At 40.7% G+C, this 143,813-nt stretch overlaps 5 protein-coding genes across 34 annotated transcripts; 3 read left to right on the top strand and 2 right to left on the bottom strand.

Moving 5' to 3' along the window:
• The first annotated feature begins 7,144 nt into the window (after window positions 1–7,144).
• PARD6B (par-6 family cell polarity regulator beta) lies at window positions 7,145–22,655 on the top strand. Its single transcript, XM_082325654.1, has 3 exons — window positions 7,145–7,340; window positions 12,302–12,524; window positions 21,623–22,655. The coding sequence occupies exons 1-3, from the start codon at window positions 7,275–7,277 to the stop codon at window positions 22,450–22,452; spliced, it is 1,119 nt and encodes a 372-aa protein (XP_082181780.1). The 5' UTR covers window positions 7,145–7,274; the 3' UTR covers window positions 22,453–22,655.
• Window positions 22,656–32,920: 10,265 nt separating this feature from the next.
• On the top strand, window positions 32,921–76,370 carry BCAS4 (breast carcinoma amplified sequence 4; the record flags this gene model as incomplete). The annotated part of the gene is made up of 5 exons (XM_082325690.1): window positions 32,921–33,064; window positions 40,739–40,810; window positions 47,543–47,644; window positions 50,032–50,166; window positions 76,016–76,370. The coding sequence occupies 5 exons, from the start codon at window positions 32,921–32,923 to the stop codon at window positions 76,118–76,120; spliced, it is 558 nt and encodes a 185-aa protein (XP_082181816.1). The 3' UTR covers window positions 76,121–76,370.
• Window positions 76,371–77,302: 932 nt separating this feature from the next.
• Window positions 77,303–113,722, bottom strand: ADNP (activity dependent neuroprotector homeobox). Of its 29 annotated transcripts, none has more exons than XM_082325969.1 (12): window positions 113,591–113,655; window positions 110,620–110,669; window positions 108,198–108,931; window positions 104,325–106,595; window positions 103,494–103,892; window positions 103,285–103,393; window positions 103,005–103,163; window positions 101,597–101,642; window positions 100,121–100,427; window positions 88,310–88,422; window positions 86,767–86,859; window positions 77,303–84,787 (listed from the first exon to the last, which is right to left on the bottom strand). In XM_082325969.1, the coding sequence occupies exons 8-12, from the start codon at window positions 101,633–101,635 to the stop codon at window positions 81,647–81,649; spliced, it is 3,693 nt and encodes a 1,230-aa protein (XP_082182095.1). In that variant the 5' UTR covers window positions 101,636–101,642; window positions 103,005–103,163; window positions 103,285–103,393; window positions 103,494–103,892; window positions 104,325–106,595; window positions 108,198–108,931; window positions 110,620–110,669; window positions 113,591–113,655; the 3' UTR covers window positions 77,303–81,646. The 29 variants fall into 29 exon arrangements, with proteins under 29 accessions (XP_082182095.1, XP_082182117.1, XP_082182111.1 ...); XM_082325991.1 differs by having other exon boundaries at window positions 103,285–103,892; window positions 104,325–104,671; window positions 105,291–106,595; XM_082325985.1 differs by lacking the exon at window positions 101,597–101,642 and adding an exon at window positions 100,524–101,509 and having other exon boundaries at window positions 103,285–103,892.
• An 11,580-nt stretch (window positions 113,723–125,302) lies between these two features.
• Window positions 125,303–137,512, bottom strand: DPM1 (dolichyl-phosphate mannosyltransferase subunit 1, catalytic). 2 transcript variants are annotated; one of them, XM_082326042.1, is made up of 9 exons: window positions 137,376–137,512; window positions 136,386–136,485; window positions 134,195–134,228; window positions 131,859–131,935; window positions 131,710–131,735; window positions 130,783–130,878; window positions 129,234–129,302; window positions 128,832–128,946; window positions 125,303–125,696 (listed from the first exon to the last, which is right to left on the bottom strand). In XM_082326042.1, the coding sequence occupies exons 1-9, from the start codon at window positions 137,480–137,482 to the stop codon at window positions 125,592–125,594; spliced, it is 729 nt and encodes a 242-aa protein (XP_082182168.1). In that variant the 5' UTR covers window positions 137,483–137,512; the 3' UTR covers window positions 125,303–125,591. The 2 variants fall into 2 exon arrangements, with proteins under 2 accessions (XP_082182168.1, XP_082182169.1); XM_082326043.1 differs by lacking the exon at window positions 125,303–125,696 and adding an exon at window positions 125,711–128,673.
• Window positions 137,513–137,607: 95 nt separating this feature from the next.
• On the top strand, window positions 137,608–140,096 carry MOCS3 (molybdenum cofactor synthesis 3). The gene has a single exon (XM_082325535.1). The coding sequence runs from the start codon at window positions 137,624–137,626 to the stop codon at window positions 139,025–139,027; it is 1,404 nt and encodes a 467-aa protein (XP_082181661.1). The 5' UTR covers window positions 137,608–137,623; the 3' UTR covers window positions 139,028–140,096.
• The last annotated feature ends 3,717 nt before the right edge of the window (window positions 140,097–143,813 follow it).

Genomic DNA, 143,813 nt, shown 5'->3' with positions numbered 1-143,813 from the left:
CTCTCAATCCATTCTCCATCCAGCCTGTATTTGTGTTTGGGATTGCCCTGACACAGGTGCAGGACCTTGCACTTGGCCTTGTTGAACTTCATGAGGTTCGCATGGGCCCACCTCTCCAGCCTGTCAAGGTCCCTCTGGATGGCATCCCTTCCCTCCAGCATGTTGACTGCACCACACAGCTTGAGGGTGCACTCAATCCCACTGTCCATGTTGTCAACAAAGATGTTGAACAGCACTGGTCCCCATACCGACCCCTGAGGAATGCCACTCGTCACCGGTCTCCACTTGGACATCGAGCCATTGACCACAACTCTTTGGGCGTGACCATCCAGCCAATTCCTTATCCACGGAGCAGTCCATTCATCAAATCCATGTCTCTCCAAATTAGAGACAAGGATGTTGTGCAGGACAGTGTCAAATGCTTTGCACAAGTCCAGGTAGATGATGTCAGTTGCTCTTCCCTTATCCACCAACGCTGTAACTCCATCATAGAAGGCCACCAAATTTGTCAGGCACGATTTGCCCTTAGTGAAGCCATGTCGGCTGTCACCAATCACCTTCTTGTTTTCCGTGTGCCTTAGCATAGTTTCCGGAAGGATCTGCTCCATGATCTTGCTGGGCACACAGGTGACACTGACTGGCCTGTACTTCCCCGGATCTTCCTTTTTCCCCTTTTTAAAAATGAGGGTTATGTTTCCCCTTTTCCAGTCAGTGGGAACGTCACTGGACTGCCAAAACTTCTCAAATATGATGGACAGTGGCTTAGAAACTTCATTTGCCAGTTCCCGCTGGACCTGAGGATGCATCTCATCAGGTCCCATGGACTTGTGCACCTGCAGATTCCTTAGACGGTCTCGAACCTGATTTTCTCCTACAGTGGGCAGGTCTTCATTCTCCCGGTCACTGCCTTTGCATTCTGCGACTTGGGCAGCGTGGCTTGAGCACTTGCTGGTGAAGACTGAGGCAAAAAAGTCGCTGAGTACCTCAGCCTTCTCCAAATCCATAGTAGCTTGTTCCCTTTAAAGCTCCAATGTTATCCTTGTTTGGCAGGAAATTACCTTTAACTGACAAAGCCTAATAATTTGCTTCATAAGCATACTGTGTGTAGTCACAAATTTTCAGATCTACCAACCACCATTCTGTTAAAAATGCTCCTTTGTAGTAAAACGTGCAAGTACTCATTATTCAGCAGATCGTACTTAAAGTATTACTTATTCTAGGTTACAGCCGAAGGCAGAGGGCACTGTTTTACTCACAAATAGCGATAACATGCTTTCCAGACAAGCTTAAAAGCAAAGTCTTTATTCCAAAAGGTTTATTAGGCGGAGCTTTTTATCTAATTCTCTAAGAAGAAGACAAAATTAAAATTCTAATCTGTATCAAGTGAAGTTTAAAAGAAATTTTGGAGCAATTATTCCTTTGATCTGTCATAATTTTTCCAAATTCTAGATCAGGAATACTCAGTGAGTACTGGAAAGACAAATAAGTAATGTTCACAAATTACTTTGAGGAAAGAAACACTGAAGTGTTATCTATTGACCTACGGAGCTCAAGCACCAGACTGGTTTCTTTTGAACACTTTAGCCAGAAGAGTTAAATCATTAAACTATACACACATGTGGAAGCGTGACATGTCAGCTATGATTATCGTGTTTAAATAAGCAAGAATTTCAAAGTAATCCGGAGTCATTAAACAGAAATGGATTACTAGATGAATGGGAAGAAAAAGCTTTAAAAGTTTTTAATTATTTTACTTAGAAACCTCAGAGAGTACAAATTAATATACGAGTATTAGCTTTTGACTTGCTAGGAAAGTATTTTCAAAAAACTTCAGCAGTTTATCACAACTAAAGCCCCTAACCAAGAACAATCACAGAAGTATGCTGCAGACCATCCACTGCGGGGACAAACGGCATACTTTCTGAAGTACTTGTAACACATCCTCCATTAAAATCTGATGTTAGAGCTAGCTGACACAATTCCCATTCAGAATGAAAAGCAAAAATTTCTGCAGAGGTAAGAAAATCTGAAATAAATCACCGGTTTGTCTCACCTAAGAAAGAAATAATTCCGCAACAGTACACTGAGAATTTTCTCAGCCTACCAAGCACACCTGTCTCGGCAGTCCTAACTAGAGCTGGCTTTCACAGTTCTCCCGTGTTTGTCACAGCCCCAGTTCTGTGGCAGGAAGCGTGACAGCTTTGGGGTCCCGGATTACTGGGGTATATTGCTGCGAGTCACTCCTCTCCACACAACTCTTCCTAGATTTGGACAGATTCCTAGGTATGGTACATATGTTTACCCTTAATTTATGGGAGTATTTTGTGTGAATAAGTTTAAATGTGTTTCCAAAACCGGATCTAGATTTATAGAAACCAGAAATAAATGTTTCTTTGACAGGCAGCACGATATAAAGACAACTTTTCCCATAAAGCTGGACAAAATAAAACAAAAGTACAAACTGAAAGAAAACCCCGCAACCCTAGGAACCTGGAAATATTTTATTGGAAAAAAATAAATTAAAAAAAAAAAAAGGTTTTTTTACATCTTTTAATAAAATAAATAAGAATAATAAATAATAAATAATAAATAACATTTAATTAGATATAATAATAAATATAAAATTATATAAATTATATAAATTTTATATATTTATATATAAAATAATAAAATAATTAATAATATATAAATAGATATTAATTAATTATTAATAATTAAATAATAATTTATAAATATATATAATATGAAGTAAAATATAAAATAAAATATAAAATAAATAATAAATAATAAATAAATAACATTAATTATAATTAATAATAAATATAAATATAAAATATTATATTTTATATAATTATATAAAATTATAAATAAAATTTTATATAAAATTACATGAATTTTATATATTTATATATCTAATAATAAATAATATATAAATATATAATAATTAATAATAATAAATTGATAAAAACAATAAAAATTTTATATAGATATAGAAAATTATATATAAAGGTATATATAAAATAAATATATAATAAATAATAAATATAATAAATAATAAATATAATAAATAATAAATAATAAATAAATAATAAATAAAGAACTTTAAAAATAATCAATTCATATTGTCACCAACAGGTAAGCAAATATTGCATCAAAGTGACAACTAAAAGTGCCTGAAGGAGGAGTGGGGGGAAAAAAAAGGCTAATTGTTTTGCTGACAGCCAAAGGAGAAAGCAGAGGCAGCATCAGAACACAGAAATTCTTCCATCTTAACTCTCTGGTTGCTCCTCTGGTCCATCCTATCTTTAACAGGTGAAGTAGCATTAGTTCTTCAGTTAACAATGGAAGTATTTTGTAATATCTATTTACTGAGCAAAACTGTGATTTGAAGTGTACGTCGCTTTGGACTTACATGCCCCTATCTTCTTTGCAGTAGATATTTAAAACCAAGCGTTGTAGTTCTTTAGTATTTTTTTTTAAATGCAGAAATATTTCTCAAGCCTTCCTAGGTACCTGTACAAAAAAATGCACTGATAAAATCTAGCCAGAAAAGAAGAAGCTGTCCCTAGCTGGAGAGCACTTTTGAACTACACCCATATATTTGTACCTACACAGCCACTATGCTATTGGTAGGATCGTATTGTACTGCTGATTTTTGCCCAAGAAAAGCAACAAACTTTTATATCACTGCTTCAACGGTAAAAGTAGTTTTATAGCTGTACAGTTAAAAAACAAATACACTCGTTACTAAACCAACTATTGGTCGCCCCCCCAGGAAAACAAAAAAAAGGAAAACAAAAACCCCAAAACCAAAATTAAAATCCACAAAATCCTACAACTGTCACAATTTCAGCATAAGAAATTCAGTTTTTATTATACAAGTGTTATTTAAATGTTACTATTATTAATAAATTAGCTAAACTGCTGTGCAATGGGGTTTACTTGATGAGCTTTGCTCTTGCGTTTGTATAGTGCCATTGGTACGGATTGTATTTCATGGAGATAAAATATAACAAGCTACCCTTCTCAAATTCTTTCTCTCTAATGCAACATTTGTAAATTCACACATCCTGCTCCAGGATCAGGAATATTAACAGAATGTTATGAAATGTATTTCCATGGCTTCATGGGCACCTATAAATAGTGCTCTACAATATTATTTGCATTTGTGAACATCAGATGTCTTTACGACAAAAATGGTTTGTCTGTCCCACTCACTTATTTAGAGGAAGGTAAAAGCAATTTGAGGTCACGTGTCCCTAATATTCTGAAAATGCAGTTATCCAAGCATATACGCTGTTCTTGAAAACTCCCCTCTTTGTAGGGAAATATAACTGGCATGCAAGGTTAATGCAGCAAAATTACAGAAGGTATCAAAACGAAAGCCTGTAAGTGGAGATATTTTTTTTTTTAAAGAAAGCAGGACAATCTGTGGTATGACCTTATTATTACCATTCTTTTAAATAAAGGTTCTCTTTTCCCCTTTTATTTTTCTCTTCCCATCAAAAAAAAAGCAACCTCTCATCAACTCCAATACAAGATCAGATTACAATCTACTGAATCTAAGGATCACTCTTCTGAGCTAGCGCTGACAGTGTAAATAAAGAATAGCTTATGTTAAATATAAAAACAGCATAAGCCCTGAATTACACAACAAAAGTTTAGGTGGCTCATCAATAACAGTCAACATACACTGGCAGACATTTTCTATGCTTTATTCTTGGAAGTATTCTTTCAGCTCCTAGGAGGGCTGTATGGAATACGATTCCACTTAAAAAGTGGGAAGTCTCAACATGGGAAAGAAGTATTACGGTAGAATCTCACTATTCTCCATGGTGGACTTAGTGATCGAATTTCTACACCAAAACAAACAAAGAAGAAAAAGACCTCCCAAAAAACTTCCCCAACTGTCCAGAGATTAGGAAAGCCAACCTGTCTTTCAACTTCACAGAAGCTGAAACTGAACGTGCCATGAATAGCTTGATCAAGTCTGAATCAGGTTTTACAGAATTTGCGACTAAAATAGCTCTATAAACTTGTGTTACAACTGGCACAAAAAGCCTGCCTTGCTCTCTACCTTTATCTGAAATCAAATTGTTTACCACATTCCTTCCTCATACATCAGCTCCTTGTGATGAAAGCAAGCCAGTGATTAATACTTTTTATTACGTTGGTTCCAGTGACTTGAAATGAATTTGCCCTGACTCCTTAAGCATGCTACCACACCCACCGCCTGGCACTCCAACCATGCTAGGAATGCACAACAGAAAAAACTTATCTTAGACGATACTTCATAAATCTATAGCAATAAAATTAGCTGCACAATGGCTTCAAGCACAGATCACCTTCAGGATGATTCTCCAAAAGGAGAGAGGCAAACCAATAGCTTTAAAAACCTGGAGAAGGCACTGTTCTCTTCTGTCACTCGCACTCCTCTCTGTGCTTTCCTATAGCTCATTAAGCAAAGCATGCTGTAGAAGACAGAAATGGAAAGCAGTCCAAACTCTTTTCAATTTTGTAATTACAAAGTGACAAAATAAGAGGTTTTATCCAAGTCTTGCTCACATAGCTGTAATCTATCACAGATCACAGATTTTATCTAAATTTACAGACTGAATTCTCTATGTATCCTTTTGCAGTGTAAAACCAAAACATACTAAACAAAGGATGGGAAGACTTGAATTAGACTAGACACTGTCTGACAGCAAACTATACTTAACAATTAACTATATCCTCTGCACTAATTACAACTTGTCTTGGCTCGAGTGATAGCTGCAATTTCTTTGCCTTTGGCATGGTGGGAGTAAGATCAACTGTACAAAAAACGGCACCGACTTAAAAGTGATTCAGCACTGGATGGGTTTTTTTTAATTACTGATTACCAACTGAGACTTGAGAACTGACTAGACACTCATACCTTGCCTCAACTCCAAGGAGCTGTCTGAACTCCCTTCACAGCCATCTACATAACGTCTACACAGGGATACCTCACACGGAGTTCTCTTCTCTCAGGTTTACAGATTAAGGAAAGACCTATATTTCAAAGATTTGTTGACATAACTAGATTAATTCTTCTTGCCAATACATGTAAAATTATATAAGTGAAAAGTCATTTTTCTTCAGATTGTAAGGTGTTTATGGTCTCTCCTCTAAGGAGTTTTGTCAGTACCTCTCTCAGGGTAGCTAAGCAGACCTTTATATGAAAAGAATTGATTTATCTCAGAATTAAACCAATAAACAAGGTTACCTAAGACAACCACTCTGACGTGTTACCAGATCCTGCAATATTTTTCGTGGTTAAAATGAAAACAAACTCCACGAACATCTTTACACCCAGGATGAGCGTACAGATGCATCCTGAGAGTAAGAGAGCTCAAACTTTGAGCCCGATCTGGACTTTTGTGTATCTCTGTCGATACACATACTAACACCGGTGCACTTTCTGTGTTGAACTCGCAGGATCCCACGATGCCTGAGGTGTCCTGATGCCACCCGCCCTCAGGGCAGCCTGGCCCTGGGGGCTCCTCTCAGGGAGGCTGCGAGGCGCCGAGCCCCGGCGGGCCGCCGGACCCGCCTCCCCAGCGCTGTGGGAGGGCGCGCAGCCGCGGGCTAGCGGCTCCCCGCGGCGAGGGGCGCAGCCGGAGCCCGGGCCGGCCCCAGCGCAGGGGGGCGACGCGCTGAGGCGCCTGAGGAGAAGGCGGGGAACCGCGCTTCAGCCACCGCAGCCCTGTGTGCACACACCAGACCCGGCCACTCCGGGGCAAAGGTTGCCGAGGCACATCCCACACCTGCTCCCTAGGAGAAAGGAAAAAAAAAAAAAAAAGACTTCCTTATCACACAACGGCTCCTCCTCCTCCTCCTCACCCGCGCCTCCATCTTGGAGCCCCGCCGAGCCCGGCGCAGGTGCGCGCCCCCGTCGCCAACCGCCGACTGCGCATGCTCGCCGGCGGCAGGTGCGCGGCCCCGCCCTCCCGGCGGCGCAGGCGCTGTGGCGGCGGTGGCGCGCGCTGGCCCCGCCCCGCCCGCGCGGCTGGCCGCTGGCTCGGCAGGTGCCAGGAGCCGCCGCGGCCCCGCCCCCCCCGCTCTGAGGGCGGAGGCGTCGCGGCGGCAGCAGGCGGCGGAGCGGCCGCGGTTGCCGGGGGCAGTTGGATTGGCGCCGCGCCGCTCGCCTTCCCCCGCTGCCTCTCTCCCCTTCCCGCAGCGCGCCCGGCGGCCCCCGGGGGAGAGAGAGGAGAGAAGAGGTGACACCGACGAGATACCGACCCTCCGGCGGCATGAACCGGCCTCACCGCGGGGCTGCGGGCAGCCGGGGCCTGGGCACCATGGAGGTGAAGAGTAAGGTGGGTGCTGGCCACCGCGCCTGCGGGCCGCGGGCGGCGGCGGCGGGGCGGGAAGGAGCCGGCCCGGCCCGGCCTGGCCCTGCCCTGCGGGGGCGTCCGGTCCTAGGGTCGCTGTGGGGCAGTGAGCGAAGGGCGGTGAGCGGCGGCGGGCAGGGAGAGCTGCTGACTCACCTGCTGGAGGTGGCACCGGGGGCGAGGGGCCGCCGTCCGCCGGTGCACGGCCCCGCTGTCGCTGTCGCGCCCCTCGGGTCGCCGGGCTCGGGCAGGCGGCGGTGCCCGGGCTGCGGCCGGGGGCGGGCCCCCTTCCCCACCTGCCCGTCCCTGCCCCAGCCAGCTCCCCCCGGCCTCCTCAGGCTGCTCGGAGGCTGAGGTGGTGGGAGTTAGGTGGTGGTGTGGCTTAGGGGGTGCGCTGGCTGCAAGGGGAAAGAATAAGTATTTCCGAAGTGTTTTAAAAAAAAACAACCAACCAACCAACCAAAAAACCCCAAAAAACCAAAACAGATTAGTGGAGATGGCCCCTTAGTTTCAGCATAGACTAAAAAACATACAGAGAAGTAGATGTTTGGGGAAAGTTTGGGATAACCGGGCCAAAAGAGGTGTTTAGACACATAATTCACAAACTCCAAAACCTGCTCTTCGTCTGAACTAGAAAAAGAGTACATTTGTTTAACTTAGTGTTTCTGTACTTCTTTTTTTTTTATTTAACTTAGTGACTATGTGCTTCTGTACTTTTTTGGTGGGCTAGAGCATATTCTTATAGCTTGCATTACTTGATGGAGGTAAGCCCTGACTAACTAACTTTAAAGTAGAGCTTGCCTTCTTTTAGAGGCTGTCTGAGGATTTTACTGGCAATTGTTTTATAGGTGTGTATCTGTGTGTTACAGCTTATACCAATAGTTTCTCCTTGTCAAAGCTTTGCCCGGTTCTCCAGATTCTCTCATGGGTGTATCTGCATCCGTTCTTCCTATTGTTAATTTTTCACGTGCTGGTTAGGCAAAGACTTGCTGACAAAACTTTCATGTTCTGAAAGAAATTAGATTTTCTGTTCTGGTTTATATTTGTAATATTTTGTTGACATGTCATTCTGCAGCTAACAATTGTAAAAGTGTTGGATGTGCAGTAGGAGGTGGAGTGTCAAGCTATTAGTTAAATGTGTGTAACTTGAGTTAAAACCCCTTTTTCATTGTCTAGGCAATTGCACCTACATGGGAATGTATTTTTTTCCATTGGTAGAAAAATCTCTCTCCTGTGGGCTTTTTTTAAACTGGTCTACAGTCTGTCATCTGTATTCTCTACCTTCCTTTCCTACGAATCAAGTGCTACAACAGCAGTATAGGTGAAGCAGTCAGGACTTGTGTTGTGTGGCTTTTTTAAGGATAAATATCATAGTGCTAAAACTTCTAGAGAAAGTATGGTTGGTCTCTATAGCTTGAATGATGATGATTTCTTTAAAGTGTTAACTTTTTATGTGGACAAAACTAGAAAGCACAGGAATACCTGCTAGCCATGATTTCAACTACTAGTTAAGCATAGTTGTAATCGTGGTTGGTGAAGTCTTTTTTTCATCTGTGCTCTTATAAGGTGAAAACAGTTGGTACAATGTGTTTATAAACAAAAGACTTGTTTTGTCAGCCCAAAACTCTAGGCTTACTGTTCCCCCATTGTGTGTTTTCCTTGATTTAAAATATATCTAGGGATCACCTGTGTGATGTGTCCTTTGGTGTTTGTACAGAGAAGTGTAGAAGTTATAATGAACCGGGACTGTCTCTTAACTGCATATTATGAAGCAGGTTTCAAGGCATTCCTAGAACTACTTGTCGCTAATGCATTATTTAACAGCACCTTGATTTAATATAGCATAGGAGTCATCTTCCTTTTATGAAAATAAGCAATTCTAAAGAGAAAGAAGAAAGGCTTGTGTGGGAGGTGGAGGGAGCCATTACTGTGGAGAGGTCTAGGCTTTGAAGGCTTATCAGCGATATAAAACTCTTTATTTAGATATTCCAAATCAATAATCGTGCCCCAACTGACAAAGCTGTGCCAGCACAGCCCAACTGTAGTTGCAGTTATATGAGCAAAATCCTTTTGTTAGTCTAGTTTATTAAATTTGGGTAACTGCTCTGAACTTGCCCTGGGGAATCCTCATAGTATATTAATTCCAGTTAGCCCTTTTTCTTGTCATAGAAAATAAAATTTTATACCCCAAACTAGAGTTCCTGGTGATGGTATGAAAGCCCCCAAATAAACTTATTGTTCTCTAGATATAAAATTCAGGTTTTTTCCCCCCCTCTCCCATATGACTTGGAATAATATTTTTTGAGAATGAAATCTAATATACTGATAAGACAGATATGGTTACTGTAGTTCATGTTCTATCGTTGCTGGAGACTGACAGTATAGCAGCAGTATGCAGTGTTACAGAGGACTTAAAGATGTCTCTCATAAGTAAGTCTTACTTAAGTCAGTATCTACAGTAACTTCCTAGTATGCTGGCATAGCTTGTACTGGGTTGTCCCAGATGTTAGCAGTGTAACAGCATGCATTTGTAAAGAGCTCAGGTGGCAAGAAGCCTTCTCTTCTTAAGTTAGTCTTTTCCAATCTTTTATCTCCTCTAAACTTATAAGTTGTAAGGGCAGCCTATTTAATAGAATAGAGTGCAACATTTGACATAAAATGAAAATGTTTTAGGGGTTAAAATAAACTATGAAATTGCATAGTTTTACTTTTGTCTTTTATCTGCTTTATAATAATATTGAGCATATGGCAAACTGTTAGGAAATAATAGCCAGAGTATTAGTCTCTTGGTGTTTGCACCAACTATGTATAAACCAACCTGGAAAAAATAAAACCACACATTTGAAAATCTGGCCCTGTGTATGCTTGCTGCAATAGGATTTAACACTTACTCCAAACTGAGAGTGAGGTTGTTGGCTTTTTAAACTTTTATTACTGAATTATGTTTAAACTACGTAGTCTTTCGAAACCAAACAATTGAAATTGATGCAATGCATGGACAATTCCTGTGGCATTCATACTTTACATAGCTGAAGAAAGGTTTGAGAGGCACAGGATAAAGTCTTTAACTGACGTCAGGATTAAGTGTGCTGCTTCTGATGTGATGGGAGTTCCTCCTCCAGCCTTTTCTTTGCTTTTCTTGTAAGCACGTATGAATCATTCCTTCTGCCTTATTGTTAGTTAATGTTACTGTAACTGGGGTATTTCTAGAAGAGGAATGTTCCCAGATAATTCCTTTATTTGAAACTTTTGGAGGAAGGTGGGGTGTTGGAAGGTGTAGCTTGTTTTGCTGTGCTGTGTTTGAGTTAGCGTGGTGCTAATGTGCTAACAATGGGGTCCTTGTCTCCTTATTTTCATTCCTTTGTTTGTATGTGAGAACTCTAAAGCTTTTATTCTCCAAAAGGTTGTAATCAAATGTGAGGTAAAGGTTGGTGTAGAGGCCTGGTAATGTGCACCTTCACATCTACTGTGTGTAACATATACTCAAGTATGTGACACTGTAAGGCTCAAACTTTCAGGGAATATTTTGTTCCATGTGCACTTCTGTTCTGCTAAAAACTAAACTTGCTGAAGAAATTATTTAAAGTCTTTATGTTCACTGTAGGTCAGCAATAGAATTCACAAAAAAAAAAAAAAATGCCACCAGTTGACTTTTTGTTTGTTTTCTATTTTTTAGTGAATAGTTTATTACCCTTTTAAGTCTTATACAGGCTGGTCTGCTTTTAGTAAACTGGCTGCTGCTCTCTCTTAATTCCTTTTAGCATCTTTCTTATGTTGTGTGTGCCTGATATGGAGGCTTTGGAGTAATCTTTATCCAGTATTCTGCTTGCTTTGGGTCCTGCCTGGGTTGGGCAGAACACTATCATTTTACCAGTTATGCCTGATAAAATTAAAATTTGTCTAGTCGGCATCAAATGCTTATGCTTTTATTTGCACCCAGTTTAGTCTTATGTCTACCACCACTGAATCATTGCTAGTGTTGTTTTTTAATAAGTGTTTGTAATATAGGTGATATAGGAGACTGAAGCACAAGTGGACTAGGGAGCTGGATTTTATTTGTTGAATGATCATACTGACTAAATGCAAATGCTACACCTGAAAGTACAGTGCCAGTGATTAAATGATTTTTTTGCATATCTTCTGACTCTTGTCTGTTTTATACCCTGGATACAACCACATTTTAAAAGACTGTGCAGTCAAGATTTTGAGTCTTGATTGTGCAGGCAGATGTTCTGAATGCTCTTAAGGAGTAGTGGCTGGTTGCTTCCTTTATATCTCCCTTTAGGTAAGGGCAGAATTGACTTGAGATCAGCTCACTAAAGCTTCACTGCACATAGTTTGTACTGAAAAGCAGCAGCCGTTCTTTGTAGTCTTCAGGTCAAAGTGGCTTTTTCATTTCTTGTCCAAGCAACTGGGAATCTGAAAACTACTCAGTCTTGCGTAGGTTAACCATAGCTGTATAACAATCTATACATACCGTTCTAAAGTGCACTGAAATTTCTTTGAAAAAGTTCCAGGTAGTCACATACCACAGAAGGTTAATCATAATCTTGTTTTTGAGCTACCAACATCAGTGCTGGGTATGAATTCTGTCCCTTACCCAGAGCATGGCCATTTCATAAGCATGTAAGAATCTGCAATTATTCTTGCACTAGTTTGTCACCCTAACGCTAAGCTACCATATCAGTGAATGCTCGACCTAAATGGAACAATGAAAACAACTTTTGCATATTCAAATGTACATGTTTTATCAAGACCAAAAATACAACTTTTGGAAAAAAACCCTCACAGTTTAAAATGACCTTTTCATGCCACTTCAAAATTATCAGTTGTAGTTTTTAGTGCGCTTTTAATTCCGTAACATTTCTGGCTTAACATCCAAATCATTCTATTGCTTGAGGATGTTAGATTTCCATATTAATGATGTAAGATATATTTTGTTGTAGTTTGGAGCAGAATTTCGACGATTTTCTCTGGAGAGATCCAAACCTGGAAAGTTTGAGGAGTTCTATGGATTATTGCAGCATGTGCACAAGATACCAAATGTTGACGTTCTAGTGGGATATACGGACATTCATGGAGACCTGCTGCCTATCAATAATGATGACAATTATCATAAAGCAGTTTCCACAGCCAATCCTCTGCTCAGGATTTTCATTCAGAGAAAAGGTAAGTGCGCTTGAAGTCTGTGAATCATCTGTTTATCCAGTTATACCATGTTGCAGTAAAGTGTGACGTATGGAGGAAAAAACCCTTCAGTCCTATTTCATCATGTTGAATTCCGTAATAATTATGGATCATGAAAGGTATTCCCAACTCATCTCTCTTGCAAGAGCTTCCTCGGGCAACCTATTTATGCTTTGTGCTTTTTTGCTTGTATTTAGTTCGGTTAAAGTCAAGTTAAATCTCTAGCAAATGCTTCTTTCTGGTTTTATGTAAGTGAATTAAAATAAACTTCAAACCTCTAGGGTTTTCTGCTCTGTATGTTGGATGCCTTTCACTTAAAATTCCGATCTTGATCAGACAAGAAGAGAGGCTGTTACAGGATGGAAAGGAATCTTGAAAGTCTTATTACATGAAGTATTAAATGTCAGTATAAATTAAAGACTAACTTTGTAATATGCTACTCCTATCACACTTTCCTGATAAAACATTCTGAAGCTTTCAAAATGACAAGCTTATTTCAGTTAGCAGACCTCAAATGTGAGTCCTGCCTAGTTTGTTTGCCTTTAAAAATAGCATGTCTTCTAGGCACAAAGTTCTGGTTGTCTCTTTCTAGTGTCTGCTTTTGTTTATTAGGAAAAAAAAATCAAATCTGAAGTTGTAATTTGTTCTTGTCCAGGAGAACATATTCAGTATATGGAACTGAAGGGGAGGGGAGAAATCTAGTGATGTGGTTTGAAATTGTTTTAATCCAAAGAAGCCAAGAAAACCTGATTTCTGCACTTGTTGGTTTTCTGCTTACTTGCCTACAGGTGTGAGTGTGCATGCATTGTGTGTGTGTATATACATGAACACATGCATGTGCAATTCCTGTCCTAATAAGGCAGTCAGCTGATCTTTGAATAGCAGACTGCTTCTTGCATAGCTATTTTATAAATATGTGCACTGGCTGTTCTGGCTCTTGCTAAGACAGGCTTATTTTTCTTAGAAAATACTTGGGCATCGGAAGCTTTTATCAGCTTTCCCACTTCAAAAAATGAACAAGCTCTACAACAGCCTGACACACAAACAATATTCAAAACCAGTGTGGCTGCTTGCCAGAATGTTTGCTTTGTTTGTATTAAGGAACGTGTAGTCTAGTGAGGCCTATGTTTTCAGTCCTGAATTGCCAAAGGAACGAACTATTTGCTTTAATAGAACCTAGAGGTAGAAAAGGTCTAGGATTCCTTTTAATCTCCTACAGTAGCCATATGACGAGGACAGGTAAGCCACTTTGTCAGCCTGGGATTATTGAGGTTGTATTTTAACACCATATGTTTTTAGATTGTTACTAGTGTTGCATGTTTGATGCTGACTGTTACTAGCATTATATTTATAACACCTTATACCTTTATTCATTGTACCTTTATTTAAAGTCTTGTGGATTATTTCTTACTACTCTGGTGCGAGGAATTGATAATAGAATTGATATAATGCGCAGAACTAGAAATAAGATTAACCCACTTGAGTTTATCATGCCAAGAATCGATTAGCAGGAAAAGCTATGTAGAAAGTATCAGTTGTCATCACCTTCCCTCTGACACCAGAGTCTTCTAGCTATAGAGTTCAGGGAATAAAGAACCCAGGCTGGCATCCAAGTCCAGCACTGTACTTTGTTCTGAATTAGTTGTGACCACTTTGATCACTTCTGTTGATTAAATTGAGGCTTTGATTCCATTAGCATCTTTGCCATATAGAACAGAGGTTTGTTTGATGGAAAACAAGGAGGAAATAACTTGATTCTGTATTTTATTTGTGATAATTTGCCTGTAACTAAAGCTGAATCGCAGGAGTTGGAGGTATGTCATAGTTTGTGCAGCATAGTTTGTGCAGCATAGTTTGTTTAGATGTGATTAATTCATCCAGTTGCACAGATCTTTATTGGCTGTACCTCTGAAATTGAAAATCAAATGTCTGAACAAATACCTGCTATTGATGGGGCAGCTTTGATCTGTGCTGCTTTGGAACTATAACTAGGAAGTGACACAAGTTACTCTTCCGCCTGCAGGGCTTCTTGTGGCTTTCTTACATTCTCTTAAACTGGAAAATTTCTGTGGGTTTTATAATGGAACTTTGCCTATATTTCCAGCAATATTAGTTGGGAATTTAAGATCTTTGGCAAAAAGCCACTGTGGGGAAGAGAGAAAGTTTTTGCTATCTTAAAAGATACGAAATTTTATTATACTGTCTTACCTATTTAGAAGCTGTATGCAATTTGTGGAAAGCTAACATAAGGTATGAGCAGACTACAGTAAAATCTAGGGTAAATAGTATTAACTTTTTAGTATATTGCATCCAAGGAGCACCTTAAGGGATTGAAATGGAAGCAACGGGATGCTTTTGCAATGTTATTAATAAGTGGCAATTGTGATAATGTGACTCCGAAATTTCAGAAATGTTGTTATGCCGGAGTAAACACTCCTTTCTCTCCTGTTTGATTTCTGACTCCTAATTTATGAAAGCTAGAAGGTTGTCTGTCCTAAGCATTTATCTGTATTGGTTAATGTGGTAAGAAACCTAGAAATCCTGCAAGGAAATGAAATCGCATTATTCCCCTTAGACTCTTCTAATTTAACTAAATTCCTTTAAAATATTTTTAAACTGCTCTCCAGTGTTAAATCTAAACTGGAACGTGATGCTGCACAAGTCAAGAATGGCTATCAGTTTGCAGAAAACAGTTGCTTATTGGAATTTCATTCTGCAGTCTAACAGATTAACAGGTACTGTTGACATCTGGAATTTAAAGGTTAAACTGATGTATCGTGATTAAATCCAGATGTATGGGAGTCACTCTGTCTGTGAGAAAAATCTTGCTGAAGATAAAATAGGGGGGATGACACGTAGTCCATGCAGACCCTGAAGGGCAGTTTGATGTGGGGGACTTTGCCCTGTAAATACAAGAATAATAGAGATGATAACTTAACAGAAGGTGTATTTCATTATAATGCCCTTAAAATGCACTTGCAGGATATTAAATTACAATATACAACTCCTGCATGTACATGGTAAAAAGTGGGTTCTTTGAAGGGTTGATTCATTTGTGCCTCTTGGGGTAGACTTTTTCACTGAGAAGCTTTATTTTGGTGAAAAGTAAGAGGAGCTGGCTTTTTAAACAACTCTGTAGGAAATATCCTAGCTCTTGTGAGTCCTCTTTCTAACAACATAAGTTAGTTTCCTAAAACCATGTTTTATTATAACTTGTGACTAAATAAGAGGTAAGATTTGTTGGGGCTTATTTAAAAAATGCTAGATTGCATCTGTGTTCAAATGTACTAATGATTTGGGGATTTTGAAAATTTAATTCTTGAGGGTAATACTACATTGCTTTGCAAGTAAATCAGAAAAACATTTTACATATGTCTTGAACCATGTTAAATTGAAACCAGATTTGGCATTTGTGGGCTTTTGTGTTAAATTTCATGTAATAAGTACATAGAGATCGGTGCCACCTTGAGCTTGAAACTGCTAGGGGAAAAATCATTCTTGCACTATGTGGACGGTCTCCTTAACACTATCTGTAGTTAACACCTTGTCCTTTGGTTTTATGCCAAAATATTTGTTGCTGCAGCTTTAATCTGATTAGCTAGGTGCCAGAACAAAGATGTCTTTGTACTTGAGAATATTGCTTTAGAAAATTTGTTTAGCAGTGGAAGAGAGGTTAAACAGAGTCATGCTGCTTGGCTGAGATTTGGAGATGAGTTTTCATCAACATTTCACTATTTCTTTTTCTTGCAAATTATGTAACTTTATATCTTAAGGTTTGTGCTAGATTTGAATTATTAGACTACTAAGACTAGTTACAATGCAAAACAACTACCCTCCAATGCTGTATCGTTTCTTAAATGTTTTGACGTATGGCTTGCAATTTTGGGATGCTTTTACTTCAACAATGTGTCATGTAACTTAAGGAAGTTTCTAAAAGCACCAACTTGATGTTAAGGTTTCTGATTGTATATTTGTTTTCTGAAAGACACTTTTAAAGTTCATATCTCTTCTAATAAATGTTTTTCTAATCTTAGTTTTTGTTTAAAAAGCACTTTTGAATCTGTTATTTGACACACATATATTTACATAATATTTCTTTCAAAGCCAGTCTTTTTGTAACTGATCTTCATGATTCTCTACTAACTGTGGAAAAGCTTGATTTGGACAAAAGCTTTAAGCCTCATCAGCTGATGGTTGTGGGAGGCAAGCTGGGTGATGGGTTTTGTGACCTCTCATTTCTTGTTGGGGAAGGAAGTTGCGAATAGTTCTAGATCTAACTGTTGGGTAAAAAGCACAAACTTACTGTGATCATTTGCAGGACATAACAAATCTACTTCTTGGATGTAATAAATGTGTGTATGTTTGTATATCTAGTACATGCCAAACTTGCCATGTAGCCTCAGAAGGCCTGAGTGGCAGGAGAGGGATCCTGGTATGTGGCCTGCTATGAAGGTGAAGAAGCCTTACGGCCCACTGTGGCAAGCTGGGAATGTCAAATATCATATACATTTGATATGACAGGGTGTGTAAAATACCAGATACGCTGTCTGATTCTTTGATAAGAATCTGAATTTGTGCACTTTGAATTTAAGGAGGAAGAACTCAAAAACTGAATATCTTTTAGTGCTGCAATGCATGTGGAAGAGCATTTGTAAGAAAATCAATACTGACAATGCTTTGATCCGCTGTTTTCCTGTATACTGTTTCTAAACCAACTCTTATACTAAAAGCAATAGAAACCCAGTGCTTCACTGGTACCAATGTGTTAGTCCCTATATCCTACAGTTTTCATCAGCAGCTTGCACTCTAGCACAAATAAATTGTGCATGTACAATTTTCCTATTTTCTTTAGATGAGCTTACTCTAAAAAAAAAAAAAAAGCATAATATGGCTTAAGGTATGAACAATATGGAACTAACCAGTTGAAATGCTTCCAACTTACTCATTGGCTCTTTGGAGAACTTCCCAAAGAACAGAGCTCTTCTGGAGCAATGTGGTGTTAAATGCCTAGAAATATGTGTCACCAAACCAAAAAGAAGCGAAGCTTTTGAAATGAGGCAAAATGACATATCTTGTCCATGCAATGTCTCTCTGGTCCTTGGAATATTTTTCTTTAGTCTTGAGAATTTTCTGTTGATTGTGCAGCCTTAAAACCAGAGTTGTAAGGTGTCAGAGATCCATGCTACTTAGACATGCACTGCACAAAAAAGTTTTCACATAGTTTTTGAGATCAGTAAGATGCATACCAGCTGCTGCTGGGGGAGGGGGAAATCCATGACCTAAAAAAATAACCTTGGCACTCATTAACATTCTTAATTCTAATATTCAAGTCACCATTGTCTTTTGTTTATCTAAAATCTTCACCTATATTATCACTTTCTTGCTGTCATTGTGTTACTTTGTATTTAGCAGTAAAAGATACTGCAAACAAGACCCTTCTGTCTAATATCTTATTTCACAATTGCCCTTTCCAAGTTGTTTTGTAAGCAATTGTAGTTCCAAAGAAAAAAGAAAAGCTATTGCAACTCATTGAATTGCAAAAATCCTCCCAATGTAACAACCAGATGTCTAATGTGAAACTGGTTGGATGGGTTGTCAGAGATAAGGGCAAAAACTTCTCACACTTTTTTCTTTGATCATAAATTTTAAGCAAACATTAAAAGAACTGCTCCATGTTGTCTGAAAAATCAGTATGTTAGTTTTCAGCAATGGAGTACAGGATTTTTAATGGCTGATCTTCAGTCGGTTAGATATCCCAAAATGCGTTTTACAGAGAAAATGGTAAGTTTGCATTTTTGGAGGTGTTTTACATTTCAGACATAGTCCACCTATTATATGCTTTTGTTTGAGAGGCTGGATTGTTTTTTAATCAACCCACTCTTCAACACAACTGCCTTAACACTCTTAGGCATCTGAAGAACAGATTTTACGCTATTTCTAAAGCCTTCTTGCTTGATGTTGAGATCTAATGTTATTTTAATTTAGCCTTAAATTACAATTTTTTTTTCTCCTTAACCTCTTTTGCGGAAGAACAATAGTAATTCCATGCTTTTCTGAGAGAACCTTTCAGACTCCCAAAGAAACTAAAAATTATTTCCTGTGTTCACAATCATCTAATGTTCTCAAGCATAGCTTGTGTAGGTTCGTCTCTTTGCTTCTACTTTCCTACTCTTCCTGTACAATTTATAGAATCATAGAACAGCCCAAGTTAGAAGTCCTCGAAAGATCATCTGGGCCAGCCTTTTATGGGAAAGGGAGCCTATGATGATATTATCTAGCACCCTGTCCCACTGCATCTTGAAAACCTCTAGTGATGGGGACTCCACTGTGTCCCTGTGGAGGTTGTTCTAGTGATTGTTCTCACTGAAGAAAAAAAACAAAACAAACGCAAAAAAAAACCCCACACCACAAAACAACCAAAACCCCCACAAAACCACAAAAAAACCCCACCCAAAACCAACCAAAAACCCCCAAACTTTATATTGAGATGAAACCTTTCCCAGTGCCACTGGGGAAAAAAGTGCCACCCCATCTTCTCCATGTCTCTTTGTCCTCTTGGCAGCCACCCTTTAAGTACTGAAATACTGTAGTGAGGTTCGCCCTGAGCCTTTTCTTCTCCAGAGAGAGAAGACTTAACTCCTTCAGCCTTTCCTCATAGGGCAGGTTCTCCAGCCCTTTGATTATCTTCATGGCCTTCCTTTGGACCCTCTCCAGCCTGTCTACACCTTTCTTGAATTGTGGGGACCAGAACTGGACACAGTACTCCAAGTGCAGCCTGACAAGTGCGGGGTAGTGGGTCGATCACATCTGTCTGTGCGAGTAATGCTCCTGCGGGTGCAGCCCAAGGGTCCTGTCTGCCTTTGCTGCAGCAGCGCGCTGCTGAGTCGCGCTCAGCTTGTCCCCCAGGTCCCTTTCAGCAGGCTGCTCCCCAGCCACGCTGATCACAGCCTGTGCTGGGCTCTTTGCTTATCTCATCCCAGGTGCAGGACTTTGTCATTGTCTTTGTTAAATTTTGTACTGTTCTTGCTAGCCCACTCCTTGATTTAGCTTCATTTTTACCTGCTGATCCTAAGGAGAGAGGGAAGCAGATTTTTCTCAGTGGGTGAAGTGGGAGAGCAAAGTCCCCAGGGTGCTCTCAGTATGCACTTTCTCACCTGAAGTGTCTGTGCTAAAGTAACATGTGTGGAACAATTTGCGTTAGTGCTGCCTTTGTTCATTCAGTAACTCTTGCAGAAACACCAGTCTGGGTGAAAAGATGGCCAAATCTGAGAAACAGTAGAAGTAAAAAATTAACTATGCAAGGTGGATATAATATTCTAGAGAGGCATCCATGGTTTCCCAAAGTAAGTGAGTTTGTCACAAAAGCAAGTCCAGAGTATAGTATGGCTGTGTAGACTTAGCTGTCTTCAGAAACAATTCCTGTTTATGTCAAATTGTTGAACAACTTTATCTGTAAATTTTACTTTAATACAAAAGATGTTCTGTCTTTAGCAAAGACCTTTGCCTTCCTTAAGATGTGATTATTTTTTTAAACAAAAAAAAAAATAAGAAATGTAAATGAAGGCCATCATCAGGACATATTTTTTTAAACCATGTTGATGAACTATTTTATTACTATTGTGTGCGAGCAAGATATGAGTTCATAATAAGCATCCTTTTTTTTTTTGGTGGGCTAACTTAAATTTGTTTCTTTTCCTGTTGTCCTTTATCTTTCAGAATACTAAATCCAAGGCTGCCTTAGTAGACCAATCATTTTATTCTTAAAAAACTCTTGTTTTCAGCAGCCCTAATGTCTGGGGAAGGGAGGGGTCAGTATTACCTGTTGGAATAGTGTTAGACAATTGCTTCGGAATTAATTTCTCTGTTCTGTTTTGCTTAAAGCATCTGAAGAGTCCAAATATAACTGGTACATGTCTGTGTATCTTCATCTCAGCTTAGAAAAAAAAAAAAGTTTTCTTACTTACCAACTCTCACTGTACTTTTTTTCATCAGCAATTGACAGATCTCCTGAAATTTCACACTAGGATCGCATTTCCATAGTTATTTCAGTTCACAGATTAAAATGTATAGCAATTCTTGTACTTTCTTGGCTGTACCAATGGCATCTTAATGTGATAATACAAAGAAATCCCAACTTCTCTGAGTCCCAGGGTTAGTGCAAACCAATTCTCCTTGATTATTTTTTTATCCACTGCAGAAAAAAAAATAATCTATGCAACATTGCAAAAATACAAGTGTTGATCCAAGGAAACTCAGATCTGAATGTGTTTTGGTTCATTGTTTTTGGGGAGTTATAGCATACTAAAAAGAAAAATGGAAGCTTCCTTTGGTAAATAGGCATTTCAGACATCAGAATTGCTTCTGCAGAACATACTTTCTTTTCCATTAAAAGTGTTTGTATGACTTGCATATGTTTTCTTTTTTAAATTCTAAGCCATTTGCATGCTTCTGTATCAAATTGTGGCAGTTACAGCATTGCTTGTATGAACAGCTTTGCTTGAAGTATTTGTGTGCAAGATCTCTTTGTTTCTGCTCCACAGCCATTTTACCTACAGTGCATGGGGGCAGGGAAGAGAGTGCAGAATGGAATAAGCTTTCTGGAGTTTGAATCCAGGTCACTTGGCTAGCTTCCAGGGACTAGGCAATAATAGGCACACTGGCTGCTTTCCCTTTTTCATTCTTTCTTTTCCAATGATCTGAAACCTGAGGAGAGAAAACTAACAAGTGGAATTACTCTGAATAAAATTAAAATGTTTCTAGGAACATACTCTTTCCATTCTAACCTTTTTCTCAAGCAGCTAGAATATAGTTCTTTGTGTCTCTACTGCTGCTAACTTCAATTTTTTTGTGTGCTGTCTTTGCTTTGGTAGTAGTACACCAAAAGTATTATGAATCAAAAGTATTTGATGAATCTCATAACATTAAAGCTCTTGTTTCATGTGTAGAGAGAAATGTTTCTACTCCAGCAAGCCAGAAACCTTCTAGATTAGCTATTTCATTCTGCTAACCTAAAACATGATAGCAATGTGATATGGACCACATATAAAGTGATCTAATTATCAATGTGCTATGTCTTACAGAAGATGCAGACTACAGTGCCTTTGGTACGGATACTATGACAAGGAAGAAAAATGTCTTATCAAATGTGTTACGTCCGGATAATCACAAGAAGAAGCCACACATTGTCATTAGCATGCCACAAGACTTCAGACCAGTGTCTTCTATTATAGATGTAGATATTCTTCCAGAAACCCATCGCAGGGTACGACTTTACAAATATGGAACTGACAAACCCCTTGGATTCTATATACGAGATGGCTCTAGCGTCAGAGTAACGCCACATGGATTAGAGAAAGTTCCAGGGATTTTCATATCTAGGCTTGTCCCTGGAGGTCTGGCTCAAAGCACAGGCTTACTGGCTGTCAATGATGAAGTACTAGAGGTGAATGGAATAGAGGTTTCAGGAAAAAGCCTTGATCAGGTTACAGACATGATGATTGCAAACAGCCGTAACCTGATCATTACAGTAAGACCAGCAAACCAGAGAAATAATGTTGTGAGGAACAGTCGGACTTCTGGCAGCTCCGGTCAGTCTACTGAATCTAGCCTTCCAAGTAGCACACCAAATATTTTAGCAAATTTCTTGCAAGGAGAAGAGGAAAGCGATGAAGAGGACATTATTATTGAAGATAGTGGCGAGCCACAGCAGATTCCAAAAGCTGAACCTACCAGTGAAAGCCTAGAATCATTGACACAAATTGAACTCCTTCATGACTCAACGCAAAATGGATTCCTTCCTTCCAGTGAGATGAACTTGAATCATTCAGCGGGCAGCATTAGCATGGAATATGAAGTACAAGATCCAAATCATAAGTCACTAGAAGAAGATGGAACTATAATAACACTATGAAACTACATTGGTGTACTTTGTATTGAGTAAGGATGCCATGCGTGTTTTGATTTGGCTTAATACGTAATACATTTTATACCTCTCCATCTACCAAGCACTGCAGTTAGATTAAACGGAGGGAAAAAAGTAAATATAAGAAGCTCAAAATTATGTGAGTTGACTAACTTCAGTTAATTCTGCACTTCAATGTAAATACTTCACAAAGACGGAAGATAATTGATAAATGACTGAAATCGGATGAGGAAAATTTAAATTGAAAATGAAGGATAGCTAAGAGATGGCTGTGAGCTTTCTTTTAAAAGTACTTGATTTTTTTTTTTTTTTTAGTACCGAATACTACTGGTTCTATAGAAGTAAACTTCCATTATTGTGTGAGGTTGACTAATGTACTGTGGTTTCATGTTCATCTGAAGTGCTGCTTACGTATGATGGAGCTGCTTTAGCCACTTCATTCCTGTTCTGGATTGCTGTTCAGCTGGTAGAGCTGTTTGTGTGCCGCTGTGTATGAGGAAACTGAAAAATAAGCAGGAGGTGGGGTGGGAAGAGTTGTTCTTGGTTGGTCTAGTTCCCCGACTGACACATTGAGCAACGGGGGTATTGATAGTGGTCAGCAACTTGATAACAGTCAGGATTTGAAGGCGGGAGCTTCTGAAGTTGACTGTTCCCTTGTAAGTGAATGTGCAACCACAGGCTCGTTAGTCGTGCACCTTTACTGTTTTGAATGGCCAGGAAAGCTTACTTTTAATGACTATGGTTTCGAAATTCAAATGTGAAAGTCTTAACACTTATGTATCAAAGACCTGTTGTCATTTTAGTTTGCAATATTTAAGGATGACATTGGATTTAGTTGCTAATCCCAGTAAATTTCAAAGAAATCAAATGTAAACTTAATGCTATGGAAATAACATAACGAAATCTATGTTAAAATCGCAGTCCTAGTAGAAGCTGTAAAGATTTCTACTAGGAAAGGTTTGCTGTAGTGAGTCTGAATTATGTAAAAAGTGACTTTCTTCAAACCTAAACAAGTTAGAACATCTTAAATTAAATCCCTGGATTAAAAAGACGTTTTAAATCAGAATGAGGCTTTAATAGAACTTGCTTGAGCCATGTGATATTAAATTATTCATTATAATGAACTAAACTGTAAATGCTGATCTTTCTGTGTACCACTGGCTGGATGTTTTGAATATTACAAAGTTGCTATATGTAAAACAAAATACCGATGACGAATCCTGATACTGCAAGTGCGTAAGTATGTGTGTAGTCAGCTGCAAACTTACTAGGAGAGTTGCAGGGAGAGGCTGCTAGCGTTCTTTTTGCCCTTTCCCCTTTTAGTATCTCCTGCTTTACCACTTTGGCACTCAGTTCCCAACCTGACCCTTCTCTGGGAACACAAGTTGTGGCAGGAAAATGAGACAGGTACTAACAGGGTTGGGGAGAAGGATGGATGGAGCTTCTCGCCAAGGATCCAGCAGTCTATGTCAACCTCTGAGAAAGAAGTGGGATGCTACCAGTTCTGTACTGTGGTACCGTGCTTACCAGAGCCAGTAGCCTAGGTTCTTGGAAGCACGTTCTACCCTGTGGGGAGATATGATGAGCGGGAAAGGAGACTAACCCCTTCCTTTTTTCCCCTCAGTCTATCTTGGGGAAACATCTACCTCTGGTAACTTTACTAACAAGAGACTAACTGTAAGTTTAATGGTAAGGCATCTGTAAAAGTCTTTGTACGACATCAGAGGCTAAAACTGTATTTGTAATGATGTAACCAAAATTGCTTCTGTTACTACTGCTGTTTAATTTTACTAAATGCGAATTTTAAATTCATATCCCATGAGCAGTAGTATATTTGAGCCTTCAATACCATTGGAGTTCAAGTCTCAGATGTCAAGAAAGGTTGTATTCATGCCCTTTTTGATTTATGGAGAGTTGGCATAACAGACAATGGCACTCTGCAAATACAGGTTAGAGCTCTGCTTTGTTGGATTTATTTATGGTTTCTTCACTGTGCATATGGGGAGGCCCTGGAATCTTTTCCAACATGAACAAGAATTTTGAAGTGTTTTACTTACTTTGCTAATAATTATTAAAAATGAAGTAACTACATCCACTTAGTGTGAAATGAGGAAAAGACATATTCATTCTGCAACATGTAGATTTTAAATAGACATGTTTTCTGTCAGTGCTGCTCTACACTTCCTTTATTTAAGGAAGATTGTTTACTTTAAAATGTCTTTTTTTTCCTTTATCAAAAGACTTTCCTTCCTGTATGAAATCATCAGTGGAGGGTGACTTTCATTTATTATGCTAGTTTGCACTTCCGTGCCTTTTGTTTACTTGAATGTATTGTGAATAATCAAAGGAATAAAGGCACTTGGATGAGAAATGAGGTCCACAGATACAGAAAATGAACTGGTAGTGCACTTAAAGCAGGTGTAATGTTTTCATTCAGTGGAAATACATTATGGGTCTAATGTGGTCCATTAGTATTTTGCAGCTTGGATAATGGCTTTGAGCTGTTAACTTACACAGGAGGGTTGAGTGCGAGAATGCCAGTGTTGCAAGGTAACTTACTGCTTAGGTACAAACACCCAAGGTTAGTGTGCTGCCAAACTCTGTGTTACCTAACCTGTACTTATAACAGATGCATGGATATTTTGAATATATATGCCAGTATTAAGGACTTGTAGAAATTTAACTAGGGTCCTTCTCTAAATTGCATGAGAAGTCATCTCTTAGGACCTTTCCTGCAAACTGATTAATCTGAATGTGAGATAATATTCTTCTTGACGCACATCACGTTCTGTTTTACAGAAATTTGGTAACATGTCGTAAAACTAAGCATTTGGGACTTGATTAGAAATTAAAGAATAAAGCTAAAAATGGCTTTTTAAAAGTGTGTATTTACAGTTATAATGACAGACTGCACAGCATGTAATTGCTTAATGCTGCAGTTACCATGAAGTTTCTAAAGTTCTTCCATATCTTACTAATGCATACACTGTTAATTACAAAATATTTTTAAATTGTTACTTCAGGATGATCAACGGTTGATTATGAGTGGCTAAACTTATATATAAATGGTACTGGGGTTCAGTATAAGGTTTTTTAAAATATGCTGATATTGTTAGCCTTTCATTCACTACCTCCTAAATTTTTAACATCTTTACAGTTTTCTCCTTGGAAGAAAATACTTAAAGGCTTGACTGTTTTATATAGATTTTATCTTTAGCTAAAAAAAAAAGAAAAAATCCAGAAGTGATAGTGAGGATGCTATGCATGATTGACAATATTACGCTGCTATTAATGTAATCTTTGTGTATTAAGTGTCCTGTATATGTAAATTGTATTTTCAATCCAGATTTTATAAATTAATTTATAAATACCCAAATTATTTCAAAATGGAATGGAAAACTAAAATTCCTTTGACTAGTGTTATATGTTGTGTACATGCACAGTGGGGGGACAAGTCATTCCTTACTTGCAACTGGGAGATTTAAGTGCACCTTAATAGGAAAAAGAACAAATTCTTAATAGAATTAAGATGCATTTACTTTGAAGTTCTGCTATGGTACTGGATAAGTCAAGCCTAACTGTGAATCATTTTTTTTTTTTTCCACATCTGAATTAAATTTAGGACAATGTTCTCACAAGCTGTCTTTAACGTGTATTTTTGTGAATATTATGTATTTTCTAATTAAATTTTACTTGCAATGTGATTTTTACATGAATGAACTTGTTTAAAATGTCAAATATCAGTATTTTTCTTACAACTTTAATGTATAATGTACATTGGTATCTCACTGAATGAAGATTGATTTTACAAAATCAAGCTAGATGTAGTTGTATATTAGTCTTATATTTTTACAGACTGGAATAATAAATGGATATAGAAATAAAATGTTTTTTTCTCAGTTACTTTGTCAGATAAGTAAAAATGAGGAAGAATGTATCCTTATTCTCAAGTGTGAAAGTAGATGGGCTTCCTTTTTTTTTCTTTTCCTCCTTCTTCTGGGGCAGCTAAGTGGGCTCTGTTTTCATAGCAGTCTTAAACATTTGCTTGCTCTGCTCCCTTCTCTGGAGCAAATCTCTGCACATGGAAAGTATGCAAGGGTTCAAAACATTTGTCCTTCAGTCCTGTTGACTAACCTGTGATGTGCTTGTTCCTACAGTAGCTGCAAGTAATGAATCTGAACGTTGTATCGCTTGCCTGAGCACTCCTCATAATGAAGTGTAGGTTATGAGGCCTGGGAGATGGTTCCTCATCCTCCGTCACCTTTGGCAAGTGCTCCTGGTGATGTGGAGGTTTTCACTGTTACTGTAAGTAACTGGTATAACTCTCTGTATTAAAGTTTTAACTTGAACCCATTCCACTTGCAAATGTTTTCTCCCATATCTAATGCCTTGGCAGCCCTTGTAAACATTTACCTAGCGACAAAAGACTTGAGTTTTGTTTAGCCCTTTTGTGCAGGGCTTTGGTGCCTGCTGGTCTCGGGGCCGATCATATGACTTCTGTTCTGTACCTTCCTTCATATATGCGTGACTAGTTTCCTTTGTATGGTTCAATACTTTTCATACTTGGCTATGTAGCTATGGGAAGGTGAAAAAAAGACTGCGAACAGCAACACCGTATCTTAATATCCTTCCGTCCCAAAGCATTCTGTGATTCTATGAATATTGGTATGCAGCTGAAAGAACCCTCTCTGCTTCATCTGTGCACTTGAGTCTGAATGTCTTGTAGCTGGAAGAAATTGCTTTGCTTTGCACAGAAACTGGCGGCTCACCTCACCCCTTTCCTAAAGGAATGCTGAAATTGGTGTGGTATTCTTGAAATGGTGTGAGCTTTAAAAATTCATGCTGCCTGTATTAAAATTCAAGTGTAGTATTTTTCTAACTTCAGAATTTCTATCCAAATGCATAAAGCTCTGAAACTGGGAGAGATTTCCCAGTTAACTGACTCTTCTTTAACATGTGAATTGTTGTGGGAGCAAGTAACTTTCTAGTGTTGCTGCTGAAATTTCAAGTACTGGATATTTTGAATAAATTAGATAATGAAAAAATGAGAGGAGCAAAATCTGAAGGATTGCAGGCAGACTGCAAGATTAGACAATAAAATGGCAAACCACTCAGTGTAGTTTAAGTGTGCATGTGTGGGGAAAAATCTGTCTTAATTTTGCATACGTAGTGATGAATGCCAAGCAGACTTGCCTCTGGGGAGGCCATCCTGGGCTATCATAGTTTAGTGAAAACATCAGTCCCATACTTGCTAGCATTAAAAAAAAACTGTGTTAGGAAAGGAATAAAGGACAAAACTGGTAACATAATGTTACTGTGTAAAACCACGGTTCAGCAACGCTTTTAATATAGCGTGCAGTCCTAATTGCTTATTTTCAAAAAGGATACCAGACTGAAAAAAAAGTAATGTCATCTGCATTATGGGATGTTTTTAGTATAACAAAACTGAGTAGTAGAGGACTGATCAGCCTGAAAAAGATTGTAAAAAGCAATAAAGCTGTGTGTAAACAGTTTTGTATGAGGAAATTAAATATCAACAGATGGATTGAAAAAGTGCAATTGAATATAATTTTCACTTAGCAGCTTGGAGTTATAGCGAATTTTATCTCCCTAAGAAGTCATTTTTAATATCTTGAATCTAGAGGACGCTATTTCATGTAAGGTATACTTCCACAGAATTGGTCTGGTGTTGACCCGCACTCTGCAAATGCTTCTCCTCCAGTGTTCCTTGGCTTGGGGCGGACAGCGGGCGTGGGGGGCACTGTCACTGAGGCTGGAAGCGCACTTCGCAGCAAGGGCACAGGCTGTTCAACTGGACCATTAGCGTCCATTAACGTTTCTGTGCCTTCCAGCAAGCTTCCATGCATGAGAGAATTTGTCCTAAGTAAAATCCACTAAGAATCAAGGGAGTGGGGCTATTGCAGGAGCAAAGACTAAGGAACGTGTCCTCAGGAATGCATATATCTATCAGGATAAAGTAAACCTGATAGGGCGCTTTGGGTTGGATAAGAACTGAAAGAGCAGCCTAATGCTAATATTGGCCTGGACTGAATCTGCAGGGGAGGCACCGGATGAAGCTAACCTGGGACACTTCAGGGGAATGAGACTAAAATGCACGTTCATGCAGGTCAGCAATGCTACTTCTACAAATCACTGTAATCCCTGCCGGTAGTTTTCCTAAACTAAGAAACTAACTGTAAAGGAAGGCTGTAACTTGCCCTACTGCTGCCTCCTTGAGGAAGGAATGCAACTGTTAAATACCATGCAATAACACCTCTGTCCTTTAAATGCCAACAGTACTTAACTTTTCTCAAGGTGATGAGCTCTTAACAAGGTGTTAGGACTTCAGTTATGTTACGAAATTGAAAACTCACATATGGTTGCAGATACAAAGGTTTTCTGGGATTTTCATAAGTAATCAGTTGAAAATCCTCCTCTCCTTGGTATAACAACAGGAGAGAGACTCAGAGTAGTGCTGAATACCCCTTTGAAGTTTTCTTGTTATCTTAAAACTAGCTGTGGCATTCTAGTTTCAGACTTGTGTGAATTACTTCTGATGAACGTGTGTTCCTTGCAATGCAATTATCAATATTCAGATACTATTATGTAGTAGTGGCATGTGGTAACACTAGAGAGGAACAGTCAGCTTCAAGGTAGCTTCATAAATGGCTTCCAATACTAGTGTGAGGAAAAATGCATTGGACGGTAACACTATTGTTCTTGGATGCTGTAGAAGTATGCAAGAAATGGTACAGCTGGTTCTTGGAGAGGCGAGATTGTAGCCAAGATTTAAGAATTCAGACTCCTTGTGCAGCTGTGATAGATCACTTGTGTATTTGCCCTCTCAAACTGGAGATAAATTTGTCTCTGAGGACTTAATGTAGTATGCTTGATTTTTAAAAGTGCTTTAGAAATATGAAGCACAAAGCGATTTGAAGAAGTGCTGTGCTATTTAACCAGCATTTCTTATTACATCAATTCGGAAGTGTTGCTAATAAGATATCATTCCCTGTCCTTCCAATTAACATTCCTTTCTACTTGAACTACCACTTTATTAACTGATAGTATAAGGAAATACCTTGCATTTCATCAGTGTGAAAGACTTGTATCAGGCTCTGTGATGTTACATTTAAGAACGTATATAAGAGCATGCTTATTGCCCCCACATTTGCTTTCCACAGGAGAACATGGTTCTTTTTCTCTGTGGTGCAATGACTTCTTCAAAATGCTTTCTTTTGAGCACCTGGTAATAGTGAGTTACTGATATGGTTTTTTTTTTTTTTCAGTCACAGATGCGTTGGCAATGCTCAGAAACAAGGAACAGAGTTTGAGGGACAGATGAGAATAGCAGATGATGTGAAAGGAGCTAGAGAAGGTAGGGACATCATCCAGTTCAGGGGTCATGCTTGTATAAAAAGCATTTCATTGGGGTGGTTACAACAGACAAAGCTGATGTGTATCATAATCTGGCGTGTCTGAAAGCGGCCCAGTTATTTTACAGCTGCAAGACAAAATGGAGATAAAAGGTAGGAAGCAAACAGGAGATATGCTAACAAAGGAGGAAAGAGTCCCAACATATTGCAGGGTATTCCTGTTATGAGACACTGGAATTCCTACATGGCCTTTGCTTTTTTTTTTTTTTCTTTTGCTGCTTTGCCATTGTTCTGGATATTGTGGACCCAGTAAAAAAAGTTAAAAAAAAAAAAATAATAAAAAAAAGTGGGGTTTTCATCTTTCTGTTGGGGGATGCAAAGGATTTGAAATTCTTAGAACACTGACAAGAAAGCATTGAATATATATAAACATAGATTTCTCTGACTTTCTGAATGTTACATAAGGTTACATAAAACACTTGGCCTTGTAATTCAGAAATTTTAAATCCTAGTAGCTTAAATCCCCTAATAATGTTGTTGTTAAGTCTGCCCTTTATACTCTTTCTATCCTGTGCTGTAAAATGAGAAAAGTAGATACAGTTTGCAAACTTAAGAATAAATGAGCTAAAACTTAATGCAAAAAACTACTTGCAAAAGACAATTTGGGTGTATTATTCAACATTAAAATGCTATTAACTGTCTTCCAAAAATACTTCAGGTGGTTAGTAACTGGATCTGTACAATGTAGAAAAATTGTTTGATTTTTTTTTTTTTGAGCCACCCTGCAAAGTTAGTATGGTGAAAAAATGAAGCAATTTAAGTTGTGGCTTTCCTTGTATTTTGACTGTGCTTTATACTGATAAATTGTTAGGATAGTGAAGATAGAAGGGTTATCCTAACTTTACAGCTGAGGCGCAGAGGTCACAAAGCCATTTAGTCATAGTAACAGAAATACAATGCATGATCTGTTCTTTTTAGCAATGTTTTATCTTGAGAGTTTTCTTCTACAGTAAATAATTAATGCCAATGCTAAAGCTCACATGGATGGCATAGTCTACATGAAATAATCAGGAGGAATCTAAGTTAGTGTTATACTTTTAAAAGCACCTAAAGTACTCCCCTTGGCTCCTTGTGTTTCTTCTAAACATACATCTTCACTCTCTTCCTCCTATGATAGAGAACGTAGTTTTGTAACCTTTAATCTGTGATATACAAGAAGTTAGGAATATTTCATTCTGATCTGTTAAAGCTTCCCGAATACACTTTCCAAATCTCTCCCCGATAGAAACACTTCTTGCAAAGATACAGAATACAAACCCTCGGGGTCTACAGCATGAACGGTACCCGAGTGGCTGAGCAGAGAACAGGTCTGTGGTGGTAACTCTGCAAATACCTAGCAAGGTGGCTGCCCAGACCTGGAGAGCTTCAACTGAAATGAGAAATGAAGTGCTCAGAGATGCAATGTGTTTCTCCTCTATGCAGTGCTGGTCAGTGGAAGATCAAGTTTTGCAAACACCGTACAATTTTTCCAATGTGTTTTTAGTCACCGCAAGGGTAGCATGGGTCTGTCTGGTGCTGTTGTCAGGATGGCATAGACCAGATTGAGCTCGCTGTCTGTCCCTACTCTTGAGAAAAGATTTGGGGAAACCCTGCAACCTATTAGCTCTTTCTTCTGTTGCTTCAAGTACCTCTTCAAGCCTGGCTGCTTTCATCTTCTCAGCAAGCTACAGATTATAAATTTGGCATTTTCTTAAGAATGCTAAACTGAATTTAAATTTCTCCCATTATTCAGTAATAATTTGGTCTTATGCAAAGCCAAAAACAGCTTTGGATGACAATGCAGGCCTGTTGTGCCCTTCTGCTCTGCAAGCACTCAAAAGTAGTTTTATATAGTATGAAATTCTAAAATGAGATAATGACTCAAACTGATTAGTGGGAAATGCGGCATATTGCTTTATGTCCCTGCTGCTATGGAGTCCACTTGACCCTGTACAAGATGCACGGGCCAAGCTTCTTTTGAGGGCAGGCCGCTTCTGCCCTCATCCAACTGAGAATAACAGTGTTATTGAGAAGAAACACACTGCTACTGAGAAATCCTCCCCTGTTCCATCTTGTCGCGAGTCCTTGACTGATCATTAGTTACCGAGTAGGTCCTGTTTCCTGCTTAAAGGAGGAAGAACAACGAACAAACCGAGAACAGGTGGCTATTTTTGTCTCAACTCTAACTGCTGTCTTGATCATCTGTCCTCTGAAAGGTTGCTTTGGTGTAAGAGTGTGCTTTAAAGGAGCCTAACGCGAGGAAGAGCATCTTCTGTGGCGAAGAAGCATCCGGAAGGCGAGGAAGAGCCTTTAGCGGCAGGCTTCCCCAGGGAGTCTCCCACAGCTCCATCCTCGGGGAGGAGGACGGGAGGCTTTTGTGCCTTGGGCACTGTGTCAGAGGTTCTGCTCTGCCTGATTTAAAACTGAATGTCTCTAGGCTCAGGTCATTTAAATGCTCGCTTTTCAAACAGGGCACAGAGAAATTCTGAGCACCTTAAAGCTGCATTTTCAGCTGCAGCCTTTAATTTCCCAGTGGTTAAAAAATAGACGTTGAGTCTGGTGCATCTGATCACTGAATGTCTTTGTCCTCTAGGCTGCAGTGCAGGCTTGTTAAGGCACAGTGCTACTGGAGAAACTCGGTTTTTAAGTGGCGAACGGAGCGGGCGGGGGGAGCTCCGTGCCGGTGCCGTGGCGTTACTTGGTGCGGGTTTTGTCGAATCGCCTTCCCGTGGGTGAGGGGCCGTGGCGGGAGCCCCCCCGTCGGCCCCGCTCTCCTCAGGGCCCCGCTCTCCTCAGGGCCCCTCCCGCCTCGCTGCAGCGGGAGCGGCTGACGGCGGCCGCCGGCCCCCCCCCGCCGCCTCGCGCGCAGCCGTTGCCGCTCCCGCCCCGCGTCGCTGGGTGGCGCGCGCGGCCCGCGGCGGGCGGGGAGCGCTGAGGCGGCGGGCAGGCGTTGCCGAGGCGGCGCGGCCCCGGGAAGCCCCCGCCGGCGCCGGGCCTGGGCGAGGGGAGGAGCGGCGGCCGGGGGCGGAGCGGCGGCGGCTGCCATGAGCTCAGCCGGGGACCGGCGGCGAGCTGCCGCGGAGGTGATGCTGCGGCCGGAGGAGCCGCCGGAGCCTCGGGCGGCGGCGGCTGAGGAGAGCGGAGCTCGGCGGCTCGCCCGCTGCCTGACCCCGCCGCCCGGGGACGAGGTAGGCGCGGAGGAGGAGGGCGCCGCGCAGGGGCTGCCCCGGCCCGGGGGCGGTCCGTCAGCCGGGGAGCGAGGGGCGGGCTCGGCGGCGCCTCCGGAGGGCCGCGGGCTGTGCCGGCCCGAGGGGACGGTTGCGGGGCAGGCTGCAGGTGCGGCCGGCGGGCTCCGCTCGGCCCCGCGCCGGGCAGCGGCCCTGGGGCCGGGGCTCCCTGAGGCAAGGGGCGGCGGGGGAGGGAGGGAAGGGGGCGGCTCAGCCCCCGGGCTCCCAGCGGGCAGGGCACGGCCGCCCCGGGGGCGGTAACCGCCGCTCGCGTGTCCCCGCCGCCCGGAGAGGGGCTGCCGGGGCCCGCTTCCCCCCGCCGTGCATCAGCAGCCCTCGGGCTCTCCCTGCTCCCGAGCTGCAGAGGCTCCTGCCCCTCTTCCCTGAGCCCTGCTCGGCGGGGGTGTGCCCCGAGCTCCCCTCCTGCCCGGCTCCGGACTAGCCCGCTGCTCCTGGTGCTTCTCTGATTTTTGGAGACAGCGGGGTGTTTGCGTGCCCTCTGGCTCAGCAGGGCCTGGTCTTCGGGTACCCCGTGTCTGGGATGCAGCGTCGGGTAAAGTTGAGCTACTGCTGAGCTCCTGAATAGCTGAATAAGGGTTTCCATGCTTCTTTTTTTTAAAATGACTATGGCTGCGGCTGCTACTCTGTTATTTGTTTTTGTGGAAACCAAGTCTGCTGGTGACGGTAAGGTCAGGCTCAGAGCGCTGATGCGATTAAGTGGAATGATGCTTAGTTTTGAGGATCTTAGGTGCGGTTAGTTACCCCAGTCTAGCCGTCTGGCTCAATCAGGATGGTGACAGTGGCGATCTTGTATAGCACTGTCACCATCCTGGTGACAGACAGGGGACTCTTCAGATTCCTGGAGGCAGAGAGGGAGGTTTTGAAGTTGCACTCTGTAGGCTAAGACACTCCCCCACCCACCCCCAAAAAAGAGGCTACAAAAACAGAAGTAGGGAGCACTTGGGAGTATCCCCCTTTCTGACCTGTAGGTAGCTCCTATCCCGCTTGAGCGTGACGGTGACATAAAGTGAATAACATTTTCTTTGGGAAGATTATATAAAATTTTCTCAAGATAAAAGATACTCCTAAATCAATCTTCAAAACAGCTTCCCCTCACCCCTTTCCTTCATTTTTGGCAGTAAAATGTTGATGTGATTTATTTTTGTCTCCAAGAAGAAAGAAGAATGGGAAACTTGTTCAGTTTCACTAGTCAGATTATTTTTTCCCTATGCCTCTCCCTTGACATCATCACTCCATCAATTTCATCTCTCCATATGTGGTTATCTATGATTTGCAATAAGTCAGACCACTTATACACAACCAAATCTTGGGATCTTTGTTTTGTTTTTCTGTTCAGTATTTTCAAGGAGATAATATAATGCTTAGTCCATGATACCCACATAATCTTCATGTGGTTAAACCACTGACAGCTTTTGTCTTACTTCTGGATTAAGATCTGCTTTATTAGTCATCTACACATCTATAGAGGGCCAAAACCAAGTGTTGTTAATGCTATTAACAATTACAAAAATGAATTTTCAAGCTTCATTAAGATGACATTGCAAAGGGAACTGCTTAGTGGGGAATAAGCTTCATTAAAGTATTAGTTCATGTCAGCTGAATTCTATTGGTTTTATCAAGTGCCATTCATACTGGTGTTAAATAAGAAATAAAGAAGACCTACCAATTAATAAAACAAGTTTCCTGCATAGTGTTGTATGGCAGACTATGTATTTTTGTAACTGAGTGCCAAGCCTCTTAGTTCTTAAAAGGAATACAGAAACAACTTGTGTTCTTTGCTACTTGCAAGTCATTCTGTTTCCTTCAGGCATCTTCAGCTGAAATTAAACACTTGTTTTAATACTGATCTCTCTTGATTCTTGCTCATATTGGTAGCTTGCTCAAAGCAGCGATATAATTTAGGTATCTTCCTACTTGGGAATTAATCACAGCTTTTGTGGAATGTTCTTAAGTGTCTCTTCCTGTGGGCCTTGCCTTGCTAGCTCAGCTCTGTCACATATCAGTGTTGTGGGAATCAGAATGAGGGCTTTCAGTTCCTTTTCAAAAAGAGTTGCCTTAGTTTTGCATTTTTAAAATTTTGTAATTAGCAATAACAATTTCCTCTGGCATATAACTCCTAATTTTCATTATGATTTTTGATTTTGTGTAGCAGTTGTAGCAAATGAGACTATGACAATGATGAATGCAAAATAAGATATTTGTATAGTCCAGTAGAAGATTTTGCTAAGTGAAAGCTTTCAAGCTTATGCTGCATGACATAGTATTATTCTGCCTGATTTGAATGTATCATGTGAATAGCTATGAAAGACTTCAGTTTTACTGTTGAAATACACTTGCCATTCTGCTCTTTTTGTTTCCCCTTATACACTGATTGTTTTCCCTTTGTAGGGTTGGTTTTTTTTCAGTATTCTGAAGCTGGCATAGGAGGACATCGTACTGAAGAACCTGTTAATTTTCAGCAATATTGAAATGTTCCTGCTGGAGGCTGTAATGTTATAAAGAGCTGTGTGGTTTTCTGGTTTGGCTATTTTTAAAGTTTTCTATGCCTACCTTTTCATCTTAATGACATGCTAGGAGAGCACCAAATTCCAACAAAGGGAGCTTAACTTCTTGAGTGAAAGCGGAAGGCTTTTTGGAAAACTTTGTAGAAGAGATTTAGTGCTGAATTTTCTTTTTTTTCCATGTTCCTTAATGACGTGTGATAAGTTAGAACACTATATTCATATCTCGTGGGCCTGAGTAGTTGACGATATAAAATACCTGACCCAAATCTTTTTATCAAGGAGCGAGCTTGGTATCAAAAAAAAAATCCTTGGGAAAAGCAGGTAAATTGTTATAAGGTTGAATGGGAGCATAATGCTGAGGCAGAATGAAAGGAGGAGTGATGGGGGGAGTTACAAAAGCTTATCTTATCTCGGGCTTGGAGTAAAGAGGGAAGAGATTGCTTTCGAGGAACAAAGACATTTAAAGGGAAGTGGTGACAAAGGGCTATCGCTATGGGTACAGTATATACAACATAAGAGAAAGTCTGAAAGGAAAGCTAACCTCAAAGCTAGACTGCGTATTTTTTCCCTCTAAGCTACAAAATGAAGTCATGGTTTTAATTTTGTTTTGTTTTGTTTTCTTTCCATAAATAAACAGGAGAATCAACAGTGGATATATGGGAGCATTAAAATGCCATCTGGAAGTGGTGCTGTTGTGCCTTTGGCTAAGGTTTCATGATAAGTTAACACTGCTATTGAAAGATCCAACGTGTCTCTTCCCCTCGCTACCTGTTTTCTTTGTCAGTGCTAGCCTTAACATGGCTGTGTAATGAATTGAGTTGAAGAACTGATTTGAGATAAAATGATATGGCGAAGAAATTAACTGTTAGTTTTCAACGCAGAACAATTTCCTGATTCATTCCACTGTGAATGTCTGTCCTCTCACGTGCAAAGGGTTGGCTTTAGGGGCATAAGTGAGTGACGGAAAAGGGTAGACTCCTTTTATTGCCCATGCCAGCTTATATAATTTTAAAGTGATTGTGAAATTACAGTCTTAACTAGGAAACACTTGTCACCCCATATTTTCATCATAACTCTGAAATGTGTTCAGTGGGTTTTATTTCAGATCTTAATGATAAATATACAGCGAGTTCTGTAATCACCTGGAAGGAGTTTGTATGGTCTGTTTAGTAAGTACCTAATTACAGATAATGGTAAATATGTTGTTGATATTGCAATTTGCAACAGGCCCCTCTTAAGCATTTCTGAAGGTGTCTTAAATACATTGAGCCCTTAGAATGTTGTTTTTCTCTTTTGCAATTCATATGGAACTGCTAAGTATTTGCGGTTGAGTCCTTTTTAAATGTAGTATTTTGGCTTTTTTATGCCTAGTGTGCTTTTATAGTAGCATGCCTTGAAGAAATAGTGTTAAGTGGTTTGTCTGCATCTATTTTCTATTGTTTCTTACTATTGTTGTCTTCTGTTACATTTCAGGCTATGTAACACTCTTTGGAGTAAAGATTAACTGTGAATCTGTTTTGAATTAACTTATTCTCAGTGGTGTCAATAAACTTTGCTTCTGTCCTCCAACACATGCTACTCCGATGTTTGAATCCTTATGAACGCAAGATGCTCGTGGTACATATTAGAAGGGCCAGTAATGTCAGCAAGCTGCCTGCCTGAAGCACGTCTGCAGGTTTAGTCAGAGCAGGACAGCAACCTGCACAGCTAAGGCAGCTTCTTTAAATGGATGTTGCTTTAATGCATCATCCCTTCCATCCCAAAGCATTCTACGATCTGTCAAATTAGTGGAATTCACACCTCCTTGACAGCCATGCATTTAATGATTGCTCCCATCAAACAGCCTTTTCAAAGCTGTAAGCTTGATAGCCGTTTTGGACTATCTCTTTAAGCCAACTGTGCTAGTCCTGAACATGTGGCTACGTTAGTGGCTTCAGGCCTGTGAAGCTGACTGCACAGCCTTGCCAAGAAATGGCAGGAGTTTGATAGAATTGTTCTGTAGGCCATCTGATGCTTGCACCACCCACTGAGATTGCTCTGCTGTAAAATACACTTAACAAAAAAGCTAGCAATTATGTTTCTCTGTCTTATGAAGACTTCAAGAAATCAGACTCTCAGACTCAATACTTAACAAGTTTTTCACAAATTAAATGTATTATAGTAACATGAAATTGCTGGGAACTCTTTCTTATTTGACAAGAATGCATTTTTCTGTTGTTTAGCAGTGATCTTTCCAGAGTTGGCCTATGTGCAGTGCGGAGGATGAGCGCTCTTTCTTTCTGAGGAGAAGTTAGATGTGGAAATTCTGTTCCTTTATTTAAGCATGCAAAGGAGCAGCAGAAGGAAAACAGCTTTTCCACACAGAAATCTTTACCTCAGATAGACATGGAACAGATTGTTAGGGGATGTAAACTTGTGTTAGCACCACTGAAATCCATGCATTGATTTACAGCATCTATGGATCCTTCCTGATAAACCTGTGGAGTATAATGTGTCTTGAGGTTTCTTCTGTCCAGATATGTACACAAAAAAGAGGCGGTGAAATTTTGTGGGTAGGTTTTGAATCTTGTATAAGTGAAATTACGATGTGAATATAATGTGATAGTCTATGCCACCATGAAGACTTCACACAGAATTTGAGAGACACAAGTGTCTGAGGAAATGACCTTAATAGGCTGACAGGTGTGGTCACTGAGCTGATGAAGATGCCAGCTGCTAACAGTTTCTCTGAGACAACACATACCAGTCTTAGCTCAGTGCTGCTCCAACACAGTTGCAGAGCTTTTGGGCCAAGTTGGGTTGCATTCCTCCTACTCAGAACACGGCCTGAGCTCATATCTGCGTTCTCCTGAATAGGTATTTATCCTCAGCCCGCATTATGTCCTACATATGCACATCCATGTTGGCCCTTGTGAAAACAGCCACTATTTCTTCCATGTGCTTAGGACTGTTTTGCTGTTCTTCCTTTCCTCTTTGTGATAGCATTATTTGTCCTTTCTAGTTTTTGAATCACTGTCCTGGAAGTAACTAGGAGTTGAGTCCTTCCGCAGCTTGCATGATTGCAGACCTAGAATAGCGCGCTCACTTGACATGGTGGATTTGGTCTCCTGGGTTCATGTGATTGCTCCCTGGGTGACTTCTAGCAGCCTTTTCAGAATACCCTTTCTAGAGCGATGTGTGTACTTTGTTACCCCACTGGTAACTTGTGTTTCTCTGTTGCTCCTCCTTTCTGGTTCTCTGGCAAAAGGCTTTTGCCTTCTTTATTGCCATCTTCTTAGTGTTGGTGCAGAAGCTACCTCCAGGAACGCCTCCATACCTGAAATTGTTCCCTCAGATCTGTTCAGTTGCGGCAGTTGGCTGCAAATAGGCTTCCAGAGGCATAACACCACCTCCCTGGAGCTGGAAAGTTGACTCGGGCTCTGCAGAGAATGACGTTTGCTCCATTTACGTGGAATAGGTTTTATAAAGTAAAAGAGGAGTTGCGTGCCAGTGACCATCTTCAGTCCACACAAAGCCCAACCTTCGGGGTGAACTTTGGTGTATGCTGCTCTTAACATTTGCTTAAGGCTAAATCAAGAGTTGAGCATTTTCCATTCTACCCCTTGCTGACAAAGTGCCTTTGCCTCCTTACCTGTTCTTCCTCTCCCAGCACCCTTTCTTCTGTCTAATGCCTTTACATGAGAGCAACTCCCTTTGCCACGTTGTTCCGGACAAGAGTGAGCGTACCTGTCTTGGGAGGTCCTGGGGCACTTTTAAGAATGGCAAAAAAAATCCTGGAGTTAGCCCAACTGTTGGATTGATAACTACAATTTGAATTTCAGAGGCGACTCAGGTTTCCTTAATTTTATTACCAGGTGAAAGGATAATAAACTTTATTTAGGAAGAAGATCACTCCTTACAGGCCGGATGACAAATGATAAAGAGGGCTGCTAAGGCAACCCTTGCTCTTGTTCTGCTCTTACGATGACCATTTAAGCAAAGTAGCCCCAACAAATGGGACAGCTTCCCTTTGTTTGGCTTTATTTAAAAGAAAAAAAGTTTTCATCAGGTTCATTATTTTAATTTTGGAGAACGTGAGATGTGATTAGGATAGGAGAATAGATTTGGGATTTTAAACATTATTTAAATTACAGTGCAAATACAGGATTTGGGGTGGCCTTTTAATTTTACTGATTTCCATTTCCTCTATTTGAACTCTGATTACTCCATTTGTTTTTAAAAACATGCTGAGAACAGAAGGTTTGTTCTCCTTGTAGTTGCAATTCTTCACTGGGCTTTTGTGAAGAACGGTCTTTAATCCTGAACTTCAGTTAAGCGGGAGAGTCTTCCAGCTTTTGTCCTCTGCAGAGGTGGGCATGCCCCGGCGCTTGGCTGTAGCTGTTGACTTTTTCTGGAGTTCTGAATATGGGCTCCTTTCCCATACGGAAAAACATTTTGGTAGCTGTGCACAGCTGCCCTTCTGAGCAGCTCTTGGTTTGCTTTCATAGTGTTTTCTGCTTCAGAAGTCAAAAGTCGTTTGTTGTTTTTTTTCTTTTAGGCATTTGCTAATGGTTTGGGGTTTTGGGGTGTTTAACCATTTTCCTGTCGGTGAATAACGTGGGCTGTAACTTCAAATTTACTTTTATATAAATCACGCTTTGTTGTTACATCCACGTGCAAGTGTTAGAGTAAACTTTTCCTGCTTCAAAACTCGAGCGAGATGCTTGGCGAGGAACTTCTGCCCAAGTGCACGTTGGCTTGGTGGGTTTAGCAGCCCCTGGCAGACGACTCGGTGCGAGATCTGAAGTGGCGGTGTGCGCGGAGGTGGCTGCTGGGGACGCCGTCCCCGGCCCTGCGGGGGTGAGAGGAGCCTCCCAGCGCCTCCACGTTTTACGTTTCTCAAGACAGTGAATTCCGTGCGTCTGGTTTTTGAACTTTTGGAGTTGGTGATGCGGAGGTTGCCTAAAAGTTCCCCAGCTCGGCTTGGGTTCCCCGGGGGGGGGGGGTGGCAGAGGCGGCAAGGCGGGGGCGGCCCCGGCCGCTGGCGGGGCCGGCCGGCGGGCACCCCTCCGACCCGCCTGGGCCCGCCGGGGCCCCAGCCTGGCCCCCGTGACCGCTTTTCTCCCCCCAGGTGAAGGAACTGGAGGAGACGGTGGAGGAGCTGCTGAGGCGGCTGGACGAGTTCCGCGGGATAACGGACGCGGTAGGTGCCGCCATCTTGGCAGCGCGGCCGCCGCGGGCAGGGCTGCGGCACCGCGCGCGCAGCGGGGCGCCGCGCCCGCCAGGTGGCGCTAGGGCGCGCGCAGCCGGGCCGCCCCCGCGGGCGCCGCCCCGCCGCGGGCGGGTGCAGGTGGGAGAGCGGGGGCGGCGCCGCTCCCGCGGGGCGGGCGGGCTGCAGTGGCGACGTCTGGAATAACGCGCTCATCTGCCTTTTCCCTGGTCCGCTCCCTCACCGCAGTTGTGTTATGAAACCTCCCCAGGAGACTGCTCCAGGGCTGCAACCGCTGGGTCGTTTTGGGGCAGTGGCACTAGGCTGGCTGATGCAGACGGAGGTGATGTGCGGTGCAGTAACGTTCACGGGCACCAGCTACGAATTAAGGCCACCTGTGCTAGATGCTGTACAAATGCAACAAGCTAGTTGTGTCTACTGAGAGCCTGCAATCAGAATATAAGAGAGAAGTTGATACGGGTGGAAAAAACGAGTGGGGAGTACTAATTAATGATGGGGTTATGACTGATACGCTATGCAACACGTGTAACACACCAATGGTCTTTGCCATTGTCAGTGCCTAACTGTTTGGGATAAACCATTTAGAGCAAGAGGTATGTGTTACTATTCAGCTTACCCCAGGCTTTCTGCATAAAGTGGTGCTGTCTGAAGGCTATGTGGGTTATGGTGTTCCTGTAAAAATAATGAACGTGATTTTTGCAGCCAACTTTTCTTTCCTTCCTTAGGCTAAAAAATGTAAAATTAGGTAGAGGAACTGGTACTGCTTTTTAACCCTTCCTGAGTGTTTCATAGAGCGCTAATTCAGATAGCATGGACCAAGTTTACCTAGAGGGACTTCCTCTTATAATTGCTGATGCACAGACCACCCCGTCTTCTGTTAGCACTTCCCACAACATTTTTCTTTTGTCTTCAAGCATCTTGTATAATGCCTGTGTCACTGGCAAATACAATGGTTGCTAATTGTATTGAATGCACTTCTAATGGCAAGGAGTGACCAGCCAACATCTCCTCGGGGACTTGTTGCTTATGAGGTATTTTGTTGGGTAATTCTTAGGAACTGCATAGATAAATGGAGAGGGACAGGATGAAGTGAAGCAGATAAGAAAATTATGTGGCCAATGTTTCTTAGGCAGTTGAAAAGCAGTTTCCTGGCTTTATTCTTACCAGCTTTAGTGCAAATGAAAGATACTGGTGTGCTGGCCTTTCTGCATGTTGTTTTCTATTTACAGAACAAATGCCAATATTGCCTTCTAAGCATCTTTCTACTTCTCTGTTCATGTATCACAGTGTTGTTGGGAGAAATGTTGTGCTTACTCTCAAGGACAGAACTCGTGAGTCATAGGTGGTCCCAAAGCAGTCTGGCGTGGTCTGCAAGAACCCACTGAAAACTCAAATTAACACGTTTGACGCAGTTTATGCAAAATATCATCAGCTAACTAATTATTATTTGTTTTTTTTCTTTCTTGCACCTTGGATGTGAATTCTGCCCAAGAGAAGTGAGGCCATCATCCTTGTTCTAGGCAAATCAGTCAGCATTATAGCCAGTTATTAATTCCTTTTCAACTTCCATCAGAGGTTTCTGGCTTTGTTGTTGGCATGCCTTGCTTATGGAAAGGAGGCATCGTTGCTTCCAGAAGGAAATGACATCGAGTGGAAAGAAACAAAAGCTTGGCTCATTGAAGTCTCACATGGTTAGCAGGGGACTTAAAAGGAGAAATAGCTGCCTTGTAAGAATGGTTCAGTATTAGTGGCTGTTTAAGCAGTTCTTTTTCCATTCAGCTTTTGACAAAAATAGCTGTAAAGGAGCATGTGAACCTCAGAGCATGCAGTCTATTTTTTGATACATCTTGGCTTACATTTGTCAGCTGTAGATTCTCTAGTAAGGCACGTTTAGTCTGTGCAAAATGTAGAATATGAGAGATTGGTTTCTTGGACCGAAAATCCTTTGAGTTCATTCCTGAAAGGTGATGATTGCTTCAGTGATACGACATCACCTGCTCAAAGCAAGTGCTTTGAATCAGTAGTTCTTCACTGCTGATTGTATTCTGTCTGATTTACTATTAAGTTCATTCACTCAATTCTTCTGTTTGGGAGCTTACACTAAGATTTTGTATGTCCCTTATGCTTTTTCCCATCAATCAAGCATGCACCTTACGTTTTTGACTCTAATATAGGGAAGATGGTTAGCTTGTTCAGATGGATCCAGTGAGCTTTTAAACCTCCTGTGAGATTTCTTCCCTTGCCAACCTTTTCTACAAAAAACACTAACCTAGTTTCAATACGCTATCTTTGCATTGCCCCTGAAAACGTTTTTCCACAACCTGCAGGCTGTGAAGAATTCCCTACTATGCAGATTATTGACCTTATCTGGGAACATCAAAGCACTGCAGTCAGCGTGCTGATTCTGTGCCTTTCTATCCAGTACCTACAATGTAAGGTTTCTTTCAGCAGCAAATCAAGTGGTATCTGGGAATCTGATAAATATAATGAACTGATTCCAGCTTCTGTGCCTAGCAATAATTTTGTCTTTTGTCTATGCCAACGAAAGGCAAGGGGAATCATGCTTTTTTCAATTGGGCATTCAGTAAAGTATTCACATAGAGGGATTTGGCTTTTCTCCTTTGAGTGTGCTGCTGCTTTTCATTTACAAGTACTCTTGATGCATACATTTGAATATTGAAATGAGGAAGAACCTGGATCCTCAGTGCTAGGAAGACAAAATGCTATTTCCAGTGTCATACTGTTGTACCTGGCTAGGCACAGCATGGCACAGCTCTTACAATGGACACCTGTACAAGAGGTAAGTTACAGTGACAATGTAAATACAGTTCAGCGTGCCTCACGCTTGCTGTGGAAGGAGCATCTTGCAATGAAAAGATTGCACTAGGAGAATTTTAGTGCCCGTTATTTAACTTTTTGTGATGTCTTTCTTAGGGCGCTGACTTCAACAAAGTAAATTACTGTCTTTTAAGTGGCTTCAGAGCCTCTCAAGTATAATTATCAAATTGTGATTTTTAACTGAGCTATGATTTGAACCAGTGACACAAAAGCAAAAAAAAATCGTTGTAATAACCAGACTCTTGTATATGCTGTTCTTATTTTTTTTTTTTCCCCATGGGCCATTGTTGGTTACCTTTTTAGATACGATTCTTTGTGCTTCTTGTATATCTTAAAGCCTGATTGAAAATGATACCTATTCAGAGATGCACAGCTGGTTTAGTTACATGTGGGAATTCGCTACTTCCATTTCTTTGGCTTCTGATCCTTGAAGAGGATGTATGGATAGATACAAAATCTCTGCTTATGTTTGAGACTCCTCTTTTTTTTTTTTTTTTTTAAATATGTATGTTGATCCTCCAGCATACTCACCAGTTTATAAAACCACAGGTTAGTGGTTGTCAAGCCATTGAACCTTCTTGCAGAACTTGCCCCAGGGAAATGATGCGTTTGTAAATTTTGATTTATTATGGTTCCACAGACCAGCTGCTAACTGCTTGTCTTTGTCTCATGGACTTACAGTTTGGGAACCTCCACCCTGAGGCCCTAGGTGTGGAACCTGGTTTCATCACTGGGGAAAAGAGAGGAAGAGGTTGTTTTGTTTGGTTCGCTGTGGCTAGGGTTTGTTAACTTCTCAGGAGCACACCAACCTCAGTTTTCTCTTTTCTCACCACCAAGCTGTTCAGTTTTCAGTGGTTACTTTTACTCACGATCCTTTTATGTTTCTCTGTGTTAACATATGGGATCAAAGACCAAAAAAGAATACATAGACATCCTTTCAAAAAAGTCCCTGTGACAACTAGAATTTGCACAGTATCTTTGACTTGTGGCTCCAGCTACTTTTTTTTTTTCTTTTCCTGAAAAAAAAAAAATAGTTTTTATAAAATACAAAATAACAAGAATCTGTGCTTGTTTAACTGTTACAGCTTGAACTGCAGTGTATGCAAGGATCAGGTCTCACTGCCCTACATGCAATGTGCCATTCCTGGTTTGTGTTCTAATTCATCATTCATACTCCGGTTGTGCTGTCTCCTGAGTGACTTTGGTGCTGTTGGTTTGCTACCTCCTTGGGCTTAGCCTTACTGACTTGAATTAGAAGACAAAGCTGAATCAAACCTTCCCTCCTCGCCCCCTCCTCCAATTAGCATAGTAAAACCTAGCTGGAGGAATACAGGGGGGTTTCCCCATCAACTGCTGTGCTCTGGTGCTTGTGCTGAGCACTTGGCTAAATCTTCAGTAAGATACAGTAAAATACATTGCACGAGGAGAAATGAATCTTATTTTATAACGTGGGGTTTCAGTCCAGTCCTGCTTTCTCTGGCTCATGAGAGGTTGCTGTACCAAGAGAATCATTTCCCTTTGTCATGTGCTGACTTCTCTTGAACTCCTCGTCGCTGTGGTTCTGCAGACTGCTGCAGAGTGACTCTTCTTGAATCATATTTGCATATCATTTCCTTTCATCACAGGCTGCTTGCTGGAAAATCAGCTCTCCCGTGTCTTGTACTGGTTGTTTGCTTTTACCCTCAAAGAAAGATGGTTTAGATTTGTTCCATGTCTGCTCTGACCTTGTGTTGATTGTTTTTGTACTGGGTCTGTACAACATCTCCCTCTTTCTGGCTATGTCCCAAACTGTGTTTATATTTACAGTAGTTATCTAGCATTTAGCTGTAAGAGTGGCTTTTCCCTAGTCCTTTCCGAGACCGACATTAGCAAACAAGTTTGTTACCTTATCTTTTGAAAGTCCAGGCTCAAATTTTAATCTGATGTAGTTTACCTGAGTATAAATCTCACCTCAGACAGATCACCAATCTATTTTTCACATGTGCTTTATGGTAGAGGAGGGGTTTTTTGCCTACCATTGACCCAAAAGAATTCAACAGAACAAACCTGGAATTCTTCTGCTTCAGCTCCTTCATTATGCATTCATTCTGTATTTTTATTTAACATTAGAAAATATGTCTGATTCCATTCACAGGGATCCTACCAGAGTGTCTGTGCTCACCTTCTGTTGGATATAAAGTACATACTGTAAAGATAACAGAGTGTGTCTGCGTATACAGTTATGTCACTGCTGGGGGAGGTCTCAGTATATATATTTGGTGGATGTAGTGCTGAGAGCAGTAATACAGGAGATACTGTTGGTTTGTTTACAATAGAAAGCTACTACTGTTTCGATATGTCTGTTTGATCTCCTCTTACAGCACACTTACAGCACTATAAAAGCACTTGATCTGCATGTACTCATTCTGGTAATAAAAATACCATAAAATCTTACTATGAGTCATTTTATATGTACATAGCTTTGTCTATACTCTGCTTTTAAAAACACAACTTCTGAAAAAAAAAAAAAACCACAAACACAGAAATGAGTCATATGATCATCAGTAAAGTGTCTAAGTACCTATTAGAGTTTATAATCCATGGTCCATGGATTAAATTACTTACAGCAGGCATTTATGCTTTATTTGAGATTCTGGATTAAATCTCAAAATGCCTAGAAAATTCCCTGCCGTATTAGCCCAACTCCAGATTTTCACCATTCTAGCTGAAAGATACTTACTCTTTCCTATGAAGTTGAAGGAAGAATATCTTTTAGCTCAGTCTTTGGGACAAAAATCTCTTTTGAAGGGATCCTCGTTCCTCTGTATTCTTTAAGTCTATTAAAATTGTAGACAGGACAGCTTTAATCCAGCAGTGAACCAAGACCTCCTACACTCCATTGTAGCTGAGAAAGAAAACTTGTATAAAAGTGGGCTCAACTGCCTCTCTTATTTCTCTTGTCAATGTGTTGCTGCTCTGTTTTACAAATTAGAATGCCTATTTGGGGGTTTTAGTGGAGGTTTTCTTGGTTTTTCTTTTATCTTTCCTTTTAGAGAGCTCTTCCCAGTTCTTGTCTTATCTATAATTTTTGGCTTGTACGTTCCATGAGCTATAGTGCTCTGCTTGGAGGTGTGTCTTACTGCCACCTAACAAAGCACTGGCAGTTGTTTATATAGCAAATTGGGTAATTCTTGCTAACACAACGCTCGGCAGGATTTCAGATAAGGTTCAGGCTCTCATACGGATATCAGAAACAAGCTTGGTTGAAGTAGGTTACAGAAACAAACCTTCCCTCATTTAGGGCACTTAACTATTGTGGAAACTGACAGGGCCTAGGGAGCAGAAACTTCCTCTGAGGTGCCTATGCTGTAATGTTGTGTGAGCATTCTTGCTTTCCTGAGTACTCTAGTCCTGAGCTCCTGTTGAAGGCAAGATACTAGAAGTGGTGTACTCAAAGATGTGACTCTTTCCAAAAACGGATTGATAAGTAGTATGAGTTAGCTCTCCCCCAATAAAATCAAATCAGGAAGGATGGTATAGAGGCCGTTTTAATTTTAAATCCATTATTACCCCTCATGTCTACAGTATTTCATAATAGAAAGTAGATGGTCTTTTGGGAGGAGTAGTGTGGAAATTTGGGGAGAAGAGGGAAGGTTTGGTTACAGTTCTGATGTGGGAGTCCTGTCAGCTACTATTGTTTTTTTGATTGTCTCAGGGATTACTTGAGAAAGTAACTTATTTTCCCAATCTCTACGTCATAACATACTGCAAAAAGGCCCTTGTGATATCTTTTCTGAATAGATGTTTTCTGAAATATTTATGTGAAAAAAATAGCGTAGTGTTTATCTTCAAGATTCATCCTCATGTGAGATACTTTTTTTCATGCAGATTAGAAGTGATACATCACAGATCCTGGACGAGACCATTCCGCTCATTAAAGACAAGGTGATGGAAATGAACCACATCTATGCCAAAGTTGATAAATTGGAGGTTTGTTCATTGCATTAGAAAATTTACATCCTTCTTTTTATATGTTTTATAGGTTAACTGTCCAGGTATTTAAATGGAGCACTCAGATGTTTATGGCTCTCTATTGTCTTATGTTTGTTTTTAAATCAATATGTTTACCCATGGTTCAGCACATATAAGTGTTTATGGGTTTGGAACATCACTGAGTAATTTATTGCTGTGGATTCTACAATTCCTAATGGTAGACTAAAAGCATTAGTTGTGGTTTTGATGTTAATAATAATGCTAATAATGTTAATTTGGTTTGTGACTTGAAGGAGTATCTGTGAAACCATTTATAACTTTAAAAATTCAAGTCTCGCATCCAGTGCTGGACAGACCCATTTTAAGTTGTTGATGATCGTCTTGTGTAGCAGTGGAGAGATTTCGGAGCTCCCATCTCTTGTGTCTCTTTTGGTGTTTATTGTATCCTGGCTGAGGGAGGCCAGTATGACTCACTAAGATGATGCCCTCACAATATTTAGTAAGCAATATGTTAAAATTTGTGTCAACTGAGGGCAAGTTTGCCTCTGGGAGAAATATAATGAAAACATGATGAGACAAATTGTGTAATGTTTAAAATCAGTTTTAACTGACTCAAAGTGAAAGAAACTGAGTGTTTGTGGCATTAAATCCAGATAGGCAGTGCTTAAGCTTCAGGCTCTACCCCTGTACAAAGTGACATCCTCTGGTAAGGTTTATTACTGTGGGAGGGACAGGACAATTGACTTAGCTTTCAGCAAGTTTTCTTTAAGTACAATTCATTTTTTGTAGTTTGCATTTTTACACCTGCATTTGATAAAAGACTTATCAAACCACTTCGTATTTTATGGACTTATGCAGCACCAGGAGAAAGCTTCAGACAGGAAACTGAGGCAAGGCATTTTAGAACAAAAGTGGGAGTCAGCTGTTAACTTATTTAGAACCTGTCCGATTTTCAGAACTGAGTACTGCAGTCCAAGAAATAGCTAGGCGGGTTCTCAGCATACTTGACAATTTGGCCCTACTTGAACGTATACTTAAGCTAGGACTGTGAAAAATGGCTAACTGAATCAGGTTCCAAACCAACTATTTCTGGAAACGTCTCACCCATTTAGGTCTTTTTGCAAATACCATGCTTAACAGGTGGTTGGGATTTGGGGGAGGGGGAAGGGGGTGGTTTTGTCTTTGAACAGGAAAATAAAATTAAAACTCTAAGCAATTAGTTGTGCCAAAAGTATAACAAGCAACAGGGCTCCGTATTACTTTTTTCCCCTCTTATACAGGGAGGGGAGAAAAAAACCTGACCCCATTCCCTTATTACAACTGAAGGGACATAGTAATTTGGAATATGAAGAAAACACCAGTCTTTGCTAGGCTACGGGTTGCCCTTGAATAATGCAGCAGAATTTTGTTGAGAGGCTTTTTTTGGTTATCAAGGGAGGATAATACCTTGATTGACTAGGAATCAGTTATTCTCCCTAACATTACCAGCTATAACGGCAGTAATCTGAGAGCATAAGATTAAATGGGCAGTTTGAGCAGTAGTTAATGTTCTAATTTGAACTTTTAAATTTAAAGCTTAGCATCCATGGGGGTTTTCAAGGGAGAAATTCTCTTGTACTCCCAAGAGCAGAAAAGGAAAGGACTGTTGTGTAATGGTTCTATTGGATGAGAATCTGTTGGGGTTTAATTTTGATGTTGCCACCAGTACATTTTGGGCAATTAATTTACCTGTTCAGCCTCACTTTCCCCATCCCTAAAATGGGCAGTGCTCAACTTCTCAAAAAAAAAATGTGAGGCTTAATCATTAATAGAGAGTATCAAAACTCTTTACAAACTGTTCTGCATTTTAACAAATAAATACTGTGTTCTTTCTAAGTTGGCTTTCCCTTACAGCTCAAATTGCAACTGAAACTGAACACATGTAGGTCTTAGGTCAATAATTCCTGACCTTTTTTAGCTAAAATCACCTGTCGTTATCTTTTCCTCTGCTGTCTCCTTCCTCCTACCACTTTGGCCACTTTCTCACTCCCACCAGTAGCAGCAGTGTCTTTGTGGGTTCTGAAGAGCGTTTCACCTCACTGCTGCAATGTTGCCAGACCTTTAGGCACTATGCAAGTGCTTACCTATGCTGAAAAGGGAGCAAAACTCTGCCCTTAGGTAAGGAGTAAAATTAGCCTTAGGTCATGACCAGTGGTTCTTCTTACGGCTGTAAACATCTGTAGTCTATTTATGAGTATGTGCCCCTTGGATATTTATATTAGCAATAGTGCACTCTGAATTCTTGTTAAAGCTTTTTCTTTGACTTCTGATCTCTAGCTAGGATAATGTTGAAACCCAGCACAGGTGCTTTTAATTTACATTAGGTGTTTTTGCTCTCTCCATAGGCATTTGTTAAAATGGTTGCACACCATGTTTCCTTCCTAGAAGAGCAAGTGCTTGAAGCAGAGAAGAGCCATGGCACCTTTCTTAATACTGTTTGCAAATTATTTCAGTGTGCAACTATTTCGTCATTTAAAAACGTGAGTATTTTTAAAGTTGCTTCCAGCAGATAGGAAAGTGATGTTAAATACCCTTTCTGTATCAAATGTGGCCTTACAGCATATTTAATACTTAAGTGGCGTAAAAGAGCTAGCTACAATCTGCTTCTGTAAAGGGAATTTTTAAATGTTTTTTTTAAATTTTCAATAATTTTTTTTTTAGAGTTGCTGCTTAGGCATTGAATAGTTCCAGTAGTAGTTTTTGAAGATCTCTACATTTTGCTCCTGAATGAAAGGATTTTCTCTGTATATGTATATGCAAATAGGAAGCTTGTTATACATCATCTTGCAGCGGAACATAAGCATAGATTGTTCTTTCTATTTAGTCTTTGGTTTTATGTCAATTATGTCAAAATTACCTTATAGGGTCACCCATGGATGAGCACTAGAGGGGGATGAGAACTGTTTCAGTGAGTTTTAGTGATATTTGCTGATAGAAGAATGTTTAGAGTCAGGGATAATGAGATCTGATGTGAACTTGAGGAAACTTTATGTACTCTTCATCCTTGCTGGCCCTGTTCTTTTCCAATAATGTCTTCATACCACTTACTTACCTTTACACTCCGTTTTGCTTCTCTGAGCTCCCAGGTCATTCTCTAAATCTGTCGTTTCCCCAGCAATTCATCACAGGCTCCAGTTAGCCTTTTCTGAACTCATCCCTTCCATTCCTCCCTCTCCATCTCAATGTGAATCTACCATGGTTTCAGTCTTAGCATATCTCTGTCAGGATCCTTGTTCTAGTCTCAACTATCTCCCTGCTTTCTTTTGTCCCTTCTGTGTTTCTGCCATTATGTTTCCCTTCTCATTTTCTTCCAAGGGGCTTCTGTGCCGGTATGCATAATGGCAATATGGGTAGGCAATAATACGTAGGTATCGGTGATCATGTGTGTACAGCTGAACCACTTCAAATTTTTGTCTGGTGTCATAGCAACCTCTGGAAGCTTCAGTTGCAGGAAAAGTCCAGTTCAGTTTCTGCAGATCCAGGACAAATCTTAACTGCTTACAGAGAATAATGAATATTCAGTCTGGTTGACAGAGGCGTGGACAGGAGATGGTGCATACTGATTTCATCTTCAGCTGTCAAACTCTAATGAATCTTTAGAAAACCACAGTTTATGTAGACTCAGTAAAGAGTTGTAACTTGGCCAGGTTTGGTAATATTTTCACAGGAATGGGAAAATATGTCCCTGATACGAGGGCAGTTTACTGCCAATTTAAAATCTCTGCTGTAGCTTATGAAGGCATTGGAGCTTTTCAAAAGAGCTAAACAACACATACTTTTCCTTAATTTCATTATCTGAATTGGCTTGATTTTGTTCCCTAAAACTTTCCAAGCATGTTAAACCTGCAGCAGATACCCAGTCTGGAAAATATATTAAAGCTGGAAGTTTTGCAAGGTTGGTCTGCCTATACAAATAATGTATAACTGGTATGGCAATAAGAATGTGGAAAAGGCCTGACTGTTTACTCAGAATCTGGCTTGAATTGGGCTTGAAGACAGTATAGTGTTTTCATTTTTTTTCTTTATAATTACAATGAAAAATTTTGAAGTATTACATAATTGTGTGTTCATGCTTGCAGGCATCTTGGAATGATAATATTAGTGAACAAAAGAGAAAAATAAATAGGGAATGGTGTAGCTTCCTACTGTAGTGATCTTACCCTTCCCTCCCATCTGTGCCCCCCAAAACAGTACATCTAGAAAGCATGGTGAGAGAGGTTACAAGGATGAGTACAGATAAGGAAAAGTTCTCTCACGGGAATTTCTACACAGACGACGACTCAGCCTGAGGGAGGACAGGACAGGATAGAGATTCATGAAGTCATTCTCTATGTGGAGCAGGTGAATAGAGAATGATTATTCACTCCCTCCCATAACTCAAGAACTAGGGTCATCCAATGACATTATCAGCAGGCAGGTTCACAGTACAAAAAGGGAGGTACTTACTTTACACGATGTACTAATACGCCATAGAACTTATGTCCACAGAATGTTGTATATCCCCAAAGCAATTAGACACATTCATGGGGAAAAAAAATCCAGCAATGGATATTAAACAAAATATCTGTCCTTCAGCCACAAATTCTTGAAGACTGGGAAGTAAGCTTGTATATTTACCCTTTAAATGTTTTCCTAGGCAATCCCTTCAACTCGTTACCACTTAAGAGGGATTATTTGGCTGCACGGACCTTTGAATGATGTAGTACAGCTGCTTGTTAATAACTTTTACACTGTGGTTCTCACTGTAAATTCTGGCTCTGAATGACAATGCTTTGTGCTGGTAAGGGATTATTGACTTCTAGTAGAAGTGTGCAGGGAAGGATTGAATTGTTTAAGGACATAAATGGAGTTTGAATTTCTACAGCAACTTCCCTTTTGGTTTGACTGTTGCCTGAAACCTAGTAAGATCCCTGTCAACTATCCAAGTTGCTGTACTCTCTCCAAATCTGTTTCTTTCTAGTTGACCATCCTTTTTCCCCTGTTATGTAGGATATCATTGCAGAAATGCCCTTTTGGCATCTTTTGCCACTTGAAAATTAGGACTGTACTGACCATTTTTGTAGGTGAGTTTAAGTTGTTCTGAAATGACAGTATCCAACTCGTCTGTCTTCTCTCCATAGCCTTGATCAGGCTGGGTAAAAAACTTTGAGAGTTCCCCTCTCTCTGAGTAGAGTGTGTCCATGTATATGTATTTCAGCTAAGTTTTTTCCTCTTCTAGTTAAGCATGCATGCTATTTTAAATGTAAGGGAAACCTCATTCTCATTGTTTTGCAATTATATTTCAGCAAGTACAGCAAAATCCTGTAATGTTTGTCTTTTTTATTTTTAGCTGTGTTTTTTGGGGTATTCAGAGTTGTTTCACATAGACTTCCAGTGCACAGTAACACTGCGAAAGGTGTCTAATCTGTGGGAGAAAAGTGAGTAATCAGAATTCAGTTTTTGTGTTAGGAATATCCAGAGGTGGTCTGAAAAGAAACTACCTTATACTAAATATAAATTACAAATATGACAGGGTAAATCTGACAGGTTATAAGAATATAACACCTCCTGAGGGAACAGAACAGAGGAAATAAATAACTTTCTTTTGTGAAGTTTGCGGCTCTGTGGAAGAAAAGCTTTTCTTCTGTAAAGCTTGAACTTCATATGGGAGAAACTGTGATTTCAAATCTTTTATCCAACGATGTTATCTGTGGCCTGGCTGAATGGGGTTCAGCAATCTTAGAGAAAGGACAGGAAATCTATTTTAGAAAACTTCAGCATGTAGAGTTTAAAAAAACCACTAGTATCTTTTCCAATGGAAGAAAACCGAATGTCAGCAAGTCTTGCTGTTTTGTCAGGCATCTTGTGATATCTGGCATTTTCTTAAAGTGAGAAATTTTCTTTCAGTGTCATTGGCTGAGAATCTTGACAAATATTTAGTTTAGAGTAATTTTCAACCCTTGTATAGTTGCAGGGAAAGGCTTATAAAATCATAACCTCCAAAAAATCTCATGCCGATGGTATGAAGAAAAAAGTGCACGTTTGTTAGATTTTTATAGAAGCTTTTTATTGTCTTTTTCTTTCTACTAATATTGTAATCTCTGGAACAGCAGCTGCTTATCGGAGGTGGGGTTTGCTGTCTTGTCTTGGCTAAGGTGCTGTCTAATGGTTTTTCCTGACGTGGGGTAGATTCTGACAAATTGAACTGGGAAATGGATAATGGGCTATGAAGCATTTGGTGTGTTACTTTATTAGTTCATCTGAGCTCAATAATGAGCAAAAGTTATCGATGAGTTACACTGACTAAAGCATCTAGGAAAGAGACCTGTACTGAACAGTTCTTTTCAGTGGTTACCAGTGTGAAGTGTGGAAGTGGATATAGACTTCTGGCTGCAGTCTCCGTAGATTGATAGTAGATTCGTTCTCTGAGAGAAGAAAGCTCAGAAGGACTAAGGAACTATGTAGAGTTAAGGATTTGTTTAATGTAGAAGACAGCTAGCTGGGTTTGAATTTTCATAAATAAATCTTAACAAGAAAAATTCATTGGAATAAGAAATCTTTCCTATGTTCAGACTTTGCATTTTTTTAAGTTTTGGAGATCATCCTCCAAATGTAACTTGATGTTGGTTTTAGCTTCACTATTTGCTATATATTACCAATTTCTTTTCTTGAAGACTCCAAAGCAGCACATATTGGGATTTCTGTTACTGTCTTTGCCACTGACAATGTGTGATCACATATATGTCATGCTATTTCTTTGTGTCCTAATTTACCTTGCAAGATAATGTTTAGTGTTTCCAAAATGCTATGAGATTTTTATGACAGCCTTGAAGAAAAATATTTGTTAAATTATTACTAAAACATACCAGATGGGAAAAATGAGAAGAGAGAAAATAGAGCAGAGTATTTCAAGACTGGGGGTGTATTATGTTCATATTGAAAACTCATTAATTTTCAAGTGCTGAATACTACCAGCCATTTTTTTTAGTATTGGGAAAAACAAAAAAATCTGACGTGTACTTAAATATTTAATGTTAAGAACTTTGGGGGCATGTTCAGCTTATTTTACCTGGAGCTATGCTGGAAGTTCATCCGGTTCCATTCTGATTTGGACTGATTCATTAACTGGTATGGGAGCCCCAGAGAGGTCACACTGGTTTTGTGTTGAGAAAGACAGCACTTAAAAATGGGAAGATTCAAGTGAGGGGATGTGGTAGGCCCAGAAGTCAAGATTTCAGCTACCCGTGGCTTTAGCCCTCATTCACCTACTTCTTTGAGGGAGCCTGCACAATTCTCGAAGTTCAGCGAGAGTTTTGTGCCGGTTTGCTGAGTCTGGTGTATACTGGGAGAGCTTGAGGGAGGCTGCAACACTGTGCTTGGATATGAAGCAGTGTCACTGGTTTGGAGGAGCAGATGAGAGTGCTTGGGGCTTGAATGCTGCACACAGGAGCAGAAATACACACATGCACACACCTGTGTATTGAGAACACCAGGGAAGGCTGGGGGAGAAGTGGGAGTTTGGGCTGGTGGGGTCCAACAGGCACACATACAACACTGTTGACAGTAAGAGTGTGCAGTTTTCAAGTATACATGAACAGAAGTCAAAATACAAAATGCTACCTGCTTCCACGTGAACCCATTTTGTTTGAATGCATCTAGAGCAGGTGTAAAAAGTGTTTACACAAGAAGTGTCACTGTTAGACTGTCCAAAGCAGGACAGCACAGTGGCACATAAATCAGGATTTGGGCAGCACGTGTTCTGAGTTACATAGATAGCGATGGGGAGAAACTGTCGTGTAATTGCTGCTCTGTAGAGAGCCGTTGGTGCAAAGGGTCTCTTGTACTAAACAGGTGCCACTTAGGGGGAGACATCAGCTTTTAATCAAGCCATCGTGCTGAAATGGGAGCGGAAAAAAAAATTCTCTAGCTTATGTGCAACAAAGAAGTTAAAATAACAATCCAGATTCTTTTTTTTAATCAGTGCTAAGATTGGCTTCTGACTTCCTGTTCTCTAATGGGAAGGGATTAGGCCCTTTATGTTTTGAAAGAGAGCAAGCCAATTCCTGTTGCAAAATTCCGGTGCTGAGATCAAATGAATGAATAAAAACAGTTAGGAAAAACTTGATTTGTCAGAAAGCCACCTTCATTAGTGCTCTCAGCTCTTTTCTATCATAGAAATTGTTTTTAAGCTATAATTGCATCTCACTGACAAAAGCTTCTGGCTACATATGTAAAGATTTGTAAATACTGCCTTTCTGTAAGCTGCTATAATCTGTGCCAGAGAATAGAAACACAGCCTCTGCATGTAAAGAGCTCCTCCTCCAGAGTTCAATTTCAGTGACTATTGGTTAGTATTGTTCAGCTTTAAATATATTCTGCAGTACATGGTTTACTAGGCTTTGATGCTTGCTGTTGAAAGCCAAGAAAAAAATCTTCCTTCAGAAATGTTTTACATAACATTGCCCTGTGCAGAGTTAAGGTGAATTAGTTACAGAAAAGATTTTAGCTGGCGCCAGTGAAATAAGCAGTAAATGTCTTCACCCTCCCCTTTTCTTAACGTTCTTTTCGGCTGCTCCTGTAAGGAATGCAGCAAGCAGTGGCTACTCCTCGCACTATTGATTTAAGCATTTGCATGTTATACATTGCAGCTCTGCGCTGGCCTGTCTTCTGGGGCAATATAGGATGTCTTCAGTTGTATCAGATTTTCGGTTTGTACTTGCATTTCTGTCTCCCATATGAGGCTCTGTGCCATTGTATCGATTGTTAAACAGGATTGTGTGCACTCATCGTTACAAAACAATGTGTGTAAAATACTTACGTTTCACAGTCCCCGTGGTTCAGGGTTCCTATTCATAAACCTGTGCTGTGCTGCCATCGGTTCTTAAAAAACCAAAAGCAATAAAATAATAAAAGGTAAAACTTGGCTGCTGTGCCTCTAGCATGAATGCCCTAGAGCCAGCAGAGCAGCACGTTGTGAAAGGTGAGTTCCTTTCTTAGCAGAATTACTCATCTGGATTTTTCTCACAACATCCCAGTTTCTTTGTTACAGGTGTGCCATTTATACATCTGGTGTTAAGATAAATTAACCACATTTTCCAAAACATTAGAATTCTCTTACTAAAAACCAATGACTGTCTTCCCTGTTTCAGGGTTTCTTTGGTTATACTATTTTTCTCAGTTTATGCTCTACCAGCTACATTTTAAATTCTAGCTGAGATGCAGACACATACTGCAGATTAGATGATGTTAGGGTTAAACATTTCAAATGGATTGTAATACATTGAGAAATTATGTTCTTGCCAGCCATAGTTGTGGTGAGCTTGTTGGGAACTTTGTTTTACCATATTTCTGTGGATTACTGTCTCCACAGCATGGTATGCTTCTCCACTTATTTCTGTAACCATGTAATATATACTTTTGTAAGGGTGTCTCATCAGAGGAATGTCTCTAGAAATTGTGGTCTCAGCGTGACAAAAGCAAAAATTTCTGTGTTTATTTTGTTCCTATTTTTAATTCTGGACAAAAAAAAAGTTGACCTTTAAAATAATTTTCTGTTTACAAATATTTTACTCTAAAAAAAATTTCATAATTTATAGTGGGGGCTAGATGGCTTAACTGAGATAGGGGTGCTAAATCTTGAAGCCCGTGATTGACAGTAGTTCCAGGTGCAAGCTGCTTTCTGGGTAAACGCACCAGCCAAATGGGCACAAGGAAACACATGCACCATCTTGCTGATGGGAACTGGAGGCAAACAGAAATAAAATGACTTTGTTATGGCTGTACCATAAATCTACAGTATGGCCTGGCACTACATTGAAGTGTCCACAGAACCCAGAGTAGAAGACTCTCTCTGCATGAAACTTCTTTGCTGAACTATCGTAACGCTTCAGCTTACCACCGGCAGTCCTTTTTTAAAGGATTAAAAAAGAACAGGTGAACAAAGAATCCGTTTTATAACTGGATAAACTGTACAAGACCCGAGAAGATTCTATGAGCTATCAAGTCATATGCAAAGTGATCCACAAAATAGTGGTGTTTGTGAAATCAGTCTGAATCTTAGCTTTCGTTAAAGTACTTGAGATAATTTGTATACAAGGTGAGAGGGTAAAGTGAAGAGTCAGACACTGGTGAAATTTTTTTCTTTTCTGCCTTTTAACAAATGACCACAGTGCTGGTAAAGGCCACGTTGCTGCTAGTAAATTGCCTGTTCTCCTCCAAAATGCCCTGGGTAAGCAAGGTCAGTTAGAAGGTGTTAAAATTTTTACAGAGGCGTACTCTGACAAACGTGGATTCTACTTCCTTGCTCTGAGTTCTAGCCCTATGGCATCGTCTGCTTGCAGAGTTTATTACTGCCTTTCTGTCTGCCCTCCCCCAGCTTCACACTTCCTCTCTATCTTTCCTCCATCTCCTTGTGCTGCCACATAGATGTTTCTACTTGGGACACCCACCACCTTTTAAAAGTATTTTATCAACTCATTTCCAGTGCCTCTGCCTTTTCTGTGGGAGATGGTTACGTCTGAAGTCTCCTGGGGGTTCTACTGGCCTTCTCTGTGCCTCACTTTCCTGATGACTGCTCTTGTCTCGGTGGTTGTTCTTACTTCCTCCACTTGGATTTTGTTTGGGACCTTTTTTTAAGGAGTTGCATGTCATCTAGGAGCATGTGTAACTGTTAAATGCATTTATAATAAATACCTGTATTACAGGGCAACAATCAGAAACAGGAATAACTACAAGTCCCATAGGTGAAGTGGGTGCCAAGCTCTTGCGATGAAGATAACAGTGGCTGGATCTTTTGTCAGTATGTTGAAGTAAAGTGAAACCAAAGTTTCATTTTCTTTCATATGCTGAGCTATTAACTGGGGCAGTTCAGCGGTTGCTTCTGCAGCGTGGAGGGACACTAGAGAAGAGGCAGAGAAGCCAACTGGGGTTGAAAATCACTGCAGCTGCCTTAATGCAAGCTGCTCTGTCTTTGAGCTTTCAGTTTAATGTATGCAGTCTGCCACATTAATTCTTGAAGTAGCTCTTAAATGTAGGGGTAATCTTGGTCCAATATACTTTTGAAAATAGGATCTTGAATGTTGTAACAGGAGAGACGCCTGTCTTTGTTTCCTAGCATCAAAACTGTCTCAAGTAAATAAGCAATTTCACAGTAGGCTTCAAAATTATGAAAGATGTTAATAAAATCTGTGCAACTTTTTTTAGTACAGAGAAAGCTACTCACAAAATGAATTCAAATCTCAGGGAAAGGGCAGTAAGGAAGGAACTGAGGACAGTAATACTTAAACATATGGGTTTCATTAATGTGAGAATGAGTGAAGTGTTGGAAATGCTAAGTAAATTCAAGAAACACCTGGGCTTCTTTGTGGAAGGGAAAGATCTGGTGAAAGATCTGGAGTGGAAATAAAAAGGCATGAGTTTTAAGTATGAAGGATTTGGGGCCAGATGAGGTTTTTTTTCACTATAAAGAATGCCTTGTGTTCAAATATTTGTGGCATGAATATATCCTGCTAGTGTCCTTTTTTCAGTTTTGTGCGACATAAGCTGACATTTGTTTACTTTGGTTACGACCACAGCTTGCTTTTTTTTTTTTTTTTTTTTCCCCTATTTCCAGTCATTGGAATCCAACCCCAACAGCTAATAAAGTTGTACCAAAATAAAATCATGGTAGATAATGTTGGGAATACATCCAAAGAAAGGTGACATCCAGAGAAATTACGCTATGCTGTACTTTTATGAAGGTAAAAGATCTATGGACTAGTAATAGGAAATGGATGAGAGAGATCTTTAGCTGGAAGTCACAATTTCAAGTTTCATGCACTGACTTTATCATTACAGCTGGGGCATGTATCGGAGCCAGTGTTCGTGCACCGTTACCGTGCGGTGACTTTTGTGAAAAGGTTTTGTCCAGCTTCCAGTGGATAGGTTTCCACCTCATGCACCATCACCACATGTCCTGACAGCTTCTGTAAAGAAACTTGCTTTTGAGTTTGCCCGTCTAGATCAGGGCCAGCTGCGCAGTGTATCTGGCATACTAATGGTAGATGTCATGCACCAAAGTGGTCCATGGGATGCTTTCTTTGTGAGCACCCATTTAAAAGATGCCACTTGTTAAAAGGCACAAATGCAGATCTGGCGATTTTTTTTCTTTTTTTTTTCATGGCATGTAACTTCAGAAATATTTATTCCTTGGTGACCTGGTGCCATAGCAAATTCTTTTCCACTTGCATTACTGAAATGTGTGAGTGCTCTTTAGGATTATTACTAGAAGCACACTGACTATCAAATGAAATACCATTTTGGGCAACACTAAAACAAAGCTTACCATCATGTCTTGGCATACTCTGAGTCACAGGCCCAGCTTTTGGGAAAAAATGTTGATCACCTTTAGTTTTCAAGGGGGTAAGAAGTTAGGACCTTTTTTTTTTAAAGCTAATTTTTGAAAAAAACCTAGTTTAAAAATTGCATGTTTCCCAAAGTGGAGAAACATTCCATCTGCTGGTATCCATCCCTTCCTGGCTGGGCCATTTTCTGTGGCTGGCAGGCAGTTTTGTGCGTGATGTAATGGTGGTGTTGCAGGAAAGGTGCTTTGCTGTGCTGGAGCCTCTAGGAGCCGTAGCGACTAGCGTTTTTGTCCAGAGCCTCCAACACAAATGCGCACACGCAGGCACATGCGCACACGCTCACGCGTTGGTTCCCTTACACACTCTGTCTACCAGCGTATTACCCTTCCCCCACCTCTTTTACAAAGTGTTCCTCCCTGAGGCAAATTTCTTGCTGTCTGGAGTACCAAACATGCACGGGCACTTTCTTTTTTCTTTAAGATTTCCTAGTGTAGCTATTATAAGGCAGCAATAGCTAAAAAGACTATTTTACATAGGTTCTCCTGGTTTTAGTAGAGAGACAGAGAGTGTGTGTGTGTGTGTGTGTGTAAAAAAAATAAAAATAAACCCATAGTTTATGGCTAAGTGAGGCCAGGTTTCTCCTATTTCTTTTTTTGAAGTGTCTTTACTCAGCAGTCACATTTTTTTCTTGTGGTAAAAAATGCAACATGAGCAGATGGCAAGTATTAACACATGAAATGCAGTGCCTGCTTGAAGTTGATTTAACAGTGCTCTAGGTTTCTGTCACTGGCTTTCAGTTAGTTAAGTAGTGTTTACAAGTTAATGAATTTGTTCCACTTGAAATATTTGATGGTATGTGCTGAGGTTCAGCGGTAAAGGGATCCTTTAGGAGTAATCGAGGAAAGCATGAGGTTTCTAAACATTGAGTTTTTGGTTTTTTTTTTCCTTTGACTGATTTTAGCATTTTTGCCATGAATATGAAACTGAAAAGAGGAGCAGAAGGAACAATAGTAGATAGCAACGCACAGCCTTTTATATTGTGATACTGCTTTGAGCACTGCAGTGGTACTGTACCTTATAGCAGCTCCATATTTGGACCATGTAGTTTGCAGTTTCATTTCTATTGAATGTTCCTAAACCTTAGACAAGGATTTGAAAAACAAATGAAGTCTTATGTAGCAAATCAGGAAACATTTTCATATTTCTGTGTGGTCTGCTTCCATGCTTGCTTTGGAAGTATGAGTACAAACTATTAAACAGGCTGCTATATATAAATTAGCCCACATTTGGCAGCAAAACTGCCTAGAATAGGGTGATCAAATTCAGTATATTTTCAGTTCATGCGTAAGACTCCTTACTACAACACCACATGCTATCCTACCTAATAACATTTGAAACTAAGCCAGCTCCAAGAATTGTATTCATAGTAAGAAACAAATATTGGTTGCTGGTCATTGAGCATCATACACGCTTAGGATTTTACACAGCAAATTCTCTCTGCATAGAATGCTTCATTTGTCAAAACTACCTAAACACCTAAACCTGCAAACCAGGATTCCTTGTCAGGCAACCTGTAAGCATGAGTGCACAGAAAGAGTTAACGTATTTTACTATTTGAGCAATTGGTGCCAAAATAGTATGTTTTAAAGGCTTAGTTGATATTTCTGGCATTAGTTTTTGATTTTTCTAAAACTGTAGATTTTAGCTTTGTTAGGGCTTTTGTAAAATACATTACTCACTTTAAGAACAGTTTATTCAAACAGGACTGAAGGTCAAGTTCCTGTTTGGAAAGGGTACCATACTTAGTTCACCTTTGACTTGAAATGTAAAATCATAACTGCCAGATAAGATCAAACTAATCGCTCGGAATACGCATGAGTGTATCTGATACCTAAAAACTGACAGTGATTTGCTGTATCCGATTTACTGTATCCTTTAGGAAGGCTTCTCTGCCAAGTAAGCAGTGCTTAGTTAAGTATGGTTAACATCAGTCTGTGAGCAGAGACGGAGGTGCAGCTTTCTTGACAGGGAGGCCTGAGGTTGCAGGATTTTAACTACCTGAGAGGTGGTACGGTTAACCCCCGCCTGTCCTGGAGTGGTCTGTGCTCCCGCTGCATGGAGTTCATACACAGAAATGAGACTTGTTAACCCGTGCGTTTTATTGGGCTTTATGGATGTGTGACATCATTGGCAGCCAATCAGAAAGTGCTTTAGGGCAGAGTTTAAAAGCTATTTCATAATATATTTATATTCAGTGCAGATATTTTTGGGCTTCAGTAGCATTCATTTTGTCGCAGAGTCCATGTGTCAATATGACTTGGGGAAAAAAAGGTATGAAAACAGCATGTTTGCCCTTGTTTTTTGTAATTCAGCTGGGTGGTGAAATGCTATAGAAAGCATTGCTGGTATGCTGCAAAACAGTTATTATGGAAACGATTTTCTTGCTCCAGCAGCAGTAATGCTGTGAGCCAATCTTGGGCGATTGTTGCGTGCTCCCTGCTAGGCTGCTCCTGCTTGAATAGCCAGACCTGCAAATATTTCCCAAGCTGCTCTGGTTTGCCAAGAACAAAAATGCAAGACAGTCTGCAGAAAATGTGCGTGTGCGCCAGCCAGAGTCACCCTGGCAGCTGGGCTCGGCTCTGCTCAGCTGGAGTCACCCCAGCGGCTCGGCTCGCTCGTCCCGGCCGGGCTTGGCTGGGCCAGGCTTGGCTGGGTTCGGTTTGGCTGGACTGGGCTCCCCCCACCCATTCTCCAGCCCTTGTGCAGCACCCGCACCCTGGTGTGCAAGGCGCCTTGCCTTGCCTTTGCATAGTTGCACTGTTTTATTCTCTGTTAGTTGACACAACTTTACCTCTTGGAGGAGAACCATTAGCTGACAGTGTCTCTTCCCGAAAAGTCTGGTTAATCCATGCAACCCCCCCACCATTCCTGCTTAACTCTTCCATTTCCAGAGTGCCCCCTGTGGCAGGACCATATGGGATTGTAAAACCAAACTATTACAATAATTTCCAGACCATAACAACAATTTTTGGTGTCAGTTGTTACTAAGACAAAATTCCATTTCTTTTTATAGAAAAAAGAAATGGAGCCTTGTATCAGTGGTGGCCCTATTATTACTTTTATTTTTATTTTTGGGCTGTTTGTCCTCCCGTTTAAGCACTGTGGCTGTGCTCATGTCAGGTTGCTAAAAGTTGGTACTCACATATTTTCCACGACAGGCCTGCAAAGCATACAAGTGCAGTGCTGGCTCCTTCATCTTCTTGGGATCCCAAAGATTTTATCTGCTCCTGAGCAAAAGACTTGGAAAGAAGTGTTTCAGATGCTAGCTGTATCTCTGGCATGCTGTTCAGTGTTCACAAATGATTTAGAAAATGAGGCATACAATGAGATGAGAGTTTGTTGACATAGTTATTTTGAGATCACAGAAGTGAATGCCAACTGCAGAGAGCTGTGGACAGACCTTGCAACATTGAGAGACTGAGTGGAAAAACTTGTAGCCAAAATGAAATGTCAGTAAATACAAGGTGATGTGAGTGAGCCTTACATGTATGGTATCGGTCACTGAACTAGCATTTTTCACTAAAGAAAGAGATCATGAAGTAATCACAGATGGCCTCATGAAAACTTTCAGCACACAGGTCAGTAGCAGGCAAGAAAGAAAACTGAATGTTAGGAATTATTAGCAAAAGTGCAAAGAAAGAAAATAAAAACCTTCTTGTGCCACTCTGTAAATCTGTGGCTTCATCTTTAATACTGACTAAAGTTCTGGTCCTATTGCAGCAGAACTAGAAAAGGCATCTAGAACAGGAGTTTGGAACCACATCCCTTTGGGAAACAGCTAAGCAGACTATGATTTTAGTCTCCTCTTTTCCACACTGAAGAAGAATGCACTAGAGTTCTTTGAAATCTAAAATTGCATGAGACAGTAAGTAGAAATTATTATCAAGAAATAGACTCAAAATGAACTAAAGGAGTTTTTTTTCATGCAATATATCAGAGAAGTTTGGAATTCACTGTTGCAGTTGTAAATGAAAGATTTACGTATGTTAAATTCGATCCGACAAAGTAATTTAGCAAAGTTACCTTTCTATTGCTAGGAACGCCTATGCTGCAAATTCCTATAGGTTAGGAGAGTATTCAAGGCAGGAACACTGCATACTTGCCCTGTTTTTATACTCTTAAGCATCAGCTGTTGGTCTCAGCTGGAGACAAGTTACTAAGCTTTGATTTGACAGTGTAGGCACGCTGGCTATTCTTGTATTTGTGGACAGATTTCTTCTTATACTACTGTAGAACAGCATCACAGCCGCTGACTAGAGGTTGACTTATGAGCCAAACCTCATTGATCTTTGCTTCCTGCTGTATTACTCTTGGAAACTGAGTGTAATGTTCCATCTCCAATGACTTGTGGGTGGGTCAGTCTCTGTTTGTCTGAATGCCTTCCCAATGAGCATTAGAATATGGTATATTTTGCCAGGCTAAATCTAATGCTTCCAGTTTTGCCACATTTCTAGTATCTGCTAGATTGTCCAAGGTGCTCTGTGCTTTCAGTTCCCATTGCCTTACATGAAAATATAGGAGGACTAGGACCTGTCTGTTCTAATACTTTTCCTTTATCAATACTTTCTCTAGCACTGTTTCTCTATTACAAATGTTGAGTTTGTTCTAACTGTGAAGTCATCAGGAATGATACGACTGTGATGTAACTGTAGATAAGGGGAGGGCAGCTGTACCTTATCTTTAGGAAGTCTTTTGATACCAACACCCCCAGCATCCTTGTATCCAAATTGGGATGTTACGAACCAGATGGGTGGACTACTAGATGGGTGAAAAAACTGATTAGATCATTAGACTCGACGAGTAGTTGTTAATGGTTTGTACTCTACCTGGAGGCCAGTTACAGGTTTAGTTTGTCAGACATTTACCTAATACCTTTATCAGTGACCTGGAGGAGGAGACAGAATGCACCTTCCTCAAGTTTGTGGACAGTGAACTAAGGGCTGTGCTCCAGGACAGGGCTGCCTTTCTGAGGACATCAGCTGGCCACAGGGATGTGTTCATGGGAATCTTATTAAATTCAACAAGGACAAGCACTAAATCCTGCACTAGGGATGGACTAACACCCCGCTATGGTATAAGCTAGGGATGGACTGGGTGGAGAGCAGCTCTACTGAAAAAGACCCAGGGATCATTTTAGATGATAGGCTAAGCGTGAGTTAGCAGTGCGCCATCAGTGAAGGCCAATAGATGATTGGGCAGTATCAACAGAAACGTGACCAGTAAATCGAGGGAAGTGATTATTCTTTTTAACTGCACATTCCTTAGACTTTATCTGGAATACCACATCTAGTTTTGGGGGCCACAGTACAAGAAAGATGTTGATGAACTTTATTAAGCTCAGGGGAGGGTTGTCAAGATGCTTGGGCTGGAAAACCTGATCAATGAAGAGATGCTGAGACAGCTGAGTTTGTTCAGCCTGAAGAACAGAAAACTTACTGGGACATAAAAGCAGCCTTCCAGTGTGCTTAAGAAGTTTCCAAGATGATGAAGCTAAGTTCTTTAGTGAGGTGCACAATGGGTGAAGGGGAGACAGCAGTCATAAATTGCAGTGGGATGTTCTGACAGCCTTATCCACTCCTTCAGTGCTGCTGGACCTAGTGTAGTAAAATCGGTGAGTTTATGTATGAAGTTTCATAATGCTTCATTGCCCCCATTTTACAGATAATAGAACTGAAGTACATAAACTGTAACGGTTCTTGTTTAGAGTCCCTCAGACTACATCCAAATGCCTTTCTAGTATGAGCTTGAGCTCAGCTGTGTCTCGCATTCCTACTGCCTGATTGCTTGTTCATAGTCTCAGACAAGGAGCTGGAAGGTTGTTTTGTGTTATGATAATATTGAAACAGCAAGCCACCCTGGGAAGCAGGCTCTTTCCTCAACTTGGCTACTACTATCGACTTAGAGTGAATCATTTACAAAGTTAAGGAACCCCTTGTGCTTCGTCATGTCTGTTTGGTCAATCTATTTTTTTATTAGCCTTATCTGATTCCCATTATAATTACAGACTCCTTCCTGAATATAATGCTGCCTCATGCTTCAGATGGATGATATTGTTTTTGTTTACTTTTGTCGGTGGTATTATTCCAGAAAGTGAAAGCAGTTTGAGTTGTTCCTTGGGGACCTCAGCTGCTGTTCCATGTGCAAGAGGCTCCAAATGTTTAAATGTCTTAGATGAGAAAATGTGTTGGTATGAATTGATTTGCAAAGGGACCTAGAATTTGAGGCTATTACTATTCTGGTATTGTATGTGCTTGACTCAGACACTGCATTAATAAAGAAAAAGAAAAAAGTGCTCATAAAATTCTAGGACTGACAGCCTTGGAGTCTGCTGTTTATGCCTTAACTTGTTGTTTCAGAAAGACTGAAAGCGAGGATAAGATGCTTAGTTCAGGCTCCCTAGCCATTCACTTTAGCACCTTTGTGGAAAAAGCTATTTAACACACTGCGTTCTCAGTCCCCTGAGAACTATGCTGAGACTGTCAGCAAGTGATACATTAGTGAGTAACGAATAAATTAATTCTGAGTGTTGGATATGAGTAACAGACGTAGCAGCAGACTTGGACTTTGCACATTTTGCTTGGAGTGCCACTGGATAATGTGAGTGCAGCACTGCATTTTTTTAATTTATAATTTAACTTGTGCAGGAAGGCAGAAAACCTACCTAACCCTAATACCACGTGGGGATTCCCCAGCAGTTAGGGAATGGAATAAATAGCCCAGGAATGCTGAGTTTAAAGCTTAGGGTTAACATGATTAAGACCACAGTAGAGTTCAAGTAATTTATTGCCTCTGTGCCTCAGTTAGAATCACTGAATAACAGAAGTTAGAACTTTTGGAGGTTATCGGGTCCAACTCCCTGCTGAAAGCAGGGTCAGCCGAAGTTAGATTAGGCTGCCCAGGGTCTTGTCCAGTCAAGTTTTGAACATCTCCGTGAAGGGTGATTTTACAGCCTCTCTGGGGACCTGTTCCAGTCTTTGACCATGTCATCATGTAGATTTTTTTTCTTTATGTCTGATTGGTATTTCTCTTTCTGCAACTTATATCCATTGCCCATAGGTTTTTTTTGCTATACAGTTCTGAGTAGAGTTCAGCTCTCTTTTCTCTCTAAGTAGCTCTGTCTTCACTCATTAGATAGTTGAAGACATCAACTAAATTGCACTTCTCTTCTTCAGGCTGAAGAAACGGTCTGACTCAATCTCTCATCATAATGTATGTGCCCCAGTCCCAAGAGCACCCTGATTGTCCTCTGCCGGACTTGCTCCAAGCGTGTCAGTCCAGGAAATCCTGCACGAACTGGGGAGCCCAAAACCAGACACAGTACTCCAGAGTCAGTCTCATGCCAAAACAGAGGGAAGTGATCACGTCCGTCAGTCTGTTGGTTGTGCTCATACTGATACCAGTATGCTGATAGCTTTGATCACTGCCAGAGCACTCTGCTGATTCGGGTTCAGCTTCTTGTCTCTGAGGACCACCAGTACTTTTTCTGCAAAGCTGCTTGCTAGCCAGCTGTTAATTAGGTTGGCTAACCATTGTTTGCCCTTATTAAATCTATGCTGACTCTTTTCAATCACCTCCTTTTCTTTGAAGTGCTGGAAATGGATTCCAAAAGGATTTGCTCCATATTTTCTTTGGGACTGAGGTTAGGCTGAGCATCCTGTAGATCCCCATGTCTTCCTCTTTGGCCTTCTTGAAGATAAGCGTGCCATTTGGCTTTTTTCCAGTCACTAAGAACCTCGTCTGATTGCCCTGACCTTTAAAATGACTGGCAGCAGCCTCACAATGACGTGAACCAGCAACTTTAGCATCCTCAAATGCATCCATCTGGTGCTGTGGGTTTTGTTTTTTTTTTTTTTCTTTTTTCTGTTTTTCTGTTTTGTTTTGTTTTTTTAACCAGTTCACTGTAATAGTTCCTGTTTGGATCTGCCCCTGTCTTACGTACTTCCTTAGGCTGTGCCACTAGACAGGGACCTGGGAATTGTGGGAGTAGACCTCACGGTAAAAACCACGGCAAAGAATGCGTAGAGTTATCTTACTAGTAAAACAAGAATACTTGTGTTAGAAAGATATTGTGAAGGTCAAATGGCCAGTTTCTGCCCTTTGTGCTCCTGCAGGTAGAAATGTTAGGATTATTATTATTATTATTATTATTAATCTTGGTCTGTCTCGTTCTTTCTTTCACTCCTACTCCCTTTTGGCTTTCCTGAAGGAAAATGAGGAGCAGCCCCAAATATATTACTGCTTCTTGTTCAGAAATAAATTGAGAGACTGAGAGTGCCAAAGCCAGGGCAGTCTGCCTTAAGAAGCCTGTCACAGACTGTCAGACCAACCACAAATGGCAACAAAACAAATCCAGACTTTCCTTTTTGAAGGACATGCTCCTTCTGGCAACAGTATATCGGGAAAATGATTATATTAGTGAGAAACTAGATCCATCACTGAAGAGAAGAAAGCCTGGTGGATAACATGCCTAAGCACAAAATCTTAGACTATATACTTAGAGAGGACACATTTTGCAGTGAGGTTCTGCAAAGCTGTCACATCTCTTCTGCATCCCACACTTTTGGCAGGAGAAGAGCCGCTGCATCCTTGTTTTCTGTCTCCTTACTGAACAGCTAATAAACTGTACTTTCTCGTGGCTTCAACGAGGTTATTGATTTGTGCAGTGATCATTATTGCAGCTGTTGAATAGATCTTTGCTGAAGAGATTGAGGGGAAAAAAAGGGGACGTTGTGGGTTTTTTTCTCCCGTGCTTTTTCTAAATTCTCTTGACTTTAGGTATTTCATTCGTATTTATGGAATAAAAATAGCTGTTTGACTGTTTTTACATGTTTTCATGGTACTGTACTTCACAAAGGGAAGCCTGATTTATCCTTCCCTTGAAGAGATTCTAGTCGTATGTCGTAAGTGAAAGGTTGTCGTTAATGACTAATTTCAGCCAAAAGGGTAATGCTTTCTGGAGCTTGCATGGAATTGGCCTTGCTCTGAAGTGCTTACACAGAATGTTTAGAACAACAGGAAGAAAAAGCTTATGATTTATGATTGAGATGATAATATGATCGTGCTAAGAAGGATAAGGCGTGTGCCTTCTGAGTTACAAAGCAAACAGGTAAGGGAATGCAATTAATTCTAATTGGTACATTTCCGATTTCTGTTGTGTATTAGTTACTTCATAAGCTGTCTCAGAATGAAACCCGCCCAGTCAGTCTGTGAACTATTTACTGTGCTTTTGAGACCATAAATAATACTAGAAAGTTATATGATTGCCTTATGTTTGGAAACAGTATGCCTCAAAGTTTATATTGTCCTCTAATTAGGAGACTAGTAACAGACCACCATAGGAAGAACTTTTTTTTTTTTCCTCCCATCTGTCAGTCAATCAGAGATAAGAAAATGGATGCAAGAGTCAATAATCATCTGAAAAGCCTTCACAGTAATCCCACAGACTTGAAGGAAAAGGAGAAGGGAAGGTGGTCTTCAAACAGAATTCTGTAGAGTGGATTTGCAGAGGTTGTAACTGGCAATTTTTGTGAGTGCTGTGAGTGAGGTCGGATGTCCAGCTCACCTGACTCCAGCTCATGTCAGGCGCAGGTACCAGAATCAGAAAAGCCTTCTGTATTTTCTCAGGAAGAAAATTCTGCAGCTTGTGCTCCTCATCCAGTCACATTCTGGGCTTAAAGAATGATAGATAGATTTCTTTACCTTGGTGAGATAGTAAAGATGCTGTGCATGTGAAGTCAAGAATGGAATCCAACTCTTGCAAGTCATACTGGGTAACATATATATACTGTGGGAGACAAGCAAAAATTGGGCTCTGAAGGTTGTGTTCTGAAAATTGGAGTGGTTTGACATTGCTATGTTTGCCTTAGGACAGAAGCTACTACTGTCCTGAAGAGGAGAACTTACACCCATGCTCTGGTTTTTGCAATTAATAGTTTTGGCACCTTAGTAAAAACCTATCTTCATCAGTGATTTAAGGTAGTGTGCCAGACTGAACTAGGATGGCTCTGATGTGGCGGCACGCTTCCTTCTGCTGATCGAGAGAAAAATAACCTCTGGGGGAGGAATGGGGAGGAGAGCTGTAGGCGGTGAAGTTTTAAACCAGTGCTGCAGGCTCTGCTAGAATTCCCCTGTCAGTCCTGATTTAAATCTGGGCTCTGCCATGACTTGCTGTCTGCTGGGACACATCACGCAACCTTTCTGCCTTGGTTTCCCAAGGTGCAGTAGTGTTTGCCTAGTTTGTAAGGCTATTGTTAGGATTAATCTTCGCTCTTCAGTCTATTTCAAGGTTGCTAATTAAAAGGTGATTCCTTGATGCTGGTTAAACAACTTTGAGAAGCTTTAAGAATCTTCTGAGAAGTTACATTAATTAGCTGAGGATAAGCCTTAACACTGGTTTTACACTGCTTGTTTCTTCCTATTTGTGTATGTGCCATACATGTTACATCTTTGGTGGCATGTTTACTCAGCCCGTGCTATAGAAGAGCTGAGTTTTGTTTGTCTTGGCACAGCAGGATTGGTAGCCCCACAAATGGGAGATAAGAATTGCCATGGAAGCCAGCCTAAGCAAAAGAGGGCTCTCTGATGTGGCAGTAGTGGACATCAGACCCCTTATTCTTTTAAAAACATCCTTATTAAATTACTTTCTTGGTACATAGCAAGAGTTTAGCAGAGAACATGTGGGTGAGGATTTGTTGTGCTCAGCATCAGAGCTGATGTGTGAAGAACGTTTTGGTTCTTTAATTCATACTTTTCCCAAAAGTGTCTTACAAGAGTCCGCTAGCAGTGTGCTGGATGGGCTGGCAGCAATCAAAAGAAGGCTGGTTGGAAGAGTCAAAGTTGATAGATTTTGAACAAGTAAATTTTTAATGTTGAACTTCAAATCAATACCTCCCCAGTGAGGACAGGCTGAGAGAGTTGGGGTTGTTCAGCCTGGAGAAGAGAAGGCTTCTGGAAGAGAAGACACCTTATAGCAGCCTTCCAGTGCCTGAAGGGGGTCTGCAAGAAAGCTGGAGAGGGGCTTTTTACAAGGGTATGTAGTGATAGGACAAGGGGTAATGGCTTTAAACTGAAAGAGGGTAGATTTAGATGAGATATAAGGAAGAAATTCTTCACTCTGAGGGTGGTGAGGCACGAGAACAGGTTGCCCAGAGAAGCTGTGGATGCCCCATCCCTGGCAGTGTTCAAGGCCAGGTTGGATGGGGCTTTGAGCAACCTGGCCTGGTGGAAGGTGTCCCTGCCCGTGGCAGGGGGGTTGGAAAGAGATGATCTTTAAGGTCCCTTCCAACCCAAACCACTCTATGATTCTATGAACTGAACATTATTTTACTGGTTATGTAAAATTGTATTAAAAATTAAGGTTGAGAGGAATCCAAATCGTCATTTTTGAATTTTTGCTGGAAAAAAATGAGAATGTGTGCTTGGTTTTGGAGCTGACGAAGAAACAGGTTTCAGGTTTTGCCCTGTTTTGATTTCTGTGGTCTAGATACTGATTTTAATACCTGCGAGAATGACCAAATCTGAAAAATAATTATTGCCAGATAGCCAAGAATCCCCTTTTATCTTTCATAGCAGAGTTCAAATTGCTGCTGCAGGTTTCTGTAGAGAAGTGCTCCTTGAGCTGCTTCATTTTCTTTGGATATCTGCAGCGGTGCTGATCCACTCCAGAAAGCTTTGCCGTCTTTCACTGTAAACTAACAGGAGCAAATATGTTTATTGGTGTCAAGGGAAAAGTATATTAGTGCTGTTCCAGGTGGTAGGCAGCAGACATAAAAAAATGGATTCAGGAGCTCTGGAAACATGAATGGTACTTAAGGCAAAGTCAGCACCACAGTCCAGCAGTGTGGACAAAATAGTTTATTATTGCTCCTTTCTCTGCTTTGAAGCAGCAGAATTGATCAGAAGCTCAGTTCGGAGGGATAGCTACCCCAGTACGGTTACTGTAAATACATCTAAGTTGAACTACCAAGGCTTTAAATTTGGTAGCCTTAAAGGAGGCTTTTTTTTTTTTTTTTTTGTGGATCTGGAATGATTGCTGTCAGAGTAAGCAGGAAGGTTCATGTTACCAGCTAAGTTTCCAGAGATGCAGCATGTGGAAGGTTAACTTCTTTTTTTCGATGTGAAATAATATCCCTCCTCTGTTTCTCAGGTAATCTACTATTTTCTCTGTCTGTGAAAATAGCTCAATGTTTTAGCTGTAATCGTCAGGCGCACTGCAAATATCCTGGATAAACGTATTGTTTGGAATAGGATCAGAAATCCTTATAATGATGCCAGACCATTCTGCTGGGGCACTTGCTGGCTGTACCAGTGTCCCTGCACCACAAAGAGGCCGTACCTACTGCGCCTGCCTAGCTGCTTCCCAGAGCATATTTATTCTACGTGTAAGCGGGTGACGCGCTACCTGTTCGGATCTGTTTGGGAGGCTGTTGGGAAAGAGAACAGCCAGGGACAGACGGATGAATTGTCTCGCTGGGCTGGGCTCGTGGTCCCTGCGGGGTAGATGCCCTACATCTGCGTTATAAAAGCAGTACCAAAGTGGATTTCTGGACCATCTTGCAGATACTTCGATAGAAGGGAAACAATTTTCTGTGTCCACATCAGCAATTCTTGGAGCACTTGCCTTAAATGTAACGTTGGTGTGCAGGCTGACTGAAGTCTGGCTATGAAAATGAAACTGAGCCAGCAGACGCATTCAGCCCAGCATTTATTTTTCTTCAGTAGAAGGCAGAATCTAACTGTCTGTGAATTAAGCTGTTCCCTGGATGTGATACAACCTGTAAGTGATCACCTTTTGACCCAGCTTTGCTGTTCTGATGCTGGGTTGCAGTTGCCAGAGTAACCACTATGCTCTTAAATGGGTCATTTTCTTACTGCTCTCATGTATTTAGCTTTATCAGCTGGGGACCTGGCTTTTAGGGGCTTCAAACTGTATTTCTCAAGGGGTGCTTTTAGTGCCTTAGATATTATGGCACACAACTTGTCTCCCTGGATAACTTGGCTGCCTGTTAAAATGCAACAGCCTGAAGTCTCTAAAGCTGCCACCAAGAGTTTTAATCTTTCAGGCATGATTCTACATGCCGTTTCTTTTATTTGTCTGCAAGTGCAGAATTGTTGTGCATACTTTATTTTTCAAAAGCTCTGTCAAATGTTTTAATCCTTTCATTTCTGCTGTTTGATCTAGCTTCATCTAAACCTGTTATACTTCCTTCCAAATGCTAAATTCCTCTATAATTCCTTTAATCTTTATTTCCTCCGTTCATTCATTGTTTGATCTTTAAGTTAATAAATAGTTTCCAAGTTTGGGACAAAGAATACAGGGGTATAGGGCATCTCAACAGAGATCTGTTTTCAGCTTGTGTTTTTCAGGTACAATGTAGGCTTGCTACACTGCGCTCTGCTGTCACAAGCCTGACCTAAGAGACAAGGGGAGAAAGAAGGATTTATGGATCTGCACTGAATAGGTGCCATAGGTGCTTACAGATGCTAGTGAAATGACAGAACCTTGCCCAAGGCCTTTATAGCCTGGATTAGACATAAACACAGTTTACTCTTATGGGCACTTGGCCTTCAGCAGGCTACTGCTGTAGTCAGTGTCACTGCTGGTTGTACGTTATGGTATGGATGCCATCCTAATGAGAGCACCTGCTTTCTTAAGGGCCATCATCTGGCCTTTATTAGATTGTGACAGACATGCATCAAGTGATCTAGAGGTGAAAAGCTATTTGCTACTACTTAAACCTTTCTCTTTTGATGACTTCAATAGGCTTTGGAATTTCAAGACATTTTCTCCCTCTTCTCCCCCCCACCTCCCTTAGCAGGCAGCCACATCCCTTTTCCTTTAAGTTTCACAGCAGCCTGACCACAAAGGAATTATTTCATCTTCGGTCTGTGTGATGTGCACAGCACAGAGATTCCTCATGCCCTTGTCTTTTAACCCTGTGTGGCATTTGTACCATTGTGAAAGAAAGCTTTTCGCAGACCCCTTCCTCCTAAAATACTGTCAAGTCATATGGATTGCTATCTTTGCCTCTCATTTACTCTTGATTCAGCAGCTATACTTTTAAGATAATGAAAACTGAAGTAGTTCCTTTAACATAAGCAGGCAACAAGAGTGTTCCTTGATGAAAGTTTGGTGTGGGTAGATGTAAAACAGGAGGAGTCACTTTTGTAAGTATTTATGGCACAGTTACAGGAAGTCACCCAGAAGAATTACCTGTGTGAAGAGGGTATATAGAAAACATATAGTACCTGCAGGTCAGAAGGGCCTAAGTGTATCTATGAATCATAATACCTGTAGTACTATATAAGTAATAAGGTATTATTCATCAAAGCATCAGATTACTATTGCGGGGATCTCAAAAAAAAAAAAAAAAAAAGTAAATTCTCATTGCAATCATGGCCTCATCTATTTGGAGAAATTCTGGATAGTAAGTGCTAAGAATAAGCAGTTCTAAAATAACCGGTTACAAATCAGAGTGGGACAGTGGTTTCATGAGCTGTGGGAAATCCTGAGCCTACTTTTAAAGTTAGGTTGAGAGGCGCCTGTCCTTAGTTAAGTTTGATTGCTCTGATCAGGGGTTTCTGCAAACGGATTGTCGCTCAGCCTGTTCAGTTCAATTACTGTCATTCATAACGCTAATCCTGCCTCGTTTTCTCCCGCTATGAGCACTGGCAATATTGCCCTAGAAATGAAGGACAGATCATTTTACTTTGAAAATTGGAGTGATTTTTCACTTTTCTTTCTCTCTACTTTTATTTTATGGAAAATACAGAAAATGTTAGTATTCCACTGTGAATTGTTACAGTTGGCTATTTTTACATTTTCTTTGGTTAGGGTTTTTCTCCTATTTCACAGAGGTGAACCTCGTCACCAGTAGTTCTTACATGATCTGTTCAGATTCTTCAGTCTTACTCAGTGGTTGTGACTGTTGATTTTCAATCCTAGATGAAAAAACTTACAGTTACATTTTACATGAAAAATTCTGCCCATTAAAAGGAGCCTATCTCCTGTTTGGGCCTGCACATAAAAACTTCAAAACCACATGCATCTGTTGATGATTATCACTAAAAATATGTTGCTCCCCCACAGCAAAGTTTCTATGTCCCAATAGGTAGCAAGTGCCCCTCTCTGAGATCCCCGAGATGTGCACAGCAAGAGTTTGTCAGCAGAACCCCCATTCATCCTGCCTGTTCTGACAATGGCAGCACGGCAACGGTAGCCGGTACCTAGGTCATAGCGTAAATGAATATTTACTTCTTAAATTGTGCCTAGATGTGTACGGAGAGCCAGTATCCATCCCCAAGAATTAGCAGTGGATGCTATCAAGAAATGTTTGTAACCAGATGCACAGCTTGAAACACATGAATGAGAATTAAAGACAACTAAATGTGAGGATTACATCTAAATAGCAAACTGTTCTCTGGCAATATGTTAAGTTTAGAGCCTGAACACTGTTAGCTTTATGGGAGGGATAGGCTCTTCATTTTCCACTGAGACTGTGATTTTAGCTAGAGGTTTGAATTGTTGCACTACAGAAATATTATTTTATCTCATCTCCTCAATTCAGGATTAATTTGAATTCTTAAAAACCCTAGAAGCAAAACCAAATCCCTTTCTATATTTTTTCTGTAGTCAGTATTTTCCAGTGTTATGAATTTATTTGCATTCTTCTGTGCTTTAAAACTAATTTCCCCTGTGTTTTACTCTCTTTTTATCTGTTCAATATTAATCCAGCTAAGATGATTGCAAAGTCTGTAGAATCAGGTGTGAAAGTAAACAACTTCACATTTTCAGCATTGTTTACAGAGCCAATTATCTTGTACTGGAAAGTAATGTCAGTTCTGAGGTGCTGGTTCCTCTCCTCGCCCCCACGTCTCTTGTACATGGTCAGCTTCTTAAAGTATTAGTTCCTGTTCTTTAACATTAATTTCTGTCCTGTTCTTGTTTCAGAGACATTCTCTATCAGCAGCACGCTCCTATGACCTGCCAGAACTCTACCGAACTGAAGACTTTTTTCCTATGAAGTATGTAGGTACTAAGTATCAAAATAATTAATTTTTGCCTACCAAAAGGTTTTTAGGAAAGGCTGCCTGAGTTTATTCTTGCAGTTCGTACTTTATGACATTAGGAAGAAGCAACTGTTACATTTCAGATCTTTGGCTAGCATCTTTAAGGGAAGCTAAAAATTTCTGATCATATTGTAGCTATAGGGAGGCTGGAACATTTATTCTAATATCTGATCACAGTAGTCTGCACTTACTTGATAAGCTTCCTAAATCAATGAAGAAAATGTACAAAAACTCCCTTTGTTTACCTGCATATTTTTATACTTAAAACGATCAGAATGTTGAAGAGTGCTCTAGTATAGCATGTCAAAACTGTCAAGTAACGCGTTAATACTGCCAGCTTCACCACTGCACAAATGTTCAGGTTTTACAAGAGAATGTGAAGTCAATGTCGAAATTTTAAAACTCAGTAAACTGCACGTGGCTGAAGCTTCCAGCACTCTATTTCAAACCAGGAGCAGGGTTTTAAAAGCTGTTGTGTAATATAACTTGAATGGCATAAATAAACTTTCTGTTATGGACCTTTGGATGTGCAATTTTGTAATGCAGATGCTCTTGAGCCAGGACCAGGAGTAGCGTAGTTCATCTCTGCACCTCTAGCTTTTTTTTCTTTTTTTTTGACTGCCAAATAAGTCTAGGGAAAGAAAACCCACTCAATTCCCTGAATTAGGAACATTAGGAAGAGAAGGTTATATGCTTTTCAGATGATTGGCTTTGCATACAGTACAATATGGGGAAATAGAAATAAATGCTCTTGTTTTAAAAATACCTGTGGAAAAACTGAAGATGGAGGACCCAATGCAAAAAAAAAAAAAAGCTTATGGTGCAAGTAAAGCTACAAGGCTTTGAGTAACCATGGAGACCAATGCTTTTCTGATGCAGAAATAAATGAACTCAACCTTTTCATATTTATTAGTGGGACTGATGATGAAGTTGAATTAAAATATAAAGCAACGGAAGACAGACTAGTCAATGTCTCTGCCCCTGCAATGCAGGTTATTGTAACAGATTATTACGAATGAGCTGGTATTACAGAGAGGCAAATTAGTTATGAAAGGAACAAAATACTCGTAGTAATACCAACCTGTTTATCCAAATATCAGCTTCTTTATTAACAGAAATGAAGAGACAGCACACACAACATATTCCTGAAATCTTTTGGTTCTGATAAAAATTGCAATAAACTTGTTTTAATACCATAGCAGTGTATGAAATATATGTACTACAAAATGGTAAACTGGTTACTGTAACTGTATTAGTGGATATTTGAAACGTACTGATTTCTTGGTGGCAAGAATGATAGAATTTTCCTAGAAAAATACTGGGTGAAGATTCAGGTTTCTGTCTTGAAAATACATGTCAAAGGGTCAAATATTAATTGCCAAGTTCTTGCTACAGAAATGTTACTGCTGAACAGAGGATGGCAGCATTAAATGTCACTTGAACTTTCAGTAAGATTAAGAGCTTGTGAAATAAATCTTCAATGCAGATATTTCTGCAGCATCATGTAAAAGGGTTTGATTGAGCGGAAATCCTGGTGTAGATAAAGGGTTAAGTCACAGTGCCCAAAGGAGGGTGCCGAGATCAAGTGTGACTTTCCTGGCTGATGCACCGGATGGACAGAAAACCAGGAGTTTAGCAAAAGCTCTCTGTCTGTCCCTGCTGGAAAAGAACCGTGCAGTTTGGAGGAAGGCTTACTGGCTGTAAGGATGCTTCCCGGAGCGAGGGGGCGGGGATGGCAGGAGAGGAGTGCACTGAAAGGAGGAGGGGAGCGTACTTGTTGAACCATTACATCTCCGCTGCAGGTCAGTGCAACGAGCGGTGCTTCAAAATAACAGTTATTACAAGCCCATGCGAACACCCATAGAAATGAAGTGTCATATAAAACGCAGCTACCCCCAACAAGCTCAGACCGTCCCTGCCGCTCTCAGGTACTGTCAAAAGTCAAATCACCGGTCCCACACCAGCTCTGGGAGAGTTTCTGTTGTACAAAGCTGTCTCGTGTCCAGAAACAGTATGTACGCTAATTACCTCCTACTTCATTCCCAGCTGTTACAACCTTTAGAGTCCAGATAGCACATTTAAGATGGAAAACATACTTCACTTTGCTGCAATTCAGGTAAACTGGCTGAAACAAATAAATTCTTTAGAGAAGAGTCTTAATGGTCTTTCTGCTCTGTTGTGCTGGCCAAAGCCTGGACAGACGCGTGCTTTCAAGGTCTCCCACTGAAGACAGCAGAAGAGTTCAGGGGCCAGCTTGGGCTGGCTGCTCTGCAAGCACAGCCGGCACGTTTCTGATCTGCTGTAGGACTTCGGTAACGTACGTGACCATTGGATAACTCCCACCTCGCACAATTACCATGGTGTGATAAGTTAAGATTACACAGACTGGGTTTAAGGTTCCTCTGGTTTTATTGGGCTGTTTACCTCTTCTGCTTTTTGACTTCCTCAAAAACATGTGGTTAGCCTCAAATCCAGATTTGAAGAGTAACTTGTTTGAAATACTAGAAAGTTTATGCCAAAACTTAAAACAACCACCCCCCCATCCTTCTTGATATCCCTGGTAAAACAGACTATTTCTGTGCAGGACTTTAAATTTAATCCCTATGGAAAACGGCATTTCCTATCATGGAATTTTCTGGCAACTGAAGCATTTCTAGAGTTGAGATTTCATGGTCTTGCTATTCACCGACTCCAAACAGGAGCTCAGAATTTGGAAATTTGACTTTAACTACAGAGTTCACTAATATTAAATCAATCTTGCCAGATATTGAGACAAATATTACGCAGATTCCTAAGATGATTGATACCCAATTTTTTATTTCATTGCTTAACAGATAAAGGTGGTTGTACTACCATTAAACTGTTGGGGTTTTTTAAAAAAGTAAGTAAGTTTTTTAAAAATGTATTTGAAAAATCCCTTAAAGCCTAGATGAAATGACACAAAACAAATTCTGAAATGTCTTAAGTTTTCAGACAGCGGCCTCCTGTGAAATGGAGCAGCCTACAGAGAACGGAACAGAACCAAGTTTTCTCAGCGAGGAATAACCTTTCCCAGGACTTTGGGTGCCTGCTTTTGTTGGGAAAAAGGTTCCCAACCCACTGATACCTGTAAGTGGCGGTTAACAAACTCTCAGCTGATTTACTGAAAAGTTATTTTCAACGGAATAGTTCGGAAAGCCTGCTAACAAAACAGGTTGAGGCTCAGGTTTTCTTTTAAGGCATAGAAACACAAGGAGCTCTTTTGCCGATGTAAATGTCAAAAGTATTTTTCCTGTATTGTTCTTAAAATGTATCTTCTACCACTCGAGTGCGTAACTGGGAGCCCGTCCAACTTCCACTCCCCTCAGCTCAAAAGGCAGAACGAGGCACACATCCCTTCCTTGGGGGGAAAGGGCGAACAAGACACCTAACCCCCCCTCAGCTGAAGGGGCCGCGCTCAGCCCGCAGCCAGGCTCGCTCCAGAGGGGCGCAGCGCGGGTCAGCTGCGCAGCGGGCGAGCGAGCGGACACGCGTGCTCAGCCGTGGCTCCTCCAGTCCCGTGTTTGCTGTATACCGTGGGAAGCCCAGCTCACACCTACCCAAGGCTGCGCTAGTGGTATTTAAATGTTTTCTCAAAATCTCTGTGAAAGTTTTGCTGTTTAAGATGTTGAAGAACACAGAACTATTTCCTCCTTTACGACATCAATGAAAATTTCACAGGTCAATTTAATTCTCGTAAAGTATCAAAAAGGAGGTGCTCTGACATTTATTAGACATATGCCTAAATCAAACTCGTCACTCTAATTAAGAACAGTTTTGTTCTCATCACAATTACATTCCCTTCAGTAAATTCTTCTCTGGATGAGGTCTAGGTGACGCAGCTGTCTGTTGTACCGCACGCTTGCCAAAATGCAGGCCTGGCTTGACCAAACCAATCGCAAATTTTAACAAACTGACTTTTTTTTTTTTTTTAGTATTGAAATTACTTTTTCTTCAAAGCCAAAACAAGGCTGTAGCTTGCAAGGCATGCTCCTTCATGTTTCAACGGTAAGTATTCAAATACCTTGGCTATCGTTCACCCTCAGTACGTAGTGCTTCAGAGACGTCGTTCTAGATGACTTTTTAATATGCGAAGTGATCTCCATTCATGTAAGTACAAAGGGATGAAAAATGCAAGTAATTCACAGACCTCGTTTCTCCAGGCTGCAGAACAAGCAAATCACTACAATCCTATTTATAAATTAGTGTTCTAGAACGCTAAATAGTAAAGACAAATTCAGCCAAAGTTAGTTCTGTAGGATTTTCAGTATCCTGGAAGGACATCTGTCTGTTCAGTAAGACATGCCCCAGCATCGCTGCGGAGCACTTTGGAGGGGAAAAAAAAAAAAGGAATAAATGTAGCAAGGTGGGATTTACCAAACAGGAACGTAGCACTTGCATATAATAAAGCAAATATTTACATTAAGCACAATACAGCAATTTATTTAGATGCTTAAATGAAGAATACAAAGGGAAATAAAGATCACAAAATTATACATACTACAACAGTGTGTCATATATTAGATGGTATAAATGAATACAACACCTCGTTGGTGTTAACTAAAGATAAAACTAAATATTCAAAACGCAGCACTTTTGTTTCAGTGTGCTGCTTCAACACAATACACTTTTATACAGATCTAAAAGGTGTCAAAATTAGTAGCTGCAAATTTGTTTCTTGCATGTGATTTTTCTTTTTTAGCTTAAAAGATTTCAGAAAATGGCTCTGAAATACGTTTGTCATCAGTTGTAACGTCAAGGATATCCAGAACAAGAAAATTCTATAATACAATAGAGTCCAGATATATTTTTTTATGTTGCTGGCCTCTGTTTTGAGATTGTACAAGGTTATGTGCAAAAACTAAGTTTGTCAAAATTCATACTATAGCAGTTTCAAGCTTTTGCTAGGTAAACTAGATACAGCATTTATTACACAGCAGGGCAACACTAAAAAAGAGAAACAAATCTATGATGGGTACACAAGAACAATTTCATAAGCTTCACTTGAATAGGTCTAAAAGACTGTACAAATATACATTTCAACTATTCAGAATGATACATGAAAAAAATCAATTTCCCCGTAGTCTACTATACACGTTGAACTGGTAGCTTGTATGGTTGGCCCTACACTACCATGTGAAAAAGGGTAATGTTTAAAAAGACATACAACTGAACATGTACAAGAGTGAAAGAAATGTTGAAAATGCAGATAAAAGAAACCTCTGCTTTTCTCTGTGTGCATTCTGGAGCCACCAGCTTCTCCGTTTTCACATTAAGTTACTGTGCTCATCCCAGCAGGTATCCTCAAGCAAGATTAGCCCACGGCGTCCTTAAATAACCACTGGAATAACAGTGGCTGCAACCACCACACGCCACGACCTAGCACTCGGAAGGCAGTACCAGTTAGAATTTAAGCTTAGCAGTCATACTGAAATGAAAGTGTTGAGACAGTTGTAGACTGGATCGCGTTACCGACGCTTCGGAGTCGAGCAGCTTACGCCTGCTGGCTGCTCAGCTCCACACCAGTTAGGCTGCTGTGCATTGGTTCTGCTACGCCATCAGTCACACTGTCAAACTGATCGCCATCCTCACTGTCAATTGTGCTATTCTGCCATTCCATCTGCTGACTGGACAAGCTCTCCTCGATCTCGGATGCATTTTTCCATTGCGACTGGTCCTTAGACCAAAACTCTTCTACTTTTCCATAGGAACGATTCTTCCACTTTGACTGTTCTTCATCACTTTCAGATCCACCCCCTTTTGTCTCAGCAGTCGGTTTACTGCTACCGGCGTCTTCACTTTGGGAGGATTCATCTGTCCACGCTTCTGGTTTTACTTCCGACGTGTTATCTTCAAAATCAGAAACCTGCTGAGAACCAGGCCCACTTTCAGACTGTGAAGCTCCGTCCTTCCATTCTACAGCATCATCTTGATCATCCTGATCACCTTCGCTATCTGAAACGTCACCGACCAGTTTCGCTGGCTCTTCAGCAGAAATAATCTCTTCGTATTTAGAGCTTTCCTCTTGTTTTTGATCAGACTTCTCTGGAGACTGCAATGTATTTTCCTCAATGATTTCCTTGGATATGCTGTCCTCCGGGTTCTCCACTATGCTCTCAGAAGAGGTTTTCCCACCAATGTCAGTAATGCGCTGACCAAATGGACTACCGCTTTCATTGTATTCCTCTTCTATATTTTCATAGCTGTCCGAGGAACTTTCATTGTCTTTTTCTAAGTTTATTTTTTTATCAACAGTCTTACTAACATTGACTCTGGAATTCTTTTCGTCGTGGTTCTCAAACAGCCATTCAGCATCAAAATCCATTTCGTGTTTAACCTTGTTTAACTCTTTCATATTGAAACCAAGCAGCACACCGGGTTTGTATTTTTCACAATCCCTAACACATTTCTTCCTTTTGTTACTAAAATGCGACGCAATATCAGATTTCCATAGCCACAAACTGGCAGCCAGCTTTTCAATCTCTCTCCTGGTGGGATAGGGTTGCTTGTTAAAATACTTTGTAAGGAACGTTTTCCTGGCTTCATAGGAATCATCCTCGTGACCCTTGGGGTCCAGTGCTAGAACTACAGGTTCTTCAGGCTTCTCCTCAAAGGCAGAGGGGGAGTCATCATCATCCATTTTCCTTTTCTTCATCAGCGAGAACTCCATGTGTTCGTACGTACGTTTTACAGGCGCTGCCGCTGGGGACTGACTGAGCCGAGATGACGAAGTACCTTTGTCCTGGCCATTCTGAGTCTTGCCAACCCCTCTGCAGTGAACCAGGTGCAGCGTTATGGTTGAGGCAGTCATGTTACTAGTATATACACCAAGGCAATGAATGCATTTGTAGGTTAGCTTTTTCTCAACCGGATGAACTGTCTGAATTACTTGATGCCTCTCCCGGAGATGATGTGCAAGTGCATCAGAGATGGGTCCTTTTAGGATTGAAAAGCACAGAGGACAGAGAGTTTTCCCCACATCTTTTTTGTAGGGAACTGCTGCTTGTGGGGAACTTTTTACAGGTACATCAGACTTCTCCTGGATTTTCGGCTGTGGTTTTGGAGGAACCGGGTGAGTATTCTGAGCGTGGTACGCCACAGATTCAGCAGGAGCATCTCTCAGGTTGTAGGTGGTTACAAGAAGATGTATATTCGTGTGACTGCCCTGCTGCAATGTCAAATCAAAGGTTAGAGTGGAATCAGTTTTAGGTCCCATTTCTTCATCAACATGAACCATTCGCATATGAGCAGCCATCTTTTCAACATCGTTGAAGGTCGACCGGCAATACGGACAAGACAGACCATGTATTAACATATGATTAAGCAACGTATCGGTGGGTAAATAGCGATTACAGTATAGACATTTGCTAGTGAAATTGTGTATTTTCATTATATAGTTAGCTACCGCAGGCACCTTTTCAGCCTTGTGCTCCTTTTCAAAGTGGACACTATACACGTTTTCAGGAAACAGCTCATTACAGATTGTACAGATTTTCCACTTCTGCGTGGATGACGTATTGACAGCGGAAGGACCTGTAGCAGCTACAGGAGATTTCGAGCCAGACTGACCTAATACTCTTGAAGCTGCCTGTGACTGAGATAACGACGTCTGTTTCAGCTGAGCTGATGAAAGAGAAGATGAATTGGCAGACTGAAGGGAGTATCTTGCCGAGGCCTGCGATCTCTGTTCCCCTCCAAGAGTATAAGGCCTTCCATTTCCACTTGCTGAAAACTGTTTCATTGTTTGCGACTGTTGTGGAATAGAAACAGGCGCGCTCCCGCTGAGGTTTAGCCTTCCCCCTGGCTGACCGACGTAACTCGGCGGTACCGATTTGACTCCGTAATTGTTTTGCTGTAGGTGAACATTTGACATCATATTCACTCCTGCGGAATTTAACGTAGGCTTTGGTATAGTGAGTCTGTTCATCATCTGCTGTGAGGAAAGAGAGCGAACGCTGCCAGGGGAGAGGGGACCCATCCTCTGAGGGAGTCCCATAGGCTTTTTATCCTGTGGTTTTGGAGCTATTAGCATCAAAGGTTTAGATCTTGGAACCACTACGTTAGTGTGACCTATCATTGCTGTTACCTGGTATCCTATACGTTCGTGGTCTTCGATAACATGCTGTACTAAAGCTTCGTATGATTTCGGCATAAAAAGGCATCTTTTGCAGTGAATACTACCCTCCTCTCGGGTACTGGAACTTAACGGGACCGCGCCATTGAGTGACTTTTCACCTCCCTTCGCTACGTAAGGAGCAGCAACGTGCTGAAAATGTTCCCTGTAAATGTGCTTTCTAACTATTTCATACAGAGGATCTCGGTAAGTGCACTTCTTACAGTAATAAACAGCTTGTTCTACACTGTCAGCCTGCTTAGGTTTAAGGCTATCATGTTTGTTTTTATCTTTAAAAGTGCTGATGCCTCCACTTGGTGTATTGGCATTTGGAGCATGAAATATTTTAATGTGCGTTTCCAAAGTCTTTTTGTCCGCATTGAAAGTACAGTAGGGACAATTAAGGAGAATCCTATTTTCAAAGTCTTCACTATGAACATTCCGGAAGTGGCTTTTGTACGCTGAAAAGAACTTCGAGGAAAATGGACATGCACTGCAGCAAAAGGGTTTTGTCCGATAGTCCTTAAAACAAAGAACAAAGCAGAAACTAAATATTGAAAAGCAGTTTTTAGAAAAACAACATCCATGATCCTCTCTAAACAATAGCGTTTCTAAATAATACTCTCAAGAACCACTGCAACAGTCTCAACCTTTAGATTAAATTTCTTCTCTCCAATTTTTGGCCTGCAGATCAGGCCCTAGAAAGTTTATCATCTGAACATAGATGTGGTGTGGCGAGTGCCAATTCAGGGGTCCCTCAAGAGTTTAACCGTGAACTCAGCGTGCGAGGCTAAATCACAAGCATCTTTCTCCACCAGTCAAAAAAAAAAGCCTCATTGCCTGCAGCTGAGCTGCATGGAAAATGTCACCGTAAGCTCGTTGCTGGGGGAAAAGGCAAGCATGACTGTTTGAGGAGAATGAGACTGGATCCAGAAGACGAGTTACTTCCCATCAGAATCTGCCAAACATTTACAGATATAAGGAGGACATATAACTTTAGCTATTTCAGTGTCTTAATCCATTACAAACTTTCATATAAAAGATGCTCTTCAAAACTTATTTTTGGTGAACAAATGGATTTACGCTTACCAAGTCATATACTAAGGCTACACAAGCCCTTAAAACCACCAAGCCTTTTCCTTCTGATGACAGCACAAACCTGATTCTTAAAACTATCTTGGATTGGGGGGGGGAAGGTATTTGAAAATTCCACACCTGCCGTTTCCCTGCACCCTTTACCATCGTTATATTTAACATGTTGCCGATGCAGTTCTTGTCAACTGGTGTAACAGAAACTGAAGTTACATTGGCCTTAGAGATAGCCACAGGCAATCTGGCATTTCCGATGAGATAAGACATGAAATTCAGACAGTTACAAACATTCATCACGAGTGTCAAAACAAGTCTGGTGCATCAAGCTACACATAGATCACTTGAAGTAGCTGGAGAGTTGTACTCTCCCTCTGCGTGGCAGGAATATAGGCTGCTGCCCCCCTTCTGAAGCCTCAGACATCTGGTAGGCTGGAGACAAGGTACAACAAAACAAACTAAACAAAAGCTGTCTCCTTTTATGTTACAATTTTTATTCTGGAAATAACTAGGAAAAAGGACAACAGTAGTGTATTTTACGGAACGCAGTAATAAAGGGACATTTTTAGATTAACGCTACACTAGGAATCCATCATAATACAGGTTCCCATTTCCTGAGAGAGCAACGCCTGATCTTTCCGATGCTAAAAGAGGGCTTATTTCATAGAGAGCTTTCTCACCTTCTCACTGTTCTGTCAGTGCTGCTATTACTCTATATTGCACCATCGGTAGAGGCTACGGCAGCGCACATGGCTTGCCTCAAACACGTTTCATCAGAATCAAGTAGTATTTCCTCCCTCCACTCCTAACTCAATTCAAATTTCCTGTATTACTGGCTCAGAAACATCTAAAAAGTAAGACTTCCAGCATCACTTCGTTCTGCTGTATAGAACTACATATCCCTAAACCAAACCTCGGACATAGTCGGATTGTAAGAATCTTCAGCTGTGGCAGACAGCTGACAGAGCTACAACAACAGTGGAGAGAGCAGCACTTAGGTGTGTTCATTTAAACTTTTTCTGAAATGATGAAAACAGATAATGAAACATCTAAGGAAAGGTAAAAAACTTATCACAAACTGTATAAAGCTGTTGATCTTTTGACTGGAAGGATGGTGAAATTGTGCTAAGCTTGAAAACAGATGGGCTCTTAATATGCAGTTGTCAAAGGGTAAGTAAGATTTCTTGACTAATCAGTTCGCCGCTATTTGGCTATCCATACTACTAACATAAAGACCAGAATTATTACTTTAAAAAAAAAAAAAGCAGCACAGCTTTTTGCTGTCCCTTGAACTGACGACAAATGAAGATCAATGGGTAAAACGGCAGGAAAAGCTCTTGGCGTGTTTGTGAAACGCCCTTTAGTACCAACCATCTTCAGAATCGGATGTGTCAACATAAACTATTACCAACCTGATTTTTTGTAAGCGATGGGTCCCACAATCCTACATCTTCCCATGTAGTGTTTTTCAAATAAAAGTCATTAGGTTCAAACTGCTTAAAATCCTGGAGAAGGGGGAGACGGGAAGAGAGTACAGAGAATCAAAACCAAAGACCACCTGCTCCCTTAAGCAACTCTTGTAAGCATCCATGCAGGCCTCTCAAGTGCTGCTGGCCAACAGGAGATACTATTAATTTAAGGAAGTGTGGGTATTTAAGATGCACCTCTTTGGAGGTGAAGAGTCATGAATAGTCTCAATATCATCAAACACCCAAAGAACTATTTTCAATACTCATCCTCCTAATTAACCTGAGACTGTAATTACATACCTGCCCCATTTTCAAAAGCAGTCATGGAGAAAAGTATTCCCAGGCTCCTGCTAAGCCTTTAAGATCATACAGACGCTTTACCCTAACTCTGATGTTTGGTTTTTTGTTTGTTTGGGGTTTTTTAATTACTTTAATCTCACACAGGAATTCAGATAAAAGTTCTAGAAGTCTGACTACATGTATGATATCAAAGAAGCCCAATTCCTATTAAAAAACCAATCTTATGAAGTTCTTTGGCACTTCATCTTTGGCATATAAGTCAGCAGCACATAAGGACTCAAAAATAGTATTTCCACTGAGAGGAATACTGGAAATAACATTGTCCCAGTTCAGAATTTTACCCTTAAAAATTGTACTTGCTCCACAAATTTGTCAAGCAGGAAGGACTGGCATTTCTCTCTCAGGCATCTCTCTCAAATGCTCTTTAAAGACACAGTAACAGAAAAGCCAAAGCAAACAGATGATAATTTGCTGAGTGCTCTAAAGAGCTGAAGTGTGTGAACTGAGAGTACAGAAGCGTTCAGGAGAGAAAGCTGCACTTTTGAGACGATAGCTACCAAGCTTGTCCAGAAGAGTAGCACAAACACCCTTCCCTTCTAGGAACTAACACAGGTACAGAAGCGATTCTTTAACTTGATGACCTACCGTTAGCACCGACAAACACTTCAGGAAAACCTCAGAACCATCTTCCATCCCCCAAGAACATCCTACACCGCACCTAGTTCTTGCTTCATTCCGAAACGTTCAGTTAGCAAATGCTATTTTTAAGAATCCAACATAAACAAAAGACAACCTACCTTCGAAATATATATCGAGCCAGTCACATATAGCCTGAAGTGTATCTTGCCTCCACTAAACTTTCTAAAAAGTGTCTGCAGGTACATTTTTAGCTCAAGTTATTAAGTCCTACTTTGTGTAGAACTTAAAAAGCAATGCAGGGGTAGCAACGCCTGAACAACAAGGCTCAAATGGAATCCCAGAATCATTCCCTGAAGCTGATGAGAACAGGAGTATGGTGTGGGAACAGGATATAGGGGATTCCTTCAAAATCCACAGTAAAAATTCAACATTTTGTGAAACAGGTTTTAAAAAAAAAAATGTCGTCATACACTAAAGACCTCACAGTCCCACTAACTTTGGAGCATTTTACCTCTTACCTACAACACTTGGGAGGTATCATACTTACTTCTATATGTTCTTTACAGTATTCCAAACCAATGTCACTAAGTATTTTTTTCACAGTTTTCCGGGCCTTTCTTAAACTGCCAAGGTTGTTGACAGGAAGTTGGAACATAGTTTCTATTGAAAAAGAAAGTAAGAGAAAAGGTTTAAGTCAAATGTGTTTTGTTTGATAGAATGTTGCACTTTCAATTATTAGTAATTTTCTGTCTCATTTTACCCATATAACTCAGTATCAGAGCTGTACCATTAACTAAGAAACTACCACATTTTCTGTCTGATCTGTTCTTGGATGAGGCTGGCCATAAAGCTAGGTATTGACAATCTTAAGAGAGCACTTAAACCAACAAACTGATGTAACAACTACTGCAGGAGTAATCAGCTGCATCTGGAAATAACTTTTTTTTTTTTAAAAAAGTTTGTTTGTTTTTTTTTTTTTATTTACATGAAATTTACCCACTACACTGAAGTACTTCAAAACTCCATTTGTCTTTTGTGCATACGTATCCTAACTGATTTGAAAATTGGTAAGTTGAGCTTCAAGGTTTGTATCAGTCTTGTAATAGATTTAGTGGTATCTCTTCAGTGAGAAAGATGCTGCTTGCATTTAACTGTCGGTAGGATAAGAAATTAATACTGTTTCCTCCATTTACTGTATTTATACCTTTAAATGGCTGACAAGCTGTTTGGCATACATTCTGCTTTTATTAAGATGGGACCTGAAAGCTTGGTTAGAGCCCTTCAGAGATAGAAATCACTGGAAAAAGTACAAGAGATGGCTTAACGCCTCTACTTGTAGCTGGGTATTTTCAGCCTAGAAGACAACCCTCGCTTCCAGTTCCCCACACAGAGAGCACCAATTCCAGTTAAACTGTCTGTTAACGACTGGGACTATCCAGCAAAAGAAAGTCTAAAGTTTTAAGATATGTGGATTCCCAGATTGAACCATTACCAAACGCTAATGCCTAGTCTTGTTTTGTGTATACAGGAGTTCTCAGTCTGCATGCTGCTATCGTTACGCTAAGCGCCCGCTCAGCTACAGAACCGTCATCACCAAGTCACCTGCAGTTTAAGGAGGTGCAGAATGGCAGAAACGTGAACGTCCCTGACAACATACAGTTATTTTGGAAGTGAGAGGGGGTGAGGCCAGCAATAAAAAGGTAGGCTTTTCTCAAAGAAAAGGGGAGGAAGCTTCTTAAATAGCAAGAAAGTTGTTATCTTGGTCCCTAGGCTTTAACGGTCCAATCCCTGTTGCATAAAGAATATCACCCCAGAAGAGAAAAGCTGCATTTTTGATCATCAATATTTCCATGAGTCAATTCAGAAATGTTGCTTTGTTTGGACAATAAAACGTTTGATTCATATCAACAAATTAATCCACTGTAAGGCCAAAGACTACTTATACCAACTAAAAATGGACTTTTTTTTTTTGTTAGAAGCTTGAAAGTATTTTTAACACTTCCAAGCAGAAGCCTAGAATGCAGAGTTAACAGAAGTTTGCAGCCATTAAATATTTGAGTTAGACAAAAATTCTCCCCTTTTATCATGAGATCAAGGGCAATTGCTAAGCTACAAAGAGCTTACTAAGAAATTTTCTCTAAGTACAAAGGATGAGAGTTGTGACTACAACAACTGAGTGTCTCTGATCAAACCCAGCCCTTCTATACGCACTATCATGCCTACTCCTTAAAGTATTCCTTGTCTCTTTACACACTAGCCTTTTTATTTTCATACTCCTACCAACTTTTACTAGGTAGTGCTTTAAGACCATCACTAACAACTTACTATTCCATGATTCCCACCACCAACACTGCTTAGTTTCAGAAATAAATAAAACTGAAGAGTTCTGGGTGTAACAGTGCTAATACAAACCACTCCAATCAGTTTCACAACCTACACGCAGTGCTGCTAGCATGTGTTGCTAGGCTCAAGTCTCTTCAATGAATTCAGAAATAGCTCCTGGGTAAGAACAGAAAGCTATCGTGACATTTAGGATTCGTATCACAACTGTAAATTAGAAACTAAGTGGAAACAAGCCTGAGTTTATGTAAAAATCTACAGGAAAATTGTCAGAAGTACCAAAGCGACTCGGATCATTAAGGGTTTTGGTACTTGTATCAGGCTGGCTGCTGTCACAGATTACCAGAAGCAAATACAGCGTCATTTTAACACCCCTATACGAAACTAGGAAACCAAAGGGGGGGCTGGGGGAGGGGGGGAAAACAGCAACAAAAAACAAAAACAAAAACACAAACCCCCATGTTTAAACCTTCTCTATAAATCTCAGGGATTCCAAATTACTCAGTTCATATGAAAAGCAGCTATGTTCTATATCTTATCTGGTACCTTTCATTTTAGGGAAACTCAAACCCACTTCAGAAATCTGAAGAATTAGCATTCTAGTGAAATACCTTTAGGTAGATTCACTTGCAAGTCTCATAATATGAGCCCTAATCAAGCTGCGAAGAGCACTTCTACAGGCATTCTTTGCCGCCTCAGAGAAGGCAAGGATTAAATAGCTCATGGCGATAAACTGCTCTCTCTTCCCAGTTATTCCCTCTAAAGCCTCCAATGACTTTGTATGGGAAATCATGAACTGCTCTTTCTTTATGCTACATCCATTCTCACCTGTACTCTTTTATAATCAAATATTTCATCTGCAATTATAAACAATATCCAGGCCTAAGACATTCTCCCTCTCTAGGTAAGAGTGAATGTGATTGTTCATGTAATTAGTGTGATTCATGTCATCCTTTCAAAGCGCTACTCCCTCCTGCCCAGTGAATGATTTTTAATCCTCATAAAGGACTAGCAAATAAGGTTTGAATCCGAGTTTCTTACTTCTTGTTACTTTGAAAACTGACTCAGGCGAATCAGTTATTGTATCAAAATCTGTATTCAAGCTTACAGTTCCTTCATCAGATTTTCTGAGCAAATTATGAATTTATCCACGCCCCTTTCCTCTTTCTTAAGAGCTACTGCTAAAGGCACACGCTGAAGAGAAGCTTAAGAAAAACACTGTCAAGCTACAGGAGATTTTCTAAGTCTGTACTGTGTATTAGGCTTTGATTAAAGCCCTGCTTTTCTACCCGGCCCTGCCTGTGCTGTGCTGTCAGTGTTACTGTGTAAGCACCGCTGGGCAGAGGCCCATATCCTGTTATTGGTACTACTACTTAACGTGCTTTTCGATGAAGTAAAATAAAAACAATACCATTTATGACAAAGTATAAGCACATAAATGGTGGAAAAGCTTTTGAAAATAGTAACGGATATTTACCTTGCAAACAGGAATTTGTATTGAGAAATGGTTGTATTAAAACAGGGCAGCATTATAATTAGTTTAGTTACTTCAACAAATAAAACTACAATCTCCTTGACTAAAAATATTTGAAGGTTGCAATTTCACTTCAATTGTAAGAACACCGTCTAATATAGCTAAAAGTTGAGCCAGGTCCATTTTAAAGACGTTTAATAGTAACTGAAAATATTTAACGACAGGGCTGAGGATCAGCAATGCCAATTTTGTGAAGTATTAGTAACAAATTAGTTTAGAAGATGATAAAGACTAATGGGAAAAATGCTGTCGCCTAAGAATTTCAACTCCTAGCTAGCTTATTGATTAATGCAAATGGTTTAGTAAGGTTGTGTCCTCTTTGCAATTTCCAAGTAGTAGCATTTTCTCTATTTTTGATCTGTAGTTGAAATAGTAAGTGAAGCTTAGCATTTCCAGATGGGAAAAGCAACTCCAACCTGCAGTTTCTTCTCCTAGGCCAGTCGCTACGAAATAGCTTTCAATGCTGAACCCACTGTCACTTTTTTCATGACTTAAAACAGAACTGATGTGTGTGACACTAGAACTGCATTAACAGGAAAACAAAAAATACCATGTAGTGCACAGAGTGGATTTACATCCTTACACACAGATCACAAACTGGAAAGAAAATATGCTTCCTTAACATTCTATTCCCTCTCTTCCCTAAACAGAATTGGGAAGTATGGCTCTGAACACCAAGTTACAATAAAGTAATACAAGTTTGCTTTCCAAGCACAGCATAATCTGGTTTGGTTTTGGTTTGTTTTAAAGTCAAGAACATCCATTTATTAAAAGTTCTTGCTGCTGCAGTTCATAGAGCCAGAGCGAAAAATATTAATGTAGCCAAGAAATTAATCATGGCTCCACTGATTCCTTTTCTCTAAAGGCAACTGAATAAGCACTGCACTCACTGCATTGCATTGGTTCAGCAACACTTTCAGTAGCTTCTTCGTAGCTACCTATATGCTCAATTTTTTCATCAAAAATTACATGAAGCAGCACAGTCAAATACGTTCAGGATTTGAATGAATATTTTCAAGTGAACTTCAAATCCAAGGAGATAATGTCCTAGTAATTTTATTCCAGAATAACCCAGGTTCTTAATATCAACTGTAGAAACATCGGTGCCTGAAAACATTACATTTTAAACCCTCTAGCAAGCTGTGCTGTTTTCTTTAAAACCAAAGTCCCCACTTAAAGAATATACTCATTTTGCTTGTAAAGAAACCATTTTTTTCTCATGACAAAGCGAGAGTCAGTACAGAGTTTGTCTTTAGGCAATAATCACTTGCAAACTTGAAAGTCAGCCACAAGTCTCAAAATAATGCTTATTAACAAATTGCTTATTTTAGTACAAAACACCACTAACAACTTCACCAAAAGAATCAAAAGCTTTCTCTTCATTACTGTGTCTAATACACCTAGACATGCCAAATATACCATGTATTTTATATATATAAACCCAAGTGATAAAGAAAGCAAATTATTTCAGGCTGCCTGAAAACAAGATCTCTATTCTATCTGCACCATCTGCTTGCCTCTGCCCTTTTGCCTGCCTCACAGTCAAGTCTTAAAGACAAGACATTATCAAGATCTTCCTATCCCAACTCATCATAATAGAGGACATAATTAGATCTTCACATCTGAAAACTGAAGATCAACCTCAAGTTTGCAAATTCTGCTTGGTAGCTGAATCCAGCTCACCTAACCTTAATAAAAAACCCATCCTTAGCAAATACAGTTCATTTTATTTAGGAAGTTTCTTGACCATTTAATCATAATTAGTGGAGAGCCAGATACAGTCTGATACTATGGTTTGTGACTACAAAAAGAGCTTTTAGCATCTCCATTCATTTCTATTTACAGCGAGTAACTCAAATTGTAATTGCAATATACACAACACGCTGCTGGCACATCCTTGGACGCGGACATTAAAACAGTTGGGATTGTGTCTCAAATCATCATTTCAACATTACTGCTGCTCTTGAAATGAGGTGTCCTTTATCTGACCAAAAGTTGATGTTTCAGAGAGGACACCTGGAACATCTCTTCCTCACAAGGGGAAGAGGAGGGGCAGGCGCTGATCTCTCCTCCCTGGAGACCAAGGATAGGACCCGAGGGAAGGGCAGGAAGATCTGCCGGGGAGGGGGGGGGGGGGGGGTTAGGACATTCAGAAAAGGTTCTTCACCCAGAGGGTGGTGGAGCACTGGAACAGGCCCCCCCGGGAGGCAGTCACGGCACCAAGCCTGACAGCATTCAAGAAGCATTTGGACAACACCCTCAGCCATATGGTGTGAATTTGGGGGTTGTCCTATGCAGGGACAGGAGTTGGACATGATGATCCTTGTGGGTCCCTTCCAACTCAGGACATTCTATGATTCGCTGTCAGGGCTGCTCCTTACTGCTCTGAAGCTTGGATCCAAGGGATTACTTTAACAGAACACAATACTAAGGAAAGCAGCATCCAGCACTGACAAAAACCACCAGTGCTTTAATCTGGCACTGAAGCTATCGCTACATCCAGCATCCCCCACAGGGAAGGATGCCCATAATAAAGGGTCACAGATCAACTGATCCTGCTGTAAAATAGTTTACTTTAACACTGTTTCCTCCTGGTTTTCTACTGAAATGCCAAAAGTGAACAGTCTTAAATACTCTGCACTTCAGTGAAGACATATAAAAGGCACAAGGAGCTCAAGCTTTACACACCTATCAGTTACCAATTCCCGATGGTGAAAGAAGTGCTACTTACCTAATATTATAGGCTCAATACAGAATTTCTCTCTGAAATCTCAAAAGTAGCTTTCAAAAGAAGCCCAGCAGCATTTTTTGGTTTTTTGTTTGTGTGGTGTTTTTGTGTTTTGGTTGTTTGGTGGGGGTTTTTTTGTTTGTTTTTTAAATAAAGGAGGAATTCCTTTATCCTGAGATGATACCACTCAATCAATGACAGTCCCAGCCCAGGATCCTAGTTAGCGAGACATCCTATATTTCCATGTGTTCTGTTTTATAGTAGCCAAGGTATAACTAATTTTTATTATTTTCCTGTATGGTTCTACTCTATCCTATTCATTCCTGCACAAGTCCTAGATATTTAATACATTGTAGAACTTTTCTTTGTAAGGGAATGTGCATCTGTACACACATTCACAGAAAAATAAGAAAAATACATGTTCAACAAAAATAATTCTATGGAGAAACCTGAGCATTTTTTATCCTCGTTAAGTAACAGGAATAATGAAATCTGCCTCTAAGTCAACCGGTTATTTTCAAGTTCATGATTCAACAACCATAGTAAGAGTTAAGTTTGTGTCTGCCCTTCTGTTTCCTACTTCTAGACTTGGGTGCCACCTACAAATACACTGGGAAGCACTTGTTCGTAAGTTGAATTACACATCAATCTACACTAAACTGCTGGGTGGACAGAATAAACGAGTACTTAAAAACAAGACCAACAATGTCCTTACTAGAAATACCCAGGCAGTATCTTCAGGTGCCTAAGAAAATGGAGTACTAACCTAGTTATAAGAAATTCTGAAAAATTAGACTGATTTAATAAGAAGATCTCGCTCATCTTTAGTGTGCTTGTACACAAAATGTCTGACTGTACCAATCACAAAATAATGGTAAAATAAGCAGAATAACTGTGTAAGAAATAAGTTGGAACCTTCTTTTGCTCTGTATTTATGCAGTACCTAGCATAAAGGTCTAGTCCACAGCCAGGTACTGATTCCTAGAATAATACAGTAGCCAAATGTAAGCAGAAAAGACAAGCTATAAAAGAGCAAAATATCATTACTAAATTAGAAACGCTGTACTTCTGTTTTCATTTCACAGTCATATTTTGGAGATGCAAAGACCTATTTGAGACAAACGTCACGCAGTACTATTTCACTGCTATGGGTTACAGCCGCTGTGCAAAGCATGAACAAAAAGCTCAAACAAGTTTCCTCGCTAGTGCGCGTGCGCTAACCAAAAGGCCTGAACGAAGTACTCTCAGATCTTCATCCAAAAATCTGAAGGGGGGTGGGAGGGAAGGTTTGGTGAAAAATCAAGGAGTATTTGCAAGGTAAGCAGAGGAACAACAGTTAAGAGACTTCACAGAACTCGAAGTGGCATTGTGCTTGGGAGAACTGAAGCACTGTCTTTGGCTTTTAACAGGCTACAAGAGTCCTGGGAAGGAAGAATTTAATCTCAAGTGCAGTTGTGATATGTGATTCTTATAACCTCAAAATTAGGGCATAAAATGACCAGAAAGACTTCTGAAGTTTGAGAAGCCTACAGGAACCAGCAGTTGAGTTCACTCAATAGAATCACATCCTGAAATGGGAATGCGCCAGGACATAATATAAGCTGATTGATGTAAATTAATAATTATGTCCAAGTTTTAGGAAGCAACTAAAACTGCAGGGCAAAAGAGGCAACAACATTGTGCCTCGGCTGTTTACAATCAAAGGCTTCTTCAGTGTTTTCAAAGAACTCGGGTTCACTGCTGTAATAAAAAAGGGACCTCACTTCAAATATTGCTTCACAGCAAAGGGCTTTTTCTCTCTACTTAACTTTCTAGCCTTGTTAGCCTTAGCTGGCAAAAGAAAATACTAGTAGGTGAAAAAATTGTGTAACACCTTGAAACGCTCTCAGGAGCACAAGTGTGAATAATATTCAGGAAAAAACATAATTCAAGTGAACAGGAGGGACAAACTCATTACTAAAGAAAATTTCTGCTTAGTTTTAGGAACTTAACAGTGCAAATATCCTAAGAGACAGGAAATCAAGACTTTTGATTTTTATGGCATGACAAAAAAGCAGGGGGGGGAAAAAAAAAGGTCTAGCCCAAAAATTAACCACCGCATAGTCACAGAGAAGTTTCAACAAACTCCAAATTCTTCAACACACCACTTTTTTTTTTTTTTTAAAAAGATTTTAGCATTTAGATAGACTTGCAGTGACTTAACTCCAAATTACCTCTTCACCAACTTGCTACTCTTACTAGCACTTCGAATTCCAGATGGAAACAATTGCAGTCACTATTTTAAAAACATCCAGAAGGTGAAGTCTGGCACATCCTGCTATTATGTTACTCTAAGTGATTTTTAAACCACTTTCAGCATTTAATAAAATTAAACTATCCTCACTGTACCAGCTTCAAGCACTTCAAATTAACATGGCCATGCAGTTCAGCCCTTTAACACATCAGTTACGAAGGGACTGGAGCCACCTAGAAAAGCGAGTCAAAAGATAAGTTACAAAAAGGTTACTGTGCAATTATTTGGAAAATTAATTGATGTAAAATACAATACTGCATGCCTGTTTTAGAGTTCTGTATTGCAACAGTTAATGTTTTCTTATGCTACATCTTCTTCTCGGTGCAAACAGTCCCCCCTTATGAGGGACGTACCGATCTCACACACAACACGCTGTATTCACAACTAGAGAACTAGGACCTTACAAGGAGGGTACGCACCCAGGAGAGAGAGGATAAGGAGCACAAGAGGGAAAACGAGCAAAAAACCTGTGTCAGTCAATTATCAGAGGTGATAAAAAAAGAGAAAGCTTCCACCTGTCTTTAGACCCCGAAAGCTGTTTGTTTTAGTGTAACTAAAATCTTAATTCTCCAGAGGGTCTTTTGTATTTTGGAGCTCATCAGAAGAGTTGCCTTGCAGCCTTGCTACCTTTGATAGCATCAGGTCACAGATGTTAAGACTTTCAGCTCTGCCAACTTTATCTAGAACAACAAAATAGAGGCTCTTCTAGCGTACAACTTCAAAGCACCCACAAGGTACCAGCGCTATTCTGATCCTGGGAAAGATGCATCAGTTTCAGAACAAGACAGCCTTTTTCTCGCAACTAAAATCTTCAGCAAATATTCCAAATCTGCCTCATCATGTTATTTTCATTTTTGGACAACATTATTCAAAGTGCTTACTATGCTTGTTTCATGTTTGAGCTTTGTTACAATTCTAACAAGCGGCAAGTATAATGTATTTCTAATGTCACAGTTTTGATAGTAAAATGGTGGTTTTCATCCAGAAATAGTTTAAAGACCTAAAGAAATAATCTGGAGGAAAATCTTGCTGTGTAAAGGAACCAAGACAGCACCAGTCTAGGTTTTCCAGCAAACCTACTCTAGATTTTCTTCTCTTTATGCTTAACTGAAAATTACACCATTTCCTTACTACCACACTGTCAGTTTGTACCATTAGCAAAGCCTTTCATGACCAGCAAGCACAGAACTGTAGGCGACCCTAAACATTTCATTGAGGAAGATGTCTTCACTCAACAAGGTTTGTACAGAGCATCGCTGTGAAATGGCAAGTGAAAACCAGTTATGGAACCCCCAAAAGCTATCAACAAAAACCCCCTAGTCCCTAGTGCATTTTATTCTTATTCAGGCATCTCAAACCTGTATGAGTCGGCTAGGTATCCTAATGCTCTTTACGATGGCCACTGATTCTTCTGAAGTACCTGTCCGCTGGCGGAACCAAGCCGGTGCAATACAGGATTATTTTTTTTTTAATCCAAGGAAAGTAAGATTTCAACATTGTTAATGATACTACAGGAAAAACTGGGAAGTTACTATCTGGCTATTCCATTTATTTCCTTTGGAAATTTTATGAACATAGTTCTAAGTTTATCTAAGTTCACAGAGCTGAGAACAGTTAGAAGCAGTCAATCAAGAAAAGGAAAACTACAAAATTAAACTTTCCTAGTGAATACTGAGTGAAAATTAGGAATGAAGAGGAGAGAAAAAAGTTACAGAAATAAAAACGAGGCTCCTGGAAGCAATTTTTTTTTTACATGCATTTATCTATTTTCTTGGCATACAATTTATTTTACCAGCTGATGATTCCCAGGCCTACTATGAAAACCTCACAGGAACATAGAGGTGGAAAGCTGGTAACTAATTGTGACAGCATTTTCCCCTCACAATGAAATATATAAAGTTACTCATAATAAGCAACACTTACCCCTCAACACTACCCCTTAAACACTGTGAGTTTATTTTTTGGCTCAATTGAAAGGATCAGCACTAAAAAGAAACCCTTTATGAATATTCAGCATGTTGACCATTTGGTTTTGTTGAGTAATAAAATGATTCAGCCGCATTCAGCACACGGCCACATAGGAGTTAGTAGTCTCTCCTCTTCCTTATTGTGGCTATGTCCTTCCAGTCTGCCTCATCATAACTGATCAGTCAAAACAGGCGTGCCAAAACACTTTTATGGAGTAAAAAAAAAAAAAAAAAAGGTATAGATCCTTAATCCTAAACCAAACATATGTTAAATACAGAAAATCTGAAAGATGCAGACAACGGAATCAGTTTCTCATTTCCAAGAGCTAGTTCTTTACTACTGTTTAGGAGAGACACTGTTTCACCAAAGATTAAGTGTGACAGTGTTTAGTGTGAACACCCTGCAGAAAAAGCAGCCCCGTCTTCCACAAAGGCTGCAACATCCCGAGCTGTCAAGAGGGGAGCAAACCACCATCGTGTGTGCAAAGGCACCGTCCCTTGTACTCTAAGGGCTCACATTTCTAAATCAGACTAGAAACACTTCCAAAGGCCTAGACTCTCATCCAGGATAAATCCATTGCTGCTTCATAAGCCTACAACGAATGTTTTAGGGCTACTGCAAAAAAAAAAAAAAAAAAAAATTATAACTCCAGATTAAAAAAATGCTATATAAAATCTAATAAAAATGCAACTTTAGAAGGGGGTCTTCCTACTGTAATGTAAATATCTACTGTTTGTCAGTTTTTCAGATTCAATGCCAAGCTGTTGGCTGAATTTATCAAATCAAACATGATGCCAACTGATTTGATGCCAACACCTTAGATCTAATGACACAGAAACGTGCATCTCTTGAACTGACTGCTTCTTAAAAGCATTCTGTGAAATTTACACTTCCATACAACTTTTGTTAAATAATTTACCTTGGAATAAAACTGGGGATGCAATTACAGCTATCTCTTGGGCACATTATTAAAAAGAATAACACAAAACATCAATTTTACCTTCTCTTATAAGCACGTTTGGTTGACCCTTCCTTTCCTAATGCTCTCATTTACTCATTATGAAGACTGAGAAAACCTGAACTTTTTGGTGATCGGAAACACAGTATTATCAACTGTACTGTTGAAGAAATAGGTGTGAGCACGTGTGCAAAACAGACAATTTCATAAGCAATGTGTAAACCCAGCCTTTTCTATCCCATTGTGACTTTGAGTTTGTATACATCTATACTCACATCAATCTTGTCTTATTAAAATAATGAGCTCTGTAAGAATGATAGTTCATTAAAGCAGATTTCCTATAAATTTGAAACTAAAAGATACTAATATTTTCTGTTATTTCTGCACATGCTTATAAAATGGAACTGTTCTTACTCTCTTTTTCCCCTCTCCCCCTCATCATCCCTCCGCTGCTTCAAAAGGTCCGTCCTTTCGTCGCTCTTTCCCCCTCTCCTCCTCATCCTTTCTTTGCTGGTTCTTGGCCTTCTTGGTCCTTACCTCGCTCATTTTCCCTCTTCTCATCTTCCCTGCGCCAATTCATAGCGTCCACATTCTTTCGTCGTTCTCTCTCATCCTGTCTCCACCGCTTCTTGATATCTTTGTCCTTAACTTGCTCATTTTCTCTCCTCTTCTCATCATCCCTGTGCCATTTTATTGTTTCTGCATTTTTCTGCGGCTCCACGCTTCTTTTGAGATAGTCTTGTCGCCTCCTCCTCTTTTTTAACATATCCCTTTCCCTGGCACGAGCCTGCTTTTCTTTCTGGGAAAGAAAAGCTTTACGGGGCATCATGAGCTGCTGCTGTACCTGTAATAATATCGTATCCATGGAATAATATACTATACATACACTCAGTCAGGCACCAACAACTCTCATTTGGAGCTGAATACTTCAAATACTAACCCAAGATCATTTACTCCGTCTTCTCTTTCCTTCATAACCCTCTGCTAGCTCCATATTGGATAATGACAGGCAAGTTGCTACGTCCAGCTCCAGGCACAACACCTAACTGGCACCTTGGCAGTTGGCGCACATGTAAAGTCAACCCCCTAAAACCCCGGGCCTAAGCAGGAAGATTTCTTTCCCCTCCCCCTTACAACTCCTCCCACAGAGTTTTTAGCAGCCACTTGGCATTGCTGCACCCAATTGAAGGAACAGGCTGATAGGAGAGTTGTGAAGGAAACTTGGGAATGTTCAAACCTTAGTTTCTTCTCTTACTGGAGATCTACATTTAATGAAACTTAAAAAGAGCTTATTTATCTTGTCAGACCTCCATCTCTACCTAATCTGGTTGAAAACGGCCAACTTTTTTCTTGGCTGGGCGAGGGAGGGGGGATTAGAAGACAAGCCACAATCTGAAAAATTGTATAACCTTTATTTCCTCAGGAAACCTGGCCAAAACATTTAACTGCAGTTAATGAAATAACTCCTGACTCATCTGCTCAAACTTCCTCCAAGTATGTTATGTCTTGCTAGTCACAAGAACAAAGGACAAAAGAATGTGACTATTTACTTGGGAGTTTCTGCCGAGCAGTCCTGATGAGCGCGGCTTTTTGGTTTTGTTGTTGTGGGGTTTTTTTGGTTTGTTTTTAGAGAGGTGTCACTGAAGACCACCTTTTAACCAACTGGTTTACTTTTGGTCATTTCTCTGTAGTCATCCAACACATTCCCATCTTTAAATTTACTGGTGTTAGTATCTGCAATTTGGAAATCACGGAAAACAGAGCACAGAAAGAATTTATACTAATATCCTTTAAATACTCCTCTGTACACATTGAGCAACGTTTCAGAAATGTCAAACTGCAGTTGTGGCCCAGGTTTGGGTTTTTTGTTTGGTTTTGAATTTTTGTTTAGAAGAGAGTTTTGCAGAGGTCTAATCAAAATGAAAACTGCAGAAAGGACAAAATTACTAGATTAGAATACTTAAGCAAAGCCTAAAACAAAATGAAACAAATGTACTTTTAAAATTTAGCTACCTTATGGAAAGCACTTGTTCCCAGCATGCAATACTCCATCTTTTTCCTACAGAAAAAGCAATGTTTCAAACCCTTATTCTAAAAGCTGTTCCTTTTCCCTACATAACATACCCCCCCGCACACTTAAACCCACTACTCTAGTCCATTGCCTTTGTTAGGTACGTATCATGAGCCCATGGTTTTCATTCCAATAATTCAACCCCAGAGTTCTTAATATCCGTAATAATACTAAAAGGGAAGGGCTGCAGCAGAGTGAAACAGCATAATCAAAAAAATGCATGCAGTTTGGTAACAAGTTAGTGCATAAAATTCAGATTATGCTAAAAATTACTTCATTAGAAAGTGCAGGATAGCTCTCTACTAGACAGCCTGTTTTTAAGTATTAAATATTTCTCAATAACAGTTATCATTAAAATCAGAAAGCAATGAGAATCCAGGATCAACATCATCAGTGCAACCCAGACACTGTAAATCTTTAAAACAGTTTTCATTTCTCTACTGGCCGTGTGCCAGTACTACATTACTGTTGTTTACTAGAGCAAACTTAACTTACTAACTTTTAAAACGTACATTATCTTTATCATTTTATCAGTAACCTGATGTTATTCCAATAACAATAGCATGTTAAAGTAAATCATATTTCATGCAAATGATTCTCCCCCCCTCCCCCCACCCAAAGCAAGTACTGACATTTAAAATCTGTCATTTTTAGAAAACTCTTTTGGGACTGATTGTTATATTTTCTTTCATTTGTTTTTGTTTGTTTTGTTTTGTTGTTGGTTGTTCTTCCCCCTTTAGCTTTATCTTTTCATTGTTTTAACTACAGTATTCCTCCCTCCCCTCCCTTTATACATATCCCAGCCCACTATGACAGTCGGATTTATAGACAAATGAGAGAAAATATCTTCATAGAAAACATTTCAGTTGAATTTCCAAATTTAAACATTTTAATTGAGATTCAAATAGGAAATGTCAGGTTCCAAGGAATAACTTAAAGGGACATCCAACTTAAATTATGTATCTTTGAACTTCCATATCACAAGGCCCAGGTTTTTCCCCAGTTTGCTTCAGCATGAGAGGGTACTTCAGGCAGTCTGGTCATTTCTCTTGCAGTCAAAATCATCTTTCACTTTTGCCTCTGTTGGTTTTAATAAATCACAAGAGGGGAAAAACTTTTAAACCAGGAAACCAATTAATATGCAGTGAAGCTGCCAGACTGATTGAGCTCAAAGCCCCCCACACCCCCGATTTTTCTAGAGTTCAAGTTGGTGTTCCTTTAAGTTCAAAATGTCCAAACGTCAGAAGTAAACAGTCACAACTATCCTTTCAACTATTTTTTGCCCATACTTTGCCAAATGAAAATCTTAACTCTTCCCAATCTATTCAGTACATATTATGAGGCATTTACCTCCAAAATTAATGGTGCTTGGGCGTCTCAGACTCATTGGACAAGTTTCATGCAAAAGCCTCCAAAAATAATTCTCCTTCCAGAACGCCCACCTCAGCGATTATATTACACCTACTGTGTGAGGCCAAAGCCCGGACATAGAAGAAGGATCATATCCTGCTGTACAAAACAAAGCGTTAAAGACAAGAGATAAGAAATGTAATAAGGGCAATCTTACATTTATAACGTACGTTTCATTGCGAAGGACTCCAAAGCTAATTATAAACCACATTTACGGTACCTTTACTGACCCGGAGCTACTGCAGAGCGCATTCCAGCAAGTTAACAGTGCTGCAGGAAGTTTTAGCAGGTTTGTGGCTTAAGCAACGGATTCCGCTGGGTGATGCTACCTGAGGAATATTTTGGTGCTCAGATTTCAATCAAGTTACCCAATTCAGAAATCCAGCAGGATACAGAGAGAATGCTCCTATTCACACATCATAGTCCCACCTTTTGACTGAAGTGGTTAGGACCTCAGTTTACACCTCATCTGAGCTATCAGTACCGGCAGCATAGCTGTCCCCTGTATAGATGAGGTACACTTAGTAAAACACCAACAGCACTTCCCTGTACAGCTAATTTTTCCTAGAAGGTTCCCATACAAACACAGTCCCACCTTAAATTACAAGAATACGGGAGATCAAACAGGTGAGGTGGCTGTCAGCCACAGCCCTAGGGACATTCATTTGGGAAGTATTCAGATTAAAATTTTCAGTTACAATGCTGCTAGTAGGAGGATGTGAAGTAAACCATTTGGGGTAATGGCATGTAAATGATTATGCTTCTGTAGGAAGACTGATAACTCTTCAACTCACATCACCCATGGACAGAAACTCAGTCTTGAACAGACTGGAAACACAAGACATAACATTAGTATCATGACGTCTAGAACAACCAAATCTAAAGTTTATAAAAGCAAAATTTGTTGAGTCATTTATAATTACTTTTCCAAGCAATAAGGATTTTTACTGTTTAAAGTTGTTAGATTTTAATCTCTGTTGATTATTCAGACAGAACATGCACAGCTTAAAGTACAGATTGTTTTTCTTCAGCAAGTATGGTTTCAACAGAAGATACTAAAATGCTCTAAGAAATTTAAAAACACAAAATTCTTAAAATACTTTACATTGAGGCAAAACTGAATATTGCATATGCTTTAACAAGACCACTAGCCGTATCTTCAAATAGCTAAGGATGATGGGTTATTTTGTTTCACACTGGACTATTTTCTAACTAGAAAGCAGAACTAGTGCCCCTGTATCTCTATCAAGTCCAAATCACCTTTCTCCCACTGAATCCTCATTGCCGAAAGCACGCTTCTGGAGGAGGACCGATCGGCCTTGAGAGCAGATGGGTGACAACTAGCGTATCAGTTTGAAGATACGAATACTGAGCACAGGGAAGTACTTCATCCCATACTGGGCCTCCCGAAGGCTGAGTATCATTTCCCTGCATTGTGTTGCTGATGAGAATCACCAAGCATCTGGCATTTTTCTGACTTTATATAATCCCAAATTCTTTTATTTTAGTCCTTATTTTGCTACGATTTTAAGTTGAAGAAGTTCTTGGTTTACATGTGACAGTGCAACATAGTAGCATGTATCAGAGCTGAGAGCAGCTGTATGTTCCTGGACGAAATCAAACAAGACTGTTAGTTTCTTGATACTGTGCTTTTTATCTCCCTATTCCAACTGCATTCAAAATAAGGTCTACTTTTAATCATTTGCCCAGCTAACTGTATTTAATAGCATGCTCTAAAAAGCCAGCCATGAGACAGATTTGCAAAGAAGGCTGTTAGTGCAACATTGAGTGAAATATCTTAAAATACAAGAAAAATATGCAAGAAAATTATGCAAGAAAATTAACCTATGGTTCCCACAGCAATAGAAAAGCAGCCTCCTCACGTATGCAGGTTAAATGATGCTATATAGTATGATGGTGTATAACACACTATATTCACATGGGGACAATGATGGCCTGTCCCTGCAGCAGGGACTCTGGGACCAGACAATTCCAGGACAGCTGAGCAAGGAAGAGGGACAGTCAGGAAGCAGAAAGGTATCTCAGGGAAGAGTGAGCAAATCAAACACACGGGGAGCAGAACCATCAGGGAGAACAGAGAAGTTAGAAGAACTGAAAACTACCGAAAACTTCCTTGAAAAGGTTAAGAGTTGCAATTAAATATCTCCTCTCCCTGCACTGAGTGAACAAGGAGTCTACTCCCAACACGACTATCGCTGCCCTTACATTAAGCATTTTCACTTTCTTCTGTTGGACTCTTCTCTTTCCTCCTTATTTAAGCATTGCTGGCCTAGTTTTCAGAGGGCTGTGCACCCACATCTCCTGTGAAGGTAACAAGATTTGCAGTTTAGCAGCACATCTGAAATGCCAGACAACTAAGGGCTCCTTTTTCAAGTCCGCTATAATCCTAGGATGGAGGCTGTTTTGTAACAGCAAGCGCTCGATTCTCATGGCAACGTTTTAAACAGAGCGCACCTCCTCAGCCTCACCAGCTCAGCCATCTGCAGCACCAAGCTTCTGCCCAGGTAACATGATGGTCTTCAGCTAACTTCTAACACACACCTCTCAGCTCCAACTCGGTAATTCTGTGTGCTCAGCTGCCATGTTAGACCCGGCACTTAAATTCAACCCTAAGCTAGCACATCAGCAAGCACAAGCCCCCAAGCCCTTTAACTTGTGTCTATATCCAAGGTCCTTTAACTTGTGTCTATATCCAAAACGGGCCTAGCCACATTAGAAAGATATAAAGTGAACAGAAAACCCAAATCAAACGCTCTGGAAAAACCTGACATGTTGTTTTAAAGCTAAGATTATTGGAATTGATGGAAATCAACAAATGTATTTTGCTATCTGGTCAAAGCATTGTAAAACTGTCACAGCACTGTGCACATGAAATCACCCCAACTCCCCCTCACACTCAGTCTATTTCTTAAAAGTCCCTTTGTAAAAAAAAGAATTTAAAAATATCTAAAAATCACTTCAGAGATTAAATCAGCTACCTCCAAAAAAATTTCAAGTTGTGTGTCAAACAAAAAGGACCATTTCACACCACTTCTCTGGACATCCTGTGTAAATATTCCTTCAGGAGAGAAGTCCATCTAAAATGTGGTACTAAAAAAAAAACCCACTTAAAATCGTTTGGAGGAAAGTCTTAGGTTCAAAACCTGAACATGCTGTTTCATGTTCATTATATGCAATTTTCAACAAGGGCTTATGAAACTGTTTTATCTCTTTTTTGGGGGGGAGCTTACTGTCTAGCTTCAGCTTGGTGACTCTTGCACTTAGAACTCCAACTTCCCATCGGAGGAAAAACTTCTACGGAAGACAGTTCTAGTGAAAGGAATCAGTAAGGCTGATATGTCTTACTCTCCATTCATTTTTTATTTAAAGGTTAAAAAAAAAAAATCTTCTGCAGTCCAGCAGACAGGGATCTTCTAAGTCATTCACACACTTCTCATTCTTGCTCGATTTCTGGAATTTTCCACTGGTGCCAGAAGCTCCATCTGGTGGGTGTGTACACTAACTGCAAAACTGAAAGGGAATTAACTATTTCCTTATCAACTTTTGTTTAGTAGTAAAAGTTCTGTACACCGTGTAATTTTTGTGCCCCAACACAAAATACAAAATGGCCAAATTTCAATTGCTCTGGGAACCACAACTCCTTATTTCTATTCTTGATGAATAATCTGCTACCTTACACTCTGCTGGGAATTTCTGTTGGGTTTTCTTATTTTGATGACATAGGCTGACGTATGTCATAGAATGCTGTTAGCTAAATTTGAACCTTTTCTAAAGAAGGATGTTTTGAACGCACATGATAAAACACACATCAATTCTGGCAATCTCTACTGCATTCTGAAAAGCAGTTTGAAATTGCATCCATTCTCTTGGGCATGCTATACTTCAGCGTATAGGAAATTTTAAATTAGAGGCACTAGCAGCTCAAGAAGTAGGCTTACACACCTACTGCCATCTTAAATAATATCGTTTGTGACTGTTCCAAGATCTCAGAAGATAAACGTTTATATGCATCCACATACGTGCAGTGAAATCAATACGCAATATACGTACTCAATATGATAGCCTCCCTTGTTTAGGGCTATTTCTTAAAGATTTCAGTTTGAAATGTAATAAAGCCTGCACATCTTGCTGAAATTTGAAATCGAGACTGGAGATCATTGAAGCACGAAGGATATTATTTGCTTACACCATGATATCCACACTGCAGTGATCAGGAAAAAAGGCTGCATGAATATGCTGTACAATTCCAAAATAATCCTCGTCTAGATTGTAGCTAAGCATCAACAATCCCACAATAAAAACTATTTTGGAAATATAAGCATGTTTCATGAATTAGCAGTTACCATTTAAATTAAATCAAGAATCATCTTGAAATTTTCAATCCAAAGCTGACAAAAACATTTGGATAATTAAACAAAGCAGCACAGAAGTCTCTGTAAAATGTGCAAGAACAAAGCATGTAATCAATACAGACGTAATTTACAATTGGATTACGCTGCCATCGGATTAGACTGCAAGTGAAAACCACAGTCCTGTCTTCTCTGTGTCATGTTTTCCTGACATCACCACTGTGTCAGCAGCCAGAGCAGAGACCTGATCCAACTGAAAAGGAGTTTTTCAGGCAGAGCGGTTCCTTCATTCACCCAAACAGAAGTAAGTGCTAGGGCCGGTACACGTAGGGTGGCAGGAAGCGTGGCTCAGGCCACCCCTTCCACTGGCAGCACAGACACAGATACATGTAAACCAATAGTGAAATTGCAACCCTTAGTGCGTCCTAACTAGTAAAATGCATTGCTTGCACGCTGGTATAAGTGGCAGAACAAATCAACGAAACAAAAGAGAGCATACAAATGCTTTTACAAGCTCATCCAAAACCCTGCCAATACATGCTTTCTCAGACAGTAGATACATTAGACACTGAAGGGATCTCGCCAACTGGCTAGCATCTGAGTATTTAAAATGTAAAAATAGTTGGTAAAGTAGGCTGATGCTAATTGTTTTTCCTTTGCCTTACCACTTCACACACGCTATGCACAAATGCTGGCAATACATGATTGGGTAAAGTCTGTAAACAAGAGCTTAAAATCAGTCTTACCACTTCACGTTTCTTACCTCTTTCCCTTTCTGTCTAAGCATAGCTCCCAAGTGTTCCAATCCCTGACTACATTCCAGCGTTAATCCACCTCAGCTACTGCTGTCTTCGGTCTGACTCAGGAACCTTCGATATTCAAAAGGCTTCATAGCAGCAGCAGCAGGAATGGGGAAACAAAACAAAACAAAAAAAATCACAAACTTAAGTTTCACTTTTTAGGGGGGGGGAAAGCATTTTAAAACAATCATTTTGCCTACTTAGATTTCAAGATACATTTTGCCCCCTTACTGTTGCTGCTATGAATCTGCATCACTAACTTCTTTGGCCCAGCTGCAGCACAAGCAAAGAACTATCAGATCCAGAGTCGCATCAGAAATCAATACACAGAAGAGGTAAAAAGGGGTGAAAGAAAGAATGCCTGAAGGCTGAGGCCTACAGGAGAGAAGAGGAGCTGGGGTAGGGAAGAAACACCAAACAGTGAAGCCAGGCTTGAGAGCATGCCCTTTTCCTACATTTAAGTGACTGGATGACCTGAAGAATGTTACTTCAGTGGACGACTGGCTGTTTACAGAGTTACTTAATTTCTATTTCTTGTAAATTGTTTCAGATACTACTTGAGAAGTAGATTTCAAATGAAACATGCTGCCATGTGATCTGGATAGCCAAGAACTTGCAGGTGTGATGTGTTCATAGAGCCAACTACAATGGTTTAGGACCCAAAAACCAGTATCAGTTTTCATCCAAATCATGCCACCTTAAGAAAAAAAAAAGTAAGGATATAAATGGTGGTAACTGAAAGTGACTCACTGCAGAAAAAAATGGTATTTATTCCACTCTTATTCAAAACCATCAACCGTCATACACATTCAAAAGCACTAATGTGATATAAGAGTGAGACACTAAATTTGAGCCTCATGTTTGCCTTTCAACATCAGCTAGCTATAGTGAAGCTCTGAATAATGTAGTTTCTTCCTTGAGGCATATGGCCCTCAGGTAGATAAATAAGAGTTACACCCTCTCTAAAAATGTCTTTATTCAAATCTAAAACACATATTTGTTTTTTATACCAGATCTAAGTACTTCCTGAAAGCTCAAAATGAACAGGTCAATTGGGCCATCCTGACTAGGAAAGCAAGGGCATTCTTCCCAAGATGTGCCAGGTGAGTCAAAACAAACCTTCTACATATACAGAAGGCATAGGATTTTTTTTAAAAACTAAATTAACATAATCAGGAGTTCTTTTTCTTCCAATGCATATACAGACATTTACATTACAGTATCCTTAAACCAGTACCTTTTATTCTCATCTCCATAGCTGATACTATTATTAGGAAACATACACTTGTATCAACATATTTATTTCTATGAGCAGGACTACCTCCACATTAACAATTATACGGTTACAGTTATGTTAATAAAAAACATACCCTATATATATATATATCTCTAAGCATAGAGCAGATCTTATTATATTATTTTTTATTATATTAAATTAAAAAATACTGTAATGCTTGTTTAGATGCAGACCAACATAGTCAGCTGTTATCTCTTTTTTAAACAAGCATGTTATATGCATATAAAAAAAAAATCCCAGCAAACAGCATTATTAATGTACAAACTCAGCTGAACTAATAATTTAAAAAAATAGCCCATCTTTGCCCACGTGGATAAAGCAGATCAAATGACACCTGTGGACCACCCTGACCAGCTGATCAATTGCCGCCCTACAGCCAATTCACTCCCTCTCTCCTGGCACCCATGTCCTACAGACTTCAGACTGTGATCCTCATCATATCTGATCCTGGTTTGTTCATTCCGATGTATAAAATTTTGTCTCTCTTAAACCAACGTCAAGTAGTGGAGCAAAGATAACTTCCCCTTTCTGGAAAAAAAAAACCACCAACCCCCCAAAAAACAAAACCCCACCACAAAAAAGCCCCATCCCAATAGATTTCCTATCAAGCTGCTAAATCTTATTTGCAGCCACCTCAAAATACATACATTAACCCATGAGCACTGTCTTTGCTCCCACAAAATGATTTGTTCCAATTTCTTTCTTTACATCAATCAAATCAGCTGCCATCTTAATAACAAGTTATAAAATACACATTTGGACTATATGACTTCTGACTACTGATAAGATTCTGATATGGTTACGTATTCCAGGAATGCTACTTTAAATTTTAATATTTACTTTCAATATTTACTATTATTATGGAGTGGTAAAGCTGGGTTGGGAATAACCATCTATTATTCACTCCGCAGTGTGTCGGAAGCACAACTGACCTTCCACAGAAAATTTGTACGTGCATTCATCTAGAATTTAATACCGAATTCAGTAACTGTAGAGTTCAGTTTGGTAAGTACCTAGCAAGTGCTACTTTATACTATTAAAGCTTAATTAAAATGCTGTTGTAATATACAGCTGTAAGTGACACATACCAATTCTGAAAATGCTAATGGGCATCTTCTGACAACTGGTAACTTCTATCCTACGTATACAGAAAAAAAAAATTTAAGTTATTCATCTCATCCTGAAGAGCATATACAGTCTTCCTAGATGTTTTGTTTGTGCAGCTAATGCTTAACGCTGTAGGGCACAAACTTTCCAAAACAGTCACTAGGTTCCTCTCCTGTGAAGGTTTTTCATTCCTAAGTATTCTGAGCAGCAGACACTGTTCACCACTTGTCTGTCTCACCTACAGGCAAAGGCAGCCACCTTTCACCTTCCCCATCCCTTGCACATCCAAACAACATCTCCCTGCTGAAACTTAACACAAATGATCTTACAAGCTCTTAATGACTTTTAAGCTCTAGTAGTTCCACACAATATACTTTCAAGCATAAATAGTAGTAACCTAAAGAGATGCTTTCTATAAACCTGTCACATGGACCACCACTTCAAGTAAAAAAAAAAATAAAAAAGTTGTTTTTTTTAATAATGGGGCACTAAAAATATATCAGTTTGCAAGGATCTCAGAGAGTTGTCCCCAAACACTGGCAGCGTCTCATTTCTATTAGACACCAAAAAGTCATTCTTAAAAGTTAATTAAGAAATTTAGTAAAGGGCAGCGTACTATTAAAAAAACAGCACAAAACCATCTATCTTAGTGTTAATTTTGGAGGAGAACAAGTTATTTGTTGTGTGTCAAAAAGGACATCTCTATTTTGACTGAAATTCATTTCAGTATTTGCTGTAATAATCTTCGGGAAAGGTAACAATCATGTTACAACCCATCAGCCTCAAGTGCAATTTTATTAACGATAGTATGTTTCTCTTCCATTGCCTCTTTTTAATGTTTTAAGATTTCAACACATATCATGGTAGATGTTGATCTGCTGATATCAAATTACTGCCCAACACTGCATATGCATATCTAAAAAGGAACCAAGCTTTGGTTTGTTTTGTTATTAAAAGCAAAAAAAAAAAAAAACCACGCTTTTCTGTTTTTTAGACAGGATGATCCATCTTTCTGACCTAGAAGGATGGCAACTTGTAATTACTACAGTTACCAAAGTCCCCAAGTGAAAGTTTTTCCAAGTAGCCGACAGCCTGCAAGAGGAGAGGACGCTGGTGGCCTGCAGCACGTACAGGCTGTGCTGCACAGGAGCCAGCTACGGTTGGTCCATGCTACACTGACAGGTAGGAATCGTGTCTCCGTTATCTCAAACACACCTTGTACCTCCAAACAGAAATAGAAAATAGTAGTAAAAATAAATAGAAACATAGCTGGTAAGAGCAACCTTAAAAAAAACAAAGGAATTTCTCTAAATGGAATGAAAACCTCTTTCACACCTACCAAATGGCTTAAATACATCCAATAAACAAAGAGCATCAAAACGTCGAAGTGCCCGGTTACCCGGACTCTCGCCTACGGCCCCAGACAAAGCACTCGATGCTTCAGCAACGCCTCACACTCAAGTTTCTGCCGCTGCAGCCATGCGCTCGGAACGTGTGAGAGAAGCCATGCAAGTTTATAAGGCAAATGGCACCGCAAGCCACAACCAAGTTTTGGTACAATTACTAACATCCTCCACAGAGCCTCGCAAAGCCGCCCTCGAGCCTCCATGTGCTCCGAACTCTCCCGCCCACCCCGCGCGGGCTCCCACCGCCCACCTCTCCCTCGCCAACCCCAGCGCTGCCCTCCCACCGCTACGGCAGCGGCCCGAGCCCCCCGCCCAGCAGCAGCAGGCGGGCGAGCCGGGCTCCGGGCCGGCAGGTGGGCCGGCAGGTAGCGGCCGGCGCCCGTCCCGCCCGGCGCCGGGCCCGGTGCCGCAGCCGGGGCTGTGTGGTGGCGGCGGCCGCCGGCCCTCCCGCCCCGCCCGCCGCAGCCCTGCCCGCCGCGGGGAGGGCGCCCCCTACCGCCTCCCTCCCGCACTCGGCTCGGCGCCGCCGATGGGCTGCGGTGCATTTTGGGTGGGGGCTGGTATTTTTCTTCCACGGCCATAAACCGGGAGCGACAATACCGATTGAACGGGAGGGGAGGGGGCACCGCCAGCATCGCGTACGCCGTAGGACTTGTTTTGGAAATGTCGGGGGCCCCCCCCGCCTCCTCCGCCCCCGGGCTGCAGCCGCCAAGTGAAGGGGGTGCGTGACAAGGGGGGTGCAGCTCCCGGCAGCGCAGCCAGGCTCGAGGGTTTGCCTTCCCCCGCCTTTGTCTGAGAAACGGGTGTCGGTAACTATAGCCCAGGGTAGGGAAAGCAGGGATGGGTGAGTCAACGTTGCTCCATCCCGCAGCCGGTCCCCGGCTCAGGGTGCCAGCCGCGGGTCGCGCCTTTTCCCGCAGGCAGAGCCACCCCGGCTGCCGGCGGGAGGCTGCTCCCCATTCATCGCACGGCAGCCAGCGCTGCCCTCCGGCCTCGCTCCAGCGCCAACTCCGCCAGCGGGGACCCGCGGCCGGCCGCCGGCAGGCTGCGGGCAGCGCCGGGATGCCGGACCCGTTCACCGACTCGTCATCCCGCTCACTTCGCCTTACCGCCAGCGCAGCCCTGGCCATCGCAGCCGCTCCCGGGACACATCCGTGTGCGGTCCCCCCTACCGGGAGGGGGAAGGGAGTAGGCCGGGACCGCATCTGCGGCGCGGGCCCCGGGCAGAAGCCGGCAGCGTAGCGGTCCCCGCAGCCGGCCGGAGCAGAACCGGCCTCCGTGAGGCGGCGAAGTCTCTTCAACATGTGTGCGGCCGGGGGAGGGGGCCCGCCTGCCAACTCCGCAGCCCCCCCCCCGGCCGCAGCGGGCAGGGCGGCGGGCACGGCGCGGGACTCCCGCCCCGCCGCCGGGGTGGGGGGCACGGGGCTGCCGGGGGCCGCGGCACCGCCGGGCGGAGGGAGGGAGGGAGGGAAGGAGGGAGGGAGAGAAGGGGCGGGCGGGGGCTGCCCCCGCCCGGGTCGGACCGCGGACTCGCGCACACACCTACCTGACTGGGGCTCTCCTCAGCAGCGAGGGCGGGCGCTCCCCCGGCACCTCTGGCTGGGGGTGGGGGTGCGCGGAGCTGCCTCCCTGGCGCCGCCCGGGTCCCTGGGCGGGCGGGCGGAGCAGGAGCCGGCGGCGGCGCGGGGGAGACAAAGGGGGCTGGATGGCGGGGGGGGGGGGTGGCGAGTGTGCGGGGGGTGGCCTATGGTGAGCGGGTCCCGGGGGGGCGGGGGCGGCGGCGGCGGCGGCTTCACTGGGCTCGGTCCCCGGGGCGGGGGGTGTGGGGCTGCGGGGCGGGGGGGGGCTCCCTGGGCGCCCTGCAGACAATACAGCCGGGTCCCTCCTGCCCAGAACCTGCCCTGGCCAAGATGGCGGCCGAGAAAGAGCGGAAGTGACGCGAGACTCTCATTAGCATACGGGACTCATTGTCCGGCGGGAGGGGAGGGGGCCGCGCCCCGGGGGGGAGGGGGCCCGAGCCCCGGTGGATCCCCGCTGGCCTGGCCCCCATCCCGCCCCGCGGGCCGCGCCCCGGCAGCGGCGGGCGGGCGGGTTACATAACCCCGCCGAGCGGGGGGGCGGGAGGGGGCTCTCGCGAGAGAGACGGAGGGAGCCGCCGGCGGCGGGATCTACCCCGGCCCCGCTAGGAGGCGCCGCGCCCTGCGGCTGGGTCCGGAGAGGGAGCTGACGCCGCCCGGTTATCCCTCCGCCGCCCCCAGCCGGGACTACATCCTGTCCTGAGGGGCCGCCGCCGCCGCCGCCGCCGGCGGGGCGGGGGCACGCGCCTGGCGAGCGACGCGCCCACGTGACCGCGGTGCGCGCACGTGACCGCGCGGCCGTGAGCACACGGTCTCGTGCCGCGGCGAGCGGCGGCCCCGGCGGCGCCTCAGGGCGCGCCCGCCCCGCCCCGCCCCGCCCCGCGGCGGTGCCCGCGCCGTCGCCTCACACCATGGACAGCGCAGCCCGCGGCGCGGCCCGGGCCGCCTCCCCCCCGCGGACCCGCCTCAGGCGTCGGGCGGGCGCCGGGCAGCGGCCCGCGCCCGGGTCTGCCCTTCCGGAGCCATCGCGCCCCTCCGCGGGCCGGCCGGGGCGGGCCGGTGGCGGAGCCGGGGTAAGCGGCAGGCCGGGCTCGGCCCAGGGGCGGGAGGCTTCGAACCGGGCGACGGCTGTTGGGAGCGCTGCCGTCGGTCACCCGCCGCGAGGCCTTCCGTACACAGCTGCCGCAGGACGGGTCGGGGAGTTCGGCGAGGTGGCGGGGGACGCCTCGCGTGCTGGCGCTGTGGCTCTCCAAAAGCTAAATTCAGCGCATTTTGCCTTAATTTCCTGAAGGCAAGCACCCGATGGCGCACGCGTGTCGTGTTTCTGGTGAGCTTTGTGCACACGTGTCCGCACGCGTACGTGCAGCAGGCAGATAGCCGACTTCAGAAGTGTCGTTTCGGAGCGGTAACGTCCGGATCGTGACAAGACTCCACGTGCCACTCTTCCTTCTGGATCGAGACAAACACGCTCGAGATCTCTTCAACAAACCGGGCCCAATTCTATAGCACAGTAAAAAAAAATTCTACAAGTGAAAGGGAGTGGTGGCTTTTGTTACTTCAAAAATACACGAACACTTGAAGAATGAAGTAAAGCGTAATTCCTTCCATCCTCAGCATTGAAAACCTTTCTCGTTCAGAGTGACACGTATTATACTTAAGCTTTACAATACTAGAAAGAAAAGTCTGTGTTTTCGAATCATTGCCTGAAGTATAAAAGCATAGAGAAGTTGTCATAAATTACTTAGACCTCATAAAACTCAAGGATCTCCTACATTTTCAAGTGACTGATAGCCTGAAAAATGTGTACGCCACTGTGTTTATCACAATTCACGTAAATAGCTTTTGTGAAGCATTTAGTGACATTTTATCGTATTTGTTAGCTTGCTTTAAGACTTCCTAGTTCGGCAGAATTTAGAAGTAAGCTATGTGTCGCCGTCTGGAAATCACACCTTTATTTCACCAGGTACTTTCATGGTGTCTTCACATCAGTGGTCATAAGAATCAGCACGTCATGGGACGAGTCTTTCTTTCGCAGCAGCATGGAAATACACAAAACTTACCTGCAAAACCAAAGCTTGCGCTTTAGCATTAAAAGGGTTTTCTAGAACTGAGGTACTTAAAAGTTCCTCTGCGACATGCATATGTGAAATGTGTCTCAACCAAGGGAAGCAAAGAAAGCTGGTTTGGGTTTTCTATAATAACTTCAGTTTGCCTTCCAAGAGTAGATATTTTTTCCTTTGATGGCACAATTAAGAAAGTATGTTGGAAAACATTTCTGAAATGTTAAGTCAGTACCACATTCAGAAGCTATCAACTAACTTCATGGCCGCTTAAGCCAGTTTGATTGCTATCAACTAAAATACGCAACCCCAAACAAACTTTAGGACTTTCCTATTTCAAGACTTTTTTATTGATGCTTTACCACTGACCATTTTCAGCAATCACTCACTAGTGATGCATTCTAACACACTTTTACTTACCTAACTTGTCTCTTATTGGTCAGACGTCTGTTTTCTTCTCAAAATTAATTTAAATTTTAGAAGAAAGGAAGAAATGTTTGCAGCACATTTAATACAATATTGTTAGATAAACTTTCCTTTTTTCTGAAAGAAGAAAACAAACCATGACAATAAACAATTCTAAAAGGTTTGGAGTGAAGAATGATAACTACTGGAGTTGCCTCACCTACTGACAGTTGTATGTCCATGTGATGCTTTTGGTTGTATAGAAGATACTTAACGGAGAAGATGAATTGTAGTAACAGAAAAGAGAAATGGACGTTAGCAAGCGCTGATTTAGATATGAGGCTGTGAGACATTCTTGGGTCATTTGGTTATGCCTGGAAGATGGGCAAGGTTGGAGAGGATTGCCCCATTTCACTGTATCTGTCACCACCATACTTTAGGGCTCTGGCATGGATTTATTACACACAGTAAAGAAATTGCTAAGAAAATACAACCGCAACAACAACAAAAATGTGTAAAAATACAACAGCACCGGAAAAACAAATTGCTGACCCGTAGACCTTGTAATCTAAGGGTAGAATTTGAGAAAACAGTGAGAAGTGGCTGAAGGTTAGAGGAACTGAGTTTAATGGAACATCATAATGCAATTGGAAATAGAAATTATATTTGATAGATGCTTAAGCTAATGAACACAACATGAAGATATGTGCAAAGGACACAGTAGCACAAGCAGAAATAGTTGGAATCCAGGCAGAACTGAACAGGCTTTTGGACATCCTTCCATGTCCTGAACTCTGGGTGTGAGTGTCGGTATCAGAGTAGTTTTGTATCTTGCTGTAGTTTCTTGATACTTACCAACAGAAGCCTCCAGGCTGGGCTGGCAGCCAGAGCAGCTGAAGGTAGAGAGTCCTCTAACCACTTCCTCAATATCAACAATATCAAGGAATTCCCAGCTGGAAACAGCATTTCCAGCCACGATGGTGGTACCCAGTCCAGAATTAGGGTCAAAAAGAGTATGGAAAACAATTTGTGAAGAGTTCAGAAGCCGGAATTTGGTGTGAGAGGGAGTTAAATTAGATATGGATTGAAACAAGAGTATCAGGAGGCAGAAATATCAACTTAGTGCACAAGATGGATGATGCAGGCAAAGTTTTTTAAGGCAAGGGAGAGGACAACAGGAGGGAAAGCTAATGTAGCAGCAGAAGTTTGAGCAGATGTGAGCCATTGCCTGCTTTGGGGTTAAGTCTGCAATGACAGGGCTGAAAAAAACGGGGGGAAGGATGAGGCGGAGTATGTAGAAAGCAGTCCTCAAATGACGGACAAGATCTTGTTCTCATTTAGTTTGGTGAAATTTTTCATGATGGTTTGCACAGTATGACAGTTATCAACAGCAAGTTAGGAAAGAAAGATGAGAATAATACAAAGTTTGCATTGAAAGACTGATTTTAAAGGTAAAATTCAAGCAGTAGGCAAGAAGGAGAAAAGGAGTCTTGAGCCCATTTTTCTCCTGCGTGTGCAGAGTGAGGTGAACAAAATGAAACATAAGTTGATAATACTCCTAATATACTTTTTTTATTACAGAAGTGGCTATTTTTTCTTACAATAGACTATGGCCACTAGAAAAATCAGTAAAATCGTAGCATTGTAAGAGAATAAACATTTAACACTGGAGGGGAGACGATTAGCATTCCCACGTTGAATAGATATAATTGAACATGTGTTGTGCTACTGATTCAGGTCAAAATTGTGCCCACATTCATAATTGTACTAGTTTAGCAGCAAGTACTATGTTTGGTTTTTATTCAAATGCAAAATAATTAAGACAACTATCAATGGCTTTAAGCACCTAACATAATTAATTATATAATAAATACAAGTAAGTTAATCCTCAGCAGCATTAAGATCACTGGTCTCACAATGATCTTTAAGACCCATTAAGCCATCTAGCTCTGATGCTGTTTAGACACTTCATCATCTGTCAGCATTCTCTAACCTTCTTCCATGAAGATGACTTTGGGAAAAGTCACCGGGAAGGAACCAAATTGAGTCTGCATCGAGATGAAAGCAGGGAAGAACTATCCCTCGCACAGAGTACTCTCCTCCTTTTCTCCTTGGTTTTTAAGAAGATACTCATATTGAGCAAGTCTGTGATTAGAGCTGCTTAAGATAGGTTTGCTTAGTTGGTTGGGATAACTTGAAAGGAAATGTTGATCCCTTAGACTGATAAGAAATTTATCTGTCATAAGCAACACTTAAATTTCACTTGGAAGCTGGTCAGTCAAGTATCATGTCCTTTGGAGGTGATGCTGTACTGCCATGACAAACTACATGCTCTCTGTGGATACAGGATTGACATCTTACATGTTGTCAATGCTTTCAGAAACACTGCATTCAGATAGGATTTACTTAATGAAAGACGTTGATTAAAATTGAAAAATCACCTAACTTCAGTATTTCAATAATTTATCACTTTCAAGCAGCTTGTCTTTTTTACTTCCCCTGCATTGTGCAATAAGTAATACAGTTATTTTGACAGGATCCACCCATCAAAAGTACTGCCATATGCCGCCTTTGCAAGAGCAAGCAGAATGGAAAACTGGACTGGAAATGAGAGCTCTCCAAACACACTGCAGTCATGACATGAAAGTCACCATGTAGTAAGTAAATCTGGTTATTTTCTTCCGGGGTATCCCCCCAGCAGTTGCACAGAAGTAGTGGGACAGAAGGCCCCAAAGCATTCTCAAGCAGTGACCGTAGGAGCTCAGTCAAGATCTTTCCTGTTCTGGAACAAAAGTAGAAGTATCATTTAGGGCTCAGATTTTCCCCTTCCTGAGAACACAGCATTTTAGGAGCTAGATAACCATCCCCAGCTTCCCAGGAAATAACAAGTTCTCATCTGTGGTTTTGTCTGGGTTCACCTCCTAGGGGTGTGACATGTTTGCAGAAAGTCAAAACAGGAAAGAAGTTTGTGAGCCAAACACAAAGTTGTTGGTGTTTTGTTTTGTTTTTTTATTATGATGCACCATTGTACCAATTTCTGCTGAACAGTCAGTGCAACTAACCTTGTGGGGATAACCTTCCAATTTATTGTCTTTGCCCACTGCTGCTTTGTTGAAGTCCCTCTCTCAAGGGCTGAGTTCTCACACCTAATTTTGGATTAAAAGTTGCAATTCGGTTTCCTTCTCTCCAGTCCCAATATATTTCCCCCTGAACAGTAACAATCACAATCTACAAGAATTTATAAATGGCCACCATGTCTGAAGAAAGAAGGTAAAATGTGGCAGGAACCGAGGAGGAAACGATGCTTTAAAAGTTTCTGTGCTTTACAGAAGCTCTGTGATTACCTTCTTTATTCATGTCTTCTACAGCATGGCCCCTTCGAGGTAATACGTCATAAAACAATGATAAAGTTTGATAAGCAATCCTCTCATCTGTTATACCCTGTCCATACTGATCCTAATGTTAAAATTTGCCTACAACTCTGGAATGAAAAGAGTTTTTTTTTCAACTCCGTTGAAAAGCTGTTGCTGAAGTCATCAATGTATTGAACTCAGTAGGCAATCTGTCATTTAATTTGTGCCAAGATTTCAATCCATGCTTATACTTGGAATCTTGATAGACGCTTAAATAAATATTACTGATTAGTCATAATTATTTTTTACTGTTGATATGCAGAAGGTTGTGCAACCTTGCAGTTGGCTTTCTACACAGTCCACTGGAAAATATGTTTTATTATAGTGCTTATATTGGCAACGAGGTAGATCTTTATTGAAGGCTCAGATTAAAGCCTCAGATTAAAAAAAAAAACAAAAACAAATGAAAACTGAAGCTGGCTCCCTCCAACCTCAGATCAGACAAATCCTCACCCACAAGACCCAAACCAGGTAAGTTAGGGATCTCATTTTGATACTGGTTTCACATTCAGTTGGATACGTTAACCAGGCCTGTCTGAAAGGGTTGTCCCAGCTTCAGAATCATAATGATCTAGGTCAGAGGGATTAAACAGCTTGACCTTGTGAATTACATACCTAAATCTTCATATGACTAAGAGTGACAAAATCCATACCTCAGGCTATGAACCTGTATTGCATATCCCTGAGGCAGGGCTATCGAGGGTGCTGGGGCATGAGGAGACCACAGCGGCTCACAGTCCAGCTGCCATGTAGTGTCGTTGATCAGGTCCTTGGACAAGAGGTGGTATCAACTCTAGCAGCCCCCAGTTATGTGTTTCATCTCACAGTGGGGGCTTCAGGTTGTCCGATAAAAAACTGCACGCTAATACAGGGCTGCTTACATCACTCAGCTGGGGATGTGCATTCAGAAGTACTCTCAAACCAGAGTGCAAGCACCAAACTTAGGTCAAGGATAATCCTAATGATATGCCATGAAAACTCCACAATCCATTCTTTTTTAACTTCAAGGCCATTGGGACTGCATGCTTAAAGTTTAGCACATGCTTTGGCTGTTCTAATGGATTTGAACAACTGAGTCTGCTGTGTAAGTTTTCATACATCACATTGAATCTCTGGCCCACGATAACAGAACAAGAGACCTTCCCAGAGCCTTGCCTGTCTGCCAGAGGAGGTAATCAGTTTGCTGTTCAGGGGAAGGTGAATATTACTGGTGCAAAATGTGAGTTACCTTCTTCCCCCTCTTCCTTAAACATGCCCAACCAAATACATCCATGATATATACCGCTTTAAGCCAGGAAGGAATTAAAACTCCTGTTCTTGCCAAATGATTGAGTGCTTGCAGACACAGATTCCTAAGAAAGTATAATAGAGAAAGTGCATTAGCAGAGTATTTGTGCCTTCACAGGAAATGAATATGGATGTAATTAAGAAAAGCTGATTTATGTGGAAGTGTAAAACCAGGGACATAAAATGAAAAATTCTCCGTAAATGTCAAGTCAGTGTTTTGTGGTGGCCAAAACAAGGCACGTAGAGTATTGAATGGTATTAAGAAAGGAACTGAAAACTAAAATGCCACTATATAAATCCCTAGTACATGAATATTTAAGACACTGTATGGAGTTCTAGGCACCTGATCTCTATTGTTCTACTATAGTCTGCTACTAACATTTTGAGAATAGCAACGTGTGGTGTGGCTTCTGTCTGAGGAAAGTAAAAAAGACAAGACGATATGATGAGGGAATGAGCAGGGTTGATAAATTAATAGGAAAAGGCAAATGGGAAACAAGAAATAGGGAACATAGAATCCTAGAATCCTAGAGTGGTTTGGGTTGGAAGGGACCTTAAAGATCTTCTGGTTCCAACCCCCCTGCCATGGGCAGGGACACCTTCCACCAGGCCAGGTTGCTCAAAGTCCCATCCAACCTGGCCTTGAACACTGCCAGGGATGGGGCATCCACAGCTTCTCTGGGCAACCTGTTCTGGTGCCTCACCACCCTCAGAGTGAAGAATTTCTTCCTTATATCCAATTTAAATCTACTCTCTTTCAGTTTAAAGCCATTACCCCTTGTCCTATCACTACATACCCTTGTAAAAAGCCCCTCTCCAGCTTTCTTGCAGACCCCCTTCAGGCACTGGAAGGCTGCTATAAGGTGTCCCCAGAGCCTTCTCTTCTCCAGGCTGAACAACCCCAACTCTCTCAGCCTGTCCTCATAGGGCAGGTGCTCCAACCCCTTGATCATCATCATGGCCCTCCTCTGGACCTGCTCAAGCAGGTCCATGTCCTTCGTATGTTGGGGGCCCCAGAGCTGGACGCAGTGCCCCAGGTGGGGCCTCACAAGAGCAGAGTAGAGGGGCAGAATCCCCTCCCTTGACCTGTGGGTCACGCGTCTTTTGATGCAGGCCAGGGTACGGTTGGCTTTCTGGGCTGCAAGTGCACATTGCTGGGTCATAGTCAGTTTTTCATCCACCGGTACCCCCAAGTCCTCTGCAGGGGTGCTCTCAATCCACTGATTGAGAACATCTGATGAACTTATTAGGCAGTAAGTTTAAAATAAACAAAAGAACATACTTCACAAAATACACGTATTAAAATTGTTGACCTCATTGCTACAGGATGCTGTAGAAGCCAAAACTTTAAATGGATTCAAAAAGCAATCAAATTCTTAGAAAACACAAGGAACCATTAAAAGGTCCAGACCTTCTTGACCTCTGGCTCCAAGAGACCCTGTATTACTGACTGTTGGTGTACTTGGGTGAAGATCACACTAGCCGTGTTTCTTCCTTGCTTTCATTCTGCATCCATTATTGAGCACTCCAAGAGGTAGCATAGCCATTCCTGCATAACTTCCTTCTTGCGTTATAAACCATTCCTCCCCTACAATACTTATTCTTTTAAAGTTTTGGGGTTTATGTTAAGAATTTACATAGGTGGCCTTCAAATACAAAGAGGCTTGATCAGAAGAAGCTGAGAACAAATTCAAGTAACTCAAGAGTTTCTTTTGAGCAACCTGGCCTGGTGGAAGGTGTCCCTGCCCATGGCAGGGGGGCTGGAACCAGATGATCTTTACGGTCCCTTCCAACCCAAACCATTCTATGATTCTATGTTAAAAAAGTAAAAAAACAGTTTAAGTAGCATTAAGTGATGGCTATTTCATCCCATTACTTGCTAAAAAGATACTAGCTTTATTAAAGAAGGACCTCTATTAGAGCTCTGAACACTGGTTACAGTATTACGATACTTATTTTTCATGAACTCTCACAGCTGTGCATGCAAGAGAAAAGGTCAGTGGTAGAATGCAGTCTTAGAGCTTGTTTTTGCAACGTTTTCCTATGTACATAACAGTGTTTGAGTTCTGGTGAGCTTCTACAGTGCCAGATCTAAGTGCTCAAAGACAGGGAATACTTTAGAACCAGATGTTTTTAGTCACCTCTGTGGACAAACTCATTGGAAAGAAAGTACTGCAGGCTGAGATGTGGGAAGGGATGAAGGGAGAGGTGATTTAGGCCAGTTCTGGGCAAAGATTCTGTGGGATTTTTTTTTTCTAACTCAACATTAACAGCATACTATTTTATGATTCTCCCCTCTGCAAGTGCATTGAGGGTCAAATGCACAAACAACAGCTACCTATTCTGAAGTTCAGGTTTTTAAAAAGTTACTGTAAGACAACTTTTGAAAGTGCGTTCAACATTCACTGAGTTATCTGCAGCCCAGTCCCCTTTTTTTTGAAAAAATATACACTCTTTTTGCTGGGAAGAACACCCAGATGGTTTTCATGGTATATGAAAATTTCCATAAGTATTTCCATGAAAATTTCTATGAATATTTCCACTGGATCTGTGCATTGGTTCCTTGCAGTAGTGCTTTCTCCCAAGTAGCTTGGTGCAGGCTACTGAAATCAGTTTTACTGTTGTGACCTTTTCTTGTATTGTAGAGTGTCTACTTGTGTCCTGATGCCATGAAGCACTTGTTTTCGTTTCTTTATAGCACTCTTTCTTGATAACTTAAATACCATTACCTTTAAGCATAGTAAGAAATATTACCTATTTATCTAAAAAACTGAATATAGCCCAGTCATGTTTCAAATTTTCATGACAGAGCACACAAAATATGCCATGTAGTGTGATCCTAATTTGTATGTAGAAGCACCTTCCTCCAAACACGATCTCGTAAATAAATGAAGAAAATTTACCGGGTAATTTTCATAATTAAAAAGTAGGCATGCACATTCTAAAAGCTAAACCCTAATTAGCAGCAATTAGATCATGAGTAACTAATGTAATGGACTTTAGTTATATATTGCTACATAAAAGGCTGAGAAAAATATGATCTTGTTGAGAGTCAATTTGTATTCTAACAAATGGTTTTCAATAGTCTGTAAATTTGAATTAACATCTAAAACCTCACTATTTGGTCATTAAAAACTTTGTGCCTATTTTCAACTTAAAATGTTGATTTTAGCCATGAAACCTCCAAATGAAACATAAATAGATGATACCTATTCACTGGATATTTCAGTGGCCCTTTAGACTCAGAGATTTATTTCCGTATATATTATTAGATCTGATTAGCCTGCACCAAATGAAATTATGTATAATTTGCTGGAAAAGTACAGGCAAATGTCACAAAATGTACAGTTAAGTCACTGTAATCCAGTTAGAGGTAGATTCAAAACCTACAGCTACATTTTTTAATTATTTTAAAGCAAATTATGAAACGTTTGTCTGAATGCTCAGAAAAGGAGAAAAATATCAGAATCTCTACAACTTCACTCGAGAACAAAGGAATATCTCTAAAGCAGTCCACTAGAAAATAAGCTTTTGTTTTAAAGTTCTATTTAATTAATTTTTGTCACTGACTGTAATAACTATCTGAAATATGAATTTATCATTTATCTACAGACTTCCTAAAATTTTTTTCCAATATTAACAACTGTATCTAGTGTACTAAAGGAGTGCAGACAAACAAAAGCCAAATAGGCATAATTTTTAGGACATTTGTTGCTTCTCCTCTCCTACCATTAATTTTCTGGTACAGGTATCCACAGAACTATCTTCCCCCACCCCCCACAAAGAATGAGGACATACTTTTCATGTATATATAAAGCCATTATCAGAAAAACTTCATCCTCTCGCTTACTTCTCCCCCCCCCAGGTGCATATTTGATTGCAAGGGCTTCATAATTTCTGAGTTCTGGCTACATCAAACAGTGAAACAAGAAATAGTATTACTCTGCATTTCGTTCATCAGGATCTGGAACAAATACAGATTTTACATTGCAAACTGTTATTTGATATAAGAAAAATCTATCAAGTGTCTTCAGTGAGGTGAATTGGGTCTTCTGTCACCCTAAAGTTGGGTGAGATGTCACACTCCTGTTTTATACATTCTAAAAATGTTTAGTTTCTAAAGAAAATAGGAAAAGGGAATCATCTGCTTCTGGACAAACACACAGAATACAAAATTATTCCATACATACAATTCTCTTTCTTATCCAAAGAATATTCCTTCTTTCCAGTCTAGGAACAGTTTTACAAAGAACAAATCACTGTAATCATCTGTATTTCCTCTTAAACTACACAAGCTGCTATCAGTTCTGTAGAAACTATTCTCTGTATCTGCTTTAAGATACATGTATATGCGTGCTGAGGAAAGAAAGGGAACCAACTGGTATATATTTAAAATACTATCTGCAAACCACAGAACAAAGATAAATTCTGTCTTTTTTTTTTTTTAATGTCCTTGCTTGTCTTCATTTCAAAATCATCTTTAGCTTCTGCTGAATAATGATTCATTTCTAAATGCAAGAGATCATTTAGCTTTGTGTTCTTTATTAAGACTTTATTATTTTTACAAAAATAGAATAGAGCATTAGTCTTTATTAGTTTTTAGTTTAACATACAGTTCATTTATTTTGAAAGGAGCATTTTGGGATACAATATATTTAGTTTATTATTGGTGGTTCGTTTAATTGTTAGTTTATAGCAGGTCTTCTGGTCACCACACAAATTATCAAGCGTCTGCTATTATATATTAAAAACCACACAGATGTCAGAAAATGTTTTTCTAGAAAAGTTAATTGAGGAATAAACTATCATGTTGTAGCAAACAAGGTCAAGAGTCCCTTTAAGAAGGAGACTATTTCATTGCCTCCCAGTTTAGATTCTCCATAGACACGGTCCACAAATGAAATAGGAACCTGTTGAAACAAGCAAAACTATTTTTAAGGTTCAAAACCTAAATAATAAGATATTCTTTAAACAAAAGAATGGCCTTTGAACCACAGCATGTTTAGGCATGGAAAGAAGGCAAGCACCAGATTGGCTTCCTTTGTGTCAGTTCTTACCAGTGGCTTTAATGATGCCCTATAGCTGGGGAGCACGAAATTAGCTGGTTTATCACCTTTAAAGATGACCCAAAGACATTACTCAGTCAGAACAAACTTAATAGCTTAAGTGCACTAAAAGCCTGGGGCTTAAAATGAACCTTCACCACTTTCCTTGTTAGCTAAATTCAATACCTTTGACTCAATGCCTCAGGAAGGCAAAAATCTCCCGCCACCATGAGACAGCATTCTGTTCAGCCGCACCACTGGCTAGAGGATGACATCTGAATATGGCAGTTAGTGCATAGTTTACAAGCGATACCTGTCTTTGTCTTTGACCATTTTATAGATTATTTAAAGGTTTAAAGGGCATTTAAAACACTAATTTTGTTTTCCTTACTTAAGCAGTCATACTGTCCAGATCAACTCACTACTCATAAAATGGCAGGAACATACTACTTTTCAGTAATTTGACCATGTACAAATGACATATGACAGGACATTCTGCCAACGCTGTATTAGAATATTCAAGAATTTCCATATATGTTTGTGTGCAAAACTGAAATACTTCAGGGGCTAAAATAAAAGGACTACATTTGCAAAAGTCATTAAAAAATTGGCTTAGCGTTCTGCTGGCAGTTTCAACCAGAAATCATCTGGCAAGTGGAACACAAAAGTCACCACACCCTTGCATCTGTGCCAGGACCGAGGATTTCTCACAATTCTAGCAGATCAGTCCACGGTAGAAGAGAACCCAGGGTGAGAAGATGGTAAGGAAGATACCTAAAACGGCACGCAGATAGACTGGACAACGACTCTGGCTTTCTTAGGAGGGTCCCTTTGATGATCCCAGTCAGCATCCTGGCAACTACAGCTAGCTGGTCTACGGGGCATGGACACAAAGCACTGAATATGTAGTCAGTGCAGGATGCCAGAAGCGACATTTTCTGACCAGTGATGAAAGAATGGTTAATATCTCACCTAATAAAAGGTATGCAGTGTGTCCCTTCAGTATAAGGCTTAGCCACCTGTGTTGTTGCTGGACTTTGCCTTTCTGGCATAAGAAGTTCTATCATTAGTCTTAAAGGAAGCATTTTCAAAAGGGTGCATTCCACGCACTGTGGCACATTTCACATACGGTAAAGTACAGCAAAATGAGACAGAGGTGCATACAAGACTATGCAGGTATAGCTTGTGTCAGTTCATCTCATCATCCGTTTGTTCCTTTTAGACTGGCAGGTCTCAATCTTCACTTTCAACTTTGCTGAAGAAATATTTTATCCTCACAACTGTATCTACATTTTACAACTGCATAAAAACTCCTATTCTGCCTGTAGAATGCAGGTGCTTGCAGCACCCGCAAACCAGGAATTAAGACATCCAAGTGTCACCTCTTCTGGAATTTTGGTATTACTATTTGGATAATTATAAAATATATTATAAAGATCTTAGGTATTGATCAGGAAATACTGTATCAATGTACTTGAAACTTAATGGAAAATTTTCCTGCCCCAGGAAGTTACAATATAGAGATGATACACAGAACAGCAGAAGTACAATAGTCTTATTTATAGGTCTGTGTCAGCAATCCAACCACTGTCAAGTTTGTTACAGTATCACAATGTAAATCTGAAAGACAAGGCTGAAGCAGAATAATGAAGCAACTTTTCGGATGTTAGAGAGAACTCTTCCCACAGGTGAGAAACCAAAGGAGGAGGGAAGACGATGCTTACTTGAGAATGGAACAGATGAATTGTGGAGGATGGCCTAACAAACCCATCACAAAACAGAGCCCATGTCTCAGCACTGACTGGGAGACATTAGGCCTAGTGAAGACTGTCCGTCAGGCTTTGAACCGGAAGACAAATGTCTTATCTTTGATGCTATACAGCCAGCAGAGGAATGTAAATAAATGAGTGGTGGGATCAAATAATAGACAGAAAAAAGGTCTTTGCAGCAGCAGCCTGAAGGGGGATGAGCAACTCAAGATTGCATTTTTTTTTAAAGCCAGAGAAGTGTATTTTACTGTTTTAAAAATGTGTAGTAAACAAAACCTCATCTCACCCTAGGCTTCAGTATCTGGATATACAGACAGGTGAGGATTTAATTCAGCAATATTAGAAAGCAACACATGAATGCAGATGGATGTGAAAATGCAAAAAGTTAGGGTCAAACCCCAGCTACAGGCAGGATAGTGATGTTGCTCCATAAGCAAGAAACACGGAAGAAAACAGTTTGTTTTACTGTATGGAAATAGTCTACCTAATGTTGACAGAGAAACGCAACACGTAAGGTTTAGAGAGGGAAGTACCAGCAACAGTATTCTCTGACAATTCACGGTCATGAAAATGATGATGAAGAACTGGTTCTGAGATTTGCTGCAGAGAGAATTCCAGTGAATCATCTTTAAAGACACCAGCAAGAGCAATTCAATGAAATACAAAAGGCAGCAATTTGACTGCTGGAAATATAGGATCTAACAATTGTTTGGAGGTCTTTTTCAAGGATTGTAGACAGCACATTCAAAGACTTAAGAAGTGGAAAGTTGTGATAGCTGGAAAGTTGGAAACTAACGAGGTAATAAATGACAGAGAACGGAATAAATCCGAAATACAATCAGGTTGCTGGAGAAAACAAATTTGAAAAGACCTAACGAGAGATGTCTGTACAATATGAAAGAGGAAAGAAAAGGCTCAGAGCAGCTTCATGGTGTATTTTGACTTCTTTCTCTGCTTTGAAGAATCTTGTAAAGTGGTATGCAGCGAAAGAAATGGCAACAGGAAGAGGGAAGGAGCTGAGAAGCATATCAGCCAGGGGAATAAGTAACTGGAATTTCAGATCCGGTATTCACCTGGAAAAGTTGGAAAAATAGAGTTCTACATACGTAATTTCTTTATATTGATTTGAAAATCTTGCCTCTTGGAAGCGCACAGAATTTCCTAGGCTCCCAGTAATCTATATCTACATTTAAATGAAAGCACAATATACTTATCAAAACTTTTACTATACCTCTCCAATAGTATATCCTAACTGTCTAGCCCGAACAATCATCTCCATCTGGAAGACGTATCCTTTAGAAACACATTTTTCCATTAGTTTCTGTAAGACTTCTTTTCTGTATAACCTGTAAATGATTAAAAGGAAATGAAACCTAAAGCACAATTTCTGAACTTCGGAAATCAAGACAGTGTGTCGGAATCTTAACTGTAATCACTCACTCATATCATTACTATTTTTTAAAATCTTTAACAAAGTCATAGGTGCAACAGTTCTTGCAATCTAGTCTACTATTTCTTACACCTTTTCCAAACAGAATTCATAGTCCTCAGTAAAGGTCTGTTCTTACTCCAGTTCCTTGTTCAGCAGTTTCATGTCAAATAAAACTTTATGAATTGCAAACCAGACCCATACCTGAAACTCCCTGTTAAGTCTGATGCACCTGGTCTCAGCAAAACCTGAGTTATGAAATTGGCACCACGACTGTGAAAGAAAACATCAATGTCAAAATTGCTCAGTACACAATTTCGAAAGATCAAGCAGAATTTCTAGAAAATAAGTAAATATCATCCTACTAAAAAAAAAAAGAAACCTTTTATTGATTAATATGAAAAACTATATTTCTAATATGTTTTCACTGCTAGATTTGACTAATAAATCATAAAATCTTGAAATCAAAACCCAGCGTTTTGTTTTTCAAATGTAGGTGATTAGTAGATTATTGAACTTCTCTATGAAGGAGAAAACAATGATTTTTAGAAATGAGGTTTACAATCTGGTTCTTTATGGTAGAACTGTCACTACAACACACGAATACAATACAAAAGAAACAAATTTGACAACAGTCAAAACAACGGTTTTCTTCTGCCTAACGTTCACTGTAAGCGGAGAATAAAAATGCTTCCTGGACAAATGTGAGATTTGGATTTAGAAAATCAAGGTTCAGTTTTGGTTTACACTGCTTTCATACTATGATGAGCTCCACTGATGAAAAACATAGTGAGACTGAAAAGGCAGTCATGACTACTTTGCTGAGGGCTATACTACACACTGATAAGATGTGCAAGTCCTTCACCTTGTCCAGTATGATGTAAAAGGATTCCTCTGTAATGTCCATTTAGCTCTCTTCCTTTTTTGGGGGTGTATATATTATTTAGATTCACAAAAAGATGAGCACTTATTCCAGCCATTAAAAAAAAAAAAAAAAAGAGGAAAAATCCAAATACAGTCCCTGTGATCTCCCGATCAGACTGGTAACACAATTTCTGCTCCTAATTCTTTACAGTAACATATAAATCAGCATTAACTTATGCCTATACTCTTAAATCAGGTGTAAGAGAGAAAGACTATGCAGAAACTTGTCGATTACCTCCTCAAAATCTGTAAGTCCCTGTAAAGCTGAGATGCCAGCCTCCATCTGCTTGTATGACCTTGACAGAGTTTTCCTCTTTGCTTTATGGGTGAAACCTCTCCCTAGTGTTCACTGTAACTGTTTTCCAGTAAGGTCTAAGTAATGATTTATTGACATCGATCGTGCCAGATAGTTCTTAACTTATGACAAACCAGAGTGTCAGCAGAGGGGTCTGGCAAGTGATTTACTGCTTAGGGAAAGGACCATTACAGCTATTGCAGCTAACTAAATGTGTCTTTTAAACCTGACAAAAGTGTTATAGTCCCAGCTCATTCTTTGGATGATGAAGCAGAAAGACTGCCCCAACCTGATGCCGTGCAGATTTGTCCACTGTTCCAACCCATTTCTCAAGCCTGGTCTTATCGTTACATTCTTTCTTGGTGGGTTTTAACCAAAGAATTTGCAAATCATGCATGTTTCTATTATTTAATATAATTTTGCAGTACCCAGTACTATTGACTAAAGACTCAGTTCAGCTCACACAAACTGAGTACTTGGAATTATTATTTCTAAATAACAAATTTATGTGTAAATATCTAGAAAAATACTAACCTGATTAATTTTCTTTTCAAATCCCAGCCATATACTCCTCCATTTCCTTTATATCTTGTTCCAGATACAATATCAAAATTGCCTTCTTTCTGCTTTCTGTAAGCAATTGGTTTTATCAGAAAAAACAGGAGGAATATTTATATGAAGGTAGTACAGATTTCAAAATAAGAACAATCACTCTTTTAGTACAAAATCTGAATTTTACAAACCTTTGAACAAATAAGTAGAGAGGAAAGCCATAGTATGATGGCTATAAGCATTACGCATTTAAAAACCTGTTAATTGTTCTATTATAAAGAGCTATTTCAGGGAATCTTTTACCAACTATGTCACAGAATTTCACAGACTACTTCATTAATAATTCATAAAGACCAACTTATGCATTTTTAAAGCCTCTCTCTAGTACAGAGGACAGAATGATTTTAAATACAGATTTAAATATTTAAATTACACAAAGTCATAGTAAGAAAAAAAAAAAAAAGCCTGGAACTATCCACTATGTCCATACCATGCCTGACTGCTGCAGGACCTTATCTAAAATTTTAGGCCTCCAGTAGTACTAAGCAAGAAAGTTGAAAATTACACAGACTGCGACCCTCAGCCTCCAATGTAATGCCTCTTGGCCATTTCTCACAAACTCAAGTGTTACAGGGAGAGGAAGGTAAGAGGTAGGCAAAAGGGAGAGAAGCATTGCAGCAATAACTGAGGACATGGTCCCCTATTCAATATCCCTACATGCACACATGATGAAATCATTAGAATTGGAAGATGACATTTATATATACACTTTTCAAAGCTTTCAATTCTTGCCTTGCCAATTTTCTTACTACAGCTAGACAGCTAATACAAGAATATAAAGCTATCAAATATTACTACAAAACAATAAATGTTCAGAAAGCATTCTCTCATTCTACAATCAGCACCTACCTGATAAACTCTGGAATAAATTTTGGCTGAAATGGAAGGAAAACAGATCAGAAAAGAGAAAGGGGTGGGGGTAAAAATAAAATAAAATAAAATAAAATTTAATTTAATTATAACAGATTAAAACCACAGTACATAAAATACAGACTTACATGATGAGAGAGGTCAGCATCCATAATAACAATAAAATTCCCAGTGGCGTGCTTCATTCCATGAATATAAGCAGTGCCTGATGAAAACAGTACAGAAATCATTTCCCTCGCTATTTTAACATATGCAATCTTCTAGCCACAGTCTTTACTTAGTTTCTAAAATCTCTAAGTTATACTAGAAAAGGATCAACTAAAAACTCCTAATATTTATTTTTAAATGATGTATCAGTCGTCAAACATTAAAGTTATTTTTCCTTTTCCCTATACTTTCAGATTGTATAAATATAAACTTTGGCAAACCCTACTGCACTAAAAATGCACAGAGAAACATAACTTAATAAGTAGGTCACTATTCAAAATATCATTTTCAGAAGTGCCACAGGCACTTATGAGCCACAGAATACTAGAAATAGGACACAGACAACAAAATAATCACCGACAGTTAAAAAACCCTGATTTCTAGACTCAGAATTTACTATTAGTGGTATATAGATTTTGGGTTGTTCTCCTTGACACCATGAATTATATTCTGATACCTAATCTGAAGACAGCCTTTTTTTTTCTTACTTTAGATTTTGTTGCGTTTTATTCAGCCTGTGTGAACTGGTGTAGCTATCTTGATAAGAGCTGTAACAAGTTTTGCTATTACAGTTTTCCTCAATAATGCAAACTTCTGATCTGAGTCATGGCATTCAAAGATAGCGCTGCTTCCAAGGACAGTATGGCACCACAACAGAGATTAAAATCTGGCATATACTCTCCACTGATCCAAATTACTCTTGAGTCTTTCTGTTAACGTCATAAGGAAGAGCTAAAACTGAAAACGAAACACTCTCAACTGATACCCTTAGCAGGCGCTCTCACAGTAAACTAAACTCCTCGTTAATGAACAACCTGTCTTTCCTTTCTTTTCCATGTTGTTTGCAAAGTTACACAGTAGGAGTGTCAGGGATTTGTGTATTGTGCATGAGTAGTAGATATGGTACAAGAAAAATTTAAATTCAGTCAGTTTTAAACCATAATACTGGTCAAATTAGGACAAAGGAAAAGGCAGAAAAAGCAATAAAGACATGTAAGCTTTTTGGAGTTTTAGATAAATGAGAGATGTAGAAAAAAGTCTAGAAAGATGAATTTAAATAGCCAATTCAATATCAAAATTAGAATTTTACTTTTGTTCAGTGGACTGGAGAAATTAGTCAGCTGCAGTACTCAGTACACGAGACACCTCAAATGTTTTACCAGCACATGGAAGTGGGGCTTGCCAAGACATTTAGCAAGAAAGGCAGATACTGAGTTCCAAGAAATCAAACAAGGTATTGCATTTTATCACTTTCTCCATTCCTGTTATAAGAGAGGAGGGATAAGGATACAACATGAATCTTAACAGATGGAAATGTCTCCACTTTATTTTAGGATAGTTTCCATACTACAAGTTTTAATGCCATTTGTGACTTCCTAGGATATCTGCTTTTTTCTAAAGCAAATAATGACAAACTTGATTTACATATTCTGTGAAATATGGTATCAGAGCTATAAAATTGCAGTCCTGCATCATTCCATGCAAATTTTAATGATCAATCTCAGTGGTACAAGATTGGCTCCCAAATTAGTGAGATTTCTGCAACACGAGTAACTTTTGCTATGTACTTCAAAACCTTTGCTTCACATCTCAGTTAATAGGTGAGACAATACGATAGTAGTTTGAGTGCTGTACATCCGTCAGATATGTATTTTTTTATTTAACTATAGTCATAATTCACACTGAAATGGGTTAACTGTGAAGAGCTCTGTCCAAATACGTGGCAGAAAAACATCCCAGCCTTCTCTGGAGATTGCACGAACTATGGTCAAATTTTTGACGCGTCCTGCACACGGGGAGATTGCACAGAAAGTACCACTGTCCCCTCTGGATCAGTAGCTTCCACACAAATACAGCAGCTACTCTTGTAAAAAAATTACATGTTTTCCTCAATTTAGACCCCTCATTCTGTAATCAGGGAATGCAGTACGGGAGAGAAGCAGCATGATGTTAATAGGAAAGTACAGTTGTACAGAATTGTAGTGACCACAGTTTTCAGCTTTGAGGTTGTAGGGAACTTGTTATACATAATACTCTGTGATTTTTATTGGTGTGGTTTTTAAGCTTGTTCACTTACAAAACACTTGATGAAAACATATATTTCTGCTTTTGGGCTTTACTGTGATTTTTCTGGAACTTTATACACTAGAATCAATCAAAGAATACAGCAGGGGTTTTTTTAGTTTGTTTTTTTTGTTTGTTTGTTTTTTGTTTTTTGGGTTTTTTTTAGTACTAACCAGAGTTAATAAGGACTTACCAAGGCCCAACTTTCTTGCTCTGGGTCTTAGAAGCTGCAGGATATATTAAAATATACATACATTACTGGAAGTACAATTTTAAATTAATTTTAGTGACACCTTAAAATTCGCTATTTTCAAGATATAAGAATATTTTTAAATGTACTTTTCATTTTTAGAAATCTAGATAACATATAAAAATAAATTTATCTGTCAAAATACAGGAGAAACAAACCATTATATTAAACAGGTATTTCATCAGGTCATATTTAAAAACAACCCCCTTTTAAGCTTTACTTAGCAGTTCTGCGGTAAAAAACAAAATTAAAAGCACCATCTTAGTAACTAAAGGATTTCTTCAAATTCCGCTATCTGAAATACAGTTATAAATCTAAACAGCAGCCTCCCCAGCACCATCGCTTTTAAGGAATTACAAGCACTAACAGCAAATATTTTAGCAAGTTTCCCAAAGCGATTTAGCACACTTTTAGTACTGAATATAAATTTCAAGTTTTTCATGTGCATACGGATACAACCCGTGAATAATGACCATACAACAGTATTAGTAATCTTGCAGGATACGAGTGACCAAGCTTTAAACCTGTGCCCAGTATCCTCAGCTCCTGCAGGGCCATATGAAGCGCAGGGGGAGAATGGGGCACCACCACTAACCAAAGATGAATCTAACTTTTAGGTCATCATGACAGTAATTTAACTTTCAGCTCTTCCTGAAGTGCCTTTGATACTAGTCAGCATCTGGGGAGGAGAGGGTAGATATTTAAGCAGTCATCTAAATATACTTCAGAAACAAATATTAAATCTCACTTCTAAGTCTTGGCTAATTTTCATGCATTATGAGAGGTCATAACTAACGTAACGCAGACAAGGACATGGATATGAAAGAGTAATCATTAGTGCTTCTGCTGATTTGTTATTTTGGTTCTGTTTTGTTTTTTCTTTAATAAATAGTTAAATTTGAACATTAACAAAAAAAAAAAATCACTTTGATTCCTCATCTACTTGCTTGAACATGTTGGCCTCTCGTTAAGGTAACTACATACCACGTTCAGTAAGCATAATGTAGTAAGTGAGAAGCCCCACGGAGTTATTTGGATGGTGACTCCTGAGCACAAATCAGAACAATGATTTTGCTCAGGAAACAAAGAACTGAACTTCAGGTAAGAAAAAATAAAATTATCAGGAAACAATGAAAATTCACCTAATGAAAAAAACCACAGCTGATTTACACTTCTGCAGTAACATCAGTGTGAGCTGAAGGCAGTGCCTCCACGTAATTCCACTCCAGTGTGCTTGGCTCAACACTGCTGCAGGGGTTGGTCCTCAGATTAAACTTCAAAATTAAACTCTTGAGCAGTGAGGAAAGGCTGGCTAAATACTTGACACTTTCCTATTACTAGTATCAAAAAAGAAAAAAAAGGAAAAAAAAAAAAAAAGACTCTAAAACTTCCCATATACATTGTTCTTAAAGTAATCTCTATAAATGGTACTTAATTCACAAATACTCTTTAAAACCTTACGTTTACACAGTAATAGATTAGGAAAGTGCCTGACACTGCTTACAGCACAAAACTGTCAAACTGAACGTTGGGTTGTTACACTGTTCTATGATAAAGCTTTTATTGAAAAAAAAAAAAAAAAAGTTACTTTAATGGCTCATAAAGACTACAGGAGTGATGCTATCTTGTTGTATATAATTGATGGTTTTACAGTTAAATAGAAAAAAGTCCTGTTATACATTAAATAGAAAAAAAAAAGTCCTGTTATTGAGGAATGCAACTAGATGGACTAAAAATAAATCACAAAACCAGACTAGCTTTCATCTTTCCAATTTCCATATTCCTGCAGTCAAATGAAATGGAAGTTTATCCAAACCTCATCTTTCCCTCAGGCATGCACAAAGTACACAAACAACCCCTATTTGTTACTCAATAGCACACAGCAATGCACAAAGTATTGAAAACATTTTGCAAACTTTAATTCATGACTCTGCATATGAGTTCGTAATGCTGCTAAGCAGCTGCAGGACTATCGTAATTTTACATTTGCCTAAAGTGGTGGACAAACACTTCGATAACTTGTTTAAGGATTTAAAGAAAGTGCAGAATCCAGGGACTCCACTCCAGTTCTCTAAGGGCTTCAAGTACTTTCCAATAAAATAAAAATGAAAAAAATACAGAATATACAACTCACTATTTTATCTGATCCATATATCTTTTCCAATTGTTCAGCAATTTCCTGTGTCCCATCCGGGCTTCCATCATCTATGATGATAATTTCAAAATTGTTTCCACTGAAATGAGAATTATTTTTAAATGAACAAATGGAAAACCCAGTTTCACTACCTATATAATTTTGAAAGGCACGAAACCGAAGAATAGATGTGATTTTCTGGCAGTTAGAAATACACGCTGTGGTTATTCTTACAGCTGTAAGACTATGCTTGTAGTGAGAAAACGTGACTCCGTGTCACTGTTTGAGGTCTCACGCTGCAATTGCTTCACAGGACACTGCAGCATGTCAGCCTCATCGTTACCCCAGCGCGACCGCAGCGCTCGGTTCTGGCCTCGCGACTGGGAAAGATGAAAAGCTCAAACTGCCTTTGCGCTTTCAGCAGCCAACACTTCCCTAGCAGCTGCTGCAGAAGAGATCAGACCCACGCCGGACCTCTGAGTAGAGTAATTTCCCTTCCCTAATTAACCTCGGGGAAGAGCTGCGCTCTTCGCTACGGGGTAGGTACGCCTGGCTGTGCCCCCTCCCTCACTAGTGAGAAGTGTTATGTATTTCACAGCATGAATCATGTCACTGTCTTCCTAAGTTGTGGCGTCATTTTCTAAATTTTACGGATGTCTGTTTCCTAGCTCTGCAGGCAGCTGCTCTGCGCTTACCTACCGAAGCCTCACACCGAGCGCTGAACCGCCCGAGCCCGTCCCTTAGCGGCTGCCAGCTCCGCCCGAGGGGGCACCCCGGGCCCGTGCTCCTACACCACCTCTCCCCTGCAGCTCCGAAAGCCGCCTCCCCGCGCCAAGGGGCCGCCGGCTCCGTCCCTTCCGCCGAGCGGCGGCCCCGGCCGGCCCGGGCGAGGGACGGAGCTCAGCCCCGGCCCGCTGAGGGAGGCCGGGGCCCTCACCCCCGCACCGCCCCCGGCCGGGGCCCGGCGCCCCCGGCCGCCGCGGCCGGTACCTCTCCCGGAAGGTGCGGGCCAGGAGCCAGACGACGAGGGGCAGGTTCTCCCGCTCGTTGTAGGTGGGCAGCAGCACCGAGAACTTGTCGGCGCCGCCGGCCGCCATGTCGGCGCGCTGACGCAGCCGGAACCAGCGGGGGCGCGCCGCAGCCAATCAGGGCACGCGGCGCGGCCGGAACCGCCGGGGGCAGCCGGCCGGAAGCGGAAGTGGCGCGCTGTCTCCGTCGCTCCGTCTGTGCCCTCAGCCATGGCGGGCGGCGCGGAGGCGGCGCGGCTAAGCGCTGAGATCGGTCGGCGGGAGCAGGAGCTGCGCGGCTTACGGGAGCGGCTGGCCGCCGTCCTGGCGGGGGGTGCCGCGGGGGATGCCGCGGCCGCAGAGGAGGGTGCCTCCGCCTTTCCCGGCGAGCTCCCCCCTCTGCCCGCCCAGGCCTCGCTGAGCAGCGCCGACATCCTGCGGTACAGCCGGCAGCTGGTGCTGCCCGAGCTGGGCGTGCGGGGGCAGCTGCTGCTGGCCCGCTCCTCCGTGCTCGTGGTGGGCTGCGGCGGCCTGGGCTGCCCCCTGGCCCAGTACCTGGCCGCGGCCGGCGTCGGCCGCCTGGGTCTGGTGGATCACGACGTGGTGGAGACGAGCAACCTGCACCGGCAGGTGCTGCACGGGGAGGCGCGCCGGGGGCTCCCCAAGGCCGCGTCTGCCGCGGCAGCCCTGCGGCTGCTGAACTCCACCGTGCAGTACGTGCCCTACTGCGGCGCCCTGAGCCCCCGCACTGCCCTCCAGCTGGTGCGGCAGTACGACCTCGTCGCCGACTGCTCCGACAACGTCCCCACCAGGTACTTGGTGAATGACGCCTGTGTCCTGGCTGGGAAGCCCCTCGTGTCCGGCAGTGCCCTCCGGCTGGAGGGGCAGCTAGTCGTGTACAACTACCAGGGGGGGCCCTGCTACAGGTGTCTCTTCCCCAAGCCCCCTCCACCAGAGACAGTGACTAACTGTGCGGATGGGGGAGTGCTGGGTGTCGTGCCAGGCATCATCGGGTGCATCCAGGCCTTGGAAGTGCTGAAGATTGCCTCGGGAATGGGTTCTTCCTTCAATCAGTTCATGCTGATGTTTGATGCCCGTGAAGGGAGATTTCGCAACATCAAGTTAAGACCAAAGAAACCAGACTGTGCTGTTTGTGGTGACAATCCATCTGTCACCTGCCTTCAGGATTATGAGGCATTTTGTGGTTCTTCTGCAACAGACAAGTGTAGGACTTTACATCTGCTGTCCAGTAAAGACAGGGTATCTGTAGAGGAATACAAAAAACTGTTGGATGAGCAAGTTCCTCATGTATTGTTAGATGTTCGTCCACAGGTAGAAGTGGATATCTGTCGCCTGGCACATGCTGTCCACGTTCCTTTGAGTAAATTAGAAGAAAAAGATGAAGAATACCTGGAATATTTAGAAAAAAGAATTTGTGAAGAAAAGCAGAGAACTAATGGCCAAACGTCTTTTCCTGTATATGTTGTTTGCAAATTAGGAAATGACTCCCAGAAGGCTGTAAGAATTCTGCAGGAGTTACCTGTCAAAGAATTTGGTTCTGTGTTAGCTAAGGATATTAAAGGGGGTCTCATGGCTTGGGCCAGTAAAATTGACCCAACGTTTCCTCAGTATTAGAAATTTAAATGGTGAAAAAAAAATTACAAATTTTCATAGTAAATTCCGTAGGGTTTCATCTTCTCTGTAATGACTATATCATGCAGCTAAAACAGGAGAAAAAAATACTGTGTTGCTTTTTTTAATGGTAATTTTTTTTACAAGAATTATGTATTTTTGTAGATGTCTGATTATTTTTATAAAAATGTGAAGCTGTCCATGGAAATTGAGAGAAATGTGTTTCTTGGTTATTGTTTAATAGTGAAAACTTGGAATAACTACTTAATTGTGCATGTGATAATTGAGAATGACTCCTAGTTAGTAGTTACAGCCTGGAGAATGACAAAGAACAGGGTCAAGTGTTGAAAATTTTTACTCGTTCTCCGAACTGCCTAACAAATTGAAACAGTGCGTGCAGTAATTAAAAAAAAATAACTAACTGTTAATCTCTAGCTGGTCAGTAGCACTATTAAGCCTGTTCCCTATTATAGGGAATTGCCAAGACAATGCTGACAAGACTGTTTTGTCAACATCTTTTAGTTCTCCGTAGAAGCATTGTGTATTTATGAAAGAACTGCTCACTGCAAATAACAGCACCTACAGCAAGAGTGTTCTGTTAAGAACTTCCAGGTTCGTCCATCCTCATTTGTTGGCGGGCAAAAAAGTGTATTCCCTAACTTGTATAGAGAAACCAAAGTTAACTGTTAATAAGACATAAGTTTGAGCCCAGAAAGTTTATAAAACATGCCAAAAATGCTTTTGTGAGGGCTTAGAAGATTTTAGAGATTGAGAGGTGAAGAGGAGGTGAGAGAGAAAAAAAATAGGTGTGCGGCCTCCCTTCTGCAAATACAAAGTAATATTTCATAAGCTTTCTCCCTGTTTGTTGTGGTAGTTGCTTATCCCCAGTTGTACTGTGTTATTTTTGTTAACTGGCATGAAGAGCTATGCATATCTAAAAAGTTCTCGTAGACGAACTGAATGAAAAGAAAGAGAAATAAATAGCTTGTCAGCAGAGAGCTGCCTGAGTCCTCATCACTTAAGCATAGTAATTATCTTCTTATTATATTAATTAAGGTATGGATTTCCTTTTCTTTCTGAAGAGGAAAAAAAACACCTGTCATGACTAATCTTTGCATTATACAAGGGGAAAAAAAATAGTATCGTTATAATTAGTAGTCGAAAAGGCATATTTTAGTAAAATAAATGTGAGAACATCCATACCGCCTACTTTATTATAACATGCCATGGGTTCTAGCGATGATAATCTTAGTCTCTTGTGAAGGAAACAGTTAGGTGAATTTATAAATACAAAGTTACATGTCTTGCCATTTAGAGGACAATGAAAACATTGAAGGTCGTGTCTTAAAGTAAGCATTAGTGCTTTGTGGTGTGTAGTGAGACAGTCATAAGTCAAGACCGGTTAAGACAGGTTGCGGAGGCTTGGTTCAGTCGGACCATCTGGCTTCTGGGGGGTTTCAGCTTTTGAGAATTGGAAACCAGAGGGACTTGTTTGAAATGCCTGACCTGTGTTTTCATTTTTCTTTCTTTACTGTGATGTCAAGAAGAGACTGAAACATAAAAGGGAACAGTAGCAGTAATTCTCTAATATCCAACCTTCCAATGCTAAAAAACGGATGGTATGTCACATATCCACCTGGCCTGAAAAAGTGATTCCTGTTCAGTCATTCAAAGCATGGTGGATCTATGGACTTGGGGAGAGGGGAAAGGCTTTTTGATTTCTAAAGAGTGCTACTTCCAGTGGATAGAAATAATGTATTAAGTCTTTTCCCTTGTTACGACATTTTAGCAGCAGATTTCACAGCAAACTGTGAAAGAAAAAGAAGGTGACATTAAAGCCTGTGGCCTTTGGTGGAGGCCTTTTTGTAGCGAATTACATAACTGTGTTTCTTATAGCACATTTTCAAGCAGGAAGCCAGACTGTGAGTCTTTGTGCTATATAGAAAACAATTAACACCTCAAGATTCTGGAGAACCCTGTGGATAAACAGTGATAAGGATGAATGAAAACGGACCAAAACCATAGAATATCAGAACTGGCAAAAAAAGTAAATGCATCAAGTCAGGCTGACGAGAGGCAAGCTTTCAAGGATCTTTTCTATTAAAATGGCTTTTTGGAAAGACTATTCTTGCCAATCTGCAGGGACTAAAGTCCAAAGTTCTTATAGGAGTACAGCGTCTGAAATGCATCTGTTATTTTTGCATAAAGAGAGTTCTATGCAAAACTAATTGGGCCATGCAATATAGAGATGGTTATTCTGGAAAGTACTAGTGGCTCAGTTCTGATCTCAGGGAAGTACACAAAATGTAGTTTTCTTTGGAAGAAAAAAGTGCTCTCTTCCTTGACTTAGGATAGCAATTAAATTCTCAGCTAATATGAAAACATCTGCCATGCATCTTAGATAAAGATGTGGTCTGTAGTGCTTGTCAAAATTTCATTCTTTACATGCTGGGGCTTTTTTTTTTTTTTAAGTTTAATTTCTTTTTTCCCCTTTGGCTTGCTGAAGTGATACACAAGTCTTCCTGTAAATACAGTCCTCGCACGGTGCTGGAATCTTTGGAGACAGGCTGAAAAATCAAGGGTCATAGGATCGTAACTAAGCCAAAACCGTTCTTATTATTGGAAAGTTATCTTTTGTTTTGACTTGCTTTATTTCTTGAACTCTATAAAACATGTAGTGGTTTCTCTGTTCACCAGGAAGTAGAATAGCAGAATTCTACTTAGAGATTATAAGAGAAGCAATAAAACTGTATCATTTTGTATTGCTGCCAAAGTACTGTCTAAATATTGGTACATGTTGACATTGTGAATGAAGACAAGCTGCTTTATTCAAAGAGCTTATAGTGTAGTTGGTCTAAGATGTGTTATCAAAGGGTAAGGTCAGTCAGCAGAGCGCACGTTTCTTTTCGTCCCTCGCTCTTGATGTCATGAGGTTGCTTTTGCGTTTTTGGTTCTATTCTCTTTTAAATGACATACTAGAATTTGGCACAGGAACTAACTAGGAAACAGGTTCCTGTTAGAGGTTTAGGGTAACAGAAAGTGGCTGCAGCATTTGTTCTGAATCGCTGCATTTTAATGTCTCCCACGTGTAGCTCTATGGGTTAGCATCACGGTTCAGGCACAGAATTAAATATCCAGACTTGTTTTGTCCTGGGACATAGTTATTATTTTAAGGCAAGGCAAATCAAGCTGGTCTAGCTTCCACACAAGTCTGAAAGGTGTCTGCATACAAGGTACCAATGCGCCTTGATAAGCTAAAATCCTCCTTATTTTGGTGGTGGGAGTCTCTCTTATCTCAAAACTCCAATAAATTCAGCACTGACCTACTATCAAAGTTTATGACTTTAAAAAAATCCCCCAACAATTCATGGAACTATTTGTAGACAAATGTATAAGGGATATGTCCAAAACTAGATCTCAAAGTTTGTATACCAGAATTTTAGCTATGTGAACATCTTTATTATAGGATAAACATCCTATTTGTAAGCATAAGTTCTAATAGAAATCTAACCGTTCAAAACAAAAGTATGCACTAGATGCTTAAAATACTGCAAGTACAAGTTTGTCTTTTTTAAATATGAAAGCTCTAAGCTATCCTTTGTAAAACTCCATCAGGAAAAAAAATGTTAAGGACGTTTGCTAGGTGGCACTGCAAGTTAATAAACAAAATCATTCTCTAGGTTGTAGGATGCAGTTCAACCTTAGCAAGAGCTGAGATACACTTGTAAAAATGTATTGTTGTACAGTTCTTTTGAAAAAAGACTGGGGAAATAGAATAAAATTGAGCAGGGCAATTGAATAGTACATAGAATATTCCCAGAAAAAAATCATAATGGAAATTATCTTTCTAGGGTTTTCAAAGCATTGTTTGTTTCAGAGGATTAACCTGAGGTGTTTTCCACATGCTATTTTGAAATGCTTTTGCAGCCAAAATGGATAATTGCACAGAAAAGGGCTATTAGAAACACTAGCACAAAATTAAATGTAGATCTTAAATCTGCGGAGTCACTGCTAGTACATTCTTAATATTACTGAAATGCATTGCAGATTTTCTTACCTGGTTAGAGCAGGGTTTTTTTGAAAAGTCAAGGACGTTTCTTTTTTGTCCTTGTTTTGTAAAATGGAACTTCAGGCATAAAATCTTAAAAAAAAAAGATAAATTATTAAAAAAATTAAATAAATCAAAGTCCTCTAAGTCAGAGGATCTCCACACAACAAATGAGACTTCTTTGGAAAACAAGGCCTGAACTTCCAGCCCTGTTGTATCAGAACAAGCCCATAGAAGGATCTGTGCCCAGAGCTCAGACTGGTTCCTGTGGTAACAAAACTAGGTTGTGAACGTTATTGTCCCACATAGTACTGTAGAAACATTTGATGCCCGTCTTCAGTATTTAAAACATAAAAATAAAAAAATCCTGCAAGTGCGTTCAGTGCAAATGTCATGAATGAACTGTGTAACAGCAAGCTGAAGTTTCTGCAGAAGCTTCGGTTAACAAAAGCAGCAGCGGGCTCTCCTCTTCTAGCTCTCTAAAGAAAAGTGGAGTAACAAAAGGGATGAAACAAGGGGATGAAAATAAGTGTATGCATTTGTTTAAAGCTTCTATAATTATAAGCATCTTTTAACTCGGGATTTATTAAAATAGATTTGAAAGTTTTTCTCTTTAGAATCTTTAGCTTCATGTGTGGGATTAAGCTTGTATTCCTTTAATGCTGCAACTAAACCTCTGCGTTATGCTAGCAGTGGAGAGTCTGGCAGACCTCTTGGTTCATGGATATGAATCAAAAGGAG

The sequence above is a fragment of the Platalea leucorodia genome (genome assembly GCF_965183815.1).
Source record: "Platalea leucorodia genome assembly, chromosome: 13".
Classification (NCBI taxonomy): Eukaryota; Metazoa; Chordata; class Aves; order Pelecaniformes; family Threskiornithidae; genus Platalea; species Platalea leucorodia.
The sequence above is the reverse complement of the archived record's forward strand: the minus strand, read 5'-3'. Positions and strand labels throughout refer to the sequence as shown.

What these genes read in the sequence shown, in the direction of transcription:
- PARD6B (XM_082325654.1), top strand. Translation starts at nt 7,275, where the DNA reads ATGAACCGGCCTCACCGCGGGGCTGCGGGCAGCCGGGGCCTGGGCACC. An exon ending in CCATGGAGGTGAAGAGTAAG is followed by an intron (nt 7,341 to 12,301) that starts GTGGGTGCTGGC and finishes ATTTTGTTGTAG; the next exon opens with TTTGGAGCAGAATTTCGACG. An exon ending in GATTTTCATTCAGAGAAAAG is followed by an intron (nt 12,525 to 21,622) that starts GTAAGTGCGCTT and finishes TATGTCTTACAG; the next exon opens with AAGATGCAGACTACAGTGCC.
- ADNP (XM_082325975.1), bottom strand. Translation starts at nt 101,635, where the DNA reads ATGGAGTATTGCATGCTGGGAACAAGTGCTTTCCATAAG. An exon ending in ACTGTAAAGAACATATAGAA is followed by an intron (nt 86,860 to 88,309) that starts GTAAGTATGATA and finishes CCCCTTCTCCAG; the next exon opens with GATTTTAAGCAGTTTGAACC. An exon ending in CATCGCTTACAAAAAATCAG is followed by an intron (nt 84,788 to 86,766) that starts GTTGGTAATAGT and finishes CTTTGTTTTAAG; the next exon opens with GACTATCGGACAAAACCCTT.
- DPM1 (XM_082326042.1), bottom strand. Translation starts at nt 137,482, where the DNA reads ATGGCGGCCGGCGGCGCCGACAAGTTCTCGGTGCTGCTGCCCACCTAC. An exon ending in TATATGGATCAGATAAAATA is followed by an intron (nt 134,229 to 136,385) that starts GTGAGTTGTATA and finishes TATATCCTGCAG; the next exon opens with CTTCTAAGACCCAGAGCAAG. An exon ending in ATGCTGACCTCTCTCATCAT is followed by an intron (nt 131,736 to 131,858) that starts GTAAGTCTGTAT and finishes CTTCCATTTCAG; the next exon opens with CCAAAATTTATTCCAGAGTT.
- MOCS3 (XM_082325535.1), top strand. Translation starts at nt 137,624, where the DNA reads ATGGCGGGCGGCGCGGAGGCGGCGCGGCTAAGCGCTGAGATCGGTCGG.